We start from the raw sequence: 144,179 nt of genomic DNA on the forward strand, positions 1-144,179 counted from the left end.
GATTTTATTTAATTTCTTAAATACTTTTTTTATATTTCTATAATACCAATAATTGGTTAAAATAAAAATAAATGAGGTAAAAGTATCCAGTGCTCCAAAAATTTTACTCAAAATTTGTAAAAATTTTTCATAGACGTTTCTTATGGGTCCCATATTGTAAAAATTTGTTAAAACATAAATATCAAAAATAAAAATGAACAAAATTATTAAAATAAAAATGGTATAATATTTTTCATTCGGAATTAAGCCAATCAATTGTATTGTTTTATGAAATGGTTTTAAAGTTTTTAATATTTTAATTCTTGAGTTAAACATTATTTTTAATTCGATAGTAAGAAATTATCTGAATTTATTTAAATATTCTACAAAATTTAATTGAACACCTGATAATTAATCATATTATGTCTAACTTTATTTTATGTATCATTGTACACTGATCAACATAAAAAATGCAACAATTATTTTCAATAACTTTTAGTTCAGACCGTACAAATTGATATACAATATTTATAAATAATTCTTCTCCCAATTAAATAGTTTGTGTTAAAATCATGATTTCTGTTGTAACATTGTTTATTTTTTGGGTCTTTATACTACCGTAGTAATTTTTTTTTATAAGATGTGTTATCAGTTTTAAATATCAATTTCTTTTCAATTAAAAAATACACCTTAAAATAAAAAAGTGGTTTAAATCGCATTGGTTACAACATTTTTTCTATATAAAGTTTGGCTGAACAACAAGAATGCGCTAAAAATTCCGAACGATTTATTTATATTGTCACGATTTAAAGCAAACGGAAGAGAAAAAAAAGTGGAAAAAAATAATATTTACTTTCAATTTTACTCATAAAAAATTTTAATCAATTAATAATAAAAATATTTGTTTGTTTAGTTTCCCTTCGACCCCTTGTTAGTATTAAACAAATTGACGCACTTTAATTTAATTAAAAATTAATTGATTGTTAACAGAAATTAGAAAAGTATCAAAATTTCTTAAATACAATTAAAAATTTTGTAAAAATGCTCGAGAATGCTAAAAGAATAAAAATACTAAATACACTTTATCCGTTAAATTATGTTTTACGTGTAATCGGTGCAATTAAACCGTCGGATAAATATTTAACATTTTATATAATTTTTCTATTTGTTAAAACACTTTACGAATTTTACTTTGCATTTGAAACTATAAAGAAAATACCATATTTTCCAACAATTTTCGAAAAATTATTCAATTTAATGATAGTAATAAATAGTATGTTTACATTATTCGTCAATTATTTTAATTATGTTAATTATAATAAAATTTTAAAATTATTTTTAAATTTAAATAAAATTGAACGACAATTTGAAAAAAAATTAAATATCGTAATTAATCATAAAAAATATAAAAAATTATTTTTAATATTTTTAAGTTCACTTATTTTTCGTCTTTTATTTAACATAATTTATTTCTTTTTTACTCGTCAAACTATGTCAGCAATTCGATTCTTCATCAAATACTTTATGAGTGGAATTTGTCAAGTTGCTCATGAAATACAAGTTGTTTTATATATTTGGGCAATTCGAATTTATTTCATAAATTTAAATAATTTTTTAAATAATAAAACATCAAAAGAATTAAAATTATTGATTTATTCTTGTAAATATTATTGTAAATTATGTAAAATTTTTAATCAATTAAATTGCATCTATGGTTTTATTGTATTGGGAGAAATCGTAGCGGATGCGAGTTATATAGGAATGATTTTTTTTCGTGAAAATAAAGGATCCATTAAATTAAAAGATTTACGATTTATTTGGCTATTAGAACCATTTATAACGGTGTCGTTTCTAGTTTCCTCATATCAGAGTAGTCAAAACGAGGTAAAATAATTAATTTCTGTAACCCATTTGTTAATTTGTTATGATAAATAGCATTATTTTTTTTAATTTTCCATTTGAAATAAGTTGGTCGTTTTCAGTGTCACCGCACTAGAATATTACTGGTTAATTATTTGGGAAAAATCCATTTAAATCAATTATCACATGTACGGATTTTATTTTTGCGAATTAAACATTTCACAATTAATGTTAAATTATGTAATTTGTTCATTTTCAATAACACATACTATGTTGAGGTAAGCATTAATTTTTATGTAAAATTATTTTTAATTATATTTATTAATTTTTATACATTTTTATTTTAGTATTTTCTCGCCATAAATACCTTCGTTTTGATTATAATAAATTTTAATCAATTTATCTAATTACAACAAACAAGAAAATTAATTTTTATAATTAAACATCAATAATTTAATCACTTTAAGTGATAAAATGAGGAGTTTATTTCCACCTTTTTCTCTGCTGTGACACTCATTTTTATTAATGTTAATTTATTGAAGAATTTATGGTTTAATAGAAACCAGACTTTGTTTAAAATAATTGAAATTTTTGAAAAAAAAAATGTTTGAGAATCCTAAAAAAATCAAAATTCTGAATACACTTAGCTCCCTTCATTATTTTTTACGTCTAACCGGTACAATAAAACCTTCAAATAAATATTTAATATTTTTTATAGTTTTTTTAATTTTTAAAACAATATATGATATTTATTTTATATTCGAAACTATAATAAATTTTTCAAATTTTCCAACATTTTTTCATAAATTATACAATTTAATGCGAATGACGTATTGTTTTTATTCATCATTTGCCACTTATTTTTATTATGTTAAATATAATAAAATATTAAAAATCTTTTTGAATTTAAATAAATTAGAAATACAATTTGAAAAACAATTAAATATCGAAATTAATCATAAAAAATATAAAAAATTATTTTTATTATTTTTATGTTCATTAATACCTCGTACTTTATTTCATATTGTTTATCTATTTTTTATAAATAAAAATTTTTCTTTTCGTTATTTATTTGATGAACTTACGGCTGGTGTTTGGCAAACAAGCCGTGAAATACAAATTGTGATTTATTTTTGGGCTGTTAATATTTATTTTATACATTTAAATAATTTTTTAATTGATAAAAAATCAAAACAATTTAAATTGTTATTAAATTCTTGTAAATATTATTGTAAGTTATGTAAAATATTTAATAATTTAAGTGATATTTGTGGTTGGAACGTATTAGCTGAGCTTTTAATGGACGCTATTTATATATCAATAATTTTTTTTCGTGAGAATAAAGGTACCATTGAACTCAAAGATTTTCGATTCATTTGGCTTGTTGAGCCACTAATTACAATGTCATTTCTTGTTTATTCCTATCAAAGTATTCAACAAGAGGTAAATTAATTCTAACGCCATTCATTTTACTTGGGTTTTTTTTTGGTTGTTACTGAAATGTTAACGGTTTTTTATGGTTGCGTCGAGTTCAGGATTCTTCTACGATGATTTTAATACAAAAATTTTGATAAAACTATTAGTAACACCGTATTTTAAAGTTAAATGAATGGCTTTCCAATTTACTTAAATTTTGAATAATTAAATGAAAATTTTTCTTTAATTTAGAGTCAGCGTACTAAAGTATTATTAATTCAATCTTTATCAAAAGTACATTTCAATCAATTATCACAGGTATATGAAATAAAATTAATTTTTTTCGATTTTTAAATAATTATTTTTAACTTTTTAGGTACGAATTATATTTTTACAATTAAAACAATGGACAATTAATGTTAAATTATGTAATTTTTTCATTTTTAATAACACATACTATGTTGAAGTAAGTTAATTTTTTATTATTTTATACCATTTTTTTGTATTAATTTTGTAATTTTCTTTTTATTTTAGTATTTTCTTGGAATAAATAATTTTATTTTGATTATAATTAACTTTAATCGTTTCACTTAAATTAACATTAACTATGCAAAAAAAATAAAAATGGAAAAATTTTATTTTCAGTAAATTTTTAGAGATTGGAAACCACTTTAAATTAGAAAGTTGTTCTTTATAAAAATATTTGTTTGAAAATAAATTTTGACATAAAAATAAATTCGAAATTTCCTATTTTGATTGTGTTTTCATTTGATTTTGTGGAGGAAATGTTTCCAAAGAAAATTACTAAATTTGTATGCAAACCAAAACCTACCTCATGAATGGTAAAATTATTTAAAAAGGCAACTCTATAAGTAGAATTGCAAGACCTTTAATCACTTGGTTAAAGTCTTCGCTTAACCATCGACAATTTATTATGTTCAAATGTAAGAGAAAAATTTATAAAAGATATTTTTTGAAGATTCACTTCCACACAATTAAGTAGTTTGTGTTCTCTCAAATCATGATTTCTGTGTAGCTACATTGTTTATTTTTTGGGTCCTTATACTACCGTAGTAACATTTTTTTTTATAAAATGTGTTATCAGTTTTAAATATCAATTTCTTTTCAATTAAAAAATACACCTTAAAATAAAAAAAGTGGTTTAAATCGCATTGGTTACAACATTTTTTTGTATAAAGTTTGGCTGAACAGAAGAATACGCTAAAAATTCCAAATGATTTATTAAAACTGTCACGATTTAAAGCAAACACAAAAAAAAACAATATAACACGTTGGTATTATCGTTTTCTGTAATTTTAATTACATTTTAAGTGATTTTAATTAGGTAAATTTCTCTTTCTCCATATTTAATTTACAAAAAAAGTCGTATCAAGTAAGGGGGATTTAGGTCATATAATTAAGGAAAGCGTAAAAATGGTTTTTGGAAACTTTTTTCTATCTGGATTGTGACACAGACAAGAAAAGAAATCCACCTCTCATCCTAAAATAAGCGATATCAACTTTGCGATATCAGGAGCTGCTATTGTGCAGAAAAGGGTGTCATTAGTACCAGATTTGCAAGCAATCAATACGCCACTGGTTTTGAAACAAATGACTAGCTACTGATTACCATGGATGGGTAAAAAAAGTCCCTGACTGTCCCATACCAGAATAAATTAAACCATCTACCCAACTACTACCGAAACATTTCCTCGTAATGTAATTTCCTTAAAAACATATTTTCTACTAGACTTAGAATCACATATATCGTAAAATTTGTTAGTGAATGCAAGTATTTTGTACGGAAATGAAATAAAGAAGAAACTGCGTTAGCTAAGCGAATTCCCTCAGAGACTGAAAATAAAGCAAAGTGTCTTGATAAAAAATCACAGTAATTTTTTGCTTAAAACTGATCAAAAAATATAAAACTATTTTTTATTTTAAATAATTCAAAATTTTGTCAGAACAAAAGCAATAGCTTCATCTCCTTCGGCAATTCGATGATACAATAAAAAAATTAATAAAAAACCATTACTATAATTGTTTTTTTGTTTTTCTAATCAATAAATTTGAAATCTTAAGTAATTACATTTTCAGTTAATTGGTAATGCAACAGTTTAACACGACAGAAAGAAATTACTAGAATTTGAATGGAAATTAGATAATAAAAAAAAATTATGAATTTTATTTATTAAAAGATTCTACGAAAGAAAACAATGTTTGAATTATCATCAAAAATAAAAATTTTAAACACTTTATATCCGTTGCATTATTGGTTACGACTTAGCGGTGCATTAAAACCGTCTGAAAAATATATAAAATATTATGGAATTTTTTTAATTTTAAAATCAATTTACGATATTTATTTCATTCGGGAAACATTTTTAGGAATACAAAAATTTCCATCATTTTTTGCTAAATTATTTAATATGTTAATGATCGGTGTCACTATATATTCTTCATTAATAGCATATTTTAATTATTTTAATTATAATAATATTTTTAATTTATTTTTTAATTTAAATAAAATTGAAAAACAATTTGAAAAAAATTTAAATATACAAATAAATCATAAAAAATATAAAAAATATTTTAAAATATTTTTATTTACGTTAGTTTTTCGTCAATTATTTCATTTTATTTATGTTTTTTATATTAATAAACAATCATTTCCGTTTCGACATATTTTTCGTCAGTTAAATAGCACTTGGCAAATAAGTCATGAAATACAAATTGTTTTATATGTATGGGCAATAAATATATATTTTATTCGATTAAATACGTTTTTAACAATTATTATAAATAATAAAAAATTGAAATTATTAATTTATTCATATAAATATTATTGTAATTTATGTAAAATATTTGATGAATTAAATATAATTTATGGTTTTAATATATTATGGGAAATCTCAATGGAAGCTGTTTATATTGGTATAATTATTTTTCGTGAAAATCGTGGTTCACTTGATTTGACACATTTTCAAATTTTATGGGCTTTCGAACCATTTATTACGATGTCTTTTATAATATATTCGTATCAATGTGTTCAAAATGAGGTAATATAAAAATAAATTCATAGCGCAGGGAACTGCGTTAGCTAAGCAAATTCCCTCAGAGATAGAAAAAACACATAATGGGCACCTAGAGAAAAAATCACATACTGTGTACTTTTTTGTTTAAAATTGATAAAAAATACAAAAATATTTCTTATTTTGAAAAAATTCCAAATTTTGAACTTTGCGTATCGCCCACCCTTTGTTTATGGGTCAATTTTTCTCATTAACGCACTTGACCTTTCAAATACCTAAACCCTTCTTGATACCAAATTTTAATCAAATCAGAAGAATTTTCAGACAAATAAACGTAAACGTAACAAATTATGAATTTCGAATAGTAAATCCAAAAACTATAATGATAACTTGCAGTTGAAGGCTTCTATCTTTTATCGACTGAGTTTTTTTATTATATTAAAGTATTTTCTAGAGTCAACGTACGAAAAAGTTATTGATAAAATGTTTAATTAAGTTTCAACATAAAGAAGATTTATCAAAGGTAATTAAATTCGCATAAATATCTTACTTTCGATATTTAAAGTGATATTTTTTAATTTTAGATTCCAATAATATTTTTACAATTAAAACATTCAAAGCTTAGTGTAAAATTATGTAATTCTGTAACGTTAAATAACACATACTACTTAGAGGTGAGTGCGATGAATGTATTCAAATAAGAAAAGAAGTGAAACCAAAAGATGTAACAAGCCAAAGAAAAGATTTGTTCACATGACCGAAGTTATTGCAAAGATAGTCTAGTTAGAAGTTAAAAAGAAAAAATAATAATTAAAATTATGTACATAATCAAAATATAATAATTCAAATTATGTACATAATCAAAATACAATAATTAAAATTATGTACATAATCAGAATACATATATTAAATTATATTTAATAAAAAATTGATTTTTTTTTTCAGTATTTTATCGTCATTACAAATTTTCTTATAATTATAATTAATTTTAACCAATTTATGGAAATAACTTATTGAATTATTTATTTATCCGTCATTCCTTGTTGATCATGTATTGACGTCATAGCATTCACGCATTAATAATTCAGTAGACAGAATTAAATAGATAGAAATTTAATAGATTATAATTAATTTATAATTTTTCTGCCATAGAGATGTTCCTGACATAAATGTAACATTACATTAAACAATACCTTTCATTTACATGTAAGTGCTGACTTTACGTTTATGATTACGTCATAAAAATACAATAATTCAAAATTATGTATAATGTACAATAATTAAAATTGTTACGAAATTCCACGGCGCTACATTTCTATCGATTGACGGAAAAATATATAACTTTTGCATTATTTATTTTATAATCAATTTTTCTTTTCAATTAATTAAAAAATTTTCTTTTAGTATTAACTATCCATTACTAATTTTCTAATAATTATTATGAATTTTAATCAATATACATAAAATATTCATTGGTTAGTGGTATATGAAACCTTTTTTAAGCGGAGACCATGTAATTGAAATAAAATTGAAACGTATTACGATTTCAGATCAACTTTTGTAAGGACGCTTAAAAATTCTAATAAAATAAATATACTGAACATGCTAAATTCGTTACATTTTCTGTTATTGCTTATACCTCCTTATCAATTATTTATTTTTTTATTTTTAAGCAACTAATCAGAATATTAATAATTTCAATTAAATAATTAATCGATAATTTATATTATTAAATAATTCAAAAATAATAAATTATATAAAATTAAAATTTCTACTAGTCATTCAGGAGAGAATATTGATTTTCTTTTAATAGAATTAATTGGTTTTTGACATAAATAACGTGTTTTACATAACAAGTTACTCTATTTTAAAATGTTTTTTGATAATAAAATTATAATTTTTAAAACATTATATCCGATACATTTTTCGTTACGTTTAACCGGACAATTAATTGCGAATAAAAAATATAAAAAATTATATTTAATTATTTACATTTTTAAAACAATAATAGATTTATATTGTATTTATCATTTATTTAAATTACAAAAACTTGTCTCATATCTAGATCATGTAATTAATGATATTTACTTTGCATTTGCATCGTTATCGTTATCAGTTGTTTATGTAAATTATTTTATTTATAATAAAATTTTAAAATTATTACTGAAATTAAATCAATTAGAGTTAAAATTATGTACGAAATTAAATTTAAAAATCAATCATAATAAATATCAAAAAATATTTAAAATTTTCGTAATATTATGGTTATTACGGTATTTATTTCATGTTTTTTATAGTTATTATAAAAATGATTTAGAATTTTTTGAATTTGTACGACAAATTAATGTGATTTGGTTAATTGGTAATGATATACAAATTTTATCATATATTTTTATAATAAAAATATATTTTTTACAATTAAATAATTATTTAAACAATAATAATTATATCAAATTAAAATATTTAAAATATTTATGTAAATATTATTGTAAATTATGTAAAAAATTTGATCAATTATTACAATTTTATTCGGTAACATTATTGTTACATATTTTTTTAAACTCAGCGCATGTTGCTATCATGTTTTTTCGAGAAATTACTGCGAAATTTAAAATGAATTTACATACTGTATGGTGTGTTGAGCCATTCGCAATTGTTCTTCTTGTAGTGTACGCTTTTCAAAGTATTCAAACGGGGGTAATGAAAAAAAATTATTTAAAAAAAATTTTACGTATTATTATTTATTAATTTTTTTTTTGCAGAGTAATATTACTAAAAAATTGTTGATTATTAAAGGAAGTAAATTCCATGATCATAAAAAACGATCTCAGGTAATTAAATAATTAAAATATATTAAACTTTCGGCTTACTTTTTTTTAATATTATTGATATTTATTTCAGATGAAAATGTTGTTTCTAGAATTGAAACATTTCAATTTGAATGTTCAAATATGTGAATTATTTACGCTAAATAATACATATATTGTTCATGTAAGTTAAAAATTCGTTAAAAATTAAAAAATAATAATAATAATAATAATTTTTGTGGAAATTTTTAGATTGTCTTAGGAATTCACAATCTTCTTATAATGCTAATGAATTTATATCAATTTGTTAATTAAACTGTTGCAATAAATAGAGAACTTGATAATCGATAATCATAATATTAAAATTAACTTAATTAAACATTAATGTAATTAATCCTTAATCTTGATTAGACAGTTTATACTAAACAGGTCATTTATTATAACGAGCTCAGTACAAAATTTCATGTCATAGAAACTAATCAAATTAATGGTTTTATCTTTTAATCTAAAATTAACTAATTAGTAAAAAAAAAGCAATTTTCCAATCGGATGTGTTATTTTATTTTACTTTAAAAGTTTGACTTGAATTGTCTTAAGACTAAATTTCAAAAAAATTTATTTTAAGAGTTTCTTATAGGCAAAAGTAGTTTATAAACAAAAAAAATAATAATGTTTAAAAATACTAATAAAATACGAATTTTAGATACAGTTTACTCTACAAATTTTTTATTTCGATTAATTGGTTTAATTTTACCAAATAAAAAATATAAACATATTTATTTAATTTTTTACATTTTAAAAACATTAATCGATTTATATTTTATTTGTTTAACTTTAAAAAGTAAAATTCGAATTAATGAATCTTTTATTGAAAAATTCTATCAAGTAGTTACTATGATTTTTTGGTTATTTTCATTAACATTAATTTATATAAATTATATAAATTATAATAAATTAACTAACTTTTTCTTAAATTTAAATCAAATTGAAATAAAAATTTTAAATAAATTACAAATAAAAATTAATCATAAAAAATATAAAAAAGTATTTTTTTTCTATACAATTTTAATAATTTTACGATTTTCTTATCATTTATTTTATTTAATTCATACAAATGCTTTAGAATTTTATCAATATTTACGATTTATTAACACTTTATGGTTTATTAGTAGTGAAATTCAAATTGTTGTTTATATTTGGGCGGAAAATATGTATTTTGTTGACATTAATAAATTTTTAAATAATTTAAATTGCATTAAAATTAATTTATTAAATGATTTGACAAAAAGTTATTGTGAATTATGTAAAATCTATAATGATTTAATAAAATTATTAGGTGGTTCAATTTTGGCTCATGTTATTTTAAAGGAATACGATATTGCCTTTGTGATTTTTCGTGAAAATCATATTCGACTAAATTGGCAACGTTTGGAAAATATTTGGGCATTGGAGCCTTTTATATGTATTGTTTTTATTGTATTCACATTTCAAAGTACCCTCAATCAGGTGAGCAAATAGGACCCTGTAATTTGTATAGTAAATACCAAAAAAGTACTCAAAATGAGGTGAACGAAAAGGAATGAATAAGGGTCATCCCTAAATTAACCTTGGAAGTGATTTGATAGAAAGCACAGCTTTTCAATTAAAAGTGGGACATAAGTTTTAAACTGGATTTCCTCTAAAATCGTCTAGAACGTCGTTTTTAAAATCACGTTCGGAAATGGTGAAACGTTCAAATCTTGCGTAAATTTCGGGAAAGCTTTTATTAAACATTCAAATCAATCTATCAATTTGGATTCATTTTTTTGCTGTCAAGTGTACTAAATGGAATTTTCTATCAATTTCAAAATTAAAATATCCAATTATTATAAAATACTTTTCATGTCATTGATTTCATGTCAAAGAAAAAATTATAAAAAAAATTCCATTAAAATTATTAAAAAACATTTCATCAATTTAAAAGAATTATTTTCTTCAATATCATACCAATGAATTAAGTTCCGGTATTAATTACAACTAATTTTTCAATGAAATCATCGTTAGTAGCTAAAATATGTTTGAAAAGACTAAAGAAATTAAAATTTTAGATACATTATATCCATTACATCAAATTTTAAAATTTACCGGACAATTTAAAACTACAAATAAATATAATTATATTTATTTACAATTTTATTTCCTTAAAACATTATTAGATTTATTTTTTATTTATGAAACTTGTAAAAATTCAAAAAATATTAGTCAAAGCGAATCACATGTTGAAACAACATTTATTGGAAGTTTATTTAATCGTTTAACAATATTATTTTGGTTATTATCGTTATCGATAATTTACGTTAATTATATCATTTATAATAATTTAATAAAAATTTTCTTAAATTTAAATAAAATTGAAGAAAAATTCGTAAAAATTTTACAAATTGAAATTAATCATAAAAAATATAAGAAATTATTTTTAATATTTTTATCATCATTAATTTTTCGTTTTATGTATTGTATTTTTTATTTATTACATCGAAATTATTTACCATTTTTTCAATTATTTCGACAAATTAATGTCGTTTGGGAAATCTCGAATGAAATACAAATTGTTTTATATATTTGGAGTATAAATATATATTTTATACATTTAAATCAATTTTTGAATAAAAATTATTATATTTCAATAAAATTTTTACATTTTTCTTGTAAATATTTTTGTGAATTATGTGCGATTTTTAGTTTATTAATTAAATTAATTAGTTTAATGATTATATTTCATATTTTATTTAATGAAATGCATGTTGCCTTAATTATATTTCGTGAAAATAATGGAGGATTTAGTTTTCGTCGGTTAAATATTGCATGGATATTAGAACCTTTTATTTCGATTATAGTTATTGTATATACATTTCAAAAAATTCAAAATGAGGTTGTATTAAGAAATAATTATTTTTTTTAGCTTTAATTTCTAAATATTTATCTTTTTTTTTCAGAGTAATCGAACAAAATTATTGTTAATAACATCAGTAACGAAACTCAAAGATTATGATCAATTAAAAAAGGTATTTTTTGAGATTTTTTGTTATTGGGTACGTTCCGTAATTAGGCTTTGTTTTGTTGTAGTTTAAAATAATGATCCTAGAATTAGAGCATACATCCCTTAATGTGAATTTATGTAATTTGATTACAATGAATAATACATATTATTTACGGGTAAGTAGTTAACGAGGTTGCTTTTCTCGTAAACTTCTAAACATATATTTGTGCTAAAAATAATTTTTATTTATTCTAGTTATTACTTGGAATTAGTAATTTCCTGGTTATTTTAATCAATTTTAATCAATTTACTTAAATAATTTTGGTCTGCAACGAAATTTTAATTTCAACATTACAAAATTTTACCAAATTACGTCTAAAAAAACGGTCGTTTGCATTCGATATCCCATTAATTGAACTTTTGGACTCCAATAATGATTCTTTTAAGCAAAAACTGATATGCCTCTTTAAAATATGGCTAAGATGGTATCAGAGATAGCGAAAAACTACATTCCAGATGAAAATGGATTTAGGTGTAGCCAAAATGGGAATTTTTACTACTTAGATGTTATAAAATTTTCTAAAAGTATTTTAACATTCATTTTATGCTGGTTAAATATGCATGAGTGTACCGAAGAGGGGGGGTGCAGGTCAGGATAGCTCCTCCTTGGATGTCAATTTACCATTGATTAAGCCAAACTTGCTTTTTTGATAGACTCGACCAAAGAAAATCACTCACAAAGTTTCAAGTATACATATTAATCAAATAGCAAAAAGGGTGCTGTCCCGCGGACTATTAAGTTAGATAAAAAATGCATTTTGTGGTACAAATGAAGAAAGAGGAGTCCATTCTGTACTTATCTCTATACCTATGTTTTATATTTATAAACACGTACCAATTAATTATGATTGTAATTCGATCAGGTTGTAAAGAGATATTTTTTGACATAGTTTTAAATTATATTTTAACTTGCTGATAAAAAAAAACATTTATAAAGAAAAAGTGATAAATCACTGTTGTTACCATAAATACATTCAAGCTGTATAAATATAGGAACAGTCCGGTTACCTGTTTAAAAAATTTAATGACAAGTGTAACTTACTTAAGCATGATTTCAAAATGAATTATTATTATATCGAGTTAATAATATTTTTTTTATTATTATTATCAGTGATATTGATGGTGATATCGATAAATTTTATCATATTGTTACTTAATTTACCGTTAAATTTCACTAATTAGTGTCACTGTCTCTTGAATGCATTCGTATTTGTGGAGATATTCATATCAGAAAACATCAAAGGCCAATGCTATTCGAAATTTATTTTTTGCAGCCAGAAAACAAAAAGAGAAATAATTTTTTAATTTGAAAATTAGTTATCTGTATCAAAACCTTTTCGAATATTTCCTACTAAATAATGGTAGTGACACTCTGTACACCAAATATACATACAAAATAAAAAATTTACAAAACCTACTACAAAGATTTTTGTTTTGTTTTATTTGGTTCAAAAAATTACTGTTAAAAATAAGCCATGATTATTTTTTATACCCTATACGTATGCAATATATCAGAGTATATTAAGTTTAGTCTCAAGTTTGTAACGCTTAGTTAGTCCCTTTGAGATCAAAAAATCTCCTACTAAGTTCATTTTCAGCGATATCGAGATGAAATTTGAGAAGCATGCGTAGGGCTCATCTCGTAAACTGTTAAAAGCCTTTTAAGTCTGTTTGAGCCTTTATTTGTAGATAAATTTGTTTTCAATAAAGGGTCCAAAATAAGTCAAAAGTTAAGTTTCGATTTTCTAAAAAACTATAAAAGATAGAGAGTTGAAAATTGGTAGAAAGCTTCAGATAGTGAGTCTATTTATTCTAATTTCATATTAAATCCATTCGATAATATTAGAAGGATCAAACGGGTCAACTTTCGAGGAGAAATTTTCTTGTTAAAAATTTGTTTCATGACATTTAATTTCCAGAAAATTTTTAGACAAATGTTTAAACTTATTTATAAAAATAATACAAGCTTTGATATTCAACATTGTCTATAAATGGTATTTAAACAATTAACTCAGTCATTTGTTTATTTTCACTTGTTTTTAATTAAGATTTTTTGAAACGATATCAATATTTATTTATGACCCATCGAGAATACACGCAAAAGTGCAGTTTTTTTTAGCATTGTTTAGGAATCCGTTTCAATAAAAAAAGAAAAAACAACTTACCTTGCTACTTGTTCAAATGATGGCGCTCTCTATATTGAAATCCAATGAATTTTGGACCATATGGATCGCCTATGCAGACATCTATATCCTACATTGAGTTCCAAGTTATGCCATACGGAGATTCAAACCATTTACAACTATGCCGGTTTGCATCTGAGATATTGATTAAAAATGTTGGCTCGTATCTAGACTCCGATTTACTGTTGAAAGCTGTTTTGTTGAGTACTTTCAGGTATCCAATTTCGAATCCAAACAGTTTATTACTTCATACCTAGAAAAAATAAAGATATTTAGTTAAAATATACTTGATTTTATTAATAGTACCATAGAAAACAATCAATTTTGGCCCAATATTACCTTAGAAAACTATTTTGATTCAAATCGAGAAAGAAATAAAATTATTTCCAAAAAAATCCTATAAAACATATGATCAAAATAATTTATCGTATAGGCAATATTTCCACTCAAAGAACTTATAAGTTGCATACGTATAGGGTACACTAACAACGTGCTATTTCGAAACATAGATGTCTCTACTGAATAACAGTGGTTAGTGTCGCGGTTGTTAGTTCATAATAAATTCGTTAGGGTTCAGTAGATATTTAATCGAGTTTACTAACCGATTTAAAGCTTGGTTTGTATCTTGGATACCATGTTTGAGAGCCACTAAAACAACTGTAGATGTCAGCATGTAAACTTTTTCTACACAAAGTCTAGACGAGAAATCCAACAGCAAATATCTTCGTTTCGAGTTGCGAAAATAAAACTTCCAGCGAATTATGTTTTATTAATCCAATTATATTATGTTCGTGTCTGTGCTACCACTACTTAAATTAAACATATTAGTAATTTAATTTTGTAAAAAAAAAATAGGTTTGAATTATTTTAGGAAAAATTTTAAAAAAAGAATTTTTTTTTACAATAATTGGTTTTTTTTTATTTTTTATTTATATTAATATAATATTCATATTTTTGAAACAATTTAGTTTAAATTTTTTAGTAAAGACTTTTATTTTTTTATTTTAGTTTGATTTTTTTTTATTTAAGTAATTAATGCCCTAAACAATTTTCTTTCTTTGCTTTTTTCATATTTTTTTTCTACAATACACTTATAATAATTATTTTTTAATAATTAATCATAATTAATAATAATTTCTACTTTTTTTTTAATACATTAAACTGGTTGTTTTTATTTTTTATAAATTTTTTATTACGAAAAACGGTCTTCACCCAAAATTTATTTTTAATACAAAAATTAAGGTGTGAAATTTTTTTTTTTATACATTTACAAATATTTTACAATAATTATTTATAATATTTATAATTTTTTGTGATGAAAATAAGCGAAAAACATTTTTTATTTTAACCAATTAAAAAATACATTTTTTTTTGTTTGTTTTTGCTCTAATACTTTGGCTCAAAATGACTAAAATATCACGAAAGAAAAAAATTAAAAATACTTCAAATAAAATTCGACAAAAAAAGAGCCTTTCAATTTCTTTTTTTAATACCAAATAAAGTTGGTTTTGCTCTCGAAAATTTTGTGAAAAAATATGGGTGATACCCTGTGTTTTACGAAATTTTTGTTTAATAAATCGGCGCGTGAACATATTTGTGCAAATTTCAATAAAAAAGATTTATTTAAAATTTTTTATTGTGCCATTTTAACATTTTTGAAACTGAATTTTGATTTTTGAAACTTTTGCAGGGAAATTATGTTCGAATTCTTCAACAAATTGTGCAAAAGTGCGTTCGCATTTTTGTTAGCTTTGAAACATAATCAATATAATTTGAAAATTGGAAACTAACTTTGTCTTAATTCAGACGGTTGATAATTATTAAAATAATTATACAAATAACACGGAATTTTGGATAAATAACGAACGACGTTTCGATTTTTCTCGAATTTTTCAGGAACCACCACCAATGCCATTGGTTTTCCATCACCATCTATTGACAACAAATGATAATGTTTTTGTGACAGTATCTCTTAGAAACAAAGCAGTCTCGAATTTCCGACGATTTAAATTTTAAATAAATACATATTTGGCTACAACAAATTTTTCTAGAAATTTTCGGCATCGAAAAAACACGATTTTTTTTTTTTTAATTAAAAAAACAAAGTGTGTAAATTAACAATTATTATTTGCACTTAAATTTAATCTTAATTTATTTTTAAAATGTCAAATATTTTTAAATATCACAATGAATATAATTTTTTAATTTTTGAAACACAAATTAATTGTTTTTTCATTTTTGTAAAAACACACAACGATTGTTGTGTAGGAACTGTTTTTTTGTTTCTTGTTTTGAATTTTTCAACAATAATAAAAAATCGGCTAAGTTATTATCTCAATCGGTTGATCGTTATTATTTAATAGTTCTTCTTTCTCTTGTTTCACATTAATTAAGTATGGACTCGACAAAGATGATCGATTACCTAAATCATTGTCTAACACATTCAGTCGTGATGATTCATCATTTTCATCTTTACCGACGTCCAGAGGGTGTAAATGATGTGGGGGAGTTGTATACATATGATTTGCATAGGCATCGCCACTACACTCAACTTTACGCATAAACGAACGGATTTCATCGAAATAATTATCACGATCATTCTCGTTACTACTTCCTGGTGAATCCGCAACTTCACCAACCATACTACCATCATCCGCTTCGTGTTTCTTTAAATGTCGATCTAAATTCGTTTGCTGGCCGAAACATCGTTCGCATAACGGACACTTAAACGGTTTCTCTTTATTATGAATATTTCGAACATGTCGTTGTAAATTCGAGGAAATACTAAAGCTTCGCTCACAATATTTACATTTATACGGTTGTTCTCCCGTGTGTGTGCGTAAATGACGTGTTAAATTTGCGGAGCGTGGAAATACTTTAGCACAATATTTACAAGCGTATCGATCTTTTAGCTTTCCACTATTATTCTGATGCATGACATCTTGAAAAGGTTTTACGGTATTCCCGAAATCAGTGGGTAGTTGTGTGGAACGTAACATATCGAATGTCGGTCGTAATGGATGATTTAGGAAGGGAAATCCTCGGGGTGGACCAAAATGTGGTGCTTGTGTTGGCAATAATCGATCAGGTGTTGTGTTTGAATGTCCTGGGGGAGGCGGGAAGCCTAAAAAATTCGGAGGTCGACACATTACATTGTATAATCTTGGATTGATTGGTTGTGGATACGCCATTGGTTGATTATTGAGCGTAGCTTGTGGCGTTGAATTTTTTTCCATGATCTTTTGTTGGGGTGGTGATAATTCCTCTCGCGGTGATGGTGACATTTCGATATCGTTACTTTTATTCGAATCGTTATCATCACTGACAACTGTTGCTTGTTTTTGAATCTGGGGAGGAGATTCTAATTTTCGTTTTTTTGAACTATAATCTTCAGACACTTCCACAGGACTTTCTGGTTTGGTAAAATCTTGTTTACGCATTGTCAAATCTAAGGGTTGTTCGGATACGGTTGTTTGAGATTTTTCATTCTCATTTTCCGTTGGTTTTTCTTTTGAATTTTCAACAACTTCAACTGTATTCGGAGTACTTCGTAACGATAGATCATGTGGTAATGTTATATCTTCGTCATCTTCATCCGATCGCACACTATTAGCACTTTCGTCGTTAGTCGAAGTTGCAGGTATCGGTGGTGATCTATTCTTTTGTCGAGTTGAAGGCATTTGTTCGCGTGGATTGTTAAACGAAGGTCTCGATGGTGATGGTCGTAATCGTGAGGATGCTTCTTCTGCCATAGGTGGTGAAACTTTAGCAGAATTATTTCGAGGTGGAGTAAATCGATCTGGTATTGAAATCACTGGTGGCGGAATTACAGGTTTATGATTTTGTTGTTCAGGAGTACGATCAGCTGTACTTGGGGGCCTGGTTGTGCGATGATGTTGAGCCATATCATCTTCTCGTGACGATGATCCCTGCTGACTTCCTGCAGGTGATGCTTCACGTGGTAATTGTGGAATTCGATTAAATAAAAATGGATTATTAAATTGACCAGGTGTACCAGGTGGATGTGATCCGGCCGCTGATGGATGAAATAATGGATATGGATTGAAATTTGGTGGGAAAAATGGTAAACTTGTGGGCGGACGATGTTGTAGAAAAAATCGATATGGATTATTTGCACCCATCACAGCTGGTATATTACTCATTGGCATTTCGGCTGGTGGTTCGTATAATGCTGGTGTTCGGCTCGTTGATTCACAAAATCGTCGATGTTTCGATAGTGATGTCGTTGTATTAAATAGTTGACCACATTTATCACATTTGATTCTCATACGACATGCCGCATGCATTCGTTTGTGTCGACATAAATTCGAAAATTGTGTGTACGCCTGGAAAAGAAAAGCAAACGAAATTAGAATTTTATACTTAAGGCCTTTCGAATCGTCTATGTTCTCGTTTTTTTTGTAAAATTCGTTAAAACGAGAACTGGCTGAAATATACTTACTTTGAAGCAGACTTCACATTCAAATGGCTTATACGATGAATGTATGTGCATGTGCTGTTTTAAACCAGATGATGAATTAAACGCTTTACCGCATGTGGGACAGGGATGTGCTCGTGCGCCGAGATGATGTTTTCGTATATGTCGTTGTAAAGTAACAGCGTCTGGAAATGTCTGAAATAAGAATTCGAAAATTAATTGATTTTGAATCGACTTTATCACAACTTTTACTAAACTTAGATTGCTGACACTAAACAGTAAGCTTTCTAAGTAAAGTGAATTTGAAAAAAAAAATTCTTACCTTTGAACAAGTTTCACACGGAAATTTTTTGTTTTTAAATTCTGATTTTAATTTGAAATTTTTGAAATCATGACTGTGTGCAACGGCATAATGTTCGTCTAATCTGTAATCAAAGAAAATTTGTATTAATAAAACTAATAATAATCGATAATTGTTTATGAATCACTCTGTACTGTAATTGTAATTATTATTTATTATTTTCTTATATTCATAAAAAAATGGTTGTTTTTAACGAAAATAACTATAAAAAATAGTTAAAAAATATCATTAACATTGACACTTTTAGTTCGAGACAATTAATGAATAATTTAAAAGATAAGTATCATTGACAGGGTGATTTCAATATGTTCAGAGAGTTAAAGTTATTATATAAAATATTTTAGAACCTATGAGGAAAAAAATGAACAGGGTAACAAGGCATGAAACAAGATGCTCTTCGGTGCCAGAAATAATTCATTCATAGTGAATTTCTAAAGAAAATAATATATCCAAAATTTAATCGTTTTAAAATCAACTTTTTGTGTAATTTTCCAACTTTTTTTTCAGTAAATAAGTTTTAACATATTTTAAAGAAAAAAACTATTTAAACTGAAATGTACTTACTATAATCAATTACCCTGTACAACACATTAAAACTAACTTTTCTCACTTAATAATGACCCTTTCTTGAATCAAATTAGGGGGTGTTTTTGTACTGTATTATGACGTGTGATATTCATAACGTATAGACCATCTATATATCTAGATGGGGGTGTGAAATGAAATTGATGGACGAAAAACAACTTTAACCAAAGAAGGGTAAGAAATCCACTCATACTACTTTAACAGCTATCATTTAATTTTCTAAGGTCAATTCATTTGTTATAGAAACTTTATTTTTATAATTGTAATCGTCTGTCCTCAAAGCCCTTCGTGTAAGGATATAAAAGGGAGAAGATAATAAATTTCTCAAAATATTTTACGATGTGAAATGTATCAGATGGTTTTAATTTTCGTGTATACTTATTTTTGTGTCCGCTTGGTATCAGAAAACTATTTTCTAAAATAAGGCCACCTAGGAAATCCTCATTGACAAAGTCAGTTCGAAGGTTTTGTCACACAAAATCTTTTAAGCTACAAGACATGTTTATTCCACACAAAATTTGATATATCATAAAGTTTTCAGTATATACACGGTGTTTTAACAATTCACTCTATTAGTTATTTTAACAACAATTTTGAATTATAGTATTTATTTTTAAATTTTACTAAATCTGATTTTGAATGAAATCATGGAATAAAATTAATTGCACAATTTATATTTTAAAAATAGAAAAAAATCAAAAAGGTTTTTGACTTTTGTGATCAGATCTGGACAGTTCGATCGATATTCATGCATTTATACAAAAAAGAAATCTAAATTTCAGTTTATAAAAATAGCATGAAAGCTCTATTTTTAAAAATATATAAATTTTATCGCTATCAGAAAAGGTTGGTATATTATTATCGATATTATTTTAATGTTGATGATATTTTTTTCTATTTTGAAGCAAAAAACCACTATTGCAACCAGAAGTATATGATGATGAATATACAGGGTGGGGCATCAGTAGATATACAGTTAAAAGTTTAAAATAACTATTTAAATCAATATTTCATAATATTTACTATAAGACGTACCTATTTTTCGTTAAATCTATAGAAAAAACAGCTGTGGTCTATGGAATTACTAGACCATTAAAAGAGTAGGCTATTTTTTATTTCACAGTTTATAAATACAAACAATTTTGTTGTATATTACTATGGTTTCTTAATATCCATCTATTTATTCAACACCTACTGAAAATTTTGGATTATTAGCAAGACAAAATACTTTTACCAATGATAAAGAAATAAATATCTAATACACCTGTGTATATCCACTTATGCCACACTCTGTAATAAAATAATGGTGTCATCGTGTGAATGTTTATATTTGTAGTAATATTAATAAAAATATAACATTATATTTGAATTAGATATGTATTAAGTGTGTTATATTGTACTGCAAGTGAGTAGATTTATTTTATATACCCTGTGTATACTGAGAGAATTCCACCTGTCACGAGAAAGTCTATTTTATGTATTCTTAAGAAACTGCGAAAATTGCTGATTTTATAATCATTTTATTTGAGAATTGAATTGCCTAGGGGCCTCGACATGGATTAATCCGGCACGTAGGTCGCGTAACAGATATCGAAAAATTTTATTCTTATTTTTCGTCTACATTCATGAAGTTATAACAAAATTCATCATCAAAGTTGAAAATAAAATAAAAATAATTTCAACCCTTAATCAACCCTGCTCTTACATCCCTTATATGGACGGTGACACTTAGTTTTTTTCTTTTCTAATTCATTGCTAATATGTTTACTTTCTATTAAAAAGTTTTTTTTAAATTTGTTTTCATTCATTCCAAATGAAAATTATCAAAAACTTATCGACAAAATATGTCGTTTTTTAAGATTCCTCCATAAGAGCCAATGTATTTTATATCGATTTTTAATGACTTTTTTCTTAAAAATTTGCACGGTTACCTAAGCTGAAATTTTAACCACATATTCTTTGAGTAAAAGACTACCTACAAACAAATTTTGAGCCTTTAAATCAAACATTGTTGTCATGCTCATACATCCTTAAAGCCCAGGAAGGATTTTGAAAAATGTTCGGCGCAGACACATTTTGCCTTGTTTAGAGGTTTGATTTATTGATAGATTATTATAATCGAATTTTGTCACTAATTTTCGACTTGCTATACAAATAATTTTGATCGAATTTTCCATGAAACACAATGTATATTTTATAATATAAATATAATATTTATATTGAAGAGCGCGCGACTGACGAGCGAGCGTGATATACATCTTATATATATATATATTGTATTAGAGCTTTAGCTATAAAGCAAACGATAAGCACATAGATGTGCGGTTAGCCTGGTGCGTTGCGTGTCAAAGGGTCATTGTGGAACAAAAACTTGAAGTGAAGGGACAATAATAATAATCAAATCCATCCAACTTCACTTCACTTCACTACTATAACACATTCAATCGACATACAACGATAATATTAAAACTTGTAATTGATATCATATTAAAATATATATATACGAGTACAAGATGTAACAAGAATAGTGGTCGAAAAGTTTTCTCAGCAATATTATATGGGCTTATGGACTTATGGACCGTTTGATATCAAAGTTGTAGTAATTAATCAATAAAAATTGGAATTTTATACTCCTCTAGATAAGAGAATTAAAACTTCTACTTGTTTAAATTAAGGTAGTACGAGCGCCAACGCAAGTTTAGACTTGTGGTTGAATTATTTGTACCTAACATTCAACTTTGGTGATGAAATTTGTAATAACTTCAGGAATGCAGACGAAAAAAAAAAGAATTAAATTTATCGATATCTGCCTTGGTTTTCGAAATATTGAAAGCTATATAATTAAACAAAATTTTCGATATTTTTAAAATTACTCCAGAAAAATTTGATTCTTATTTTTCGTCTTAAATTGTCAATTTTTACTCAGTTAATAAATTTGAAACATTTCATCATTTTTTCCGACTTGAATCATCATTTTTGCCACCATTTAATCGTTATGAAATACATATTAAAGCTTGGCGAAATAGGCTAGGAATTGGTTGAATTTTGTTGGTTGAGTTATTTAAGGTTGACTTTTTTTGGATGGTTAAAAATACAAGAGTTTCAAAAAAAGTTCAAAAAATTGTGGAAGCGCAGTTAAACTACATAATATATCCCTTTTTACTATGTATTATTCATTTATCTGCACCTCCACCATTTTAACGATTTGTTTGAGTATGACAAAAATTGAATATTCAAAAATTTAAAGTGCACTGAACAGTGTACTAAACAGTGCCACATTTATCATTCGGATTTCTAAGAAACATGAAAATTGTGTAACCAATATTTTTGTATCACTTTGTAGAGACATATTAGAATCTAATATACGTCATAAAACAGTGCAAATCTACCGCAATATAGAATATTATAAATAAAATAAAATGTATTTTATCGAAAATTGATAGAAAATTATCTAATTATAGTTTAGAAAATTTAATTTTGGATTCTTCAAGGACAGTTTTAATTTATGTGTTAATATTTTTATGGAAAATCTTAACATTCAGCTTGAATTTTTTTTTAACTAATCTGAAATGTTTTTCAAAACAATCCATTAGAAGTGAGTACCTAATTGAGAAGTTATTTCTATTTTTATTGGCGGTCATAACGGACTACCCTATATAAATCAATTTTCATACATTAAAAAAAAAACTTATGTTTTTTTTTAAATTATTAAAGTTTGAAATAATCATCGCATATATATACAAATAAATAATAATATCAATTTATTATTTTTAATAAATAGTCAAATCGAATTTCAATTCTATGTATACTCGAGAAAACTATGTAATTATAATTTTTCAAAGTGTTATTAGTTGTAAATTAGTTTTTCTAGTTTCATTGGAAAATATTTATTACTAGAAATTGAATATTTTAAAAGTATCCAATCCATCAAATCAATATTTTTAATTTTTTTTTTTATGTTCATTGATTTCACACTATTTTAATAGCTACGTTTTAAGGCGGTTGGTGTAAATAAAATCACCATTGATTTTAAGTGTATGTAAGATTTAGTTAATTACGCACCAAGAATTACATTTACCAAATTTTGATAGAGTTCTATAAAGTACAAATGATTCAAAAACTTCTTAATTTGAAAAATGCTTTCTATATGAAATGACTGCCATTCAAACGAAAAGAAAGAGTAATTCCTAAAACTAACGAATGATCAAAATTTGAAAAGTCTAGTCCTTGGTAAAAATACGCTATCAACTTTTAAGATATTCTCCGAAATCTTTCTGTCTTAAAACTTTTATTACCCAATTAAAAGATGTTAAAAAATAATTTACTTACTTTTCAAAATGAAAACTATCCCGACAAAGTGGACATTGGGTTGTTACATCCTCCTCGTCGCCAATTTCTCGTTCGTCTTCACCAATTTCCGCTGAAACAAAACAGAAAAAAAAAACTTTCAGTAAAATTTTATGATACCTCCTTTGAAAGCAAAATAATTGGTAAAAAAAATAAATATAGGGCCAAGGATAACACCTTGTGGAACACCCGAATTATTATGAAATAAAAAAATATCAGTTTCTCGACTTTTATTTCGAAAAAAAATATGAAAAATTAGAAAAAAATTAATTGGAAAAAAATCGAAAAGAAAAATTATCAGTAATATTTCATCCATAACTAGTGTTACGATTCCAATTAAAATAAATGATCAATTTTTTGTTTTTTGTCTATGTTTTCGATAAGGATCTGAAAACTTCTGATAATTTATATCCATATTAAATATTTACTAGAAAAGATAATAAAAAGTACCATCGCCTCATTATGCTCGCCGGACAATGATAGCCGAAGCGACGAGCAATAACTACATCAACAATTATTAATGTGTATTATTTATTGTATTATTTATTAAAAATGGTCGGTAATGTGGAAACCCATATTATTTACTCACTTATATATTTTTGTATACATAATAAAAAACCATTTATAAAAACTTAATGTTCATATTTTATTAATTAGTTTGTATAATATACAGGTGATTTTTTTTTTTGTAATTAATAATCAGTAATAAAGGTGAAGGGGTTAAAATAAAAGATACCCTGTTTTCTCAAAACATGGCGTACTAAGAAAGGTGTTGAATAAGTAGATGGATATTACAAAACTATAGTAACTTATAGCAATGTTGTTCAAATGAATCAATAAATTGTCGAATAGCAAGTGAAATTTACAAAATTTAAAAAACCCCCGAGAAATTTTTCTAGTACGGAACCCTAAGGTCCCACTTTAAACGTGTCTAAGAACACTTCCCACTAAATTTCTTTTTTCCTTAGAACCGATTTTGAAGAGCGAAGATTATTTAGTTGTTCCTTGTTCCAGGTACGGAACTCTAAGCTCGCACTTGAAATACAGCCAAGAATACTCCTCATTAAATTAACTTCCAAATGAAATAAACAAAATCCAAATTGATTCATCCATTTAGGCTCTACGATGCCACAGACAGACACACATAGCGATTAAACTTATAACACCTCTTTTTTTGGTTCGGGGGTTAAAAAATAACCTATTCTTTTAGTATTCTAGTCATTTCATAGATCAATTTTGACTGTTCAGCGCCATTTGTGACTTTCCCAAAATAACGACCAAAGTTTTCATTCCAAAAAGGCAAGCAACTCATAGAATGGGGTTGGCTATGTGCTTTTGTTTTCAAGTAAAATAGAAATTAAATTATTTTTTTCTAAAACATGCTATAGATAAGTTTTTTTTTCTATCTAGTTATAAATGCATTTTTTTGTTCTTTTTTAAAAATGAAAGATATGTAAATTGATAAGAATTATAAACAAGCAAATATGCGTGATAATATATTAATATTTAGATGTCTATTTCTATTTCGATAATGATCGAATCCCGACGCGTCCATCGATTTGATGCTTCTTTTTTTTATAATAATGTGTCATTATTGTGACAGTCATTTGTATGTCACATGTGACTATAGTATAGTTAAAACGTGTGCGTGTTTTAACAATTATAAATATATTTTATTTTTTTTACATTATTTATTAAAAATTCATTATTATTAGTTATTTCAACATTTTAAAAAATATAAATTGTAATAGTCATTTATTTTTGAGTCATTATATGACGCGTGGATTATTGTATGAACAATGGCGTCATAAAAGCACCAAAAGTTTGTCTTAAAAAAGTTCCAAAAATGCAAACAAATGATTTCCACTCTAAGTAAAACTCAGTATTAGAAAAAATCTTTGATTTTCTATAAAAGTACATTCAAAAAGCAATAAAATAAAAATAAAAAATTTTGGCTCCAAAATTGTATCCAATATTAAGGAATTAAGGATGTATGAGCACGGTAGTGGGAGCACAAATTTAAAAAATAGATATTTTCAATTTTGATGATAAATTATATTATAACTTGACAATATAAGACGAAAAATAAGAATAAAATTTTTCAATATCTGGCGTTATTTTCGAAATATCGAAGATTGAAAATTTTGTTTAATTATTCAGCTTTCGATATTTCGAAACCCAAGGCACATATCGAAAAATTTTAATTCTTATTTTTCGTCTACATTCATGAAGTTATAACAAAATTCATCATCAAAGTTGAAAATAAGATAAAAATAATTTCATCCCTTAATCTACCCTGCTCTTACATCCCTTATATGGACGGTGACACTTAGTTTTTTTCTTTTCTAATTCATTGCTAATATGTTTACTTTCTATTAAAAAGTTTTTTTTTAATTTGTTTTCATTCATTCCAAATGAAAATTATCAAAAACTTCCAAAATATGTCGTTTTTTGAGATTCCTCCATAAGAGCCAATGTATTTTATATCGATTTTTAATGACTTTTTTCTTAAAAATTTGCACGGATACCTAAGCTGAAATTTTAACCACATATTCTTTGAGTAAAAGACTACCTACAAACAAATTTTGAGCCTTTAAATCAAACATTGTTGTAATGCTCATACATCCTTAATTATTAATAATAATATTTTTTAATAACTTTAAAAAATAAATAAAAATAGGAAAAATTATATAATAATTCAGCAAATCTAGTTAAATTATCTTTTAAATAATAATTTAAAAATAAATATTTAAATAACTCACCACGAAAAATTAGAAAAAAACACTTTTTAATCCCAATAAAAATCCACAAAAAAATACAATTGATGATGATAACTTTAATAGAAGATTACACTATGAAGTCACTTTTTAGTTAGAAGAAGTCTTTCTACATCGAATAGCTACACGTTTCTAAGCATATCTGATGGATGAATCAAGTGCTTCAGAATATTGTCTTTTTTTTCCTGTTTAAATTCAATTTTAATAAACAGGTGGAACATTATGGAAATACTAAATATATTCATCATAATTCCAAAAAAAATAAAGACAAATGTATCGCGTTTCATGACTTTTAACATATGTTATCTTTGTTTTATAAATATCATCCCCTTGAACTATCATACATTCAATATATAAATTTATTAATAATGTTTGTATATTTTGTATATAATACTGAAATTTGATTGGTTAGTAATAAGGGTACTTTTTTTAACTACTTTTCTATGTTAAAAGTAATATCATTTCATATTTGTTTAATATAAATATTATTTATAAAAATTATATATTGTATTTATTTATTTTTTAATTTATTGCTTTTTACACACTCTGATTGATTATGGGAGGGTGGTTTTTTTATACTTTTATATGGATGCGGTCAATCAATTTTTATGAGGTATGAAATATAATTATTGGAAAATTGAAAAGTTTTAAAAATTATTAAAAATGGATTCAAAAGTTTTAGATATTCAGTGGTGAGAATTCGATTTCATTCGATTTTTGGGGTGAAATCGAAGAAAGATAGATGGAAGAATACAAAATTTTTCCGATTTTTTCTGTGAAGTTAGTATTACCAGAGATATTTTCAATTTTAAGTATATACGAGTGATACCAAGGCAATTTTAAATAAAAAGCTTAGGGATACATGCACGATAGGTTTTCATACAGATTTCTCCAAAACTAGAAGGTGTAAATGGGTAATTTTTCCGAAAGTCAAATCCTAGAAAAATATAAACTATAGCTTTCTAAGGGTTGTTTCACTGGACCTTATTTTTAAAAAGCATCATGAAAGCTTATGGCTGTTTAAATATTGACTGTCATTAATGAAAAAATATAATAATTGTTTCAGTAATGATTATGTATTCATAAATGTACAGTTAAAGACAGGAAAATATTTACCATTGAAATATTTCAGTTAAGGTTGAACGGCCATCTAGTAATTTAAATATGAAACAAGTTAGATTTTATGGGAATCAATACTAGAAAAGTTTCAATTAAAAAACCCTTCATATGGAGGTGAAATTAAAAAAATTAGGCTCAAAAATTTGACTTCAAAATGTATTTTAGTAAAATTTTTATGAAAAAAGAACACAAAATGAGTGAAAAAGCCCAATAATTCGACCAATCTAATTTATTGTATATCAAAATTTTCAATCAAGCTTTAAAAATGCTTTAGAAAGTTTAATTTATTTTGAAAACCATTTCCTGACTTTGTTTGTACTTTTAATATCAGTAACCATCAGTTCTACATCGCATAGTTAAAACATTAAATACATTTGTAATAAATGATGAGTCTCACGAGACTATAATAGAGTTTCATGAAGAATATTTTTATATAAATAAATTCCCAAGACGAAAAAAAAAACTTGTACCATTTTTTAATCTGTTTAAATATTAAATATTAAGTCATTATTTATTTAATCCAGAAAAATTTATTTAAAAATTTTCAACGACTTTTCGTAGTTTTATGGGAATTAAATTCGAAAAAGTGACTACTTTGAAAATACATAATAATTAGATGAGAAATAAATATTTTCTCCCACGGTTTCTGCATCATAAACACCCCTTCCTTTAGAAATTTAGCGCCAAAAACATAACTCTACAGGTGATATATTAATTTCTCTAACTCAACTCAATTTATTTACAAAAAAACGACATTTGGATTAAAATAATAATTATTTTTAAGAATATTTTTATTTCATAATTATGTGAACTATCCGTCTTCAAAAACTGTTACAAAAATAAAATTTAATATTACAAAAAATGAGTAAAAATTGAGACAAAATATTGTAAAAATAATAATAAAACCATACATCTCTCTTTATTTATTAAAATACGCTTTTTTACGTTAAAAAATATCCCATATGGTACAATAATATTTGATGGAATGTTGTACCGGTTGAAAAAAAAATCATTGATGCATTGCATTTTATAAAACAATAATAATAAACCACCTGTATAGGTGAAATTCATGAAGCGAAAATAAATAAATATTTATTATTATTTAATTTAATTATTTTTTAAATACTTAATTTAGTGGTTATTAATTTAATTATTGATTTGTTTAATAAAAATCAACGGGAGATTCTTTTTTTTTTGAATTGGGTTTGAAGGGTGATAACTTAATATTTTTTGGTATTAATTTAATAGATTTCTGTATTAACGACTTAAGGATGTATGAGCATGGTAGTGGGGGCACAAATTTAAAAATAGATATTTTCAATTTTGATGATAAATTTATATTATTACTTGACGATATAAGACGAAAAGTAAGCATAAAATTTTTCGATATCTGGCTTAATTTTCAAAATATCGAAAATTGAAAATTTTATTTAATTATTTAGCTTTCGATATTTCGAAAACCAAGACACATATCGAAAAATTTTATTCTTATTTTTCGTCTACATTCATGAAGTTATAACAAAATTCATCATCAAAGTTGAAAATAAGATAAAAATAATTTCAACCCTTAATCTACCCTGCTCTTACATCCCTTATATGGACGGTGACACTTAGTTTTTTTCTTTTCTAATTCATTGCTAATATGTTTACTTTCTATTAAAAAGTTTTTTTTTAAATTTGTTTTCATTCATTCCAAATGAAAATTATCAAAAACTTCCAAAATATGTCGTTTTTTGAGATTCCTCCATAAGAGCCAATGTATTTTATATCGATTTTTAATGACTTTTTTCTTAAAAATTTGCACGGTTACCTAAGCTGAAATTTTAACCACATATTCTTTGAGTAAAAGACTACCTACAAACAAATTTTGAGCCTTTAAATCAAACATTGTTGTCATGCTCATACATCCTTAATAAAACAAATGAGTTATAAAACAAATTAAATTTTAGAAAATTCATTAAAAATCTTTTTATAAATATTCAGTATAGCATGACAACTTTATCCCAGAAACATCGTCTAAAAATCAATAGTTTTTCGAGTTGTATCAAATTCTACCGAATTTTTCTAAAAAATATGATTTAATATTTTATATTAAACCATTAAATAAACACCATTTTTCATTTTTGGGCTGAATTTATTAAATTTACCGATAACATACTTTTTGTTACGCGTGCCACAAAAACTAATTTGATTTTTTTTTCCCAATAATAATCGTTTTTTTTGGGTAAGAACCCTTTTTTTATCGCTTTTCAAATCAAATATAAAAAACCAGCTGTATCATATAAAATGTTAATCTTGATTTTTTTTTATGATCCTGTTACTATCAAAGCTAAAAAATCCAACCCCTTTGACATTAATATCACTCGAGACAATGAAAACATCCCTTATTTTATTGAGCATGTAATAAAAGTGGGTGGGTTTATCAACGTCACCAAATCGCAAGCTGAATTTGACAAGAATAAAGAAGTTTTGTTGTAACCATGTAAAGAGATGTAAAATATCTGTTGTAAAAGTAAAATATCTGTTGTATGAATATGTAACAGGAGATCAGAATGAAAATAACCCATTCTTAAGATTCTTAAGATATTTTTGACATACCTAGAGTGGAGAGAATCTATAAGCTGAGACTATGATAAAATATCTTAGTGGCATCCAACATTTCTAGGGCTATTTTTCAAAAATATCTATAACGTTAGTATTTATTGACAGATTTATGTAGTTTTTTTTACACTTCTAATTAGAAATGTCATATTTTTTATTAGCAGAGCTCTTCCAAAAGACTTTTAAGGTAGTTCCAGCACCAAAGCATATTTAGATTTAGGGTTGAAATTATTTGTGATGAATTTTGTTGTAAATAAGAATAAAATCTTTCGATATCTGCCTTGATTTTCGAAATATCGAAAGCTAAATAATTAAACAAAGTTATTAATTTTCAATATTTTGCAAATTACTCCAGATATTTGAAAATTTATTCTTACATTTCGTTTTATATTGTCAAGTTATAGCATAGTTCACCCGTTTTCCCCTTTTTCACTACCGAATGGCGGAAGCACGAAAATGGAGCACCTCTAAAGGGAAAAATTCTAGAGTGAATTCATTAACTTTGAATATAGATATATTCGCTAATAAAAAATATTTAGCGATACCATTTTTGGGACTCTCTCTTCTTTATCTGATTCCATCTTAAACACTTTTTATCCCTAAAAAGGAGAAAAAAAACAGAAATAGAGAATAGATGCGCATATCTATTAAAAGATATTTTACTAGGAGAACATCTTTTTTAAATCCATATTGCATACCATAAAAAACCATTCATACAGTTCAATCCATACAACCATATTCCATCGCGTATCGTACTCTATCGAGTATATGTGTTATATGTATCTACTTATCACTGTTAAACCTATAATATTACGAACGGAATTAAATCTGGAAGTCCGATGGATTAAAATATAACAAAAACTTGATTATATGTAATTTTTATAAATAAAGATCACGCTATACAAAACCATTTATACCTCTTTGTTTTATATCAATTTTTAATTGGTAATATATTTTAAATTAAAATAAATTAAAATTATAATAATAGAAAATTTTTGCTTTTTATCTTAAAATGGCAATAAAATTGCATAGAATCACAGATGTTCTGGATGCTGTGGTCCTTTTTAAACCCTTTTAAATCTATTTTATATAATATAGTATTAGGGAAACATGTAGATAATTGATATAAATAGGTATTCATTTATTTTATATATTGTATGGTTATTTTAGATATATATATGGTAAAAATGGAGGTATGGTTAAAGTGAAAGTTAACCGTTTTAGCTCTACAAATACTGTGACCATCAAAATAACGGTGCTCATTAAATCTTAAAAAAAATTGGAATTTACATTTTTAATTAGCAGATTTAGGGCCTAGATATACATTTTAGCACCGGATTTTATTCAGAATGTACGAGTGCCAGGGCAGTTTTGGATAAAAGGCTTATTTTATTTTATATGAAGTTGTACTAAGTCTAAATGAATTTTGAAAATTTGAGGGGGGCTCGTCCGATTATTTAAATAAATAAATGACTTTAAACGTAGGCATTTTTAACTTTGGTCTTTTAAAACGGTAGAGGGATGATATGTTTTCATAGATTTCCCCAAAAATAGTCGCAGATTTTTGGCTTGCCTCACTGCAGATTATATAGAGACAGATTTCTGGCTAGATCTAACAATCTAGCAAAAACGGGAAAATTATTTCGATGCTCTTTTTCCCATAGCTCCTACATTCAGATTAGGGTAAATGTGTTTAAAGAGACAAACCAGTTTTTACACACACAAAAAAATCAAATTAATTTTTAATATAGACATCAAATAATCGTAATCGAACCCTTTAAAATCCTTTTTAAAAAATTTTTAATGTTGTCACATTAACTTAACAACAAAAATCATTTTTTAAACCCTTTTTTTATTACAACAAATATTATTAATAACAATATTTCTTCTATTATTATACGCACAGGCGTGAATCAGACAAATAATGAAAACGATATCACCAGAGCATTCAACGGATAATAAATAAGTTAGGGGTGGTACACAGTAGGATGAGGGGATGGGGTTGAAAATTATGATGATGACTTACTTGATCTCATAACAATAAAAAAGAAAAAACTATTTTTTCAACTTCATGATAGAAAGTTGGCGTACTCACGGAGAAAAAGCGAAATCGAAAACTTTAAAATCGACAACTGTTAGATTTTTTGGTTTTATTTGAAACAAATCCCTCACTTGAGTGTCGGGCAAATATTTTGGCAACGATGACAAGTAAAAAATAGTTAAGTAGAAAAAATTACACATTTACAATCCAAGAGGTCTGGGTTCGAATCCCGATATGAGTGTATATTTTTACAACTTTTTTAAATAGATTTTGGTATGGTTTTAGATTAACTTCGTATTAGAATGATGAAAAAAACGCAATTTTAAATTTCTAGATCAATAAAAAATTTACCAGCCTCATATCATATGCATTTTTTTTAACCTATTTTTTTTCAGGTAGTTATTGATCTGTGTCCCAAAAGATCATACTTATCCCCTCAGTGTGTTTTTTATTGCTACGGTTCCTTTTGTTATTTCTATAACACAAAACATTTATGGATATATTAATATCATTCGGAAGCTTATTATATTCTCTGCCAACACAACACAAAAAAACATTTTCTACTGCTTTTTGTTTGTTTATTTGATAAAACCCCCTAACATAACCTCAAAATATGGATTCTATATTCTATATAATATATAATATTTCTATTATAGAAAAAAATTGCTCAATTATTGTGATTCGATACAGTAGCGTTTTTTTTATATTTTTATTTATTTTGTCATCGCATTGTGTTTTTTTTTGACACGCGTAATATTTTTCGGATCACACGCGGATTAATTGGAATAAAATTTTCCGGTTAATTATACGAAAGTGATGACTTTAAAATTTCACCCTTTTTGTAGTTTTCTTAAGAGAAGTTGCTGATTCACAAAATTTTGAGAATTTGGAGAAACATTTTTGTTCTCGTGAGCATAGATAACCAGAATTTTTATTCCCCGATTTTCTTATAAAATTCTCATTTCCTCACATTATCATTGAAGGAGAAATAAGGACTATAATGAAGAAGAAAAGGAGCTTTGTTAAAATATCCGAAAGCACAAGTCGAATACATTTTTTCGATAAAATTCGCCAATCATAACTATTTAGCGTGGTAGAAAACTTTCTCAGAAATAGGAGAGAAGCATACTAGAAACAGTTATCACTAGGAGAACATACGAAAATTCACATTCAAAGAAATGAAAGATGCACTTTCTAGAATGTTTTTTGCTTGTTCGACCTATTCGAAAAAATTTATCAAGACCTTGTAGACAAAACTATTGGAGATTTTTCTTAATTGAATTATTATTTTAATTTTTAAATAGCCGTTGAATTTCTAAGCAGGTTGTTATACATTTCCCAGTAACATCTGTTTGATTTTAAAAACAAAAAAAAAAAACGCATAATTTCTAAGTTAAATAAGGACAATTATATAATTCTATCCCATTTTAACTAGAATAATTATTTTATAATAAAAAACCATATGGTACAAATAAAAATTATATAATTCTATCATTTAATGTAATCTAAGAGATTGTTTCGCTTTTTGAAGCGATGCTATATATCCTTTCCACTGCTCCCACTGTTTCGATGTATACTAACGACGACGCGTTTATTGTAACCGATGTACGAACTATTTTGAACTATATATATTCAAAAGTTCACATAATGTTAAAAAGTCAAACATATTCATACAACTGATATTTATCGCTTGCTATATTATCGTTGAATGGGGTGAATTTTAAAGTCAATATATATGATTTTGATATTATTAACGATTATTAAATTGCAGATTCGTTATGAAATAAAAAAATTAAATTAAACACGCATATCACATACAGAAAAATAAATCCCGGAAACAGATGATCGAATAAATTTGTGTTGTTGTTGTTTAAACGCGTGCTTTATTTGTAAATCCTTATTTTTCTACAAAAATAACGTTTCTAATTGACAATGGGTGAAATAATTGACGTTGTCAAGTTTCAACGTAAAGAAATTTAATTCTTTATTCAGATTAGTTCTGCCTTAAGGACTATTACTGATTTCATTAAAAGAAGAACCACCTTTATTCAAATGAAATGAGATTCGAATTAGAAATTTTTCTTTTAAACATTTCGGCGTCACGTTTGTGACATCATCAGTTAAATTTCTATATTATTTTCAATTCGCTCCCATTTTTCTTACTTCTTCTTCAAAAAGAGCTGAAAATTATACCAGTTTTGACCAGAATTAAAAGAAATTTGGCAAGAAATTAGAAATCATATTTTTCGGGAAAGAATAAAGTAAATCAGATTGATCTATTTTCCAAAGGGGAAACACTATTAAAAGAATTAAATGATAAAATTCATAAAAACATTGAGATTGTATAAGAATGAATTTTCGTTGACTTTTATATCAAGAAATTTTATTAAAAAATAATTAAAATCTACTTAATATTGATATTTCGAATGCAATCATCGTCAGTAGCTAAATTAATTCATATAATGCATTACAAACATTCTTCAAAGTATGAAATAAAACTTCTAAACATATTTATTTAAAACATATTTCAAAATTACTATAAAATGAACAAATTTATCTACTGAAGATGATTCCGTAGCAATCGAAATATCGATATTGAGGGAAACGTTAGTCTGTTTTAAGCTTTTGTAATTATAATTTTTACATAAAATTTCTTAATATTTTATTTCGAATATCGTGATATTTATTTCAATAACTATTAAGATTATAATTTCTTCTTTAAAAAGTATAATTAACATCCCTTCTAAGATAATAATTTCTGACAACCCTTATTATTAAAAAAAAATTAAGTTTATGCAATATTAGCCATGTTAATACAGCAAAGACAACATCTGATACATCCATAAAGCGAAGAACTGTGAAAATATTAATTAAAAGACGACATTAAAAAAGTTTTAAAGATGGACTATTAAAAAATTCTTTAATAAAAAATTTTTTTGCACCCTTGTTTGAGTGTATGATCTCTTCCCCTCAATTTTAGGGAGTTGTATGTTTATGTCGTGAAAATTAAATATTAGATAATTATTTTATGGACAGATTTTCTTGTTTTTCGTAAAAGTGTAAGAACAGGCAAAGAAAATGACTCTTTTTTTTGAAAAATATATAAATTATCTATTATATTGTATTAATTGGTACAAATTAAAGCTTTTTTTTTGGAAATATAGCCCTTAGACTGCCCCAACAAGGATTAGGATTAGCAAAAGGTTTATATTGAGAGGTAAAACAAAAACAAATGCAAAAAGTTTTGTCAAATTCAAACAAAAAAATGATGGAGGCGCAGATAAATGAATAATACATAGTAAGAAGGGATATATTACGTAAGTTAACTGCGCTTCCACCATTTTTTGAACATTTTTTGAAAACTCTTGTATTTTAAAGACTGTACGAGCGCCAGGGTAACTTTGGATGAAAGGCTTGATTTTTTTTAAATAAAGTTGGACTAAGTGTAAATTAAATCTGAAAATTTTAGTGGGTAGTTACCCGATTATTTAAATAAATAAATGACTTCAAACGTATTCAAATTTGACATTAGTTTTATGGTAAAACGGTAGTTGGATGATATAGGCTGACCATATACAAACTATTTTCTCCCATATTAAAGATGGTATGAATCTCAACATGGATACTTTCAATAAACCAAAATGAATATCTTAATAATAAAAGAATGTTGCATCCACATAAACTTCATCGCATTATTTTCGTAACAGACGTTGTAAATAAACTACCCTTTAAAACATAGCAAGGCAGCAATAGCTCTCTCAAAAACGAATCTCCTTCATTACCAAAAAGGGGACGTAGAAACAGCAATGCTTTCTCTAAAGTTTATGATCGTCACATATTCTCATAAATATAATTTTAATTAAAACACATTAATAGCAAAGCAAGCAAGTAAGCAAGTAAGTATAAATTGATAATTATTACAATCTTGAATTCACACTTAGAACTTAGAGCTATATGGTTATGGAGATATTATAAATGAGAGAAGAGAAATGTTTGAAATGTATTTATTTTATGAATGTAATTCACACTGAATACAGAATGAAGTGTTTTAAGTTTGTGTGTTATGTGCTTGGGTTTTAATAGAGAGATGTACCCAAGCACAAGCTTTCGGATTCTCTTCGATCATCTTAATAATTTTCATCTTTACGTTCATAAAGTATGTCAACATCTGTGTACTTAGTTATAATGTACTACTTTAGAAACATAAATATATTGTACATAAGTTTTATGTATTTACTGGGTGATTTGTACAACATGGTACAATTCATATATTTACCATATTGATGAATTGATTAGAAATGGGAAGAATAAAAGTTGGTTCTTTTTTCAAATTATACAATTTTATTATTATTAAAGAAATCTCTAAATCTTATCTATCAAATATTTTCGAAATGTCTAAAGCCCGGAAATATTGTCCATGAAAATAGTCCCACAAATCATTGAAACAACTTATTCAAAACCAAAAAATGTTCGATAAAGTTGGTTGTATTGAAATGTCTATACTTTTTGAGAAATTTGCGACTAGAAATATCGATATTTCATCCATAAAAGAACGATTTTGACTTATTTTTCGTGAATATCTCGAAATCCCAAATTTTGTAGAAGAACAGCCACAAATAGATTAAAATTTAAAATGGATTTTTTATCGTTTTCCACGAAGGATTTTGAAAGTTAGTCAATCGTCTCAAAAACCTTTTTATAAGGAATTTTAAGAGAAAATAAGGGCTCATATTGGGTTTCGTTGAATTCGAAATAGTATGGTATCTTGGTCCTCAATTTCTCATCCAAAAGAAATGAGAAAAACATGGATCTAAGAAAAAAACCTAAAATTTTTGCATATTCACATTTTAACGAAGAAGTAACGTTTTAAATAGTTATAAAATAAAAATCAATGTGAAAAAGCGCGAGGTGTTCTATTCATTCTTCCAATTAATCTACTTAACCTATAATTTTTAACATTAAAATTATTTGTACTTTTTGTCCACATATGAATGAAGCATATGCTATTATCATCAGCTTCAAATACTTTTCCGAAAGTGGGTGAAAAACGATTTTGATTGGTAAGTATTTTGCAGTTTAAAAGTATTTTTTTTGAGTATAATTTTTAATTGCTTTACGTATATCTCAATCCTATAAAAAGGGCTTTGAATGCTAAACAGTTTTTTATCAATCATCCTGTATTTATTTATCATAATATCGTTAGTCAGTCAATTTAAGTCGTACAACATATTTATATACATATACAAGTTGTACAACAAACACGTCTTTCTTATGTTTGTTTTAACTCAACATGTACAGACTTTGAATTCATAGTGTTTTGTTGTATTTATTTATATATATATATTTATTAATTATGATTTCATATAAACTATTGTTTAAATCTGTTACCAACACAATAATATAAAGAATATATATATATTTTATATAATAATTATATTATATTTTATATTTTATATTATATTATTAACTTTCATATTTATTATTATAGACACAAAAACAACAAACATCTTATTTTAAAATCAAACAATTATAGATGGTTAAGACAAGCGCTAACTATACGCTAAAGGGTTCTGTAAGGTTCACAAAATAGAATAGCTGAAAGTTGATCAGGGTAAATCTTCGCAGGAAACTGATACACGCAAATATCGCCAGGAGAAATTCATAGCTAAGCCTGGAAAAATTGGTCTAGACCATAGAGCCAGAAAACTTTTTTGGGCCATAGTAGAGCCCAACAAGTTTTCCTTCTAGCAAAATTTTCAGAGCCATATACTTCAATGATTATTTTCAATATGTAACTCAATTAAAAACATTTTGGTACCCCTTAGAAAGAAGTCCTTCACACTAAGAATTTTCGACGAGCAAAAAAATTCTTTTTCTTGACGTTTACAACATTATCTTTAAGTACCCTCCAACGAAATTTGTCTCTTTCCCTTGACGAACTTAAAAATAATGTCATTTACAAAATATAGCACGTCGAAAACTAGACTTTGATCCTTTTTTTTTTAAATAGAATATCCCAAACGACTTTTTTTCTCTACGGAACCATAGAAATATGATTTATATAATTTCATATGATTCTATAATTATGATACTCAATTGTATTTTGTGTAATTCTTTGCGTTTCTATGTTTTTACTTCGCGTTTTGTTTCGCAATTCATTTGTATTGTATGTTTTATTTATAAGATATACGTTTATTTATTTTTAGAATTCAACAATTATGTCATATACGGCTGTCTAACAACTGACTCACTCTGTAGGGGACATTAATTTTATTACTATAATATTATTAGAATAAATTAACTTTTTTATTATCGACTGAATCGACTCTGTCTAAAAAAATGTGTTCATTTCGATTAGACAAGTGATTGCCAAGTCACTTAATTCTAAGTTTTACTTCTTTTGTTGAATTAACTCACAAAGGTCTAAAAGATACAAAATAACTTTTTAAAATGTACTTTCAGAGATTTATAATGTATAAAAAAAGTTAATAATCCGATTCGATGTCAAATCAGTTAACATATAATAACAAGGAAATAAAAAAGCCTAACATATAAATAAAATCAACGCAATTTTAACCTATGACATGACACAAAAAGTCAGTTAAAATATAGGTTATAGCATAGATAGCGATGTAAAGGGGGTTAATTTATTTTATATTCGCGTCATCTACAAACGGAAGTTAAATCTCTTTCCGGTCAATTGTACCTACCTACACATATTTATATTATTGAAGTGGAGTGCAACCCGTGCGTACCTACCGATCGCGTACCGCAAGGCATCAAGTATTATAAATAATAAATGCATAATAACACGCACTTCAAACTTTGACATGGCTAGGGCTAACAACGCCGTCAATCAAAATGTTTCAAATCATTTCATAAATAAATTGATTTTAATTATCTTTTCTTTTTTTTTTTTTCAAATTCAATAGAAATAATTTTTTTGTGGTTTGATGCATTTTTACGGTCACAAAGTCGAGTAATTTTATTGGAAATAATTTGAAACCACTTCCAGAGCAGACACAGGTTTGTGTATCGAATAAACAAACGATTTCCGTCTTATCAACGGTGAAGAATTTCAGCGGAGTTGAAATCGTATGAAAAATACTAATGGTTTAAATCAATTTTAGTCTTTAGCGAGAAGAAGAACCCCCCCCCCTACCTGTTTCCACGCTTTTACCTTGAAAATGGTTGAAAATTATTTTAGATTTTACCTAGAATGAGGAAAAATTTTCGAAAATTCAACAAGTTTTCTACATATCGAAGAATTGGTTATAGAGTTTTCGAAATAACTACGAATTTGTAAGATTTTTCATGTTTACTAAATGAATTTTATAGCAATGGCGATTGTAAGTGACAAAAAAAGTTAAAATAGTATTTTTTGTTGGTTGAGTTTTAGACAACACTGACATACTTTTCGATCAATAAATTTTTTATGAGCACCTTTTTTTCGAAATCTTGTATATTATTTCCCTAGCCTTTTCTTTGCTGTACATACGATATCTTCCCTATTCCCTTATCAAATTTCATGATTTACGGTCTAAAAATGTACCTCATAGCATAGTTTTAGCATTTAACCTTTTTTTTTTGTTATGCAACTTGTATATCATATCTGTAGTAAAATTGCCTATAAATAAAAATAAAGTAAATTACAATTTAAGTTATATTATTTTTTCTAGCCTATTTTTAGCCACAGGTATTTTTAGCCACTTTAAAATTTCGTACGGGTCGAGGTAGTATATACAAATTATCGTTCTATCGAATCAAAAAAGTATTGCTAGACATGTAAGCATCCTTCAAATACTATAATATTGCAAGAAAGGACATTGACATCTTGTTATGATGCTTGATTACAAGCAAAATTCAATGATTCATCGTAAAAAATATGCGTTGCATATATATTTTTTTGCAATAATTTGCTTACATTAACAAAAAAAAAATGTTTGAAATAATGTCACTTCTCTAACATACAAAAAAACAATATATTTTTTTCTTGAAGACTAAACAATAACAATTTTCATGTTATAAAGTTAATAATCCGACCACCGATTAATATGATAATAATAAAATGAGAACAATTTATAAATCGTAAATTAAATAAGAATGGAAATATTTATCTAAAAACAATTTAAAATGAATTATTAAAAATCATGGTGACCAAACGGCCGACCCTAAATCAGACGTTCGTTGAGTACGTGCTCCAAGTCACACTTGTAATAATAATAATATGGCATAGAGGACGTCAAAATAATTTCTTTATGCGCACCTGGACTATGTACATATAATGACTTTTTGTTTTTGTTTTAATTAACTAGGGAAGCGCGTTTATTAAAGCCCTGTATATATGAAGTATTTAGTTCCAAGTTTGTAACGCTTAGAAAATAACTTGAAGAATAAACAAATAAACATTCTTCAGCGAAAATTTAGAAACAAGATAATTCCCATGCATTATTATTTAGACAAGGGTATGAAAAGCTTACTGCTAAGTGAAAGCTTCAAGGGGTAAATTTTTAAATATCCAATTAAAAAATTTTCTATACTGGTTGAAAATATATCTGGAAAAAAACCAAATTTGTAGAGTTTGAAACGAGTATCTTCGATCAAGGTTTCCCCTGGCATGATTTCAACTCAAAAATTATTTCTTTGAAAAGGCATACATTAATATTTTAATTTCGAGTCATAAAAGCATATTTTTCTTTTAAAATATTAAAATTAAAAATTGTAATTTTTAAACTGTATATCTCGTGACCTAAAACGTGGACAAGCCCTGCTGTGATGTCATATCGGTATGAGCCATAGACCATCAGTTAGTTTAGTGTAGACAGCTGGGTATAATATATCCATAGATAATCAGTATTTGTATTTATTATAAACAGATGTTTATGAATATATCTGTCAAACTTATTAGTGTTATTTCATATAATGATACCGATATTATGTTATCAAATTGGATACCCGCGTTTTTGACAGTTTAAAAAAGGTTTAAAATTTAATTTAAGTTTCTGGCAAGAAAGCGTGTATATTTTTCCGAAATAAATTTTTGGTGGCTTTTTATTAGCAAAATCAATATTTTGAAGTACTTTTTCAAAAAAAGTAGAATACCCTATTTATCAAGGATTAATTTCCACAGCATCCCTATTTTACAATACGTCTGAGAGGGTTTTAGCAGACAGATCTTATCAAAAAAGTTTATTTCATCTGAAATTAATACCAAAATTATCATCACAGAAGGGTGGAGGCTTATGACAGATTTTAAATCGATTTAATAAAATTAAAATACAATTAAAAAAGATTCAAAAAAATTGATAAATTAACCGCATTCAATAATTTATAACAATTTAAATATATTATTTTTTTTTTAATTGGGGTGCATTCTATTTAAGATTTTAATAAAAAGGGGTACGTTCATTTATGCCAAGTAGTCTATCACAAACAATAAAATTAAAATGCTTCATTTATTAAAAACAGAAATAAATAAAAAAACTATTTTTATTATTACGCTATTGATTGACAATATTTAAAAATCTTTTCAAAAAAAAAATTATTATTGTTATTAATAATTATTATTTTTACAATAAAAATTATTGCTTTTGTTATGCATATTTATCGTTTTACTTTTTTAAAGTAGTTTTTATTTAAACAAATAAAAATGGTAAATTATTATTTATAACAAATGAAAAATAAATATGGTAATAAACATTGGTACTTACCAGTTTCTCTATCAGATTGATCAGCAATTATTAAATCAGCTAATTGTAGTGTTACACGTGGTCCCATAATTAATTCTTCACCTGGTGCAATATCATCGATTGCACGATACCATAACTGAAAAATAGAATTTGAATAATTTAGTTTTTGGGATAGTATCTTAGAATTATGTTAGAAAATCTTTCAATTCTATTCTTATTTTTAAATTATGCATGCGACAAACGTCTATAGGTACTATATATTTTTTATGGATCTAAAAATCGCTTTTCGCTTCGGATTTTGGCTGATTTCTCGGAAACTACGCATTCAGTCATGAAATAAACCCGATTTTTGTAATTTTTGGGTCAAATTAACCTTTTAAACAGAGTTTTATCGGAATCGGCGTCAACAAATTTTTCTCAATTTTTTCGATTTTTTCAAAGGGGTACCCCTTAAAAAAATTCCAAAAAATCGAGAAATTTTCGATGTCTCCGATTTCGATAAAATTCATTATATAAGGTTATTTTGACCCCAAAAATTCAAAAATCGGGTTTATTGAACGATTGGATGCGTTATTTTGGAGATATGATCGAAAATTGGACACGAAGAGCGTTTTTCTCAGAAACTATGAATCCAATCAATGTATAAACCCGATTTTTGTAATTTTTGGGTCAAAATTACCTTTGAAACAGAGTTTTATCGAAATCGGAGACAAAAAATTTTTCTCGATTTTTTCGATTTTTTCAAAGGGGTACCCCTTAAAAAAATTCCAAAAAATCGGGAAATTTTCGATCTCTCCGATTTCGATAAAATTTATTATATAAGGTTATTTTGACCCAAAAATTACAAAAATCGGGTATATTGAAGGATTGGATGCGTGGTTTTGGAGATATGATCGAAAATTGGACACGAAGAGCGTTTTTCTCAGAAACTATGAATCCAATCAATGTATAAACCCGATTTTTGTAATTTTTGGGTCAAAATTACCTTTGAAACAGAGTTTTATGGAAATCGGAGGCAACAAATTTTTCTCGATTTTTTCAAAGGGGTACCTCTTAAAGAAATTCAAGAAAATCGAGAAATTTTCGATGTCTCCGATTTCTATAAAATACATTATATAAGATAATCAAAAAAACGGCTTCAATTTAACATTAAAAGAATATTCTCTGAGATATATAACCCAAAATCCTCTACCAAAGGCGAATTCTCAGGTCAATTTCAGGATAGTTCTTAGAAAGTATCGAGTACTCAAGAAAACCCAAATACCGAGATAACATTTTTTGGGAGTTCTTAAAAATTTTTTACTGTAGGTAACGATTAAATCACAAAAAAAGGAATGCACATAAAATTGATTAATTTCATCAAAAAAACAGCTTTCGAGGTGAATCCCATGAAATTCTATGAAGAAAAGTAGAAAAGTAAAATTTATTTATACAAAAATTCTATAGTCTTATTACCACCAAATTTCAGTATAAATTTCTAAGAAATATCATGGAATAGTATGATAAATTATAGATACTTAAATATCCAGAACTAACTGGGAATTTCGGTGGTTGATTTTTCAGCCACGCTGTTATATTCTTCAATAAATTAAAAAGAAACATAATTTTTTGTTTCGATTTTCAGTCCAATAGTTATAAAAAACTAAAAAATATTCTTTCATTCAAATTCATAAATAATTTTTATAAGAAAGTTAAAGTTTTTGAAGTGGGATGCGTCATAGCAGGCGTGTCTTCTTAAAGCCAACACAATAAAATATTATATTAAATATAAAATATAATATTTATCCATATAACGCCCATTTCTCAATGTCATCACATCGTACACCGTGTGCGAGCCAGCAAGCGAGCGAGCGAGCGCAACATACCGCGAGTTATCATATTTATATACATATGTAATACATATTTATTTTTATGTTTTACAAAGTTAATAAAAATCGTGTTTTGTAATTTAAGACGCTTTAAAATTTATTGTATTTACGCATAAAAATTATCATTCTGTAATGTTTTCGAGAGAAAAACAATTCTACTCTTCAATTTTCTACTACAAATAAATCCTACTTAAATAAAAACTACTTTTTAACCGACTTCAAACAAAAAAGGAGCAGGGTATCAATTCGACTGTATTATTTTTTTATGTTTGTTACCCCAGAACTTTCGACTGGGTGAACTGATTTTGATAATTCTTATCTATTTGAAAGTTAGTGCTTCCCGTGTGGTCCCATTTCATTTTGGCCGATTTCTTATAACAGTATTCATGAGAAAATCATGAAAAGTGTTAAATTTGCATTAAGTATGCACGACAAGAGGACGAATAACTCAATATTACGCCAACCGATTTCGATGATTCTTTTTTTAGTGATAAATTAGTTAGAGCACTTCAGGTTCACTAAAAATCACAAAATAAAAAAAACTTTTAACAAAAAGAAAACCGACTTCAAAAGAAAAACTTTTCCAAAACAAATTAAAATGCACTAAAAAGTAAAAAATAACGATAATATAATGTAGTTAAAATCATTTGTTATTTTTGGAGTCGGTGTCAGCCAAGGAAACAACTCTGACAGAACAGTTTGCTACATTAGCTTGGCTGACATCGACTCCGAAAATAACAATAATTTTAACTACATTACATTATCGTTATTTCTTACTTTTTAGTGCATATTAATTTATTTTGGAAAAATTTATCTTTTAAAGTCGGTTTTCTTTTTGTTAAAAGTTTTTTTTATTATTTAGACAGATTCAAGTCCTTGTATTAAGTATTTTACTACTTTTTTTTCAACTCAATAAAAAAAAACTAACTGTTTTTTGTGATAATAAATGTTATTTATGTGACTAATTCATGTTTACTTAAATAAAGTAATCATTTTTATATTTTTGTGTTTATCACAAAAATTAAATAATATACACCTTAAATTGTTATGAACAAAAATTCATTCTTATCACAAATGTTTTTCGAATACAAAAATGTTGTTTTATTTTTATGGATTTAGAATTCAATTTTCCGTATTTTTATATTTTTTATGTAGGCTAAAAAATATCTATCTTTTTAGGTTACGCAATTTTTTTTATTTATAAAACCATATAAATATTTTATGTAGACCATATTTTAACCCACAAACTTTATGATTATTCGCTTAAACGTTGGTTTTATTTAAAGGCAATTTTTCTCTAATAATTAAAAGTTTATTTAAGAATCCAAGCGGCTCAAAAACATGATTTTCCTCGAAAAATTTTAAAAAGATGTTCCAAAAATCATTAAATTAAAAGTTCTTATTATTATCTCAATAGAAAATGAGAAAATGAGACATTCAGATTTTCAGATTTCAGATTAATAAAAAAAAAAATTAAATAATACTTACAACGCCACCTTGTAAGGTATGTTCAATATTAATTTTGGTTAATGGATTATAAACAATTCGGATAAATTTGATCCAATTTGTATTATCCAATGCACCATCTAACCAGCCACTGCTTCCACCTTCGCCAGCATTAATCTGAAATGCAAGAAAAAAAATTTAGAATTATTAAAAGTTTTCCAGTTGCGTAGAAAATTTTTCACGCGTACACGTTCACCCGTTTACCCACTTGCGTCGAATATTTCGCGGGTTAAATATTTTTTAACTTTATAAATCATAACCTCTACATATTATAATTTTTTTTTTAAATTTACTAATGAAATGAGTATGACTTATATTAAACTAATGAAAGTACACGAACAGGACCGCATATTTCCGAATTAAACATTTTTTTTTGTTTACACTTTTACTCTCATGATGAAATAAATTCTCAGAATTTTTGAAAGACTTGAAAAAAAAATAGATAAAACTATATGAAGTTAGGAAACGTTTTAACCACAAATACCATTTTCAAAATAAAAGTTATTTATGTATTAAAACGATCGTGAGCAAAATGCTCTTAATGCGAGTACTGACGGGTTATCATTCGATTAAAACTGTATTTTTATCACACCTTGATTTATAAAAAAAAAATATGTATATATAAGAACATTTGAAAATGCTTCGCTTTTTAAAAAAAGGATGAAAATTTGTTTTCCCTTAGATTTTCAACCCTTAAAAATTATGATACTAATAGTATTTTAATACACCCTTCTTGCATGCTATAGCAATGTTAGTGATGACATCGAAGGGATGAAATAATCTATCTACACACTATATTTTTATTTATATACACTTTAACGTGTTAACATTATGATCTCCTAATACATATTCCCGTTTATTTTCTGGATACATTTATCGTTTTTATAGGGAGACACCAACGATATATATATATAATATGTTTAAATGTGTTTTAAATGTTATGCTTCTGACTTTGGTTTTGTAGTAAGTATAATTTTGAATGTAATTTTCATGTTTTTAAATAATAGTTAGGGGAGTGAAAATCACTTGCATGCTAGCTAAAAAGGGAGGAATTCCTGTGGGAAGTTATCAATGATAATAGTTACAAACAATAATGTTTAACAAGATTGTTATACATAACGGATTTGTGTGTGTGTGTATTTGGGAAGAAGGTTTTTCTTTTAAAAGATTTATCATTTTCCTTAAAGGTTTTTCCTTTTTTTTTAATTAAATTATTTTCATTTGTCACTTGTGTCTTAATTGATGTGTTATCCTTTATTGTGGCAGTTTTAAAAAAGTTTAAAATTGATTTGAGGTTTTTTTCCAGCTTTTTTTCAATTTACCCCATGTTTTTCTGATTTGATTAATCGCAGTTTTTTACTTTCTTTGCACTAAATACGGGGAAAATTGTAATAGGGAAAAACTTCGGTAACGGAAATGTACCTTTTTGACTACATCTGAATTTATTTTAACTACAGTCAAAATCGCTTAAAATGACATTAAATGGGCTAAAAATTTTGGTCATTATAACCGATAGTCATTATAAACGATATGTTTTTATATTAAAGTGGAAGTATGATCTACATTTTCACATTTGATCATTCTTGGAGACTGATTCCAATGAAAATTTGACGCTATAACCGATATATTAGTGAATTTATGTATATAAATTTGTTGGTCGTTATAGGTGTTAAAGGTTTAGTCGATATATCCGATAGTCGAACAGTCGTGTAAGGATTTTGATTTTTCCATTTTGTCGTCATTATAGCTGGTTTTGACTGTAGTTTACAGGCGTACAAAGAAGTCATGCTTGAAAGAAAAATTAAAGAATTCTGGATTCTATATTTAGAGCCCATATTTGACGTCAGTCACGAAAAAAAAGCGGGAATAATAAAAATAGTCGTTTACTATATAAAAAAAAAATCGGTGAATTAGCAACGACTTACTCGTTTTTTCGTTATACTTCGGAGAAAATTAAACGTTTGACTGCGTCGTTATTAACGTTTAAACGCGTATTTTTCGCTAACGAAATTTTCATTAACGTTTTAAACATCAGGATATCAGAAGTGATTATTAAAAACGATATATAGAAAGGTGGGAGACGTTACGTCGAATTATTTTTAGAATAAAACATTATAAGTGTTTTGAGAAGCTATTTATAATTAATTATAACGTTCTGAATTACGTCACACAAAACGATTATGTTTACGTACAGACTGTCTTTGTAAAATAATCATTTAACGTTTAATAAATTTTATATAGTGTGTCTACGAAAGGATTTTTTTTATTTCGATTTCTGGGTCGAAACTTTATCTTCTACGAAAATTATGGTAGCTGAAGACTTCTTATTGAGTGGACTAAATTTTTAGATTCAGAGTCAAATAAGAAGAAGCTTTAATAAAAAAATGCATTCATTTTTTGAATTTTGGGTTGCAGAAAAATTGATTTTTGCATTTTTTCGTAAACATCACTGTTTACCCCTGAGGACGCAAATTTTATATTAGTTATTATATGGGAATATCAGTCATGTGTGTGTGACATGTATGTATGTATGTATGTCTTTCTATCTAAGAGTGGCTATCTTTACATGACGTGAAAAATCAAGCGCTTCCGAAAGCAACACTGTCTATGTTATTTTTAAATTCAATTTTCGTCTAAAACAGCTTCTGTTTTCACAAACAGCAGGAATATTTCGCACATAAAATTAATCACCCGTTACATTTTAAAAATAGTAGCAATTTAGTTCGCAAGTGTAAATAGAAAAGGACAGAGTGTTATTGATGAGTAATAAAACTATCCTTTATTAACTACACTTTTTGTAAACGGTGGCAAAAAGAACATACTCTATTAAACATTGTATACCACCACATCTCAAATAAATATAAATGTCTCTGTATATATAAATACATTTATCATGCGTTACGCACACGCACGTGTCATGCGTTTTTCAATGCACTTGTTACGTTAATGCATTTATCACGTCGTACAGTGACTGAACAATGAATATGAGAATTCAATTCAAAATGAAAAACATCAAACAATAATTCAAAGAGTAGATTTTTATTCCTACTTTCTTTTTTTTCTAGTTTAACGCCCTTAAATCATTTAGAAATGCTTTTTTTAAATATATTTTACTTCTAAAACCAATTTAAATCATTTTTTTAAAGCTTTGAATAATTATATAATTTTCTTTGTTTTTGTGAATAAGGTTTAATTTTTCTTTTGATGTTTTTAAAATACGATTACATTTCTGTAGAATTACATAAAACGGTTTTTATTTAGACCGTAAGATAATGACAGATTTTACTGTCTCAGTGTTAACCAATGGAAAAGTCTTAAATGACGTCAAGCAGTCAATAGGACAGTCATAATCAGGTTTAAATCTAAAGGGAATCCTAAAAGATTAGAAGAAAAAATAATTTAAGTCTTTATCTGCCGTATTGTGAAAAATTTTCCAAAAATGTTTCCAATTTGTTGACAGTCGTACGAGAATGTAAGACCTTACTTACTTTTCTTGAATTCTACCCACAATCTTTTTGGAGGAAATTACCGAACTTGAGAACATTTTATATCTTTCAAAAAAACGAAGAAACTGCTTCTAGTCAAAACTGACTAGATCTGAACTAGTCATAACTGACTGAACTGATCCCGATTTTTCAAAAACTCTTTAGAGATAGAAGCATGAAAATGGAAAACGTTTGTAGCACATTTAAAAATTTGTAATACATTTTGTAACGCGTTCTATAAGTGACATCTAGTATGATATATAAAAACATATTTTACAGGGGGAAGTAAAAAAACCTTCTCTACCGGATATTACAATTTATTTTATTAAAATAACGAACGTAAAAATATACCTTTGTGAGCTCTGGTGAATTTATTACATCGAATAATTTACGATATACATGGAAAAAAATATGTAATGTTGTTAAATTTCTACATTTACAGATAGATGGAATTAGTAGTTTATTATAGTATGGTTATTCTCTAAGCTTTTATAATGTTAAAACTTAAACTTCATTTTTTCGAAAGGTTAAAGTTTGAGTTTGCCATACTCAAACAAATCGTTAAAATGGTGGAGGTGCAGATAAATGAATAATACATAGTAAGAAGGGATATATTATGTAAGTTAACTGCGCTTCCACCATTTTTTGAACTTTTTTTAGAAACTCTTGTATTTTTAACCATCCAAAAAAAAGTCAACTTTAAGTCAAACTCAACCAACAAAATTCAACCAATTCCTGGCCTATTTCGCCAAGCTTTAATATGTATTTCATAACGATTAAATGGTGGCAAAAAATGATAATTCAAGTCGGAAAAAATGATGAAATGTTTGAAATTTATTAACTGAGTAAAAATCAAATTTTAAGAAATCTTGAAAAATAATTCTAAATGATTATAGGTTTACAAAGAATAAGAAAACGTTTTGGTTAGAATAAGGGGACATTTTTTAAGATTTGCTTAGACATGTACAAAATTTCGAAAAATTCATTAAATCAGTTTTTAATCCTCAACCCAAAAAAGAAGTGTAATAAGTTTGACCGCTATGTGTGCCTGTCTGAGGCATCGTATTGCCTAAACGTTCTTAATAACTTTCAAATGCCAGTTTAAGGTTCCATATCCGAAAATTTTTATCCTAGTTTTTATAAATTTTGTAAATTTCACTTTTCGCTGTAATATTTATTGATTGATTTCTATGATCCAATCAAAAAACAGTAGAATTGTAAGCTTGCAAGTGGCAAGAGGATTAAAATGAAGCCATGATTTTGTAAATCCGCGTGGTACTTTTCTGTATTTTAGAATGTTCATCTAAAGTAAGAAAGGTGATACTTTGAAGTCCAAAAAAAATTATAGAATAAGGTCTACTATTGTAAGATAAGATTCAGGTGACATTTTGACATAATTTACAGAGTTCAATTGATATGTCCCTTCTTTTTATTCCACAATTCCAATAATTATTCAATTACAAGTTCAAAAACAAAAAGTGCATTATTTTTTTTTTCGCTGTATTAGCAGATAAAGAGGTACTGTTTAATAAAACATAAATTCGATAATGCATCATCGTATACTACATTAAACATTGTTTTAAACATTTCAGCTACAAACAACACACACATGTTTTCTATATCAAATAAAATTAATTCCAGTTAAATAATTATCATTTATATTATCAAAATTTATATAAAATAAATGTTATTACATTATATATATAATATATAATACATGTTTATATTATATATTACAAAATTATTATAATAATATATGTAATAATATGTATAACATTGTAAAAACTATTGTAACATATGTGTGAATCAGATAATTATTATTACACATGAATGCAAAAATATAATCACTATACAAAAATATATATAATATATTATATAATATGGAGTATTATAGTTCACTACTGACTGATGACGTGTGGTGGTGTAATTGGTCAGTATAATACTATTTATTTAAATTATTTTACACAAATATTACAATATAAATTAAATTTTGGTTTAAATTTGGAAAATTTTAGTTGTATACACATGTGGTGACTAAACGAAACATCCCTAATTTCATTCAATTTCTATACCGAAGCTATCTATCTAGTTGGTTATATAAAATACATGAAGTAAGAAGAGTTTTTAGAACAATATTTGCTGATTGGGAGGTCAAATCAAAAAATTGTGCAACAATTTAAAACGACCCCAAAATCCGACGATGTGTTATCTAGGAAACTGAAACTTTTTAATCGATTCAGCGCTTCCCGTGAATAATGAGAATAATTTTAAAACAATTTGCAATCTGTTAATTTATATTTTTCATTCAAAAAAAATGAGTTGTGAGTTTTTAAAAGAAGTTCAAATGCATTCAATTTCATCACTTTAAAAAAATTAGAAGAATTAGTGTCGCTTTTTATGATTTTCTTTATAGGAAAATATTTATTATGCTTTTAACTAATTAATATTTGTTTTCTAAATTTTTCTTAAGAAAATTTGCCTTCTAAACGCTCAACACAAATTTTAACAGCCTAAATCTATAAATTTAACATCGTAGACGATCCCGAGGAACTTTCTGTATTAAAAATTTTAGAGTGTACTCTAAAATTGCAATGTATTATCCGATCTACATTAATTTGAATTGGAAGACTTTTAAAATATAAAAAAAATGCCCCGGGTGAGGATCGAACTCACGACCTTAAGATTATGAGACTTACGCGCTACCTACTGCGCTACCGAGGCTGGTGTTCACAAGTTCTATAATTATTAACACCATTATCATAGTAATTTAATTCCTTAGTATTTAGGAAGTCAAGTTTTCTGCCAAGGAATGGGCAGAAAATTTAAGAAACTTAAAGATAGATATCTCTACTAAGTTTTTCTCCTACGATATTTCTCTTAGTCGAAAAATTCTCTTCAGGATAAATGCAAAAGTAATTTTGTATTGAGAAAATTGTTTTGATAATATCTATTAAAAAAAAAGTGTTTAAAACTAAAATTAAAACATTTTTTATCAATATATTAAATAAATAAAAATAAAAATAAATATAATATCATGATGATATAATAAAAGAAAATTTTTAAAAGCATTTTCACGTTTTTCCGCTATGATGATTTTAAAAATCATTCAAGTCTTCAATTATATATATATAATACAATATACATATACAAATATTGTGTATATAAACTCATAGTATGATATAGATGCCTTTTTTAAAATATATTTTTCAAACATATATACAACATACAATAAAAATACAGGATGGATGGTAAAAAGATGCGAAAAATTGTACTTGACGTGACGAAAAGTTAAAATATAAAAGAAATTGATTCGATTAAATGAAAAATGTTTATAGGTCAATTTTCTAGGCAACTTGGTATCCTTCAAAGGAAAAATAGTTTAATTGTATATCATTTATTGTGGATTTATCAATGAAAATAGAGTGAACTTGATTTTAACTTTTATCAATGCCCATTAGGTATATTTTTCCAATACAGTCTGTATCAGAAACTTTGCTTCTATATTTTTATTCTCAAATTGCACCACACAAGCAAATAATATAACTCATCGACAATTTATGATAATACGAAATGGTTAAATGTTTGAGACTGATTGATCTAATTGATTTAAAACTTTTTTTTAAACCCCTACGAATATTCTGACTTGGTTTTTGGTTTTTTTCAGGTTATTTGGACGTAAAATTTACAAAAAATTTAGTTCATGTTCAACTTGAAAACAAATATTTTCTAAGAAATTAACTGGAATCGACCTAAAAAATCGATCTTTGTATGAGATTTTGTGTGATATCTCTGAAACTAAGCATCCAACCAACAAATAAATCCGATTTTGATATTTTTTGGGTCAAAATTACCTTATATACAGAGTTTTATCGAAATCGGAAACAAAAATTTTTTCTCGATTTTTTCGATTTTTTCTAAGGGGTACCCCTTCAGAAAAATCCAAAAAATCGAAAAATGTTCGATGTCTCCGATTTCGATAAAATTCATTATATAAGGTAATTTTGACCCAAAAAATTCAAAAATCGGGTTTATTGAACGATTGGATACGTGGTTTTTGAGATATGATCCAAAATTGGACATGAATAGCGATTTTCTCAGAAACTATGGATCCAATCGATGTAGAAACCCGATTTTTGTAATTTTTGGATCAAAATTACCATATTTACAAAGTTTTATCGAAATCGGAAACCTAAAATTTTTCTCGATTTTTTCGATTTTTTTGAAGGGGTACCCCTTAATAAAATTCCAAAAAATCGAAAAATTTTCATTGTCTCCGATTTCGATAAAATTCATTATATAAGGTAATTTTGACCCAAAAAATTCAAAAATCGAGTTTATTGAACGATTGGATGCGTGGTTTTTGAGATATGATCCAAAATTGGACATGAATAGCGATTTTCTCAGAAACTATGGATTCAATCGTTGTAGAAACCCGATTTTTGTAATTTTTGGGTCAAAATTACTATATTTACAAAGTTTTATCAAAATCAGAAACAATAATTTTTTCCCAATTTTTTAAATTTTTTCTAACCCCTTAAAAAAATTGCGAAAAATCGAAAAATTTTTTTTACTCCCGATTTCGATAAAATATATTACCTAACATATATATGAGCCAAAAAAATCCAATAAACGGGTTCATTTTAACATAAGAGGAATATTTTCTGAGATATATTGCCTAAAATTCTCTACCATGGGCGATTTCTCAGATCGATTTCAGGCAAATACTTAGAAAGTATTAAGTACTCGAGCAAACTCAAATAGTTTTTCCTACGCTGAAATAATCCTTATCCTAAAAATTGATTAACTTAGAGTTACTGAATTGAAAATAAATTTTCATCAAGTGAAATAAATCACTGTAATTTGTATAAATACGATAAAAAAAAGTAAACCGAGACGAGTCAGTTAGTCTGCTACTACGCTTGTCGGTAATACAGGAATCTACGTATACAATATTTATATATATATATATATATTTTTTATTATTAATATTGCATATATAAGAATCGGCATTTCTTTATATATATAATACATAAAAATCGTTAAGTTACATTCGTTCACTATATTACATCTCATCGTTAACGACGTGATACGTTGAGATGAATTTACGGTAGACTGAACGCATCCGTTCAGAAAGATGTAGAAAAATTACATCATTCTAAAGTTAGTCGTTATTCTCTTTCGATAGAGATGCTTGCATGCTTTTTTTTTGTAAATAAACTTCGGTCTTTTTTTAAATTTCTTTTTCATATAAAAATTATAACTTTTTATTTTATGAATGGAGCTTTTAAAAAGCTGAACTTATTTTTTTTAATAAAAAATGTTTTTCATTAAAAAAAAATTGCAATTTATTTTTTGAAGAAAACTTATCATATTTCGTCGGGAATTTTTAACTATAATAAAGTTGTATTAATGAAAAATTTATTTTTTACTTTTTGGTAAATAAAAATTGATATTTATCGGATTCAAGGAAATATTTACTTGCAGTAATTGTATTTTTAGCAGTCAAATACTTATTTCCTTGAAATACGGTTGATTCAAGAAATATTTTCTTGTTATGAGAAAATCAACAACGAAGCAAACGTGCTTACTTCAATTCCGCAAATTCTTTACTGTATAGTGAAGATTTATTTGGTTAATTTTATCAGAAAGGTAAAGTCAATTAAAAAAGCAACCGCGTAAAATATTGGATTTGCGTCTCAAAAGCGAAAAACCTCTCTGTATCCTGTACATAGATGTTACTGTACACTAAATAGAGATAAAAATGAATGTAAGAGAGATGAAGTAAACAAACTGCAACACAAAAACAGTGAATCAGTGAATAAAATCCACGTAACTTATGTAAAATCACGTAGGTTTGTGAATTTGTAGTAAGAGAATCTAAAGACAATAATATCTCTCTTACTTTACGTTCAATCAACTTTTTATGTGACAATAATTCAAAAAAAAATTTTTTAAAAAAACAATAGGACATAATTTTTCTACATTTCTTTGAAAGAAAAAAATTCAATTCATTTAGGACAAAAATTTTATGCAAAAACAAAAACATATACATGTAATCTTTTGTTCTAGTTTACTTGGAAAATTTTTCATTATCACATACAACCGTAAAAAATTAAGATTTAATAAATATGACATGACTGTAAAAAACAATTGGTTGAATAAAGTGCTATTTTTTTATTTCACAAAAAAAAGTCACACAAAGGCCTGATTCGTATTAAAACTAGGTTTAATTATATAGATTCGATGGATAAACATGAATAATTTATCGATAATCCGCGGAAACAACAGAAATTTTCTCTAATTCCAGGGAAAACTGATGTATGGCTAGTGCCATAGTTCCATTTCTTTCTACATTTGCCCTATCCTACTTTTATGGCATGTTCTGTACAATATATGTATTGTTCAAAAATGAATAAAGATTGAATTGAACGGGTTTTAGATCTCTTCGAGGTAGTAATGAGAAAATTGAGTACTTTATCCTAAATTAATTTTATAATTTAGAGACTATTACTAAAAAATTTTCTTCGGAAGAACAACTGAAAAGACAAAAACCACTTTCGTATATCAGTCAAGTCGTCAACATAGAATTATTACCCGAAAATATTTAACATTGATAATAAAATGATAAAGCATGTTAACACACACATACGCTCCCACTAAAGCTCACTCAGGCAAGCAAAAAATATTATAAAATTACACATCGCATCAAGCATCTAAAGCCCCTTTCTTTTTTTGTTGTTGTTACATTGAAATGAAAGTTTTGTGATATTAAAATGTCAAATACATAACGTTACCCTCTCAAAATAATATGACAAATAGTCAAAAAAGAGGAGAGATTCAGCATAGAGAGATCAGAAAACACATCGGCGTTATCGAATCATATCTGATGTGAAGTATTTCTAACCTAACAATTTAGTTGTTATACACCGATGTATATATATATTATTATACAAACTATCTTCACTTCATTAAACAAAAAACAACATCATATCAAAAGCACAAACCTGCAGCTTTATTAAAAACCCTTATACGCCCTTACATATTTTCATCCTACAGGATATCATATATACAGGATGAATACAATGAAGATGGTTATTTTCACGCTAACCAGTATTGGAAATTCCCTGTGGATCCATTGAATTTTTCTCTAGAAAAGCTCTTCTCCGGCTTCAAAATTTTTCTGAGTTAGATTAGTTTTTCGTGAAAAAAAGAAGAACAGGATTGTAATTTCGGGGTTAGCTAAGACTAGTTAGTCGACCCGTGAGGAATTCAACAGTCCGGTACCCGTGGTTATAAAAAGCATAGTGGAATAATATATAAGGGAGTTACCTAATTTATTTTTTATTTATAGGCAATTTTATTACAGATATGGTATACAAGTTGCATATATGAACAAAATTAAATCTTATACGATAACCTTTATTAAGACATGCGATAACCTTTTCTTTATAATACAACTACGATAACAGGCTTCAACTTATGTTCAGCAGTCGTTGAATAAGTAGAGAGATATTAAGAAACCATAGTAATTTACAGCAATACCGTTCAATAAAACAATTAGCTTTTTATTTAAATTTGCCTTGCTGCTTGAACATACTTAGTGATCTAGTTATTTAAGCCTGCTTATGACTGCTATAATGAATGATTTTTCCAATAATGTGGACAGGAACTTAATAATCACCTATATCTATAGACATACAAAATATTATTATAGATGACCTATGGTTTTGATGCATACGTTCAGAAAATCATCTTTGAACACTGCTTATAATGGTTAATAATGATCAAGTTGTAAAGAGATGTTACCAATGCACTTGAATTATGAAAGATGATTTAACACATGCGTTCACGCTTCCATACGTTTCACTCTTCGCCGTATGTTCACAATTTTTTCACGCGGAAATATTAAATGATTGATTAGTTCTTGTGAAACTGGCTACTGTGAACAATTATTACAACTTGTTTAATAGTTTGTTTTTGCTTTTTTTTATTCCTTTTATGTTTTACAATATAAGGGGAAACCGATTTATAAACGATTTAATATTTTTTTGAAGTACGTGTGATTTTATTAATAAATTTAATTATTTTAATTCGTTTTTTTAATGAGCTTTCTTTATAGAATTATTCGAAGTCGAAAATTTTAGTGTTATAGTCCGAAAACAGTGATCAAACGTATTGAAAACAATGGGTTTTCTTAGTTCGTGAAAATTTGTAAGGTTTTTGCAACAAGTTAAGTTTTTATTACCTACTCAAAGATAAATCATCAAGATTCCCAATTATAATATTAATCATGTTAACAACGGCCTCGGTAGCGCAGTAGGTAGCGCGTAAGTCTCATAATCTTAAGGTCGTGAGTTCGATCCTCACCCGGGGCATTATTTTATTTTTAGTTTTTGACTAAAAACTTGTTTAAATCTGCACGAATTTACATATTGCAAACAAAGGTGGCTTTACGAATTTCACTTTTCTGTTATCAGTTTTGAGTGATTGTAGGCAGCAGTATGGAAAGTGTGGGTGGAAGAAAAATGTTCCGATTACTGAATTTTTCCAATTATCGAGACTCTACTGTATATAGAGCCTACCTTAGCGACAAACAATAATCCAGCGCACGATCAAGATTTGTCAGGTTTGTTTCTTTGCTAATTAGCAGATATATTTTTGTTATACTCTCTATAGCATTATTACACGGGTAAAGTCCTATCACAATACCATAACAATACTGAAAAATTTAACAACAAAAAGCCTATATCATTAATAAAACATTTTTAAAGGTATTTTCAAAAATGTAACCATGACAGACAATCTGACTACTTTTAGATACACACAAATGGATTTTACAAAAAATACATAAAAATGTATAAAAATCTTTCACTTTCGGGTAACACCTTTAAAGAAAGCTATCCCGCTGTGTTTGGTGTTATTGTCCATACAATATGTGTCATATGACATCTTTTTTGGTTGACAAATGCATAAATTCACTGATCTGTGTTAAAGATGTGTAGACATGACTTCATACACAGATTTTTTTGGTATCTTTTAGTAGTTTCAATAAAGATTCTTAAAAATGTAAGATTTTAGAATCTTTCTTTTGTAAACAAGTGTTAAAAGTTTTTTAATTTGCGTAACATACGATAAAATCTGTCGTAAAGATTATCTTTTTTTATTATCATTGAAGCGAAGAAATTTTTTTGAGGTGCTGTTGTGTAATAATCTTTAAATTTTTATGGTACAGATGAACACCTTCCTATCTCATTCAGTTACAATTAAATTGTATAAATCTTTTAGCACTTTCTTTGCAATTATTTGCAAGTTGATAATTTTTGTATAAGCCCTTAAATAATGCGAGGACGGCCAGAGAATGGCAGATGTGGGTATCATACACCACCCGAAAAGCCTTTTCTGCCAAGTTTTAGTGGGTTGCAAGATAAAATATTATCATAATTCATTGGAGCAAATTTAGTCTTTTTTCGCCACTACACCACTATTGGCTTCTACTTTCTTTTTCTACTTTCTACACTTTCACCTTTTTTATCCCACACGAGAGTCCTCTGACAAAAAATGTGCTGCTCCTTTTTACCTGTCGACCCAACACCATAGCGTTGCGTGTAGGCCAAAGCCCCGCCCTCATGTTTTCATTAAAAATTAGATCCTTATTTCAATTCTTTTGCCTATTGCTTCTCGAGATATTTCAACCGTCAGGATACCAGAACAGGATTTAGTATTTCAAAATGAAAGTTTCATTAAATTTCATTTAAACATATTTCTTGAAAAAGTTTTGTCAATGAACTAAATATTATTCAATAATAAAGGCATTATGGTTCCTTTTCAGGTAAGCAAAAAATTTGGTTAATTACTCAAGCAAAAAAGATCTCATATCAGTTCATTTAAGCGTAAAAAACATCTAATGTGTAAATAACGTCTACCTTACCTAAAAAGGTAAAAAGGATGTATGGGGGATTGGCAAAAAGTACAATAGAAATAAGGTGTGAAGGATTTTTATACGCATCGAAAAATTTGGGTGTTTTTTTTTTGATTCATTAGATTCGATAATTTGTGGAGTTACGTCAGTAATTTGCACGTGTGTTGCATTAATGTATTCTTAATTGGCCTATCTAGAACACCTGTGATGAAAATTTAAAAGGCACAAGCCTGGATTAAAAAAGTTCGAAGATTGTGAATATATTCAGAAAAATATCTTGTAAATAAATAAAATAACCGCTACATTTATAATGTATGAAGGTACGAAAGGAACACAGTTCCTACCGGAGACCCACGACACCTTTCAAACATTAAAAAAAATAATAAAAAATGAATGTAAAATATAGTTTTGAAAGAAATTTTTGGGAAATCCGCCTTTTTCCTTTAAAAATTCTTCTTTTTGTGACGAGCATAGGACAAATAGTCACATTGATAAAGAAATAGATTTTATAGGGTTGTCCAAAAGCTCTTTCCAACTGTAATAATAACACCATTGATAATCTGTAATGTTTACAAGCGCACATATGTTACTTATTACATATATAATTGTTCAAGGATTAAATAAGGAGTATAAAAAGGACATTGTCCATTTATTGAGTTGCAGCACACATATGGTTTGTTTGGTTATAAGATTTTTACTGAATTTTACGTAAAAATCTGTGTAATATTATTATATGAATTATTACTTATAATAACAATAAAAATTTATCTACAAAACTACAGCAGCTAAAAGAATATTGATTAAGGTCAAATCCATATTTATTATTGTGTCCCTATGTGTACAAATCATCTTTCAATAAAGGTTTAATAGTTTGATTTATTAAAATTGAGTAATTTGACCCCTTACGAAATTAATAATTGGATACGCATATGTATAGAATTATCGTGTTATTGGAATAAAATTTAAATTTGTCCAATATTAGTTGATGAAAATTGTAAAATTACCATAAATTTATGGGCAATCATGTAATAATCTAGAAGTTTTCCCCACAAAGTTGAAAATTGGGTTTGTTTTTAGGGTACGATGTATACATTTCAAGATGAGGCGTTTATAATTCTTTGAATTTGTGCGTTTTTCAGATGACATTATCAAAATCGTTTTAATTGATACCGAATTAGTCATAGCAAAAGTTTTTATGAAAATTGAATGATATAAGTTTAAAAAAAATTAAAAGTTAATCTTGAATAATTAAAAATTTGACCATTTTTTGCTGTATTTTTACAATTTTTTAAGATCTTAGCTTAATTTTCAAATAAACCTGGCTCAATTCATTTCGAAAAGTGTAATTAATGGTAATTTCCAAAAATTGGTCCCAAAAAATGATAGCTCTCTAAGTATCCTTTTCATTTCATCTGATGTCAGTGACCATCACTTTGATATTTATTTAAGAAGGAGTGTTATAAGTTTAAAGTGTTTATCTGTGCGTCCGTGTGTTTCTCAGTGACATCATAGCCCCTAAACGGTCGAACCGACTTGATTGAGAACATTTCATAGCTAAGTTTTCAAAAATTTGTTTACAAGAGTTAAATCACCTTTGTCGGGGATTTGTCATTTTCCCGAGAGATAAAGTAGAAACAATTTTGTGACGAATTTTTACGAATTTTTACAGAGAAAAAATAATTGTTTCTGAAGAAATCTTCGTTTCTTAAACAAACCGCATTTAATACCCACAAAAGTTTTTGTTGTTGATAATATCCAATCTCTTAACATCTCCATGACAGAAATTCTTAAGAACCAAAAACATCAATCAGTCAAAAAAACAAATTCCATCGTTTTTACCCAAAACGTTACAAAAACATTGCAAACAAAATATCAGTGAATAACACACAAAAAACTTTTAAGTCAAAAGATACCGATCATGTGTGTAGATACATAAAAATATCTCCTTGGTGTATTCTTCTCTGGGCACACACAAAAGAGATAATTTTTTGAAAAAAAAAAAAGAAAAATAAAGTCTATTTTTATGACACGAAATTGAATATTTTTAACACTCTCTTAGTCTTCATCATAGAATTATGAAGGTATTTATTTATTTCAAAAATATGTGTTTTGTGAAATTTTTGGCTCTATTTACACTTTAAACCATTTATCTTAGTTCCATATCTCTTTTGCTATGACCATTGAAATGTAATGCCGCAAGATTAGTGTGATTTTATTTTATTTTTTGTGAAATAAATACCAAAAATATTGTACAGATCTATTTCAAAATAGTTTATTTTCAAATCCAAAGAAAAATTAAAATATTGATTACTATTTTCAAATGAAATTTTGATTTTTGAATGACGTACATTTCATTCAAGATGGAATGGTCAATCACGAAAAAATTGTTCGGTTAAGAACACTGAAGGACGGACTTTTAAATTTTGGTTGGTTTAGGCTTTAGAAATACATTTTCCGCTGTCAGCCACTTGACTAAAACGTACGAATAAAGCCGCAAAAGGGCAATTTTTCATTTATTTAATTTTGTCTGCATATTAGTTTGTGTATTTGTTCATTAATCAATTTAAAATGGTTCAACTGTCGCGTGAATAGTCAACTAGGCAATTTGTATGACGTAAATGTAAGAAAATGCTCTAAAAATATCGAAAAAGCGTCAAAAACCAAAGTTTTTTTATGCTTTCTTTTTGGAAAGCGCTTTAAAGTAATGTTTTTTATTGCATAAATAGAATCTGTGGTAAATTTTCGACATGATGAAAACTGAAGCTCATTCATCGATTAGTTTTTGTACAATTAACATTATTGGGGACTTTAAACTATGATTTACCGCAAAAAAATGAACTTTCACTAGCTTCAACAGCCGTACCACTTTAAGAATTTGTCTACATAATTTTCTGTATATTTTCGGTTCTTTTTCTAAGTATTGTCGATTTTTCGGTATAAATTTTGCAAAATTTTACGAAAACGATCAACACATGAGTATAGTTTATGGTCAGATGTGAATATAAAGATAAAATGTCAGAATTTCATCGATATACATTTCTAAAAATAAAGTTATCAACACAGATCAATGAATATGTCCTCCTGTCATTTCGATATAGATACAAAAGGACACATAATATACAGATGATATTAGAGATGTTTGAAAGATGAAAAAAAGATTTATTTTGTGTATATATATTGAATAACTTTTCATACCTTGACAATACTTCAACACAATACACCCGTAATAATAGTTGTTTGTAACTGCTATCAATACATATTCAATATATTTATTATATAATAAAACATTTTTTTTGCTATAATATTTTGAAAAATTATCGATAATTCGAATTCAAACATATTTAGAAATATGAAGTACACAGTGTGTTAATCAAAAGTGTGTTCTCTACGCAAAGAAAATAATTCAAAATTTATTATAGTCTTGTGGTCAAAATGGAAAAACGTGATGAATATATTTTGAAAACTTATACATTTTCGCTTGAAGAGAAAATAGGAGTTTTGTTCGGGATGAGAGTATAATTTGAATTATTGTCACAAACTTCGAGGCTACAATCTTTGAGGCTACAAGCGTTGAATTAAAAAGTTGATTATGTAAGAAAACATTGCAATTTTCAGAGTTTTGAAAGCTTCTCCGATTTAAAGTATTAAGTGAAACCCACAAAAAATATAAGGCCTAGAAAATGGTCTAGAGAAGTTAGAAAAGTGTGAAGTTTTTTTCCATTGAAGCGGTTCCCTAACACATTTCTCACGATTTTAGAGAACTTCACGAGAGAGAAATAAGAACACGAAACATTCAAATCTAATCAAATTTTATGTATACACACGGTATATCTAAAAGTTATTATAACCGATAATGAATACAGATATGGCTTATTTATACAAAAGTTCAATAAATATCTATCCCCGATAATCTTCTATTATTAGGATATATCAATTGAATACAGATATATATATAAATATAAAATATCTCTTTTTGTTATATATGGGGTTTATCAATTTTGTGTCACAATTGGCTTCTACTAGCTGCTACTTTTTTTTGGTTTATATAAAGTATTAAAATATATAACACGAAGCCAATAGAGGGTGAATTTTAATGTCTTTATTAATTTTTATTTTCGAAAAATTCAATTTTTTTTATTTTATTTTATTTTATTAGCAATTTACTTCGATTATAATTTTAATGAGAAAATCTGCTTGAATTTTATTCCCTGCGCTTCCATTAAATAAGTGTTTCATAGCGTTATTTCGAAATTCATTCATCACATTTATTTATTTAAATAATCGGGTAGAAGCCCCCCTAAAATTTTCAAAATTGATTTAGACTAAGTCCAACTTTATATGAAAAAATGCAAGCTTTATATTTAAAATTGCCTTGGTGCTCCTACATCCTTAAAAATCAGTGAAATATATAAATCAAAACTTTGTTTAAAAAAAAAAACATTTAAATCATTTTAGGAAAAATTAAAATTAATAATCAAATAATTTTACAAATTTAACTAATAATTTATATCATTGTAAAAAAAAATTAAAAATAACTACTCTAATTTCTCTCTCTGAAAACTCTCCCAAACATAAAAAAAAACACGGCTACTATTCATTACAGCTGCAGCGTAAAAAAAAACATGATAATAAAAATGTCACAGCCAGCAGTTGACATGTTCGTCTGTCTGTCTGACTGTCAGTATAAAAAAGCGTCATTTTTTTTTTGTTACTCGATTCGTAAAAACTTGTTCTTTTTACCCTGGTGTATTCATTTAAGTGTAGAGAGAAAAAGTATCGTAAAATTGAAGATGAATATAAATTATTCTTTTTTTAACTACACTTAAGGATGTACGAGCGCCAGGGAAATTTTGAATAAAAGGCTTGATTTTTATAGGGTAGAGGGACTGAAACAAAAAAACCGTTGTGCCCGATTAATCAAGCATGTATGAGCTCGGTAGTTGGGACACAAATAAAAAAATATATTTTTTTTCAGTTGTTTTAATATAAGACGAAAAGTAAGAATAAAATTTTTCGATGTCTGTAGTAATTTTCAAAATATCGAAAATTGAAAAGTTTGTTAAATTATTAAGCTTTCGATATTCTGAAAAATAAGGCAGATTTCGAAAAGTTTTATTCTTATTTTTCGTCTACATTCATGAAGTTATAACAAAATTCATCATCAAAGTTGAAAATAAGGAACAAATAATTTCAACCATAAATCTAAACTTGGCTTGGCGCTCGTACTACCTTAAGTGTAGTACACCGTGACAAAAAAAAGAACAAATTTATGGTAAAAATGGTTAATGGACGAACAAGGGTTTTGCTTCAATAATATAATGAGGGACATACATACACAGAGCGCGCAGAGAAGGCAACAGTAGCAAGTGAATATATATTTAGTGAATGAAATTCATCAAGCCGACCGCTGAATTATGATATGAAATCATCCAGCCTGAGCGAATCTGTGGATAATTGCTATACATTTATCATTTAAGCAAACCCTATTATATACGATATCATATTATATTATATATATATATATATATATATATATAATATTCTCGATTCGATGTGTATTCTAGTTTTAACAATTCGAAAGTTACCAACATTTATACTATAGAAAATTGGTAATGCTTTTTTTGTTTGTTTCTGAGTACGATTTTTTATGTCTAATGCCTGACCCACATGCAATATCTTCAAACAGATTTGATTAGATCCCATTAATTTAAATGCTAAATCAATGTATTTGACTACTCCAAGTATACCCAACTCCTGGGTATACTTTTTCGGCCCATTTTGTGCAATACATGATAATATTGCAGTTTTGGTCCTTCGGAAGGTAAAATAACCCAGGAAGGGGCGAAGTAAATCGAAATTCTGGCTACGAAATCGTAATCAGCGACCCCAAAAATGCCTCGGATATATCTTTTGGCCAATTTTTCGAATTACTCCTAAGAGGGAGTAGTATATCGAAATTTCGACTTCGGAATCGTGATCAACGTCTCCGAAAACCTCCGAGTAAACCTTTCTGACTCATTTTGTTGAATATTTTAAAAGTTTTTAAACTTTCAAAAATCACCTCAGTCATGGATTCAAATAATTGGCTTATTTAGCCAATAGCATTAGCCAAACTTTCTGGTCGCACCCAGTTAGATGAAGATTTTGATTTATGCACCTTCCTGAACATTTAAAAGAAAAAATTGACCCCACAGGTCAAGGTACAAAAAAAATTCCTTTTGAAATATTAAAAAGACACGACAAAATTATAATTAAATTATAATTTTTAAATGTATATAATTTTTAATCAATAAATTCTCAGTCAAAACTCAAAATCAAACACTCAAAATGTTGATATTGGTATTTAGAACAAACATTTGCAGATCTCTGCTGTAGTAGGTTTATATTTTATAAAAACGAACAACATATAGTATTATTATAGAATAAATATTTGTAACAGTTCAAATCAAATGTATACCTTTCTATAACTATATAAAACATTCCATGGAACCAATACCTACAACCAATATCAAACCAATACTGATTGAACTGTGTGTTCAATACACCTAATAATATAAAATAAACAATGCAAAATAAATTTTATATTGGATGAAATTATCGACAATATAATGTACATAAAATTGTATATTGATATAGATTGTCCCTCCCCAAACAGATATTTTCAAATATTATTAATCGTAAACGTTCAGTTATCGGATCATTTCTACATCGCTTTCTACTGATCACTCGAAAACGATATTGTTTGTTTGTATATACACATCTAGTATGATCAATTTTTAACATCCTAAAAACACGGCGTATATTACGAATTTCTTAGTTCGATTATTTAAACCTCTATTAGACCATTTTGAAGTGAAAAATAGTCTACAAACTCGATCGATCGTAATGGGGATCAAAAAATATAAGTCAATAAAACATCCTAGACCTAAGAAAAGTGTATCCTTTGCAATTGGGGTGACACTCTGTATAAATATTTATCTACATGTATATATAATAACGCTTGTATCGATAAATTTAGCTTTTTAAAATAAAATCGATATCGTAGACAAATTAAATTATTGATAAAATAAGTTTTAAACTATTTATAAATTTTATTATTTTTATAGTTTAAAATTTTTCAACAGTTTTTACTTTTATTTATCAAAATTTGTGTCATATTCTCGATAAAAATATAATTCGATTATATTTTGTAGAAAACGTCGATTTTCATTTCTCTAAAGCCGTTGTTTGTATGTGTCATGGATGTCCCTAGCGGCTTTTCTTCTTTGGATACTGATTGGAACGGCATGGTTCATAGAAATTTTGAATTTGAGATAGCATCAAATTCTGCTCGGTAAATTTGAAAGCGGTTTCCAAGATACATTTTAAAACTATATCTATCAAGGGAATAGAGAAGGTTTTTTTTTATGAAGAGTCTTTTTTTGTACAATTATTGATTCTTTTCAATTTTAGTTAAAAATAAATCAATCAATAGAAAGATGTTTTAACACAAATGTTTTTACACAAAGTAAGTAATAATTTTTATGACCAAAAATGATAATGTCCTTTTTGGTCATTAATTTCAAGTGATGGCTCTTTTACTGGCTACTGAATTTCAAAACATTTCAAAAGATATAAATAATGATTTTACAAGTCAGTAGGGAATTTTGAAAACATAAAAATTATTACCTGTTCCTTTTTGTGTTTGTATTTTTGTAAACATTGTATATTTAAACGAAATTTTTAAAAGATAATTAATTAGAAATCTTTTGAAAAATTATGTCCATTTATCTTTAACTATATTGGTCACATCAGACGTGTTATTGTACATAATACTTAGACATCGTATGTATATCTATATTTATGTGTTTATCTTTTTAACAACATGAGCATGAATCACTTTCTGTATAGCAAAATTCTTCATAAATTAAGGTTTTTCGATACCGAAAAAATAAAAATGATTCTCTCTGCGGCTTAGGAGAAATCCCCTACGCTACATATTGTCATCGGTAAAATAAATACACACAATTTTTTTAATTTTTTCATTAATATCACAAAAACTCAATTCAATGAAGTATAACCCACTAAAAACGTGTATAAAAACCACCCCATTCACAAAAAAAAGGAACAAAATTGGTAAAATAAACATTTCAATAAAAAAAAAAGCCAATTGTTTAGATTCAATCCACTGTAAAATTAGATTTATTCGAGAGAAATTATGGAAATATTTTTTTATATACAAAAATTACATATTTTAACCCAAAAATAGGACAATTATTGTCAATTTCATCAATTGATACCCCCTTATCGATTATTCTTTTGTAAACCCCTTAAATAAATCCTTCCCAGGTGTAAATTTGATTGACAACTGATGTAGATTTTTGTGTAGAAAAATTTCTTTTTTTTTTTTTGCAAAAAGGGTTTTAAAAACGATTTTTTTTTTCTTTAGTTTTGGCAACAAAGATGCTACTGTTTATGTGTGTACTTTAAGGCTCTTAAGTGAAACAGGATACATGGTTATGTAAGCTAGAATAATTGTTAATAATCCTTATAAGGGTTTTACAACAGGCCTAATTTTTACCTTATTTTCAAAAAAAAATAGGTAAATAGGAAATTAAAATTGGCCAATATATTTTTTTTTTGTCATAAATACTCAAAATACAGTTAAAATTTTTATTTAAAACGATCCAATTTCAGTTTTGTTATTTAAATTATCTTGGAGTGCAAAAAATAACGGTTAGAGAAATGGTTTTTTTATACCCTTTTTTGTAGGAAATGGTGTGAAACCACATTTAATGTCTGTGAACCATAATTTTTGTGTAAATATCAAAAGAATTGATCAATTTTTGAGTTCATTTTTGATAATGAATACCGCCAGAACTTGGCAAAATGAAGTAGGAGTTACATTTTGCGATATCCATTTTAGTTTTCAAGATATTTAAAAGTAATTAGATCTGATTTTCTCCAAATTTTAATCGTTTAGACTGAGCTTAATTGAAAAATTAAAGGAAGGATTATATTCTGAAGATATTTTAATATCTGTTTTGCCTAAAGCATTTGGAGATCTTCGATTTTTTGGGGACACATTGTAAAATTGAATTTAGCAGGAGTATTGTTTTTTTTTTTTAAAGTAGAATTATCTAATGGCAATACTACTTTGACAACAAATTTTAAAAACTGGAATTGATACCCAAGCAAAAATTAATAATTTCGACAAAAATTGAAAGCAAAAAAAAAAATTTATTAATATTTAATGAAGTTCATATTGTTATATTTATGACAGTTATAGAAATTGAAATGACCCTACAAACTTAAAGAACAGAAGAAGGAAGGCTTCTTGTTTACACCTAGTTTTTTTTGTTTGATTTGTGAGTCCATCACAAGGTCAACCAACCAGAACTGACCCAACGAAGACAGTTTTTATATGAAAAACATAATATGTTTTTCGCCCTCTTCGTGTTAATAAAATTGACATGTTATGTCTCACGATAATATTTCTCTTCTATTCATTAAAAATACGGACATTTCAACCAGTTTTGAATAATTTTTTTTTTTGTTATCTGTCTTATATACAAATATCTATTTCAAATTCCGTACACATAAACGTTTTTGAATGTATTTTTCTTTTTGTAAATAAAACTGAATAATTTTAAATGTTTTTTGATTTGTCAGTCAATTCCCCCAATTATCTCCCACTTAAAAAGGTTTTTTTTATGTCCATTTCAACTGAAGATATGAAAAATGAAAAAAACAAGAAATATAACAGCTAACATATAATTGATAATGTTTTAATACCCTGTGTATATTGAAACCGGTAGTTTACAAATAAATAGTTTCAAATTGTTTTCATTTTTTTCGTTCCATTAGAATAAAGTATAAGGCTTGCTTCCCGCGAAAGGATTAAAATAAGGTACTGATTTGATAAAGAAAAATGATAATATTGTGATTTTTAGAAGTATTTTAAAAATGTTCTGGCTGATTCCTTAAGTGATTGACCCTACATTTGATCTAAATTGCGTTATATTTTGCGTCCATACTAAAGTATTTGTAAACTTTTCCATCCAAAGTAGTTGAAAGCTTTAGAGATTGCAATCTTCGTCTCTTAAAGACTTAAAACTATTTTTAAAATTTTGATCTAAATAGTAAAATAATTTCAAAAATCTCTGAATTTTTTTATAAAACTCTGTATTCACCTGATCATAAAATCATGAAAAAAAAATTGTAATAAGCTTCGAAGCCTTTTTTTCTTTCTGCGTAAATAGATCAGATCATCGCATTTACACAAAAGCCTTCACATGAAGAGCCTTAATAAAAAAACCCTTTTTTTTTGAGTGACGTAATAATCACAATGTGATCAGTGACTCTTCAAATAAAATTATAAATTTAAAAAATAAATAATAAAAAATATTTATAGAAAATTTATTCAAGTGAATAAATATATCTATATCTAAATTAGTTTTGTTCAATGCATCACCACAATAGAGGCATGCAAGGAGAAAAAAAGGAATCAATGTAGTCCTTTTTTTATGTGCTTGTTTATTTTAAAAGGATTTATATTCTAATCGAACACATATTTTTTAATCCTTTATAAGGACCACTTAAATGAATATTATCTTAAGAGTGCAATGATATATGTATGTATGTTTATTTATGCAATAAATCCGAATAAATCTTTGATTTCTAACTCGTATTTAGTCGGTTGATTTCGGAATTGCTCGAAAAAAAACATATTTTAAATATCTAAATGCGATTAAATTTTTTTTATTTATTTTGAAATTAAACAAAAAGAAAACTCAAAACTACGATACCTACGGGAATTTTTGGACATTATTGCCTGAAAATCATCACTCAAGATATGGTTTTTACTTGTGGCACCAAATGGTTTTTATTTCGCCTTTTCAGATATAGAAAAATTCGTGTTATTTTAACTTAGGATAGATTAGGAAAAATTTGCCTAGATTTTCCCGTTCCCAATAAAAATTCTAGTATTTTCGTATGAACAAAGATTTCAAAGAGCAAAAGGATCGATTTCAAAACTTAAAAAATTACACAAATCAATGTAAAGACTTAAACCTCCAATTGTGAATTTGAATAAAGGGGCTTAAATGCCGTTTAAAAAATCGTAAAAATAGGGCTTGACTCTTGTGAGTTATTATAAATAATTCTAATTATTTTCTCATAGATTATTAGAATATTCAAATTTATTTATTGAAAAATAATTTAATTAAAATCGATTCAACCAATGTATCGATACATATATAGAAATGTCTAATTTAAATAATTTTGAATAAGGTCATATCTTCTCAAACAAAATGGTATCATGTCTTCGTATGACATCTGTCAATCATATCTCTTCTCTCACCAAAATCAGTTCTCTCAAATTTATTCATAATCAAATTCATTGTATTCAAATGTTGGACAAAGAGTCATTGGTTAAACTCACAAGAAAAAAGTCTTCCTTTTTTTATTTAAATTAATCAAAAAAAATAAATTAACATAATCTTTTTTTTGGACTTTCAACGCAAAAAAGTTGGTTTTTTTTTGTTTGTCTAAGATATCGAAATATGATATTTAAATAGAAAATCATAGAAGTGTGACCACAATTATCTGATACAAAAACTTTGTCAAAAATTCTCTATTTGTTCCTACCTGCAAATTTGGGTAAAAAAAAATGTTGTAAACCACAAATTGGTAAAAAAATTTGTCAAAAATTCGTTATACTTGCACAAAAAAAAAACCTGGTGAAACCGTTAAAATAAATGTTTTCACACACATTTAACGGTTTAGCTGGCAAATTCAAAGTGTCAACAAAATTTACATAAAATTATTTGAAGAACAGGCTTTTATTGTACTAATAAAAAGTAGAAAATAATTTTTCCTATGAATCATGAGAAACGCCTCCAGTAACTCATATGCAAAATTATTTTTTGCTATTAAGTTCAATAAAAGCTTTAGTTCAAAATGAGATCATGTTTCCCTCAAATATGTAATGTCTCAGTTCAATCGGAAACCGGAAGAGAGCGGCCAAATTTAACGGGATAGATGAAACTAATTAAGAGCTTATAAAATACTTTAGAACCATGTGTAGAAAAATTTTTGCCACTAACCTGCCAAGCATAGCCCACACTAACAGTTGGTATCGATGCCCATTTCCCTTTAAATGGTCCCAGTCGTTGTCCGGCACGAATTTCTTGCTGTGCGAATACTCCAATCACACCCAAACCAGGACATTCCCGTATGCTAATTTCATTGGGAATAACACCAGGCATAGATTCCATTTCTCGTACCATTGTCATCACATTTTCCACACTAATTTCTTCATTCTCATTTTTTTTCTCAGCCAATCGTTTTTTTAACAATTCAATCATAAAAAGTGGACTAGGTTTACCAGTTTCATCAAACTGATGCTGAGCGAATCGTGCCGCACCCGCTTTAGCAATCATTTCTTCAGTGACAAAAACGGCTGCCGTTGTGGCTGTACTTGGAAATGGTACCATCATACCTTGTGGACTAGGTTTATTTTGCTGACTGGACTGTTCACGTTGAAACTGCTCCCGAAGTTTCAGTGATTCAGGGCTAAGTAATTTTTCATGGTCAGCTAAACGTAAGCGTATATTTAAATTTGCCTCAATTTTTTGAGAATTCTGTTGATGATGTTGATTTGCTTGCATTAATTCATGGTAATAATGCAATTGCGCTTGGGACGCTGACATCGTTGAAGATGTGACTCGCCTACTTGGTGATGATGTCACTGGTGAATTTTCATTATCTTGAAAATAATTATTGAATGACGCCACATCCGGTGGTGTCACTCGTCTAGGTGATGATGTAACCGGTATCACCATATTTTCATTCTCCTGTTTAATCTTTTTAAGTTTATTTTCCCCACCGGCTGCGCCACTTACATTCGTATTATTAAAATCAAAATACAATTGTTGTGATTGGCTAGTACTATTATGATTACTAATAGGCATGTGATGATTCGTATGATTATTATTAAAAGTTGGTGAAGCTGACGTCACAGGTGTAGTCGTTTCATATTTACGTTTTAATTGTATATCATTTGTTTGCTGTTGATGATATTCATCGTTTAAATTATTTAAATCTAATATTGATTGTGATTGGCTATGATTTTTATGATTATTATTATTATTGTTGTTGTTATTGTTGAGACTTGGTGACATATCTATCAGATCCAAAGAAATATCTTTATCATCTTCGATGCTGTCTGGTTGTGATGTCGTCGTGGTCGATTGTTTTAGTGGTAATTCGGTATCCAATTCATCGCCACTACTACCTGAAAAGAATAAAACAAAATTCAATTAATATTTAGAGTTTTAAACAGAATATTTTGGGAATGGTTTAGCCATAGGGTCACAATGATTGTGTCACTCATATTCAAACATAAATTGGATGTTTTAACGATTTTGAGAGATATTGTTACGTTCATTGACCGCGTCCGAGTATTTTTTTAAGACGTGCCTTTGTCACAAAACAAAAAAGTATAAAAAAGTAACATTATTGTGCGAGGCTATAATGTTTTATAAACATAAAAAATTATGTATGAAAACATAAAAATTATATGATATGGTTTTTTTTTATATCTTAAGGTAGTTCATTCAAAAAGATCACCGATTATGTGGCAAATATTTCATAATAAAAGCGATACAATGAATTTCGAAACTAAAATTATGTTTCTTTTATCAAATTTTTTAAAAGATCCACTTGATATTTAATTTTGAAATAATATACGATAATTTTAGCTGATCTTTTAGCTAACGTTACAAAACGATTTTGAACAAAAATGTAAGATTTTCTCGCATGAAATACCATACAAAAATTTTTATTTATTTTTTTAATAAACACTGACTTTCTGTACAAAATATATCACAATATCGCTCCATACTCATTCAGAAAATCTTTGAGTTGCCAATTCATGAAAGTAGTAAATTCATTTTCTCATGTCTCCAAGTGTTTCATTTATTTTTATCTTCAATTCAATATACTTTGTACGTGGCAAGCACAAAAGATGTATTAGATGTATAATTATTTCACTTTGATTCATTCAATTAAATAAAGAGCAAATGATTTTTGTTTTTGAATTATTCTTTAAATATCATGTGATTCATTCAACTTAACTACAACCTAACTAAAATTTTTCATGTGTCAATCTTTACGGGAATTTTAAACTTGTCCTAACAATGATAAAATTTCCTAATCCCTCGAAATAACACGCTAAAAAAAATTTTCGTAGAAGAAAAAGTATTTTCTAAGCTACACAGTAATTTTTACAGATGTATTTATCAATGAAATCATTTTCTGATTAGCACTGCCTCTTTGATTAATGAACCACATTGTACAAGTCATAAAAATAAAAGGTAATGTATGTCTGATTACTAAAAACATGTATGTATGCAGTTTTTGTACACCTGTTTCAAAAAACTTCTTGTTCTGTACCATAGCAGAATAAAAATCATTATTCATCATTTATTTAAAAGACCTTTTTTTTAATTTATGCCAAGAAATAATTCTCAAAATCATGTACATGTTTTTATAAATGACCTATATTATTTTTTTATGAGTTTATGTAAAAATGATTCAAATAAAAGTTGTCTTAAAAAAAATGTTGTTTTTAAATTACTCAGATATTTTTAATTTTCTTCTATCTAGGTTTGAGAAATGTATCAAAACCCACTTTCTTATTTTGCCCGTTAACGAACTCGTAAGCCGTGCTTTACATACATTCTAATCTCTTTTCAGACAGAAAAACACATATAAGATAATAAAACTTCAGCTCCGAGTTCTCGTGTGAACAAACAATTAAACATATTAAGGAAAAATTTCATATACACGTCAAATATTAAATATACGCAGGGTATATAAACAATTCTATCTCGTTTGTTTTGTACTAAATAAATGTATAATGAATTTTTAGTTCCATCTCAATGGAATTGGTAAGTATAAATATTATAAAAATTATTTTTATCAAATAAAAACATTTTTGTATAATCTCTCTCTTAAAGAGTAATAAATAATTATTATAAATATTTAATAAAATATTAAAACGATAAAACATTTTTAATTGTATTTAACCCGATTTGTTTTTCATTTAATGTATGAATGCGACTGGTTTACCTGGTATTTAATGGTACAAGCTTTGTGTAAAAATATTTATAAAATAAATTCATTCATTAACTTATAAAATATTTTTAAACATTTCTGATAATGCATTGTTTTCATATCGAAGCCAAGTCAAAACGTTTATGATTTCTTTATATTTTGAATTTCAAATTTTTAATAGAATTTGTAGTTTTGAATGATCACAGAGTTCTATAATACTTCAAACTCATGCAATCAAACTGAGGCTTAGAATCGAGAGAAAGCAAAAAATCAAAGGAAATGGCAAATTGGATGTTGAATTTTTTGTTGAGAAATGACGTCAAGCTGTCAATATAAACGCTATAAGATGGCTGGAAGCCTGAAAAAAGCAACTACTTTAAGAATAACTTGACTATCAAAAGAGTGAGCTTTTTTATTGGACAAGTTTATTCAAGCATTTGAGAAGTTATGTTACAAACTACTATGATTTCTTAATCTACATCGATTTATTTATCGCCTGCTAAAACACAGTATTTTAAACCAACGGATCTTGCAAGGTAAACTGATTTTCCAATTGTTAGCCATGCTTTTGTAATTACCACTAGATCCAGCCACTTAAATGCTTACGTAAAGCTTACGAAAACATTTTGAAAATCTATTTTCTCTTAAAATACACTATCCCGGTTGTTTATTAAAGCTAGTAAATATTTTCTCAGTCTATGGTAAAATAAATAAAATATTAACCCAAAGTAATTATTTTAAAAACTAGGTAACACAGATATATTTTTAATGTATATTATAAAAACACATATACATTCAGATTCACACAAACACATATGAAATAATAAATAATTATAATCATTAAAAACATGCATATAGTCATACATTTTTAAGAGATATTTTAATATCGTATTGTATTTCTAATTAAAATATACATAATATCCATAAAAATGATTTTATGAACATATATTAATAATATATTCTCTAATAAAGTTTTGTAATGTGTACAAAATACAATACAAAATTTTTGTAATTAAAAATAATAATTTCAGAAAAAAATATTTTTTTTAAGATCATTATTTGTGAGTAATTATAATAAATCAGACAGAATGTTGCTGCCTTCATCCGCAGAAACCAAATTCAATTTTATAATGCTACAAATTCTGGTTTTTTTTGAAGGTTTTATTTACTGATGATTTACTGATGAATTTCGATTATGTCTTTGCCTCAAAGTAATCGAATTGCTTTGCAAATTTCCGGATATTTTTTTTGGGAATGCACACATTATTTAACGCAGTTAACGCAACCGCTTTCAGATGCCAAATGTATTTCTAAGAAAAGAAATATTCAAGATCCACCCATCATAAAATAAACTTTTCGTGGCTTTTTAACTCTATTTTATATACCAGTAAGTGATTTAAATGTAACCAAATTCACGTAATCAGAAATATATTGATTTGTCTTTCATAAGTGATATACATCACAATTAGCTTATTTTTCTTGTGATAACAATCATTTTCTAATTATCATTGGTTTTATTACAAACACAAATACATAAACATGTAAATATTCTCGCAAATGACACGTACTGAAAAACTTAATTAGCATATTTGTTTATTACAAAGCTAAGAAGGTTGATTTTTTTTTTTAAATCAAATATCTGCGCGTTTTCTCTGATAATGAAAACTGATTATATTTCTTTTAATTGTATCATATAATGATTTCATTTCGAAATTTAAAGAAAAATTTTTTTATTAGTCATATAAATTTTACGGATATGTTCTAATTGAACATATATCTAATTCATATAGGTATATTTTCCGGATGAGGTTATTATGGGACACTCCATATTCTAATCATCGAGGGGAGAAGTATTGGTTAAGGTTAGACGATTTTTAAGACAATTTGTACATTTTTTTTGAATGACCTTACACGCATTCTTATCTAAACAAATATTTAGAAAAAAAAATTTTTTTTTGCAATATTTACAACGATAAAAACACACAAAAGGTAACATTTTTCATTCATTATCTATTTAGGAACAGGTTTTCTATGTTGCAACCAGAGAATATAAGAAGGTGGTCGGTTGAGCACCCAAGCAAATAGATAAATATTTATTATATTGCATAAGATCACGTCGCAAAACCATAAAAAAAATATGTACTCGCTATTATCTATAATAATCCACACAAGTCTAAAACCGACTTACAAAAACCGAATGTTTTTATGAACTATTAACTTAATACAAAATGTAAACATCTTTTATAACAAAAGTATTTATTGCAATTTTTGTACCGAGTATTCAAAAAGATTGTTCCCTAACTACAAATATTGTATCTTGAATCATTATTCAGTTTCTTTAATAATATTATTTAGGAGACAATACCCACATGAAGAGAAACTTAATTTACACAAAAGAGCAAACGAAAAAAAGCTTGCCTACATGCTCTTGTTTTCAAGTAAAATAGAAAATAATATTTATAGCGTTATAGTTCAAAACTTCCGAAAATGGGCCTGAGCTCTTACTTGGACGACACTTGGATAAATGGATTGAAAAATACATATTTACAAAAACTTTTAGGAAGTAATTTTTAAAAAATTATTTGATAACAAATTGAAATCATAACAAAAATTTTATTTTCCCATAATAATAAATAAAATGTTTCTAATTAAAACAAAATTATCTCTGCACATTTATCATTTTTGGGATACCGTGGTTTTGATGTATGATTTCAAAGTCAGAAAACTGAGAGGCGGAATACAAAAAAAATTATATTTATTTACAAATGCTGCACGCTTGTAAAATGAGATAAAAACACTATAAAATATATATAAAAGTTTGTTTGTGTTACACGGCGCGAAAGGGATGCGGTTTTTTGACAAGATTTTTAGACGGAAATCCGGCCTTACTTACCGTTCAACGTTTTTTTATTATGTGTATTATCAATGTGAAAATTTTTTCTGTTATTTAAATAATTCAGTTTAGATAAATTTTAATTTTTAATTGTTTTATCAATTTTTTTATTATTATTTTTATTTATTTTTGTATGAAATTTAATCAAATAGGTGAATGTAAATATAGTATTTCGTCTATCAAGTAGCCTTGCTCTAAATTATTTCAAAGTAAATCAAAAATTGATTTATTTCCTTTAAGAAACTTGAAATAAGTTCGAAATCTGAACAAAAAAAGTGTAATAAATCATCTTCCCTAAAAAATTAACAATTTTATCAATACATTACAAGATCATTTGGTATCCATTATGACAAATTTACTGTCGAAATATGTATTATAAAAAAATTGCTTCTTGAAATTAGGGTAAATAAAAACTTCTTTTATAAGAAGATATCATTTCAGTCATATTTGTTAACATTCAATGAAAAGATATTTCGACTGCCAAGTAGATATCTTCAGCAATAAACTTAAATTTATCCAAACTTAATGGAAGTGGCATATGGTCAATTGAAATGCGAAATATTTATTGCTTGAGTGCACAAAATTAACATATAATTAAACAAAAAAACCCAATTTATCACAAAATATAAGATTAGAAAAAAGTTTCGAAATAAATTCGAAGTAATTTTGAAATAATTTTGTACAATTTTGGAGCAGTTTTTCATTTATGTTTCAACTCCAAATATCAATTAACATTTTTAATTGTTTAGTATTTCAGTTATCAAGGAATCATATTCAGTCTATAATCAGCTTGTCATTTAATTTAACCCAGTAATTAAGATAATCAATCTGTCAAACCACGCTATATCGAAGAATTTTCAATTTTTGTGAGATAATTATGAAAAGATAGAATTGGTATTTCAATGGGTAAGGTGTCATATTCAGTTTTATTGTTCTCTTATTATTCTATTTCAAATAAACTCATACATCAATTGACAATACATGAAAACACACGAATTAGAATCACAATTTTCTCCGAAATTTTTTTGGAGGGAATAAGGGAAAAATAATATCAAAACAGTAAAAAAAATCTACAAACCTGACGACATTTTAAACAAATAATCAACTAGCATTTAGAAAACTATTAAGTACACCAAATTTTGCATCCACAGATCATGTCAAAAAATAAAAAACAAATCACCGAAAATTTTTTCACAACAATATCAACAAAAATTTTATCATCCAACACTTAAAACATCAAAACGGTAAATAAACAAACAATTAATTCTTTCATCACTTTTTAACCAAAAACAAAAACCAGATTGAGTGTTTATCTCAAAAAAATATTGCCCGGAACTAATTTGTGATAAGTAAATTACTATAACAATTTATATATAAACTATTTAAAAGTGCAATTAATTCTCTCACACACTTCAAAAAACAAGTCTCTCAGTCTCACATTATCTCAATTTGGCTTCCAAATTTGCACTAAACATATTTTACAGAAGAATTAATACAAATAAGGATTCACCATCCGACTGTGTTTGACTGTCTCTATACGCCAAACAAGGGATGAAATATAGTATTGTATAGTTTAGTATAATGTTAAAGGGGCGTTACCAACACAAGGGTGGGGCACTGATATAAGGGCGGTTCTATCCACAACATCCCTAAGGATCTTCCCCTTCTCGATATATATATACATATGATATTTTATTATCCTTTTGGTATTTCGTCTTCTTTTTCCTCTGTATATGCTACCACTTCCCTCGATCGACTCGACGGTTGTACAGTAAGTCAGTCAGTCAGGATGTTTATCCTCTGGTGGTTGATAACTGACTGTGTGGAGACGCTTGTCGTGTATATATATGTATATGTCAGTATCATATTTTATCAATATTGAAGTTTTTCTTGTCTAATTGGGAGAAAAAAATTCGAGTTGTGTATTAACTACACCTCCTGTTCGGGAGCCTTGTTTGAGATTGACCTACTTTTTTTTAATGAGATCAATTAAAAGAAAGCTAATAAATGAGAAATGAGAGAATATAAATGAAAATCTTTTTGATTCGGGGTGAAAATTTTGCCTCGATATGTTTTTCGAGGAAATTTATCTACTCATAAAAGTATATTTATCACATTTCAGACACCGAGAAAACTTTTAGATTTCTTAATTCAAATCAAAAAACAGTTTCTTTCGTGAATTTTTGTGTTTTAGAGAATTTTGTATTAATTTTTAATATTTCGACATTTTTGGATAATGTATCTGATATCATTTGTTATCTTGTAACATTTTCCTTAGGCTGACCGAAAAAAAAGTAGTTGCCGAATGTCGATTAGGCCATATTACGCATAAAAATGTAAAACTAGCCTTGATACGATCACAAAATTTAAAAGTGAAGAAATTGATTATAAAACGAAGAAGTTATAAGCATTCAAAGATTGTTGCCCATCTCTTTTTAGTAAAACAAAGTTTTATATGCATTTTATATATATCTCTATGGAGATATCGGACAATGACGTTAGTAAATCAAATTACGTTACTAATTCTAAAAATTTTCTTAAACTTCAGCCCGTGCAGTGAGATATCTTCACTCGAAGTGACAAAAAAAATTTAGCCAACATGCCTCATAAAGAAGTTTTGTGTTGGTGATCAGATATAGTCAAGTTCTTTCTTCAAAATTATAAAATTCTCATGTTTTCACGCGCAATGGATCTTTACGCCCTCCAAAAAGCATATTTGGAAGATATTATGTTCTTTGGAGGGCTTACCGATTCATTGCGAATGAAAAAATCAGAAACTTGGCTTTATCTGACTTAGCTATATCAATCTATTGATCAGTTATTTTTAAGTTTTATAGATTAAGAAGATGAAGAATAAGTAACCGATGATTTCAATATGAACAGAAGAGAATCTCATAAAATGATTCCAGAATTCATATCACGCCTTAAATTCGATCATATTTTTATACAACTCCAACTTGCATATTTTATTTATATGTAAATATCATATATAAATAATATACATTATATAATATTGTACCTACATATTTAGTAAGCAATATGTCTTCATTTAGCTTACACATTACAATGAATAACATACATAAATATATATATAAAGGTATAATAAGTTTAGTATATACTACATAGCTATAAATATAAATAAATACAATCATTTTATATTTGTGAATATATTACTAACAAAATATTATTTATAAAATAAATGTCAACTTAAATATGTGTGATTGTGTATGTAACAACATACCTACTACCAACCACAATATTACAACTACTGTGGATTCTGTGGACCTGTATGTAGATAGATATACAGTATAATAATCATATAGTACAGGGGGGCACATAAAAGTAAGTATAAATAATATAATGTCTTTAAGGATGTATGAGCATGGTAGTGGGGGCACAAATTTAAAAATAGATATTTTCAATTTTGATTATAAATTTATATTACATATTACTTGACGATATAAGACGAAAAGTAAGAATAAAATTTTTCGATATCTGGCTTAATTTTCAAAATATCGAAAAATGAAAATTTTGTTTAATTATTTAGCTTTCGATATTTCGAAAACCAAGACACATATCGAAAAATTTTATTCTTATTTTTCGTCTACATTCATGAAGTTATAACAAAATTCATCATCAAAGTTGAAAATAAGATAAAAATAATTTCAACTCTTAATCTACCCTGCTCTTACATCCCTTATATGGACGGTGACACTTAGTTTTTTTTTCTTTTCTAATTCATTGCTAATATGTTTACTTTCTATTAAAAAGTTTTTTTAAATTGTTTTTCATTCATTCCAAATGAAAATTATCAAAAACTTCCAAAATATGTCGTTTTTTGAGATTCCTCCATAAGAGCCAATGTTATTTATATCGATTTTTAATGACTTTTTTCTTAAAAATTTGCACGGTTACCTAAGCTGAAATTTTAACCACATATTCTTTGAGTAAAAGTCTACCTACAAACAAATTTTGAGCCTTTAAATCAAACATTGTTGTCATGCTCATACATCCTTAATTTGTATGAAAAATTAAAAACTGATTCTATATTTTATGGTGGATGAACAAATAAGTCTGCTAATGTAGAATTAACAAGAAGAAATATATTTCTTGCGGTTTTTCCTTACGCTTCAACCATAAAGTGTATAAATATAGTTGGTATAATTTTTCTAAAAGATTTTATATGTATGACAAATTATTATTTTTTTAATGGTGGGAGCGCAAAGAAGTCATATAATGTAAAATTAACAATGTTAAAAGTATATCCTTATATTATTCCTTGCGTTTCCACCATAAAATCATTAAATGTATAAAAACCTATTTATAATTTCATTTCTTGTGCATATGTACAGTAGCGTGTCCTTAAGGGGATTATATAAAAGCCAGGAGTGTTCTCTGATTACAAGGATTGTATGGAAAAATTCATTCTAAATAAAATAAAACGCTGCAAAAACAGCATTGGAATTTATATAAGCGACACTAAAAAAAAAATTGTATCGTTCTTTATGAAGAAAAATCATTTTCTTAGGTAATTTTGACCTATAAATTACGGAAATCAGGTTCATTTAAATGTACGATTGATATATTCACAGATATGAGATTCTCAATTTTCGCGGATTAAAAATATGAGACCTATAAGAGAGATACATCATGAAAACAACAAATCAGATGATTTTTTTACAACGACCACTGTATTTGCTATACCCCAATTGATGATTTATAACATAGGATTTGCGGGGACGTCCTGTAATTTTATATATAAATTTATTACGGCTGTGAACACAGAGATATGAATATCCACGCTTATATATCTACCTATATACCAAACACGATGTGGTTGATTTTGGTTTGGCCGTATTGCATGTGTTTTTCCTCGAAGCTTTCGTACCTACTACAATATCTCAACATTTTGGTGTAGTGAGACTTTTTTTTTTATTTAAAAAATGATAAAAACACGAAGCGAGGGTAGTTTATGTTAGTGTAATGGCAAAAATACATAAATATGTTTTCGGGAGCTTGTACGAGCTTTGGTAGATATTACTTATTACTTCATTTAATAAAATTTATGAAATATACAATAAAAGCTATGCTTAAAGCTTAGATTTTCGTATGCTTTTATCATTATGTATTCAAGTCAGATAGAATATTATTTAAGCACTTTTAATTCAGCTTGAAATATTAAAAATTCATTTTGAAAATACATGAATTGATTTTTTGTACTGAAAAAATTAGTTATTAGGAATAATTGCAACTATGATGGCCAATTTTTAATGATATATTTTCAAAAATCGTCGAAATTTGAGGACAAAATGGAATTTCAAAAAACGAAATACGTTATTTATAACGGATCACTGTACACGTATACTATTCTGTTGGTATAAATCACATTCAATTTTTCAAAAATAGAATCTTAAGGCTGATCGGACAATATACGACCATTTTATAGTTTACTGGAGTTTTTTTTTTAAACGCGAATTAAAAATTTAAATTTCGATAGCATCTAAAGCACTGGTAGTCAGATTTATGTTTCAAATAAAAATTATTTAATCTTTAGTATTCGAAGATGTCAACCGAATTTGGCGCCACCCTATCTTTATTAAATGAATAAATTATGATAAATATATATTCATAAATGTGTATGATACATTTTCGTTTTGCTGGTACAAAATCTTTTGTCATTCGTTTATATATATACAAAATATATATTTATATTCATATATGAAAGCTATAAAAGCTTTATTAAAGCTATACATTCATACCATCATCGCTTCATAAAATTTGTTACCATAACCAAAAATATACACAAAATATTATTAGTATATGTTTAAATAGCTATAAATCAAAATTATTAAGAAAGTGGTTAAAAAAACATCGGTGATATCGCTAATGTAGATAATATCATTTCGAACTCATTTTAAGAAAAGCTTTGACTTTTTTTAATCGATATAAAATTATTTTCTTACTTGACATGGCTTTCTTATAAACTTTAAGTTGTTAGTTATTTGGTTTTTTTCCATTAATGCCCCGGAAATGAGCTTTTCCCAGAGCTTTCAGCATTCATTAGACCCAAAAAGTTGTGGATTGTTTTCTTCAAACAACTATTCATAAATAGTACAGTTAAAATTATTGGCTGACCTATTAAAATAGGTCTAGCCTCTTATTTCTTTGACTAGTTTCTTATGAATTATATTATTCAGTGACTGAATAAATTCTCAAGTCATATTTAAAATTAAAATCGAATTTCGATTTCATGTTTTTGAAAAAAAATATAAATGCCTGTTTTTGTTCGTGGGATAATTTTTTGCAAGGATGATTAAGACATATCAATATAATTGAATTAGAATTAATTGTAAGGTTTGTTTCCTTTTTTCAACCCTTAAAAACCCTCAATAATAAATTGTCAGTTACTTAAGCCAATTTACATGCTTTTGTCAAAAAATTATTTTCGCATCATCATTTTTGGGTTAAAAAACACCTTTTTTTTGTATAAATATTTTATTTCGTCTTCACGCCTTTTATTAAAAGAAATCAAAAACAATTTTGAATACATTGTTCAAGCAAGAAAAAAAAAAACCTTAAAATTTACCTGTAAACCCAAAAAAAAACTTTAATCCTTTGAAAATCAATAATTTTTTTATCTATTTATCAACCCTTCAAGTACTCTTTTACCCTTTTCTAACACAATTAGAATTTAACCACCGTGAAACCAAAATTTACCTAAAATATCAAAAAAATATTGAACCCTTCTCCACAGAATAAAGATAATGAATTTTTATACGTTATGGATTTTTTATAGACGTTTTTTTGGGGAATAAAATTAATTTTTTTTAACGATAGTGACTTCAAACAATTATACTGGTGATGTCTTGCCGGGATTGACTTACACAGCTTGAAGTTTTTTTTTTCTTCATTTGTCCTACAGGAAGAAAGGTGTATTGTATGTGATCAGTAGTTCTATTGTAAAGGGCATAGAAACACACTAAGGTGCCTTAAATTATTATTCCTTTTTGATAATGAGGACAGAATAAAGGCTGTTTGTTGAAGTCTTATTTAATGAAGACATGAATTCAAGATTTTTTTTTCACACGACTGTGCCTTTGTTTACAGAGAGATATTTTTTGTGCAAATATCTGATTAGCAGGGATTCTTATTTTTTGTATTATCATTAAAATTTTTAGTCGTTAGAAATTATTTTTTAGTAAAATCTTTTTTTCGTTATAAAAATATTACCGCTTTTGGCTAAATTAATTCTAAATTAAAACTTTTAGGCCAAATTAACTTTTTTTCAGTTATGCAAGACACAAAAGCGTTATTTTATAACGCTGATATCTTAAAAACGGTAAGGTGGGGTAAAAAAAATCAGTTTTTCGATTGGCCAAACACGGCCAATTTTTTAAATAAAAATTTCCTAAATGATAATTACTGATAGAATTTTCACGAAACGCCCGGTATTATAGAAAGAAATAATTTAAAATGAAATGTTCAATTCAAGAAAATAATCAAAATTACAATTATTATACTTTTTTTCAAATATCAATTTTTTTCCCGTCTATACAGAGCCCATCTTTTGTTAAATTGTTCAGCCAAATGTAAAAAAAAAAAACCTTTATGAACTGTCAATTTGACAGAAATGATTCGATTTTCCATATACACAAATAAAGAAAAGAGAACTAGCTGGGTTCTTCACGATCATTCTTATTCGATGTACAATACGAAGGGTCAACTACAGAGCTTCAAGAAGGCTATTTAAAAAAAATATATGTATTTTCTTTTTTTTGTTAAGGGTAGTTTGGAAAATTGTATTGTAATATCATTTGGAAAGAAAACTACCCTCATCTTTTCTTAATATAAAAGAATAAGAATGAAAAACTTTAAGAAGAAATTTTAAAAGAGAGAAATGTATTTTTTTTTTATTATTCGTTTTCAAATCGATTGAAATAAAATGAAAATGCTAACCATTTGTGTGAATGTACACATGGATGATCGAAAAATTGAACCCGTACAAAAAAACTTAGACGAAAAGTAAGAATAAAATTTTTTCATATCTGGAGTAATTTTCAAAATATTGAAAACTGAAAATTTTATTTAGTTATGAAAACTATGATTTTTGAATCAGAAAATATTCGACATCAACCAGTAATTTTTTTACTGTGTATGAAAGAAAATGCTTTTGTAACTAGAATGGCTCAATTATTTCTAATCATGAGTGTACACATTACGCAAAACAGACAGACAGACAGACACATTTATGTATAAATAGGTACATAGATGAACGGACATTTGAAAATCATTTTCCTCAAATGATGGTTGAAAATAAAATTATATATATTACCTTTATTCAAAAATACTCTTATGATATTCGAACGAACGATTCTAAGATCAAGTAGAAAGAAAATTCAGTTTTTCCAGAAAAAGATTTTCTCTGTTATTGATGTTTTTTTTTTTTTTTTTGTATGTGCTTTGTTTGTTATTTTCATTTCATCTTTTAAAATTGGATAAGATTTTTTCCTTTGTGTCTTGTTCAAATTGAAACGGACGAAATGGTTTTTTTATTTTGTTGTATTGAAAATTATGAATTCAGAAAACTTTGAAGGGTATATTTTTCGATATGTCAGATCACTTTTTAAGATTTACACCAGAATCAAAGTAGGATGATTTAGTTGGTGCATTTTGTAATCTCTAGAAATGTAAGATTTGAAGCAAAAAGTAAATAAATGTATTTGAAAATATTTCCAGAAGGATTTCATTTTTAAAATATACCGTTTTATCAATAACTTGATCGAAATTTACGTATATTAATCGCATCGAAATTCGATGAAACCATAAATTTAAAATATATACAGTTAAAGGCCGTTTTCATATATAAATCATAGCAAAGATTTTGATCTGATATTTTCAAAGCAAGAAACCGTTTCACATATAATTTAAAAATTTATCTAGAGCAATCTTTGAATCCCTTTAATAAATTTAAAACGCTTCAATAAACAATTTATGCAAAGATATATATTATTTAAAGATATTTACATACACAGATATTCATAACTATCGCAAATTATTTTTATTTTATTCATAAGCTATCGTGCAAGTATTGCACTTGGCTGCTATAAATTAAAAATTTAAAAAGGATATTTTTAATATATTATATAAAAAAAAAAAGTTCAATTTTAACACTTCCTTAAATCATCTTCAATTATATTACTATCAACCCTTGTCTAATCTATTGTTATGCATTAATATCCGTGTAAAAAAGATGTTCTTTAAAAGTGACAACAAAAGATTACATGGATATTAGTTGGGGGTATTGTGTAGCATCTAAAGATTAGTATGGTTTTAAAACTAATAAATTATCTTTATTTTATTTTTAAATAAATATTTTTTTAATTTAATATTTGGGTTTTGATACAACATCAAAAAAAAAACCCTTTGAGTTACAATCAATTTTTCTGTCGATTTTTTATAAAATTTCTTCCAGAAAAAGTTTGCTTTAAGCACCAAGAAAACAGAAAACTAATTCAATTTAAAACTAGTCTCTCTCAACTAAAGAATTTGAAACTAGTTTAGTATGAAGTATAATCGTATAATTGGCTTTTTCAATCAAATTATTCCAAGAGCGTATTCAAGAGGTTGACGGATTTCAAAGGACAGTGAATAAAAAAAAGTAGTTTAAAAGCTATTTAATTTTACTTTCTCATATTGCCATATACGCCAGATGTCGTTATTTTATTTACCTCTTTATTAAACCGCCCACTTTCTTCTATAATCGTCGCGAATTCAAAAGACGATGATTACTTTTTTTTTTATAATCTTCTTTTAAAATCAAAATTGTAACAAGATACAAACAGTACAACCTCTTTTAGTAAACAAAAAATAATTTGGCACACTTCTTTACTTCAATTACATGTTCAATTTTTTTTATGCTGTCGTAAAGTTAACGTCTTGGAAGAAAAAACTAGAAAGCATCTGTGAGAAATGTAGACTATGGAATTATAGTGAACGATTACGGAATTCAATTCATTTCAGTCTATATTATCTCAGAAGCAAAATATCAATATTATCTCAGAAGCAATATGATCTTGGATCCATATCTTGTAAACCGTTAAAGATAAAACAAAAGTTTAAGCGTTAAAAATGTTCCTTATAAAAAAATAACCTACTTTTGTTTGAAACATTTTTTTCGTAAACATTACTGTTTATCTGTGAGAGCGCAAATGAGGCGCAAATTATATAGTATGTATTATATGAGAATATCGATAATATGTGTGTGGCTATCTAAGAGTGGCTACCTTTCTTTACTTATATGATGAAAAAAACAAACAATCTTGTAATCAACATTCTCTATACATGGTATTTCAACAACTAACACAGTCAATTGCTGGATTTACCTGAGAGTTTTTCCTAACACTCAGACGATAACTGAATTATTAAATTATAGATAGTTTTTAAGCTTAGCGCACAATTAACTTAAAAGAGTTTTAAGAGCTTTCGTAAAGGAAAAGTTCCTGAATAGGCCCTTGATAACAGCTTCTCAAAATAAACATACCTCGTGAGTGACAGTGCAAAATCATTATGGACGAGAATGTAGAAAACTAAGATCTCTTACGAAACCTTAAATATTTATATCACAGACAATAATTGTCGATAGTCGAAATAGAAATACGTTAATATATAAAATCTACACATTATTAGGTGTAATAAAAATCGTAAAAAAAATAAAATATAAACGTATGAAAAAGATTCCGATAATATTTTCATCCCTAACAACATTTACATTTGATTACAATTTAAAATGTAATTCAGGACGCATACATGAGGACCTAAGAGGACCGCCTAGTTAGATCGAATGAACAATAGATTGTAAGATATTGTTTAGAGATGGATAGCTTAGCTTATATATAGCTTTATTAAATACATATAAGTATATTTAAAACACTACTGCCTTGCTTACTGACATATTAAAATACAAAAAGGTGTACGGAAGTTCTTTGAAACTGAACAATAAAACTGCTAGAACTACACCAACAGGAAAAAAAAGGAACGGAAATGACCGTAAATACATTATATATAGAGAATTGGAAGAACAGACAAGGCATCTTTATATAGAGTAAAGTATATCGCGCGCGCCACTCTGATATTGCTTTTGCTATATACCAATCTTCGTTTCGCTATTTATTATCTTTTAATTCTTTTACGTATATCAAATAGGTACTTTGATAGAAGACTGTAGCGAAAAACCGTCACAAAATTAATGAAGTTTACTCGAGCATCTGCGAAAATTTCGGATTTAAAAATGGTAGTTCTTTTTAAAACAATTTGTTCATACGCGAGACGTCCTACATCCCGCGCTTAAGTTCAATAAGTGGAGAAATATTCGAAATTCAACTCTCGCAAACGTTGCATGCGTGATATTCCAACTGGACAAACCTATCAGTTAAACTGCCCAAACTCCAGCAAACTATTTCACTATAGTTTGCTATTAAAGCTGGCTAAAATAAAACTTGTGGTTCAATTTGTTCCAAGATCTACCCATAACAAGTCTTCCCTAATAGCATACTGACGTGAGTTACGTAGTCATTTACTACCAAAATTTTGTTGTCCATTTCGAAATAGGTATTTGAAAGTGTCAAAAGGATTGAAATAACGTCATGATTCGTAAACGAAATATCTAAATTTTTATCGTTTTATAGAAATTCCTGCACATTGAAAGTGAAAGGGCCCACAAAAGATAAAGAGTACGAACGATTAAATAAGTTCGTGGACTCTTTAGAGATTCTGAAGGCAAAAGCTAATCTTATCTGTCTATGTACATGAACTTCATCTGATTTACAAAACCATTAATCGTATCTCAACTGTTCTCACTTGATTTCTTCACAATATGTTAAATATTTGATTCGTATTATTGTTTTCTTTGTGATTTGATTTTTTTGTATTGTGATATGCAGCCAGTTCTTGATTTTTTAAAGCACTGCACTTAAAACAGAGATGGTTCCAAAAACTACTTGTAATAATTTTTCTACCTATCTTTGTTTAATAAGTACCTATTGGAATTACATTTAAATGTAATAACATGTATTACTCAGTAGGAAATATTTTAATAATAATAATTTATTGTAAATGATAATGAGGATCTTTTGATTTTGACGGAGTTATTGTGTAAGATGTGAAGCGACTGCCATTAGATTAGAAGCTACACGCATCTGTTTTTATTCTTTAGAGTTTTTTTTTGTATTCATTTGTTTATTTAACGGTTATTTATTGGAGTCAATTATATTTATACAGTTCATTAAATTGGCGGATAAAAATTTGTTGCCATAATAGATACTTACAGACATTAGGTTTCATACAAAATTTAAGATTTCTGGATTATAGATTTTAGCCTTCCCAACTAAAGACACCTTCGTGGCATACAAAGAAGAATACTTGTTCGAAGATTTGGCACATCTGTGAAGCTATTTGGTGATTTTATGGAGAAACGGGACAACTACTTTTGGGAAATAAAGAGCTCTTGGGCAATAGAAGATACAGAGGTTGAGACAGTTATTTTTTTATCAAACCCGAAAAGTAAAGGCAAAGTCCATACTGATCTCTAAGATGGATCCATTATCCAAGACTTGGTAAATGAAAGTGCTAGCAGATTTAGTCTCTAGTTTAGATTGTAGTCTTTTAAAGCGAGTTCCTAAGCGACAAAATAGATTTGGTTGTACAAAAAGCGTGGAATAGCGTGCAACAAAAAAGGAAAAATACGATTTTTAAAATTCATGAATTCTTTGAAACTAAAATCACATCTGAAGATGAATCATATAATCAAAAACTGATAATCATTCTTCAATCGACACAAGGGAGGTAGGTGTTAAAATAGGGATGTTTTATACACAGATTTTATACAAAAAAGGGATGTCATAACCAGCTGTTTTAATAGATAAATTTTCAATAAATATATGTAATATTTTACAACTTTTGTATGAAAACAAGCAAAAAAAAGAGACACAGTGTTTTGTAAATTTGTTTAAATTGAAAAACTTTTTTTTATATAACACGCATAGAGATATTATGTGTTATTATTACAGGATAAATGAAGGATAACACACAGGATAATACAAACACAAATCAGTTATTAAATAGTAAGGAATATAAATTCATATAGATGATATTTAATCACAGCAGGATACTACATATTTTATCCTGAATCCTGTTTTGTGAGAGTGTGTGTGTGTGTAGATAAGTGCTTTTTAACACTTTGCTTTTTCCAATTATAAATGTGTCTGTTGCAATTATTATTAAATATTTTTACAAGGGTCTCATAGAATATTGTGTCATCATAGATTATCCAGTAGCGTAACGAAGATTTTTGGGACTAAGAAAAATTTCAGACTTTAAAAAATTGTAGGTAAAATATCATTGCTGATGATTCATTGGAAATTTAAAAAAAAATAATGCCCCGGGTGAGGATCGAACTCACGACCTTAAGATTATGAGACTTACGCGCTACCTACTGCGCTACCGAGGCTTGTTGATAATAAATCAAAAAATATTAACATTTAAAGTTTTGAAATTCTTATCTCAAATTCTTAAAATAATACTTCTGGGAGCGCGAATTGAACGCGCGATTAGCAAGAAAAACACGGCAGTCCTATGAAATCCAAGAAAATTTCCAAAACCGTTCCCAATCGAGAAAATTGCAAATAGATATACATTAACTTATAAGCTTTACGTCATGTCAATATATTTAGAATATTTAAACCATTTTCTCTGTTAGTTATCCTAGTTGCTTGTTATTTATTAATCTTGGGTCTCGGTAATTGCATATAAATAAATAATTTATAGCATTTATTATAATCAAAATATTATAATCTTAGAAATATTTCGATTAATCGATTGATGGTTCAATCGATCATTCTCGAATTGAATAAAAATGACAGATTTGCAGGCGTACGTTATGTCAATGCCTTTGACATAATAAATATTGTATTTATTTAAAGTATTATTAATATTATTTATCTATGAATTTAGAATAAAAATATTTTTATTTTGATATAAAAATTATTATTATTATGATAGATATTCCACAATTTTTCCCTAAATTATTTTTCTATAATCCAAATATTTCTTTTATCAGTGTCAAAAAGGGTTAAATTAAATATTAATAGTTTGTTTATCGAAACTGAATTGTTATTTTTATTTTTCCCACTGTTATTATTCAAATTAAGGATGTATGAGCAGGGTTGAAAGGGCACAAATTTGAGTTTCAACTTTGATGGTGAATTATGGTTATAACTTGACGATATAAGACGAAAATTAAGAATACAATTTTTTCGATATCTGGAGTAATTTTCAGAATATCGAAAATTGAATAATTTTCTAAATTATTCAGCTTTCGATGTCTCGAAAACCAAGGAAAATATCGAAAAACTTTATAATTATTTTTCGTCTACATTCATGAAGTTATAGTAAAATTCATCATCAAAGTTTAAAGTAAGATAAAAATAATTTCAACCCCAAATCTACTCTGCACGTACATCGCTAATATATATTCAGACACTTGACTCTTTTCTTTCCTATGTCATCGCTAATTTTTTTATTTGAAAAGATTCATTTAAGGCCATTTTCAAAAATCAGATTATGAAACATAGTCGAAAAAAGTCGAGCTTTGCAGCTAGTTAATTATATTTTATATAGAAATAAAACAATTAATAATAAATTAGGTAAACTTTTTAAACAGCACAAAACACAAATTATAATCATAACATATTTTCGAACATTATTTCTATATGTATGTAGAGAATCTAATAATGTCTGGAAGCAACAAGCCATCAGGGAGTTAGAAAAAGGGAAACTCATCCCTACAAAACAAAATAATATTTCATACATTTTTGATTATGTTATAATATAATATTTACTATAACATAGATACATAAAGAGATATTGTAGAGATATTTTGTGTGGGGTTAAAAAGAAAAAGCATCTGTTTTTGATGTACAAATATTTGTTCTTAAATATTATAAATGTTATGATAAAGATAAAAGCTCAATAATCTATACCCCCTCTTTTAATGAATTAAAAGTTTTAGGTTAAATGTTACGAAAAGTATCTGGATAAAAAGATATTTCCTTAATTTGATTTTACGAATTTGCTGTGAAATTTTAATGGTCAAGAATCGAAAATCATATTTTTAAACCCCGAACCAAAAATCAGTGTTATAATATTGACCTCTATGTGTATTTATCTGTCTGTCTGCCCGTGACATCGTAGTATAAAAATATTTGGAAATAAGTATAGTTGAGCCCTTTTTACTTTACAATGAGGAAACTTAGATTTACAAAGACGTAAGATCCCAAAGGAACTAACAAAAGTTTTACAACATTTTTTATATTCATGACTTCACGATTATTCTATTTTTTGTTATCACAATAAATATATCTTCAAAAACGATTGAACACGAAATAGAATTTATTTTATTGAACTATTTATTATATTTTTTCTATAAGAATGAAAACTTTAAAATACTCTTTTCACATTTCGACATTGGACAGTGGTAATAAATTTCAAAATGTATCTCATTTATATTTATCGATATCGATATTATCTCTGATACTATAAATCTTTATTGGGGATATTCGTTTTTTTTAAAGTTGATAAAACGTTTAAAATAATTGAATTTACTGGTGTTTGCTTGAAAAGGGTGATTTGAATTTGAAATTGATTTTATTGTAAAATAGATAATTGAAAAAGTGTAAAATATATATTTATTTCTTTGAAATGGTCATAATCTTTTTTTATCTGATAATTGGACGAGAAAATTGAGTCAATCGATTTATTGTTTCACCAAGCTTATGAATAGAATACAAAAGATAGTTTGATTTAGTGGCTCACCACAATATTTGATTTACAGGCTCAAAGCCGGTAAGCTTTTACTCAAAGAATGTGTGGCAAAAGTTTTGCCAGATATCGAATACTTGTGTTTCTTTTCATCTTATATCGTCAAGTTAAAACATAATTCACTATCAATATTGAAAAAAAATATTTTTCAATTTTTATCCTTAATAATTCCAGAAAAATAAACTTTTCATGAATTTTTTTCATTTCGATAAAATCATTGTTTGAATTTTTAAAGATAGAAATAATTTTTTCCTTGAAAAATAATTTCACGAAGACATACATACAACAAATATATAGTATGAAGGTTTCCCACAGGATTTCGATTACGAAACGAAGACAATATGTCTCCTGATAAATCAAAAAACTTTTAGATTAAAAAAAAAAAAAAGTTGGTAAATATGTAATTCTTTTTAACTCATAATTGATTTTATGGAGATAATTCTCTCATAAATAATAAAAAATATCTATTTTTAAAACCAAGGAAAAACTTTCTTTCAAAGAAAGTTCTTCTTCGGTTTATTTTTTTCACGAGGGGTTTTGTTTGTAAAGACGGTTGCTTATATTAAATTATAATTTTATAACTTTCTTTTGATAAAATTTTTTTTAAATAAAACTTTGTATTTTTAAATTTATAATTTGATACTTGAATGACACAATATTGAATTATTAATTTGTAAGGGTAATCTTTGTGATGTAATTTGCAATTTGTTTTCTTTGGAAATTTTAATTAATTTACAATCTTTTTAATTGTAAATCACAATTATAATTATATTTTGTGTTTTTTTTATTCTCAAAAATTAAATTATCTTAAAAATTTTGATGAAATATTATAATATTTTCAAATGATTATCTTTACAAAAAAGTACTTCAAAATGTTGATTTTGCTAATAAAAAGGTACCAAAAATTTGTTTCAGAAAAATACACACGCTTTCTTGCCAAAAACTTATATTAAATTTTAAACCTTTTTTAAACTGTCAAAAACGCGGGCATCAAATTTGATGACGTAATATCGGTATCATTACACGAAATAACACAAATAAGTTTGACAGATATATTCATCGACATCTGATTATAATAAATATAAATACTTATTATCTATGGATATATTATACCCAGCTGTCTACACTGAACTAGCTGATGGTCTAGGGCTCATACCGATATGACATCACATCAGGGCTTACTCGCGTTTTAGGTCACGTGATATACAGTTTAAAATAAATCAAACCTTTTATCCAAAATTGCCCTGGAGGTCATACTTCCTTCAATTGTACAAAAATAGTTTGTTAATAGTTTAAAAAATCAAATAATTATCATAATAATAGAAAATAATTTTGAAAAATAAACGAAAAACTTTTTTTTTTTTTAAATAGTGAAAACTTTTTACATGAAATTTATTTAAAAATAATTAAAAATTTTCATCATCAATTTTATTTTTCAAACATATATAAAATACACTAACTATAAAATTTTTGTTGTTTTTAAAAAAAAAAATTATAAACAAAATTTGTTAAATAAAAATACAATAGATGTTTTATAGTTGACTCTCGAACTATAAATTAAATATGTGGTTTTTAACAATCTATAGATGTACAAAGTTTATATAGATGCATAAATAATTTAACTAAGGATGAACGAGAACAGCAATTCTGAAAATTTTAAGGAAGAAGGGCGTTTGTCCACTTATTTTAAAAAAAAATAAAGGACTTCAAAAGTAGGCATATTTAACATTAGTCTAGAGAAGTTAGTTTTTAAAAAGTTTTTAATTTTTAAGCACAGTTCTTAATTTTGGTATGATTTTAAAGCTTAAAACTTGAGGAATATTAATAAAAGTTTTTTATGTAAATGGTAAAACATTTTTGAAAGCACTATTTGGCTAAAAAACCATTTATTACGACTTCTTCATGAACCACCATGTAACAAGGGCTGTTTTTAATAATTTATTTATCGTGAAACCGTACAGAAAATTGACTTGGAATTTCTACAGAAGGCGTATTAAATACTCATTAATCGATACACAAAATTTCAGTTTTTTGGTAACACTTTCGTTTTGGTATCGAAACATCTTAAGATAGTTGAACAATATCAAATCTACCAAAAAGAGCAATTAATCTACGATGGATCCATAAACTTTTCTCTCTCTTCACTTTTTTCTGTGTGATAAATATTGATACAACTTTTGTTCGATACACAATAACATGATACCAGTTAACATATAACACAAATATTTAAACTTGTGTTGTGTGGTGCGTCAATTGTATTTTGAATATTATGGGAAAATGATATTTACAAGAGTATATAAATATATGTATACATATATAGAGATGTTGTTTACATTAATTGTAAACATTTGTGTAAATGTAAACTTATAAAACAGTGTTGTATCAAACACAAAATAACACAAACGAACACACACATGAGGATAGGATCAAGCGTGGTAATTGTCTGTCAATTCAAAATGGTTGAAAATTTGTGAGTTCTTTTTTAAGGATGTATGAGCATGACAACAATGTTTGATTTAAAGGCTCAAAATTTGTTTGTAGGTAGTCTTTTACTCAAAGAATATGTGGTTAAAATTTCAGCTTAGGTATCCGTGCAAATTTTTAAGAAAAAAGTCATTAAAAATCGATATAAAATACATTGGCTCTTATGGAGGAATCTCAAAAAACGACATATTTTGGAAGTTTTTGATAATTTTCATTTGGAATGAATGAAAACAAATTTAAAAAAAACTTTTTAATAGAAAGTAAACATATTAGCAATGAATTAGAAAAGAAAAAAACTAAGTGTCACCGTCCATATAAGGGATGTAAGAGCAGGGTAGATTAAGGGTTGAAATTATTTTTATCTTATTTTCAACTTTGATGATGAATTTTGTTATAACTTCATGAATGTAGACGAAAAATAGGAATAAAATTTTTCGATATGTGTCTTGGTTTTCGAAATATCGAAAGCTAAATAATTAAACAAAATTTTCAATTTTCGATATTTTGAAAATTAAGCCAAATATCGAACAATTTTATTCTTACTTTTCGTCTTATATCGTCAAGTAATAATATAAATTTATCATCAAAATTGAAAATATCTATTTTTAAATTTGTGCCCCCACTACCATGCTCATACATCCTTAACTATATTATCGAGGAAAAAAAACCGGAAAAAACAGTCCGACCTCTCAATCGAATCAGTGTCAATAGATTTTTATGGAAGCTGGTGGAAAAGATTTGCCTGAGTGTATACTCAACAAACTCATATTCATGCGAACTAGAGTTTTATTTGATTTACGACCATAAAATGAGACAGAAGTTCTCTATTTCCGGACAACACATTCTTTGAACTTTTTACGTATAGTCTCACCGTTTTCGAGATATAAAAATTTGAAAAAATTTCGAATTTTCTCCAAAAACTCGTAAAACTCGTTATTATTGGCGAAAATAAAGATTTTTTTTATGTTTCCGGTCAAAAATTTAAATTTGAAAGCCAGTTGATATTATATTATGGGCGGTATTTTTTAAATTTTAGCAATTTTCACCCAGCCTCACCTTTTTCGATATATAAGGTGTGTCGCATTTCAAATGAAGACACTCTCATATTTTCGTTATTTATTGGAATATAAATTCCATCAAAAAGTAACGAAACTATGAGGATGTCTTCATCTTAAATGAAGAAACAATGTATAGAAGGATTTTAGAAAAATTACGAAAGTTTTTGCCGAAAATTCATTATTGACGTAAATAATCCAATTGCCATAAGGTTTGTGTGTGGTCATTTCCTGGCATTTTATAATGACATTTCAAATACTTCGCCCGGCTCTTGACCCAACATGAAAATTTTAATTTTGTATAATAATAATAATAAAGCTTTCCAAACATATATACATTGTTTCTAGTAGGTACGTCGAGTTGAGGATTGCTACATGTTTGATGACGGACAATGACGAATATATATCATGGAATGTATCATAAAAGGGGATGAATTGTTGTATATTTGGTTGGTTTTATATGTAGGTATAGTTGGTACTACATACTAGGTATGTAACCAGAAACCAAACATTGAAAATACACGGGAAAACGTATATACGGTTTTCATTGCGGTTGTATATAATAAACATGTATATATAGTCAGTTATAACTAAACTACCAACATTTTATAAGAGTTAATAAATGTAATGAAAGTTGTGTAATTATCGAAGGTGGAATATAAAAATATTGTCATGTTATTCCGATAAGTACAAAGCGAGTATACATTTTTTGGAACGATTTAGTTAGAAGCCTTTTTGTGATTGAATGGCCAGTTTCTAAAGTTACTTCTCGACCCAATTTTTGCTAATTTTTTTGTCAAAATTAGCCGAGAAAAGGTTTTTTATTCAAATAAAAACAAATTTTTTCCAATTTCTGGCAATTTTCTTAAGGGGTTTTTTAACCACTTGAAAAAATTGAGTAAATCATGCCAAATTTTTTTGTTTCGAAATTTAATGAAATTTGATATGTATGATAATTTTTACCCAAAAAATACAAATATCGACTATATTTTGTGCTAGGATGAGTAATTTTGGAACTATTGCCTAAAATCCTGTACGAAAAGCATTTGTTACGTATTGATTCTGAATTTATCGCCGAAAATTTGGAGATATCTCGAAAAATATCAATCTAATCGACAAATGAGATACATTATTATGTTTTTTAGACGCTATTTATTTTTAAGAACACAATTTTGGGCTATTTTTCATTCAATGGCCAGTTTTGAAGGTGAAATGCATGAGAATTACTACGAAAATTTGCTGGCATCCTAAAAAATACCCAGATAATCGTCAGACGGGTTGTTCAGGGTCCTAGTTACCCTATAAACACAAAAAATTGTGTTGATTTTGACATTGAATGATACCTTGCCACTATGACTTGGAGAAATTGTTCCAAGGAATCATCTCTAGTATACGTTTTTGGCTACTATTCAAAGAGAGCCGATTTTCTTATATTTTTGGATATAATCCAAAGACAACGAGAAGAATGATTGAAAAGAAAATTTTTGAGTTTTTGTATCGACAATCACCCCTTCATTATTTTCCAAACTGTTGTTAATAAAATACAAAGATACATTCTATAGAGTAAATTTAAAGAGAGCGCCTCTACACAAATCCATAGAATAATAAATAGAGAGAAGAGGCGCTTGTTTCATGTAACTCTTGTTTGTTTGAAACTCTGAACGTTGCGTTGCTGCCAATGCTTGCCTCTCTCTGATGAATGACTACACTGAATTTGTATGTATATAGTTTGTTTTAAAATACCTTTCGGCTGTTTATAGAAGAGACAGTTGGTAACTCTGCTCTGCTCTGCTCTGTTACCACATAATAACAATCATTTCAAACAATATGCAATTCTATGGAATATAGAATACTCTGGTGGTGCTGTTCTTGTGTATCTTACATGAATTATTAATGATCATAGCAAATTACTGCCAAATTACAAAACCATTTCTATATAATATGTTTTGTTATATAAACCACCACATCCCTCCACCCCTTACCCTTGTTTCGTATACATTTAAGGGTTGTAAGAACTTCTCTCTGGAACGTCTGTCTGCCTGTTTGTCTGGTTATGTGTCCACAATTCAACAATAGAATGCCAAAAACTAAATCAAATATTTCTGAACTATATGAGAGTTTTAAACATTAGCTTAGAACTTCTTCTATTGAAAAAGGCATAAAGATCTTTTCTGGAATACCGTCACAAAATTTGAAATTGAAATTAAAATTGATAAAAAAACGTAGAAGTTATAAGCATTCAAAGATTGTTGCCCATCTTCTTTCACCAAAACATAATTTTATACGTATTCTTATACGCTCATATTTTGCGTACTTCTAAGGATTTTCGTACTTTCTAGGATTATTCTCCTGATAATAGGAAAAATTAGGCTCAAGAGAGATATAAGATTGAGAGTCCGTTTAACGGAAGCCTCTTTCAATGCGAAAAAATGAAACACCTTAAGTTCTTTTTTGATTTGATCCATTCATTATTTACGCAACTTTTACAAAACTAAGCCACCGTAGAACCATAGTCTCCGTTGCCTAAGAAAAGGATATTGTGATACAATTATTATTACGCCCTAATTGTTAATTAAAAATTCCATCAAATCAAAATGTTCCAGACAATACAGAATGACAAAGATAGACAGACAAGGTAATTGATGTAATCAAACAATTTCCCTTTCTGTTTCTCATTGTAATATCTGTTTAAAGATCTATAATATTCTATTCAATACATTGTTGCGTTCGAACCATTGTTACCATTTAAATACGTTTGTATGTACACAAAAACGATTCGTATATTATTAAATTATAGTGTACATACTACGTTTATATTCGAGCCCAGATAATAACGAGTTACAATTTTCAAAATTAACGAAGGTTATATGATTTATTACTGGAATGACTTCTTTGTCCATTTTTGAAAATTCAACAAAATAGATTCTCAGAGAGTTAAAATGATATACCCATTAGAATCAGAAAGTCGAAAATTTTCGATACCTCTATGTATAAGGATGCAGAAAATCCATACTAGATGTTACTAAATCCAGAATTTCTAAATTTAACAACGTTCGTTTTCGACAAATCTTTTTTTATTGGATAAGGTAAAGTTTAAAGTTGGTACCATATGAATTTGAAAAGAATTTTGCTTCTAAGGGTAGAAAAATAGAGAATGATTAAAATGTTCACTCGTTGGTTCACCGATTTCTTTCCAATTGTGGTCCGGTTTTGAAAATTTTTATTTGAAAGGATATATTTTCCAAGTCCCATAATCGTTGCATCAAAATCGGTTCAGTAATTTTTAAGATATGGACTAAAACATGTAACTGACTTTTGTTTATTACGCACGAAGGTAGACCCTAAACTCTCAAAAATATACACAATCAACATTTTTTTTGTAAAACCGGCGAAAAAATCACAAAAAAGTAAAAAATAATTTTAAATTAGATACCAATCAATGTTATTTTCTAGTGATCAATTGATGACTTGAAGTCGACGCAAATATATCGATTTTTGTTGAGGATATATGTAGCATCGACTGCAAAACGTTTTTTCTCACAAGAAACTCAATGATTGGAGTACGGTACTTTTTTGTGCAATTTTTGTCGGTTCTATTTTTTGCAAAAAATTTCTAAATTATATATTTCAAAGCATATAACAAAAAAAAACGTTTATTTTGAGGAATACAAACTGAGAACTTTAATTTGAAATGAAAAGGTTCAATTGTGGGCAAGGCAACACAACAAGGACGGTTTCGAAGAAGACAAGAGAATTGAAAATGTTACATGTGAAAATAGCGACACAATAGCGCGCAAACATTACCACTCAAGGTCTTCACATCAATTTCACTTTTCAACGACAACGGTACACACGCGGGGATGATGTAAGAGAGGTGGGTATAACCATCAACCTTTTGCTACTTCTTCTTCTGCTTGTGATAAAAGCTTCTCTCTACCTTCTCTCCACCACAAGGTTTTCATCACCACCTTTTAAATAGTAAGTATAATACTGGAGTAAATCTAAGCAAAAAAAGGCTGTTATATGGATTAAAAGTTCGAGCAGCGAAACTTTGGGGGTTTTCTTTTCACATCAAAATAAGTATTTTTTTAAATTTTTTACTTTCGCGGAGTGGTGCAACATGTTTAAAAAACAAAATGGCGTCAAAAATGGAATTTTTTTCAGAAATTTTATCATTTTTATTTTATATTCGCAAAAGGGGAAATCGGTGGATATCCAAATTTGGTAGGTTTGTAGTCAATGTTAAGAACTACTCCTCATATTTTTTTGGGGTGGTTTCGTCCCTTCCCCTCCCAGTTATATATATATGTATACATACATATGGTAAAACAGTTCATTTGACTGTAACTTGAAAAATATTTGATTGATTTTAATGAAACTAATATCAATAGTAGGTTTCATTACTTACAACTTTCGGTTAAAATTTTAGCGAAATCCGTTACATAGTTTGGCCAAAATTTCCAATTTAGTAAATTGTTTAAAATGGCTGCCATTTTATGCCATTTTGTCCTACGAGGTTAAATTTTTTTTTAAATTGTAGCATTTTTTATTATCTTTCGATTTTATGACACCTTAAAACCGTAAAATGACTCCTTGATCCATATTCTTGCGAAAAACGGAAAATTTAACAGTTTCTGGAAATAATTGTTTGAGGGGTGTATGGACTGGCCTTGGGGGGTGTTTTTTGCTTTGGCTTCAGAAAACTATTTTTAAAAGAGGTCTATATGGTTTAAAGCAAAATTTTTAAGTTTTAATCCCCGCGCTGTTAGGGGGAAGGGTTGTATGGAATAAATGTATCTTAAAAGATTTTAAAAAGAGGCCAAAATAGTTTAAAATGCTAAAGTAACCCAAAACTTTAGATGTTTTTATTAATATAACCCTTTTTACAATATCTACCCCTCCCCGTCCCGCTTTCATATTTTTGCAAATTCAAAATTTTTATGACGTATAAAGGGGTTTTTGGGGTCGCTGATCTCGAATTTTTGGCCCAAATAAGTACACCCCCTAAAAATATTACTATTTTTTCTTGATAATCAAGTGCAAAATTCGAGATCAGCGACCCCAAAAACCCCTTTATACGTCATAAAAATTTTGAATTTGCAAAAATATGAAAGCGGGACGGGGAGGGGTAGATATTGTAAAAAGGGTTATATTAATAAAAACATCTAAAGTTTTGGGTTACTTTAGCATTTTAAACTATTTTGGCCTCTTTTTAAAATCTTTTAAGATACATTTATTCCATACACCCCTTCCCCCTAACAGCGCGGGGGTTAAAACTTAAAAATTTTGCTTTAAACCATGTAGACCTCTTTTAAAAATAGTTTTCTGAAGCCAAAGCAAAAAACACCCCCCCAAAGCCAGTCCATACACCCCCCAAACAATTATTTCCAGAAAGTGTTAAATTTTCCGTTTTTCGCAAGAATATGGATCAAGGAGTCATTTTACGGGTAAGCCACTTATTATAAAATCGAAAGATAATAAAAAATGCTACAATTTAAAAAAAAATTTAACCTCGTAGGACAAAATGGCATAAAATGGCAGCCATTTTAAACAATTTACTAAATTGGAAATTTTGGCCAAACTATGTAACGGATTTCGCTAAAATTTTAACCGAAAGTTGTAAGTAATGAAACCTACTATTGATATTAGTTTCATTAAAATCAATCAAATATTTTTCAAGTTACAGTCAAATGAACTGTTTTACCATATGTATGTATACATATATATATAACTGGGAGGGGAAGGGACGAAACCACCCCAAAAAAATATGAGGAGTAGTTCTTAACATTGACTACAAACCTACCAAATTTGGATATCCACCGATTTCCCCTTTTGCGAATATAAAATAAAAATGATAAAATTTCTGAAAAAAATTCCATTTTTGACGCCATTTTGTTTTTTAAACATGTTGCACCACTCCGCGAAAGTAAAAAATTTCAAAAAATACTTATTTTGATGTGAAAAGAAAACCCCCAAAGTTTCGCTGCTCGAACTTTTAATCCATGCACAAGGCGTAATTTCACTCTACTATAAGTAAGTAATAGTGATTCACTGTGAATTTTGTGGTAAAATACATTTCCTGTTCCTTTGTCATAACGCTTTGTATTAAAATACTTCTCTCTCTTCCAGTATACAGCAGAATCAGTTCCAAGTATTGTGTGTAGTCGAGGTATTGTTGTTTAAAATCGTTCATCGTCAGTGTGTTTACCCTCTGACATCATAATTATTATGTAAAATACTAGAAATTACATAACCTATAAATGTTCTGTGTCTTTAAGTACGAATTTATATGTATTGGGTTCTGTATAAGGGATGATTAATATAGGTCGATTAATAAGTTTCTATCTTATAACACCAATATATGGTAATCTTCATTTGAATCTGAAGATCGGAAGAATCTAAGATCTGTTACTTTTAAGACTCAGTGGTCGCTTGGTTTTCATTCCGATTATCTAATACCTGCTTTGATTGATTTGATAAGGGGTTACGACAATTTCATTCATGACTTCTTTCCACTTCCTGCTTTGCCAGCTTGAACACTTTCTTAGTCGAGAGGTATCAAGACTAGTGCTTCTTCGAAAAAAACAAAAAATCCCCGACAAAAAATCTGATTTAATTCTTCTGATGAACTGATTTTGATTCTTGTTTCCACTTCCTGCTTTGCCAGCTTGAACACTTTCTTAGTCGAGAGGTATCAAGACTAGTGCTTCTTCGAAAAAAACAAGAAATCCCCGACAAAAAATCTGGTTTGATTCTTCTGATGAACCGATTGGTCTGAGAAAATCTGCTAAGCTGTTTGAATAACATCATCTCTTTTCTAGCTGTTATCGAGTACGGATCCCTAGGCTCACACTTGAAACATAGCTAAGAACAAATGCTACAGATAGACACGTAGATACACGGACATGTTAAACTTATAACACCCCTATTTCTTAGCCGGGGATCAAAAAAAAAGGTTATCCATCTGAGTTTTATACTGAAATCGTTCAAAACTGTTCGCCACCTTGGGATGTCAATAATCTACGAGCAAATCTAGTCGAGGCTATAGGTCATTGCCCCTGGGAGTAAAAATATACATTTTTGTTAAGGAAAGATTGCGAAACTTCTTGGGAACTGCTGAACGTAGTTATTTTTTAGAGGGCTTTAGAAAGAAAGTCTAAGGACAGTTACAACAGCTAAAGGAACGCATGGAAATATTATGAACTATTCCAAAAAATAACAGGAAATTGTCAGCACAAAGTTTTAGCATTTTCCATTTTTTTAACTCCTACACTTATATATAATTACTAAAAAATCATCCTGTATACAATCATTATAGAATAAAATATTTTTGTATTCAAACTTTGCAATAAAATTTTTGACTATTTAGTTGCTATAGAAATTTTGGGGGTTTGTTTTAAAATAGATTTTTTTGATAATCAAAACAATTTAAGTTGTTTTATATTATTTATATTCTTTTTTGTCCCTCTAAAAGTTAAAGGTATAGTTAGTCAGTCAGTCAATGAAATAAACTTGAATGAGAATACTTTTAGAGTTTTAAAAAGTCATGAGAATATATTTTTGTTAAATTGATTTTCAAAATAATTATATAGAAAGAAATTAAACAAATGATTAAGGATAATTTCATTTAAAAGACTTTGAAAAGGACTTGTAAACTTTGAAAGGAATTTATACTGATTTATTCAGAATGAATTGTCAATTAAACAGAAATATGTAATCGCAAATTTCGAGAAGTATTCCCACATAAAATCTCTTAAAAAGATCACAGCGTAACTGCGTAGCAAATTGTCTTGCCTTATTCGGCGCTTAGTTTTGGTATTTAAGTAATTCTCACTGTTTTTGTCTCAAAATAAAGTGGTACCTTTCAACTTGATGAACCTCAATTGACATTTCCCAGATTCCACGATGTTTTGACTTAAAAAGTTTGAGGAAAATGGAGTTTTCCCCTTGTATTGTCGAAAAATTCCTCCAACATCAAACGATTAATCTCAGCGCGGCTCTAGAATTCATGTCATTCTTTTTGTGGTGGTTTGCGTTAATTTATGAAGCTATTCAATTTTCTAAGCTAGTTTTGGCATGGCTGCGAGCCTGTGGTAGTTGCTCAAGGCCAAATTTCTACAACTGCGACAGTCTAAAAGAAATAACTACGTATGCCGAACACATTTTGAGAGAATAGGACTTACGATCATCAAAAATTTGTACTGAACTAAACTTTACTGTGAAAAACTTTTTTTTTTTGTGTGTGCAAATAATAGTTGTTTAAAAACCACTGGTTTAAACTTAAAATAATAAACTAATTAAATAATTAAATTTGTTTTATTTGACATTTGGAAATTACCTTTCGAAAGATAATAAAAATAACACATATAGAATTTAAAATATTCGAGCAATCAACACTGTTTAACACTTCGCATACATTCTGGTTAACATAATTATTTATAAGGAAATTCCGGATAGTAGCTATAAAACTATAGTTCCGGATAGACCACATTGATAATCCTTTTCCTATATTCTATTCTAAATGTAATCAACATGCGATCAACACGCAACCCATCTCCACAACGCAAAAATGTATTTCGTAAAGTTAATCTATGTGTGTATCTGATAGAATTAAACCATTTATCGTCTTTAATATTTTTCTTCTTTTTAATATAATTTTCTAAGTTAATAACATTTTTAATCAGAGTTTAGTTTGGGTTTTGGGTAAGAAGATTTTCTTTACTACACGTGGTGATTTAATTTTATCATAAAATATCTTTTTATATCACGAACATTTTACAGGATTTATCAGAAACTACGGTCTGCATTCATCACTTCATTGAATGGAATTAAAGATATCACGTCAGATGCGCCACTTACTAAAAAATGACCTCATCAAAAGTTGTAGAATTTGATTACGAACATCTTGTTCTGATATCAGATTTGATCTAGTTCTTCGGGACCCTTCAATAGTTAACTAAGATCTTAAACGGTAAAAGATAGACAAGACACTTTAGGTTAGAAAGTTGAACCGCGCATAAAAAAAACTGTAGCATTTTTCATCTATAAATCATTTTATCGAAAATCGTTTGATTTCGGAGGAAATACAACACACAACTCTGTCACATCCTGTACAATTTTCAATATCACAAATATATTAAGAGATAAATTGTATTATTGTAACAGATATTTTAAGTAGATTTCTAAGTAGTCGAAGTCGATATCTTATAGAAAACATGTAACATAACATTCATATATCTATAAAATTCATTTATTTTCAATTGATCTGTCACAATTCTATTGCCAGGAGCGGATTTAAAACTTTTTGTAAATGAGGTGAATTGATTTTGGGATGGAAATGGGTTTAATTTATCATTAACAAGTCATTCCCCCCTCCAAAAAGAGAGGCTACATACATTTCACGGAATTGTCTGTCTGTGTATGGGATCATGCCTCTAAAATTTAATGACCCTAGCATGTTTAATAAGCGATATCAACCGTGGAAACACATATCAGAATATAAATATATAGTTTTTCATGCGCTTTAAGCTTCCGCTGGAAATTATTTACAATAGCAGCGATACAATCTGATAAGTATACTGGAACTCTCAAATCCGTGACTTTCTGCGATCGTACAAGGAAAGGAATTTTTTGTCGATATCACTATGTCAGCATCGATGAGTTATGGTGGACGAGCCAAAGCAGTAAGAGTGTTAGGCCCACACAAAACTGTTGATGGGTAGAAACGCCATAAATTGCTTACCGTGTACAAGTCGCATTATAAACTCAAATGGTAAATAATTGTTTTTTTCATTTGTAGAAAAATTCTGTTCTAACTTTGAGGGGGTTTAAAACAGTAGCCTCTTTATAGATGCGGTACTGTAAAGCTCTCTACACGTAGTTAGTGACAATGCGTACATGGTTATAAAGATAAAACAGACAGCAATGCCAGCCAGAGCTGGAGGTTTGAATGATTATACTTTGACTGATTCAAAGAGTAATGACTCGATTCCATTAACTTCACATCACATCTTAAATTCAACCATTTGAAACCATTTTATATCAAATATAACATATTACTATTTCTATCTTTATTTATCTAAACAATGTTATCTTTGTTTAATCAATATCTCTATGCTAGTCAATTATTATTATCACTACACGATTATACAATTTCTACAGATACGTAAAAACGAGTCGAGTATTTTTTAGGATTCGAATTTTTATACATTTTGGAATCAAAAAATGTGGGTTGGGAAAAGCTGGTCTAGCAAAGAGGTCCGAAACCATATTAAATCAATGCTGTGAATCAAAACACATAGGAAAGGCTTTGATATAACGGAAACTCTTAATACTTTTGAAAATAATTGAAAATTAGTTTGGATCCAAAAATATCATACGTCCAAAACAATTAAAATCAATTCGCTACGCATATATATCCTACGAAGATATTAAAAATCTATTCTGTTTTTCGAAAAACAATTTAATATGTTTCCGGTCGTTTAAAATCGATATTTAAATAAAAATAGTTTTAAATTTTATTACAACAAATACATCATATTTTGCAATTATTTATATTTTAGAGTAATGAAGATTAGAAGTAATTACAATTCGTATGTTTGTTTTAATTATAATTTAATTTTTTAGTGCCCATAATATCTCACCATAATAATTAATAGCCTTCTCTATTCTTTAAAGTAATAAAATTTACTACTTTAACGAAAAAAAAATAGCTACTGACATGAAAATAAATTGGTAAACACGCGCAAATGTTTTGTGTTGTCACTAAAATAAATTATTTTCAGTAATAATATTCATAATTGTAATAGTATAAATGTGAATTATAAAAATCTACAATGAGGCTTAAAATTTTATGAATTATATAACATAAAATTGATCTAGATTAACCCACTGCAATATTTTAGTTTTTTTTTGTAGTTAGATATAGTGAAATTTCTTTTTATTGTGGTGAGTTTTTTCGGGTCTTTTTTTTTCGGGAATGTCAGTTTGGATTATAAGATATGGTGACAGTCATGATGACAGTCATGATATGACATCGAATTGTGATTCTATCGAATTGTTATTCTGAATAATAAAGCAGAAAATTTTTAATAAACTTTCACTGGCTTAATATTTCATTGCACTGGATAAATCAAAGATATTCGGGTTTGTATTCTTATGGATTTTCTATGAGCAAAACTACTTTTTTCTATTTCAAGAATAAAGCACCACTTTAATGTTATTTTTCCTACATTTTCAACTACACAAAAATGATTACTAAAGCTAACATTCCTTTTTCATTGTTACACAATACCTTGATAAATTGAACAATCTTGTAGCTACTGGATAAATACATAAATCTATAATTATCGAATTGTAAGATATTGACTCTTTCTGCAATTTAATTTTAAATTCCTAAAATCATTATTTGAAGCCATTTAAAAAAAAAAAACGAACCAGACAAGATTATGTTAAATTTAATTATTCTTAAACGAGAAATCTTTTAATTTATACAGCACCTGCGTGGCGACAATTATTGTATAATTTTTAACTTGGTAACAACGAAAATCGAATGTTCGAAACCAAATTCGACATTTAATGTATTTGACATAAAATTGTCTGTGATGTGGTTTCATATGATTTCTATTATGAACACAAATAATTATTCAAATTCAAACTCTAACACGTATTCAAATTTGATGGACGGACGGGAGCATATGTTTTCATTTGTGTCTTTTCACAAATAATTCCTCTCTTTGTGTATTTGAATGCTGGCTGCATTGGTATTAAAACAAACATATGCTCAGCATGATCACAACATATGAATATATAAACGTAGTCAATTCGATATTATTAATAATAATTAATAATTAGACACATTTCAATATGTTTAATAATAATAATATGACAAACAATGACGTCACTGTTCGATATTCTTGGAAATAGATGTTTTAAAATGAATTGTATTATATTGACGAGATAGATATACACAATCAGTAGCTTCATATGCGTGGATTTGTGGATAGAGAATAGGGGATAATCCTGATTTCGAATTGGCCATATTACCCATAAAAATGTAAAACTTGATATCCTGATATTTGAAAGTGAATTTAAAATTGATTAAAAAAGGTTTGCACAAAGGTTTGTATGCAATCTTTATGGCGATACCCACGTATGACGCCACAAGTTGGTATCATTTTTGACACAGAAATATTGAAAATCTTATATCTTTCAAAATTTGATTTGCACACTTCAAGATATAACGTGGACAACCCTTCGGATTTCGAATTTGATCCCAACACGGATGATATTTTGAAATCGATAACTCGTATCGATGTTTCTTTAGCGGCATGGTTTTCGCGGGGTTAAAATTAGCTTAAAACAATGTTTTTGTTAAAATTGGAGTCGAAAATATTTTTTGAATTTCTCAGATTTTTTCTATGGGAAAAAATTCGAAAAAAAAGAATTTTTTTTCTTTAAATTTCCAGTTTGAATGAAAATCAGTTTCCCAGGAAACTTATCACAAATTTTATTAGTTCTGGATGAATTATTGCTAATAAAAATGATGATGAATATAGTTACAATAGATTTTCTGTTCATAATAAGTCACAAACTGTTACTAATTTCATATCAGTGCTCTATTATATTATGTCTATGACAATACCTCTATTAACTCTCAACTCTATGTGTGTGTGGTTTGTTGTGTTACTATGACGTATTATTTTCCTGTCTAAAAATTTGTTTGATCAATATGAGTTATTTGACATTTACCGATTATATGGATTAATTATATATACAGAATGAGCCATTTTAATCTATACACCTAGATATATCGTTTCATGGGGGACATCATGTTCTGGCATTAGAGTGGACTTAGTTCTTCGGCTTTCTTCAATAGACAATTTAGATCCTAAACTGTATAAAAAAAAAGAATCCCGAAGAACTAGATCCAATCTGATATCAGAACATGATGTCTCCTTTTCAATATGTTCGGTAAACGACTTTTTATAGACCGTTTTTAAGGGAAGTAGTTTCAATAGCTAAATTCGACCAATTCTAAGTGGGCCATTACAATTATTTCCATCCCACAAATTAGGATGTAGAAATTGTCGTTACAGTAGTTAGCATTCTCAAGGTTCGCAGTAATATGTAATTACTATGAAAAACCAATTTCAAGATTGTTTTTTTTTTTAATATTATTTTATAGCCTGGATGTCCTGTTACTCACTGTATGTTTTGTATTTGGAGGTAAAAAATGTTTGAAATAATTTATGATTAAACTCGTCTCACTTCCCACGCTTTTTCAAAGTGCATTGAACGTTAGAGTTTATAATTATTTGATGCACCGAATTAACTGGTGATAATATTAATTTTTTTTTTTCACTTAAAAACATTTGTCACAGTACTTAGTGATGAAACCGACTTTATAAGGATCTTTAAATAAACGAAAAATAATCGAAGCTAACGATTATTAGAATATCGACGTTATTATGATTTCCGTTCGTTATCTCTGTTCGATTTTTCCAACCACATGGAATTATCTCTATTTCCGAACACTTGTTAAAAAATCACGGAAGGCCACGGAAGTTTCCCGTGGTCAAATGTTACTTAAGTATTATATAATTAAAGAAATCTTATCGATCTAATTTCTATACCTATTTAATGATTTAAATGGGAGGTCTTACATATTACGCTTAAAAATTTATTAAAAAAGCACGTATTTTTGTGACTTTATAAACTATTAGGATATTTTTCTTTAAATGGCGCACATAAAAAAATATTTGATATTTTATTGCAGAAATTTATTCATTTCTTATTAATTAATAAGTTTTCAAAGAAAAATTTATGTGCAATTTCTTTCAGAATCGGTTATTGATGTTCTAAAAACAAATATGTAATTTTCCGTGGCATACCCATAAGTGAAACATTTACTCAAGGCTGATTTTAATAATGATATAAGCACAAGCAACGTCTTGAAACCTGAAGACGGTTGCATTCGCTACGTTTTGTAGCACACATTCCCGAAAAAGCTGAGAAAATTGCTGATTTTAAACTCAATTTTATTCAAATCATTTTAAAAGACCTTTTAGCAATATAAAGGATAAATGCCAGATTTTTTTGACCAAAAACGAGATGTAGATTTGTTACGATTCCTCGAAAATATTGCTAACTCAAATGAGTACCACAAATAGGCGATTTTTATGGTAGATTATTTAACAAATAGAGCGACAAATTAGTGTTATTTTTTTCTTAAAATAATGAATAGCTTGAGTTTAAAATATTTTTGAGAGAAATAAAATTTAGCTCGCTTATAATTTTGTGTTGTAATTATCGATGTATTTATCGCATGATTAGCTAAATAAATTTACTGATAAGCCTTATATTGTATTACATATTAGTTTTAATTAAAAATTGTAGTGGCATCTATAACGAAAAATTGGAAATCAATTAATTTTTGTTGTTAAATAGTTTAATAGCTTAATCTTAAAAACGGCTTCTTGATATTTCTGGCCCCGCCCAATTTTTGAATATGATTTTTATAATTTTCAAATATTACTTTTTTTTCATAATTATCATTTCAAAATTAAAATTCATATAGACTTTTAAGGCAGTTATCATTTCAGTTCTTAAATTGGCAAACTTGAGAAAGGAGAAACTTCTAGAAAGTTATCCCATTTCCGAACAAAATTATTTCCTAATTAAAAAATTCAAGATGAAAAAATAAATTTAAGAAACTTGCCCCATTGTAATACGAAAGCAGAAATTTCGAACTTCAAGCCAAGTATAGAAGACAAATTCGAATCAAATTATAAAAAATTGGTGAACCTATTCGTAATTTGATACAAAATTTGATGAGAGTTATACTTGTAAATGGGTTTAAAGTTGTGACATCGTAATTGTTTCGCTAAAAAACATGAAAAAACGTAATTTTTTAGACATTTCTTTTAAAACAGATCTAGGAATTTTTCACTTGATTAAGGAAAATTTAAGAATCGTGTATTTAACCATGTGTTCGAAAGTGACTTTAAATGCTTGTAAGAAGTGCAAGCCAAACCACGTGGTTTTACTCAAAGACCTTGAAAACCTTGGGAAACCTAATTGATTCTAGTATACAGAGAGAATTTATTTAATAAATTACGTAAATGTTATATCTTTTAGTATTTCTGGGTGAGATATTTTCGACCTCAAGTACCCTGTTTTTTGTATAAAATTTTTAATAAATTGGGAAAAATTGCAAATTTAAAACTTACCTACTTTTTTGGAATTAAAATCACACATAAAACTAGATTAAATAAGCGCCAAGTCTGCACTTAACTGTTCAATCTATCACTGATATAACAATTTATTTATTACAAAAAAATGGCGTTTACAAAATAGATAAACATTCTAATTTTCTGAGAATTTTACAAAATAAATATACACAAAAACTTTAATATTTTTCGAAATTATCTTAAAAAAAACGTTTTGTAAAGAGAGGGGAATCACTGTATCAATACTAAATGGAAAAGTTTTGGATGTATTACTGATTTAAATTCTAAAAAAAATTTATTTAAAGAATTTGTTTGCGTAAAAATTTTTGATCGCGTATTGTCTTGTCTAGTCCGGATGAAAATCAATTAAAGTGTAATCTTAGCGGATATGAAGTAATTTTGTTTTTTTTTTTGTGATAAATTTTTTGAATTTAATGAAAAAATGTGACTTTGACAAAGTATAAGTAGTTTTAAATTATCTGTTCATCTACAAGTTTGATAAAATTAAAAAATGTCTGAGAAATTTCCTGAATGAAATTACATCAGTTTTGTTCAGAAGGACATGCAAGCACACAACGAAAAGACTTAAACTTGGTCTAACTATTTTATCAAATTTGTTGGGTATTAATATTTCCCAATTTTTGTTTTAGAAATTGATAACATATGCTCTTTCTAAAGCTTTCTGTTAAAAATAATGATTTGGATAGTTAAAATGATAAATCCAATCAAGCAGTTGGATATTTTGGAAGTCAACTATCTTGGAAAATGACAGGGAACTATTTGGATAATACGATCATCTACTGACATACGGGAATTTTCGAATCTAGTAGAAAAGATATGAAACTAAAATTAAAAGTATTTTTTATTTAAGGTCTATAAAGTTATTAATTAATTTGTCTTGGCAAAAATTTGTAGGAAGTTTTTAAGAATTAAAAAAGCAATTTTAGTCAACTGGTACATTTATCTCACGGAAAAAGTATCAACTTTGGTACCAAATATCTCTTTTAATAGACGGACAAGAAGTTTTATGTTTAGCAATTCTCAAGGCGACGGTTATTCTAAACATCTACTCAAAATTTTGATTCATTCTGTAAAACAGTGACTTGACAGAGCTTCCATACTTCGTTTAATGCCATTCATTAAGTCAATTATACTTTGAACAAGTTTGACTACCCGGTATATGACTACCCAGTACCTACTAAAGATTAAAAAGATGTTCGATTCCAAAAGTCACTATTCAATAATTACCAGATTTTCGTCCTCGTCAGTGGTTGCGTATTTTATGTAGTTAAAATATAATTTGGAGTTAATTTCGAAGAGAATAATATAATCTTCATAATATTAAATAACAAAAAAATTTTTGTAAAAATTAAAAAAATTAGCCCACCTTGAATATGAGAAGATGTGTAAAATTATACCATTTTTGTTTGTTTGTTTGATATGACACAAAAGCGAGTAATCACACCAGCGCACACACGTATAATTAAGATCATTATCGAGCTGAAAAAATGTGAAATTAACTTCCTACACATCCTCTCAAATTAATAATCATAACAAAAAATAAATTAAATCGCCTCCATTGCGATACAAAACAAATCTATACGACAAAAATAACGACTAAAATAAAGCTAAAGAATTCGAGTTTGTTTATTTGATATTTGTTGAAACGTGATAATCGTGCGGAAATTGTAATAATTTAGTCCAGGGTGCCATAAATTTGCCTACAAAAGTAAATTTTAATGGTTAAAACACAAAAACTACTCTCCTAAAGAAAATCGGACCCACCTAAAGAAAACCAAATCATCACCGAACAAAATTCCAGTTTGAGAAAATCTTGGGAAACAAACATATTATTTAATTGAATCGTATTTTCATTAGGAATGAATTATTCGGATGGTAAGCATTACTTTTACCACGCGGATATAAAATAAAAGACTTTATTCATTTTTAATAATTAATTTAAAAATAAAAATAACATACAATAATTTGAAAGTTCATTAAATTTAATTATTATTAATAATAATAATGATAATTTCATTTTATTTTTTACCTTAATAAAAAATAATAATTTTTTTTTTTGTGAAAAAAAAAATGTAATAATCATATTTTTGTTATGAATATGAAAAAATTTTTTTCTCCAACATTTTCTCTTGACTTCCATTTATAACGAAATGGAAAACTTCGGAATCTTTACAATTCGGAGTAAATCAAAGTGAATTATCGTTGATACGATCAAATTCAATTTTATTTATTTTGAATCTATGGCCGTTTTCGCGCCTTCGGCTAATGGAAATCTTAGAAAAAAAGGGTCAGATTCCGACAAATTTTTATACAGACCGATCGACACTTTTTTATGGTTTATTATCTTGAAATATTAATAGTATTCTCAATCAGACTGTGGTCTTGGGTCAGCCACACCAGGCCATGTTCAATTAAAAATAATTTTTTTGTTTTAATTTAAAGTACCTACATAAATTATAGGAAAAGGATCGTATTTCCTACCGAGTTGTCCAAGACAACCCCAGACAGAAGGTTTTCCACGAGAGAAAAATGGGTGAAACCACCTAATATTTACTTTTACGCGAACTAAGATTTGCAGAAGTTTAGTACATAGTAAAAATTTGGCAGTTTGACTTTCAAGAAAAGGCTGTTTTAAATTGGCCTCTTTGGTCCATATAAACGGAAGTAAAACATGATGTTTTTAAATTCTTCGTCATCATCAATAATAATAAAAAACATCATGGCATCTCTTTTGCACTCAATTTTAATCTCTCATATAAAATAATCATCATTTTCGCATTTAAAATATTAAATAAAAATAATTTTTTAATATTTATATAATAATTTTTTTTTTTTTTAAACAACCATTAAGAATGAAACCATGTGTATAACAAGTGGCCTACATTTAACGAACACATCAACTCTCTCTCTACGTACATTAATGCTATTCTACGCTATATATATATATATATATATATATATATATATAAATGTATGCTACGCTTCCAGATTGGATGACGACTCGACTCGACTCTGTTAAACATATTTAGAAGAGAGTTTTAGTGGTGGCTGTAGAGAGTTGAAGCTTTTTTAATAATAATAATAATATCTTTCATATTTTTAGCATCGTTTAGCATCGTTTAATATGCAAGGTTTATTTTTTAGTTAAATTTATGGACTATTTTTACGAAGACTTTAATTACATTTTATACCATGATCTTGTAATAGACCCAAAATTAGTTTTGCTCTAGCACATCCAAGTTATAGCCAATTTTGATAAACCAAGTATGGAATTATATTAATTTTGGGTCATATTTTTCAAATTTGTGGTCAAATTTACCCTATCATTGACTAGTTTTAAGAAAGTGGTACCCTGGATCCGAAATTTAGCAGAAGGGTGATCGGTAGCGAAAAACAAACAACACAGACGAAAAGTTGGACCCAAAATTAGTGGGTTTCAAAAAAAATCCCAAGAAGATCGGATAAAATTTGCCTGTGTTATCAAAAAAATCGAATTTTTGAACTTAATGACGTCATCAAAATTCAAAAAATTTAATTTTTCTCTATCACATCCAAATTTTATCCAATTTTGATAAACCAAGTATGGAATTCTACTAAATTTGGGTCAAACTTTTCAAATTTGTGGTCAAATTTACCGTATCATTAACTAGTTTTAAGTAAATGGTACCCTGGATCCGAAATTTATCGGATGGGTGGTCGGTAGCGAAAAACTAAGAGCACAGATGAAAAAGTGGACCCAAAATTAGTGGGTTTCAAAAAAAATTTCATTCAGATCGGATAAAATTTGGATGTGATATCAAAAAAATTGATTTTTTGAACGTAATGACGTCATCAAAATTCAAAAAATTTAATTTTGCTCTATCACATCCAAATTTTATCCAATTTTGATAAACCAAGTATGGAATTCTACTAAATTTGGGTCATACTTTTCAAATTTGTGGTCAAATTTACCCTATCATTGACTAGTTTTAAGAAAGTGGTACCCTGGATCCGAAATTTAGCAGAAGGGTGATCGGTAGCGAAAAACAAACAACACAGACGAAAAGTTGGACCCAAAATTAGTGGGTTTCAAAAAAAATCCCAAGAAGATCGGATAAAATTTGCCTGTGTTATCAAAAAAATCGAATTTTTGAACTTAATGACGTCATCAAAATTCAAAAAATTTAATTTTTCTCTATCACATCCAAATTTTATCCAATTTTGATAAACCAAGTATGGAATTCTACTAAATTTGGGTCAAACTTTTCAAATTTGTGGTCAAATTTACCGTATCATTAACTAGTTTTAAGTAAATGGTACCCTGGATCCGAAATTTATCGGATGGGTGGTCGGTAGCGAAAAACTAAGAGCACAGATGAAAAAGTGGACCCAAAATTAGTGGGTTTCAAAAAAAATTTCATTCAGATCGGATAAAATTTGGATGTGATATCAAAAAAATTGATTTTTTGAACGTAATGACGTCATCAAAATTCAAAAAATTTAATTTTGCTCTATCACATCCAAATTTTATCCAATTTTGATAAACCAAGTATGGAATTCTACTAAATTTGGGTCAAACTTTTCAAATTTGTGGTCAAATTTACCGTATCATTAACTAGTTTTAAGTAAATGGTACCCTGGATCCGAAATTTATCGGATGGGTGGTCGGTAGCGAAAAACTAAGAGCACAGATGAAAAAGTGGACCCAAAATTAGTGGGTTTCAAAAAAAATTTCATTCAGATCGGATAAAATTTGGATGTGATATCAAAAAAATTGATTTTTTGAACGTAATGACGTCATCAAAATTCAAAAAATTTAATTTTGCTCTATCACATCCAAATTTTATCCAATTTTGATAAACCAAGTATGGAATTCTACTAAATTTGGGTCATACTTTTCAAATTTGTGGTCAAATTTACCCTATCATTGACTAGTTTTAAGAAAGTGGTACCCTGGATCCGAAATTTAGCAGAAGGGTGATCGGTAGCGAAAAACAAACAACACAGACGAAAAGTTGGACCCAAAATTAGTGGGTTTCAAAAAAAATCCCAAGAAGATCGGATAAAATTTGCCTGTGTTATCAAAAAAATCGAATTTTTGAACTTAATGACGTCATCAAAATTCAAAAAATTTAATTTTTCTCTATCACATCCAAATTTTATCCAATTTTGATAAACCAAGTATGGAATTCTACTAAATTTGGGTCAAACTTTTCAAATTTGTGGTCAAATTTACCGTATCATTAACTAGTTTTAAGTAAATGGTACCCTGGATCCGAAATTTATCGGATGGGTGGTCGGTAGCGAAAAACTAAGAGCACAGATGAAAAAGTGGACCCAAAATTAGTGGGTTTCAAAAAAAATTTCATTCAGATCGGATAAAATTTGGATGTGATATCAAAAAAATTGAATTTTTGAACTTGATGACGTCATCAAAATTCAAAAAATTTAATTTTGCTCTATCACATCCAAATTTTATCCAATTTTGATAAACCAAGTATGGAATTCTACTAAATTTGGGTCATACTTTTCAAATTTGTGGTCAAATTTACCCTATCATTAACTAGTTTTAAGAAAGTGGTACCCTGGATCCGAAATTTAGCGGAAGGGTGGTCGGTAGCGAAAAACTAAGAACACAGATGAAAAGGTGGATCCAAAATTAGTGGGTTTCAAAAAAAATTACATTTAGATCGGATAAAATTTGGATGTGATATCAAAAAAATTGAATTTTTGAACTTAATGACGTCACCAAAATTCACAAAATTTAATTTTGCTCTATCACATCCAAATTATATCCAATTTTGATAAACCAAGTATGAAATTGTACTTATATCGCATGACAATGATTGCCTCAATAATTTAAACAAAATTTCTATCTTGGTATTAGAAAAATCATACCACAAAAAAAAAAAGAAAAAATTATAATGAACGAGACTCCACTCGTCATCATATTCCATTGGAATAAAAAAAAAAAAAAAAAAACTTGAGCAACAACGAATACCAACGTTTAAATATCCTACTCTACCATTAAACGATTCGAATATTTTTCGAGAAGACTTGTTGTAAAGGGGTGTGTATATACTATGTATACCATACATAGTACAGGGAGTTATTTAAATATTCAAGTATAAAAAATCAGCCGTTATATCTTAAATATGACGTTATCGTGCTCATTTGAGTACGCAGGGCTATCGAAAAAATTTGTAGAGACAAAGTTTGGTAGACTCGCCAAAAGGAAGCCACTCACGGATTAGTACCAGTTTTGACTAGAATAAGAAAGAATTTCCTAGATTTTCACGTATCTAAATTGTCGAATTCATTAGAAAGCTACATAATTAAAAAAAATTTGCAATTTTTCGATATTTTGAAAATTACTCCAGATATCGAAAAATTTTATTCCTGTTTCTATTTTGGCAGAAATCTATGAAAAAATATTATGCATCAATCTACCTTCGCCTACTTCGAAGCCTAGTTTACATTAAAGCCTTATCCATCAAAGCCTACTTTCGAAGTCCTTTATTAATTTAAATCATCGAGCAACCTGTTATCCAAAACTTTCTCTGATGCTCGTATATTTTTAAAGCCTGAACCATTGAAGGATTGAAGGAATTGTATGTACAATTTGTTGTCTTTTTAACCCTTCAATGTTTCACCAAAGCTCTGTACAACATATACATACGTTTTTTACTCAATTAAAAAAAAAAAAAACGAACTCACTAAACTACATCAATTATTAACAATTTACTGATAATAATAAATAATAATTGAAATATATATTTTACAACCCTCTTCACTTGTAGTAAATCTCACCCCCTCAACAAAAAAATATGAATATTTATAACTGAAGTATCTCAATATTTAAATTGATGAAGGGGGTTAATGTATGGAGCCGTTCGTAATTCAGCTTGCTAGTTCATAGATACATTTTACAAAAACTATTATTTTCACACAGAACAAAAACAAAATGAACAATCAAAAAAACCATTTTTGAAAAACAACTAAACGTTTTTGCAGTTGTGGTACTTAGGAACGCACTCATGAAAAAATAGATTTTTTATTGTTTTGTGATGTTAAAGAGAACAAAAATTATCGAATTATTTTTTGTAAAAGACAATTCATTCAATGAATTAATATATTATGTATTGATTGTCTATAGTCAGAATAAATTATGGGCTCTTGTTTACGCTTGAGATAATTTTTGAAACAATTCATCGAAGTTCGTTTATATATTGATAGCGGTTTTTTTTTTTTCATCGTAGTGTGTGGTTTAGGTTTTGAATATTGGGTAGGAAACACTTGAAAGTTGAAAAAATTTTAGACACTTCGCTTGGTTAAGATAATTCATGGACTTTTTTGAAAGCTTCTGGACACGTTTTTCAAAGTTTTTTATTTGAATAATTACTTTTCAAAGCAAAAATAATACTTAAAATGCGCTCTCACAGACGCAATTGACCCACGTTGCTCATTTACGTTTTTGAGTAAACGTGATGACAGACGGACAGACAGACGACAGACAGACAGACTGACAGACAGACAACCGGAAATGGACTAATTAGGTAATTTTATGAACACATATACCAAAATTTTGGTCATAGTATCAATATTTTTAAGCGTTACAAACTTGGGACTAAAATTAATATACTATGTATATTTCATATATACAGAGTGTAAAAATAAATATAATATAAAAGATTATTAATTTCATTAAAAAAAAAAATTATTTTAATATTATTCGATTTTTTTGTTTGAAAAACGTATGTAGCTGTTTCATTTTACTTAAATACAAAAAAAATAAATAAATAAATAATAAAATATATAATTATTATTATTATTCAATATTAAAAAATATAATATTATTAATTTAATATCAATAATATTTATTTACAATTATTGAAAATAAATCTTTACAAAAACTTTATATTCTGTATTGTAATTTTTCAAAAGAGAATAATTTCTTGTAATATAATATTTTTTACACAAAAAGATTGTGTGGATTGGAATCCAATATGTTGGAATTCTCATTTAAACACCTCCATTGTTTTTTGAAAATTTTAAAACAAATCTAAAAATTTTTAAAACAATTGATTTGCTAATAAATTGTAGGTATTTATTATTTTATTATACCAATATAACAAGGTATACTAAGTTTAGTCCCAAGTTTGTAACGCTTAAAACTATTGATGATGAATATGAACAAAATTTGGGTATAGGTGTTCATAAAATTACCGAACTATTTCCGGTTGTCTGTCTGTCGTCTGTCGTCTATCCGTGCTGAGGACGTAAAAAGTCATATTGAGTTCGTAAATGAGCACCATTGGCTAATTGGGTCTTGGGTCCGTAGGACCCATCTTGTAAACTGTTAGAGATAGAACAAAAGTTTCGATTTAAAAAATGTTTCTTATAAAAAAATAAACAACTTTTGTTTAAAACATTTTTTTCGTAAACATCACTGTTTATCCGTGACAGCGCTTATTATGCGCAAATTGTATTATTATATGGGTATATCAGTTATATATGTGTGACATGTATGCATGTGTAATGTGACAGAGTAATCAGCCCTGTTTATACATGATATTTCAACAATTAACTAAGTCAATTGTTTGTTTTCACTTGTTTTTAAAATACACAATGGCCTTTCCTGTATAATTAATTTATCGATTAATTAATTAATTATCTATCACCAATATCCTATATTTATTATATTATGATTGTGATTAGATTCCATTGAAAAGATGTTTTAATAAAAATGTTTGTTTACTTTATACAATAAACTGTTCGTGTGTTCGTTTAGTTTGGTTTGATTCGCCAGGAAGTTTATAAAATGTGTCATTGATTAATATAATAACCACAAATTATTAATATTTATACCTTATAATTACAAAGTGGTTTGTAGTAATTATCCCCCCTTTTACTTTTCGACCACATAATTATCTTCTTTCATTCATCAATTTCTTCTAGAAGACTAGGTATTCAATTTTAATTTTGAGCCATATTGAACAGAAAGATGCACAAAACGTGTCTCCACTAAACGGCGAATATAAAGAAATTTTTTCATGCGAAACTACGGTGCCTTTAAACAAAGCTATGATAACATGTTTAAACTAAGTTTAAACTAGGCTCAAACTAGGTTTCAACAGTCGTGGATATTTAGAAACCATAGTAATTTACAGCAATTGTATTCAAATGTTTGAATGAATTGTCTAATAAAACGTAGCCTACTCTTTTAATGATCTAATCATTCTCTTTTACAATTACATGCCTACAGGGGTAGTATCTTAAAGTAGATTTGGTGAGAGTTATCCAAGTTTCACTATAGTGTGATCAACGGTAAATTATGGTGTGGTCAAAATTAATCATTAGAAGCCGTTGAAGATGCAAGAAAATGCGCCGTGTAATATTCGTGAAATTTGAAACAAAAATTTATCAAAATAATAGCTAAAATCTCAGATTACAGCTCTCTAAAACTCCAATAAAATCAAAGCCTAATATACTTATAATAAAGATATCGATGCAACCGCACTTAATATAGGATATCGATAACCAATGTAGGTGTGATTTTAATTCAAATATCTCATCACAATAGGTTTTATTATGATATTTTTGTACGAAGATGATTTTGCTAAAAATTTAATATATTTTACAAGTTAAAACAAAGTCTTTTGTATTGCTGATCGATTCGAGCTCAACACAACAGTTTTTCAAACATTGGTTTTTTTTTTTAATAAGTGTATTGTTTATTTCAACAAGTATCTATATAAATGACAATATATGGGGGTCACCGCCTCGAGCTGCACTTAAATAGTTTCCAAGGAAACCATTCACGAGAAGCCCCAAAAAAGTTTCATAATATTTTCGATATATATCGCTAAGTGATGAATATATACGAACTTGATTAACATCCTGTATATAAATACAAATGTATATTTATACAGATGCCAAGTCATCTTGATAAGCGTTCATTCATAACAATAACACTAATATTAATAATAATTTTTAAACATATCATATATTTGTATTGTTATCTTTTGTAATTGTAACATATAATTATATTATTTATTGCATAAACATAATATATATATATATATAACTAGCGGCCCCGACGGACGTTGTCCCGAAAAAAAAAATAACTCCAATTCATGAATACCTATACTACGTTTAACCTGTCCGCTAAACCCATCCCGCTAAACCCCAATTTAACTCCTATTTATTGGAGTGGCCTGACCTTCGACCTTTGGCCTGACCTTTGATAGTAGAGCTCGCTGCGCTCGCATATGGCTCTAATAAATGCCTATTGACAATACCTGAATACTATTAAAAATACATAGTACACATAGTATACATAATGTGATATGATTTATATGCGCTCCCACCATTTAATGAAATTCATTTTTTTGGTACGGAGCCCTCAAAAACAGTTGTACTGGACCAAATTGTAAATCTAAACCATTCTCGAATCTCCACGAACACACACAAAAAATTTCATCAAAATCGGTCCAGCCGTCTAGGAGGAGTTCAATTACATACACACGCACACAAGAAATATATATATTAAGATATGTTTGTGTTAATGAAATATGTATAAGATAGTTTATTTATTAATCTATTTCTATTTTATATTTGTCGTTCAATAAATTTATTAATAGATATCAATTAAACACTTAATAGATTATAGAGTTATACGAACAAATGAATCCAAAACGCATTAGATCATCATGTATAGAACAGTTCTGGTCAAATGCACCAAGTACACCTTCTGAAATAACATCTATACATAACAAGCACTTATAATTGACGCGAAAATACAGTTAAAAAATCGGGAAAATCAAATACAACTTCTGTTTTGGAGTAATTTTGATCCAAAAAAATTCAAAAATCTAGTTCAATTGATTATTGTTTCAGAATTTTTGATGGTTTCTCCCGTATACTTTATTTTGGAGTAATTATCGGTTTTTACTCAAGAACTTTTTAATTCAATCGAAAACTAAAACGGAAACGAATCGATTTTTTGAAATTTTTTGCTTTTTTTAACTTTTAATCTTTCATGTATTTAAACATACAAAAATAATATCGGAATTGAAATACGCCACCAGTTAAGGGTTAAATATAATTTCCTATTTATAACAATACATATATACGTATATATTGATCACATCTAATTATTATTGATATAATGTTTATTTATTAAAATTATATATATCATTATTTATTTATTAATATTAATTATGAATTTATTAAAAGGATATTTATCAATTAAAAGATATTTTGATTCATAAAATAACTAATATTTTAATTTTATCAATTTATTATTCATTTTATTTATATTACAGTTATTAATTATCGGTATTTATTATCAAAGTTTCTTGTTTATAGATAAACTACTATTCTTGTTTGATATTATTATCGTTTATTGTCTAGAAAAATCGCAAACAAAATCTTTCCTAGTCAGAAAATTTTTGCACAAACGATTTTCTGTAACATACTTAAGCAAAGAAATGACAAATCAATGAAATTGATAGTAATTGAAAATTTAATTATTTAAAAGAAGGATCTTTTACAAGTAGAAATCTGTAAAAGTAGAAATATTTAAACGTACAAATCTTTGAGAGCGAAATTATTTTTGAGTAAATGAGAGCTTAAGTATAATTATTTTATGACGATAACATAACAGCGTCTCAAATTTACAGCAGCTCCGAGATATCAACAAATCCTTAGAAATTCGTTTCCTTTAATTTTGTAATTAAAATTTTTTTTTCATTTATCAATCAAGTTCAAAACCTTTTAATTAAATTAATTATCAGTAGGTAAATTAAGTACACTTAAAGAAATGTTAAGTTACTTAAGGCTACTACACTTAAAAAAAATGATGATAAAATGATAAAATTATCCTCAATAAAAATATAATCCTAATATTTACTTAAAAAATAAATAAATAATCAATCGAAATTTTTATCAAACTGAAGATTAATTTTTTAACTCTCTAATCATTTGTGTTGATTACGTTAATAAAGTGGGCTCGATTAATGAAATTATGCTAGAAGCAAGGGAAAACATCTCATCCAATTCTCCTGTTATGAATTTTAGATTCGGTGTCAGATAGTTCCTCCAATGATTATGTTTCTTGAAGTAGTGATTTCTGACGAGAAAAAAGCCTACGCGAAGTTATAAACATTTCGGGCGCATTTTCAGAAAAATTTCGATAATCGAGACTCGATTAAAAGCAGAATAGTTTCGATTACTGATCTTTCGTTTTATTTTTGATTTTTTTGGGGCAACAAATTCTTTTGGGTAACAGTTTTTCTATATCCAAGAGAATCAAAGAGAATTTTACAGTTTTTGACTGCTAAAATAAGTTTTAATATGTCATCCAAATATAATTTCCATTATTCATAAACATAAAGTTATAGTTTTATCTTAGACATATATTATTAAATATTATTATTTTATCAAAATAAATAACAATAATTTTAATGAATGAAATTGTTTATTATTTTTTTTTCACAACCAAAATATAATAATTCTTTATCTTTTTTATAAGAACTCAAAACATTTTTTTTTTGTTAGTCAAAGAGAACAATCTATTGTATTTTATCATACGCTATTAATAAACAAGCCCCAAAAAAAAATTCATTGTCATACTGATATCAATTATTAAAAATTTAAAACAAAAACAATTTGAACTAGGAAGTATGGGTGCTGGTGAACAAATTACACGAGTTTTTATAACGCACATCTTAATTTAATAAAAACATATCATCCATCTACAGTATTCTTATAAAACCAATGTTAAATATGCCTACTTTTGAAGTCAGTTATTTAAGTAAACGGATAACATCCCCTAAAATTCTCAAAATTAATTAATTTAGACTCAGTCCAACTTCATGAAAAATAAATAAATCCTTTTATAAAAAATTGCCCTAGTGCTTGTCCATCCTTAATGATTCAGTAATAAAGCATAAAGTTTGAAATTAAAAGAAAAAACTCACGTTTTTAAGATTTCAAATTTGTTTTAATACGGCGATAAATGTCAATCCAGACACAACAATTCCCGTTTCATCTAATTTATTTTGTTTCAAAGAATCAACCTCCTTAATTCATTCATAAAAAAAAGATATACTTTGCACTCACCTTCATAAGATAAAAAAATAAATTTTAAACAAAAATTATTAATAAAAAAAAATGCACTTTCACTCTCAAATCACTTAAATTAATTTTAAAATTTCCTATGATGACACAATTATCCTGTTTTTTTTTTAATGACTAATAATTTCCTGAGTTCAATCAATAAATTAAATGATACAATATCCGATCAGAACGTATTCAATTTCACTTAAATCGCGTTGCGTTGTTCGTACGATGATTCAATCAATAATAATTATTGAATAATTATATAAAATATATAATAATTAATTATAGAATGAATGATATGTATTTATTATAGTTAGTTTTGTTTAAATCATATATTAATATTTGTTATATTTATATTATTTATTAATAATAATATTAATAATAAAATAATCAGTTTAAAGTTTGGTTTTAATATGTTATAATAAAAATAATTTTATATGTTAGGCTACTTTATATATCATATATTATTTATTTGTAAAGCATTAATCAAGGATGAACAAATATTCGACAAAAAACATACTCTTTAAAAATATTTTATCATTCTCAAATGAAAATTTAGTATCTTATGCAACTATGGAAAAGTTTTGTAAGAAATGTACGCGTTTTTAATTTGAAAATTGTAAAATTTAATTAAATCGAAAATATCGTAACAAAATCAGGCCTGATCGAGAGTACTCTTTCAAGAAAATCTGCTAATCTGTTATAAAACCATCACATCTGTTCTAGTTGTTATCGCGTACGAAAAAAATTATCTTACAAATAAAACCTAAATCGTTTCATCTATTTAGGCGCTGCGATGCCACACAGACACACAAATACATACATAAGTTAAACCTTTAACACCCTCCTGTTAGAAAAAAAAATGCCCCGGGTGAGGATCGAACTCACGACCTTAAGATTATGAGACTTACGCGCTACCTACTGCGCTACCGAGGCTTGTTGCTCTACAAGAAAAAAATTGCAATTGTATACATCTCAGTTTATAAATAAAAAAGCTGCACCCGAAAAGTCAGGAATTAGGAAAAATTGCGTTTAAAGAATCATTTTCCGCTCATCTAGATACAAAAATTTCCGAGGGAACATTTTGAAAATCATTTCTATATTAACAATAAATCGGAAAGTTTTCGAATTTAAGTCTTTCCTAGCCAAAAAGTGATTCAAAAATCAATTTTTTTTCGGTGGGTTTGTTTTGTAACAAGTTTTTGTTAATATTTAGTCATTTCTTATAGCCTGAATGGTTGCTCGAAGGTTTAATGAATGGTTTTTCGCCCAAGAAAAATGGATTTAGAACAATTTGGCTTAAAATATTCACAAAAATAAATAATAAATATTTGGAGTTTTGTTTGTTAATTTGTACATCCTTGATATAAATTTGAAGTATTTCCCACGTTCAAAAAAAAAAAAAACCGCCCATACTCGCATCTTAACTCAAGTCGCTGTTTGTATTTAATCACTTACACCACCACGATACATATTTCTAACATGTAATAATATTTATTATCAGTAAACTTATAACTTATAAAACTATACTTAAATTTTGGATCGTTGAAAACAAAAGACAAAATACTGATAATGTTATAATTGTGTTATTATTATTATGATTATTATTAAAACAGATACTAAAACGAGGACAATCTTTAAGAGACAATATCTTTCAAAATGTATTGTTCTTTATTTATTAAATGATGACTAATAAAAAGTAAAATTTATAAAATTAAAAAAATTTCCGACAAATTTTTTACGGAAACCTTAACTCGCACTCGAAACATACCTGAGAACACTGTCCATTAAATTACGTTTTCCCCTAGAACCGATTTTGACAATCAACGTGTATTTGTTAGTTTTTCCGCGTACGGAACCCTAAACTTGCGCTTGAAACATAGCTAAGAAAACTCTTCATTAAACTACCTTTCAAACGAAATGAAATCGGTCCATTCCTTTAAGAGCTACGATGCCACAGACAGACGAACAGACACACACACACATAGCGGTCAACCCCTTATCAAGTTATAAAACCCCTTTTTTGGGGTTCGAGGATTTTAAAATGATATTCCTCAATAATTTCTAAAAATTTTTAGTCTTAAATAATGAATTCTTGGTTGACACAAGCAAAAAAGTAAAATATTTCGAACAGATTCAGACACAAAAATGACCCACTACAGATCTGAGTATAATCCAAGCATCTGGATAACCTTTTCTTATAAATTTACATTCAAGTGTTTTAAACAAATCACTATTTCATCTAATTTGGATCATTTTAGACACAAAAGGACACCTCTTTGCTTTTTTTTTGAAACGGAACCATTTTTAAAATTTACTAAAAATTCCTAAAATGGAATTTTCACATTTATTCTCATCAAGTATTGCACTTAATTTTATCAGATACAGTGCAATTGTCCTCATTACTTATGATTAATTGTCTAAAATAACTCAAATAGGATCGGATTTTGCATTAAAAAAATGTGATTTTTCAACAATTTTCCCGAATACCAATCGATTTTATCTGGTTGGTTTCGAATATTGAATGTAAAAATAAAGAAATAAATAAATTCAACTTTGCTTCTGATAAGGCATTACTGATATTAAAAGAGAAATATCTCGCTAATAAAAGTGAACTACGTTGATTTGTTTTAAGATCGCATTTCAAAGGAAAGTACCCTGATAAATAATTCTCCCTGTGACCTCAATATCAAGCGCAAAATATAATTTATAAAAAAACATCGATCAGCGAAACTTTAGATTTAATTGATGAACTTGGCCCTGTTTGAAGTAATCGAAAGATTTGTTTTATCTTAAAACGTGTGTCTATTTATTTATTTAAAAAAATTAAAACGATTACAAAAAAAATTTCAAGTCATGCAGAAATTTTTATAAAATTATATTTGGATCAGCACATTTATACCAAAGGTTGAATCAATAAAATTTCTAAAATAATTTGTACACCGATAAGTTAAAAATCGTTACAAATAAACAGGTGGAACGAAGAATCCAAAGGTCAAGCAGGATAAACGTTCTACAAATGATGATTTGCTACAATTTAATTTTTTGTTTTTACAGATTTTGAAGTTACGATATACAAAATTTTTTCATCATTTATCCCTCAAATAAAGTTTGACCGATCAAATTTCTTGTAGTTTTTTTTATAGAGTTATCTATGCGAAGACGATTAACGAAAATTGATTAAAAAACTTAATACATTTTCCTTTTTTGAACAAAATAAACGAAATAATACAGTCTCATACATTATTTCCTGTTAGAAAACTCAAAAACAATTTTTATTTGACCATATTAACGACTAATATTATGGCCAATTTGAAGCAAAAATCGATATATTTTCGATAACAGTCTTTCAAGTCGATTCTCTGTTCGGTTTACAAGAAATTTATTACTAAATGTCGGTTTTTTAGTCGATAAGTGCTTTTAAAAATATTTTACCATTTACATAAAATACTTTTATCAATATTTTTCAAGCTTTAGCTTTAAAATCATACCAAAATTAAGAACTGTGCTTAAAAATGATAAACTTTCTTTAGTAAATATATTGACTTTGATAGTTAATTTCTCCTAAATCGTACAGAAAATCGATATGAATTTTTCACAAAAGACGTATAAAAGGACGATTAATAGATAAATAAAATTTTAAATCTGTGGTATCATTTTCAATTTTCGGGTTTGAAATACCTTAAAGAGTTGAAATGAAAATGATAACAAAAATTAGAAATTTTATTTATCTTTTCATACGTCTTTTGAGCAAAATTCATATCGATTGTCTGTATACGGTTTATGAGAAATGTGTCCTTTTTTGGTAAAAAACTGACTTTGATAGTTAATTTCTTCTAAACCGTTCAGAAAATCGATATAAATTTTCCACAAAAGACGTATAATTGGATGATTAATTGATAAATAAAATTTCAAATTTTTTTAATCATTTTAATTTTTGTGATATCGATATACCTTAATTTCTCTGTAATTACCTACAAAAATACCCTAAATTTTGGAGTACACTGTCTAATATATTCTACTGTGATCATGATTCTAATAATTGAAGACTGTTTTTTATTTTTTTTTATTTCTGAAGAGTCGAAAAAAAAGACATTAAACAAGCTAATAAACGTTTTCTGTCTATTTTATCTAATACCCACTTGACAAAACGCTAGTTTTTTTTTTTTTTTAATGAAAAAAAGGGATGAAAATAAGTGGCTTTTATTTTTTGAAATATCTTATCGAAAAAGGTTAACGAACGTTTAATATTATTTCCCATTCGAAATTATAGAAATCGTAACGTTTTTATCTTCACAAAAATTATTAAATAATTAATTCAAGAATATTTCAGATTAAAATAAAAATATTCTCATCGCATGTAAAAACTGTCTTCACATCAAGAAAAAAATAAATAAAATTATTTAAATTAAAATCAATAAATCGATAAATAAATATGAATTTTAATTACTAATAAATTATTTAAACGAATTATATTTAAATCAAAAATATTGTGGTTTGAATAGCATCATAACACCTCCATATACATACTAAATATAATATAAAAAATGAACCGCAGTTTTTGCCAAAAGAATACATTAATTTTATCTTTCTAAGCTCATGTAAATGCTTTTCATCCACAAAAACGTTTATAAATGACAAAAAGAAAGCACTCACCCTTTACAAGTAACCATCAATCGCTTGATTGGAAACACCACAATTGCAAAGGAACGCTTTTTCTGGGAAGTACTGATGTTTAACCGGAAGATATGGTCAAATTTTCGAGGGAACTGCGCCAAAATTTCTCAATTCTTCCATACCCTTTCGAATATTATAGCATATATTTCTTTTAAAATCGAATCCTATTTTTGTAACCTTTATTCATTGAGCCAACATGGTAAAACTGACAAAATCTTCGAAAAATGGATATCGAACCATTCAATAACTTTACCACTCGAAAACCTTGGATATTTGCCTTCATTCTTGTCAAATTTGGTATACTTTCCAACTAACTCCGAGGCAGAAGTTTTAGCGTCAGAAAATATCAATTTCTCATGTTTAAACCATTTACACGGAGGTTAAAAATCGATAATTTTTTTAACAAAATAATTTGTGTGAGATATATTGAATGAAAATATCATAAACTACCCTTGCATGCATTGATATTATACGATAACACTGATACCGTTTGTTTAAAGGCAATGATGCATAAACCCCATAATGTTATAATAGCTGGCTGAGGGGTTGTAATATGATGTGTGATCCTCATATTTAGGGGTGTTTTTAAAAATATTATTTAAAAAATAAAAAGTAGGCTTATTTAATAAATATATGTTTATATTGTATAATTATTATCATAATTTTTATTTATTTAAAATAATTTATTGGTATTTTAATTTATTTAGTTTTAGTTTTAACGAATTTTTAAAAATTTCGATGATTTTTCTTATCATTTTCATCGACAAATCCTTTTCAACAGCAAATTAAAGTTTACGAATATCTTCAAAAAAACATTTCTAGCCATGGATATGAAAAACGTATTCTTTATAAATTATATGTGGTATTTATACAATTAGTTCTTTTAAATAATATCGATATTTAATAATTTATTTTAATATAATATAAGTAAATTGTTTTGTATGTAAACGTTTGAATAGAAGTGACTATATCTGTGAGGTATAAAAATTTTATTTTTTTGATAAAAATAAGACTTACATAATAAAATTTGTTTTTACTAGTTCAACTATTTTGATGTAAAAATTACTTATTTGTAACAAAAATACCATTTTTTAATGAAATAAAATTTGAAGGTCAATTAACAAAATAATATTTTATTTTATTAGTAAAAATAATAACTAACTGAATTAAATATTTAAATACCCTTCGTATGTTTGACTTATTTATTATTAAAAAAAATGCATTTTTTTTAAATATTGAATTACGAAGTAAAATTTTTCCTAATTTTTCGTAATTAATAAATAATAAGTCTTTAACTCGAAAATGGATCGATATTATCCAAAATAAATCGAAAAAAATTGAAAAAGGGTTTTCGTTTTCAATTATAACAAAATCATGTCTTGTAAAAATAGATCAGATTAATGTTTTTCAGGATAATACCACCGAAAAAGCTTAAATTCGAAATTCTTCGAGTTGAGTACGTCGTATCTTCAAATATACATACTATAAGTAAAAATGAGTACGATTTGCGTAACTTTTAGGTCAACGTTACCTAAGAAAATGATTTTCATTCAAATCGGGACTACAAATTATTTTATTTTTTTCGTATTTTTCCAAAGGAGTGTCTCCAATTTTGACAAAAACATTGTTTTAAGCTAATTTTAATCCAGTGAAAACGATGCCATTGGATAAAAATGAATCTGATTTATGGTTTTCGAGATATCACCACTAACAAATCTTAAAATCGAAATCCTTGGAGTTACCTAAGTCATATCTTCAAATATACTAATTAACCATCAAAATGAATGCAATTTTCGTAATTTGCGTGTAGAAATTACTTTGAAAATTCACTTTCATTCAAATTGAGAGTAAAATTTTTGTATTTTTCCAAAGGGATTAAATAATTCGTAAATAATTGGGAAACGATTTGAGTTGTTAATTTTACCGAAAACGTAGTTTTTATCAGACTATAACTCAGCCAAAATGAAGCTACTGGGTAAAAGTTGATCAGATTTATGTTTTTCCAGATTTCATCTCCAGCAAGTTCCAATTCGAAAAAATTCTGTCATATTTTGAAACAAAGTTCGTTAAAATAAACCTGACTTTCGTAAATTTGGGTCAAAATAGAAAAAGTTTTAAAACACAACTAGATATTTAAATTAAATTGACCAAAATTAAGACATATTATTTTTTCATCCAAAAAAACACATCTTGTTTGAAGGGATATTTAAAATTAATCGATTTCTCCAAAACAAAGTTAAATTGACTACAAACATGGGTAATAAATATTTCTCTGGTTAATTATCTTTTTATTTCATGTAAAACAAATTGTGTGTCCTATACATTTAATTTTCTAAATAATTTATGGCACTTTTTTTTAATTTTATTTAAATATGCATAAAATTTTTTCGGTAAAAATATAAAACGATATTTAATACCACCAACGTGGTCTGATACCGATTTTTGTGGAACCACCCATCAACAGATGTCATCTTGTTTTAGAGCATTGATGCAGATGTCTGTCAATAATTATTATATGACTTTTTAATGTAACCATAAAATGGGTCTTTTATTTTTGGGATTAAAAATAAAATTATTATTACATTACACAGTTTAATTAAGATTTGGAAGCTTCTCCGTATTAAGTTTATGAACAGGGATAATCCCAGGAAACTGAATTTTTGAGAGATGTGGGTAATCAATCGAAGTTTTCGTTATCTCGTGATCTCTTGAAGTTTTCGTCATTTCTTTGGTCCAAATCAGCTTGAAATGGAATTTTCGTCATAATTGATTTGTTCTAACTTTGGGCTTAATACAGTCATTAGATTAAGCCCAAAATGTCTTTAGAAATTTCGAATAGAGATCAGATAGAGAATCGATACATACTGAAACGGAAAATTACGGGAGTTTGTAACAGGTGATTAAAGGAAATAGAATTATATGCCAAATCCTATAAAATTCCATATAGAAACCGTGAATTCCAAAACTATTTTTTTTTCTGCCCAATTTTCCAGACAATTATCTTATTGGAAATTCGTTTTGGGCTCGAACAGAGGATAATTTACCTTAAAAGTACCGATAATTTTGGATTTTGGACTTCAAATTTTGATTTAAAATCTCAAGAACCCAAATATTGCATATGTGCTAAATCTTCACTTATTCTATAACCGAAGAATTATAATTTATTGCGTTAAGTATATAAAAACTATAGAAAACACTAATTTCAAGTAAAAAAAGGTCTTTATTTTTGGGATCTTTTCAAAAATTAATAATCAAAAAATACAATTTGGGTTTGGAAGCAAAATTTTGAACCCATATAAGGTAATCTATGTCAAAAACCAGAATACCAAAACCAACTGATTTTAATTTATTGCGTTATATTGTAAGACACTAATTTCAAATGTTTTTCGATACTTGTAAAGCAGGATATTTACTAACAACTTTATGTTATAATTGAGATAGTTTAGCGTGAAGAACGGGAACACGGGAAGACAAGCCTTGTTATTTAGGGGTTTACAACTATACATAAACATACATATACAGTTATTTAATGATCTTGACACGTGACCTTCTAATATTTAATGTATTATATAGTTTTCTTTATACATATGTATCTACACACATCTAAAAACAACCCCTTACAAAGTAACCCCCTAAATTGTAGAGAGAGCAAAGCATTTCTTCATTTTAACACTAACATTGTGTGTGTGGATAATTTTCTTTACAGTTCTAGAAAGGGAAATTATTAAATTGTTTTTAAATCCGGTTTAAAAATGTGTATCGATTTCCCAGTTAAATTAGGTTTTCCACAAAATCGTGTTAGTGTGTGGTTTTATTTCTAGTGTTTTTTGTAATTTTTTAATATTGGCAATTATTGAATCGTAATCGAATTTAATGTTTTTTTTCTAATGCGGAAATTAATCAATTATTTTTATTCAATTTAAAATTTTTTGATAGATTTCGAATGTTTTTCTGTTTATAAATGATTGTCAGATTTCCAATTTCCAATAATAGTATTATATCCTTTTTTTACAGGTTGTTTTTCAAAAAAACTATGATTCTTGGCATATGAGTTTGTCAGAAATATAATTCAATCGCTCCATTTCCACCCCTGCTCCAAAATATTTGGGAAAACCTATCATTTTAAACATAAACTTGTTAATGTCATTAAACAGATGAATTTTTAATAATAGTTATATCTATTGTAAAGAGATTATCGAAATAATTAAAAACTGCAACACAGATGTTTACAAATGTACGCATCAATGGTGACACTAAACAGACAACCGGAAATAAGGCGTGTGGGTGGAACGTATGCCCATCATTATTATCATTTATAATAATTCTTCAAAATTTATTATTTTTGTTTTGAAATGACATAAAAACTTTTTTCAAAATAAACACTTTATATCTATGAGTGATTCCAAAATCGTTAAGCACTTTTAGTTCAAGGATGCAATAGTCCCTTTTCGAAACACATCGAATGAATAGAATACATAGAATGTTAATCGTTTAGTACTGAGATAAAGTAACAGAAATTGAATTGAATAATTTCGAAGATAAAAAAAGTTGTTATTTGAAAATATATTAATCAATCATTTAATCAAGTCTGAATAAAGATTACACATTATATGGTTCTATAGAATGTCATATATACAATATTTATTTATAGATTTATGATTTTTTTATGATTACAAATATTTTTCAACATCTCAAATTACATTTTACACAACATATCTAAAAATCTAAAAAAGAAATCATTAAAAAAAAACATATTTAGAGAAATATTTTAATTATCGATCACATAAGTTCAATAAAAATCGTATTTTATTGATTTTTTTTAAAAGCCTTCACTCGGTCAAATATTTTTTTATGTTTTAATTTTATTCTTTTTATTAGTTTTGTATCAGTTAAGAAGCGAAAGAGGGTTAAACATTAGAATAAAAAAAACTTAAAAATTCTTAATAGTGTCAAGGATTAGTCATATTTTTTAATTAAAAATTTGGGTTTGAAGACATATTGTGTCTGTTTTTTTTCTGATCGGCACATAAATAGTTCATAAAAATTTAATGTGCTTTACCGTTCTTTTCATTCTTTTCAGCTGTGATATCAGTTTTTCGTTAGTTATCACTTATGTGCTTAATTCCGGGACAAGATCTCTACATTGTTGAAATCTAATAAAGCTAGGTTAATTTTGACCATAAATTTGAAAAGTATGACCCAAATTTAGTAGAATTACATACTTGGTTCGTCAAAATTAGATAAAATTTCGATGTAATAGAGCAAAATTATATATTGTGAATTTTGATGACGTCATCAAGTTCAAAAATTCGATTTTTTTAATAACACAGGCAATTTTGATCCAATCTTATTGGAATTTTTTTTGAAACCCACTAATTTTGGGTCATTCGGAAATATTAGAATGAAGAAAATGCACGATTTTTCCAATATTATTTTCTCCTATTCCAACTTTTGACTACAAAAATCGTGTGACCTTTACGACAATCTGCAACATTTTAACTGCTTTCCAGACAACATAGCTGAACGCGTTAATGAATTAAGTTTATCATCTTTTGCCATACTTTCAAACATGAACTTTACATTCACAATACTTTCCATGGTGATTCGATGTCTCTTTACTTAAAGAGTTTTTCCTAATTCACCATTGATTGCGAAACACGTGTTTTATTAAGTATTTCTTTACGTCAACTAGAGTCAGACTTCTTGCCTACCTAGAAAACATTTCCCTAAAATAAATGGATAATTATATGAATAGATTTTTCTAGATGATTTCAAGTTACGTGATATGTAGAGATAGCACCTTATGTACAAGAACAACGAGTCAGAAATAAGTAGATATAGAAATATTATTTATTAGACGTTCGTCAGTGTATATCCGTTAAAATAGACAACCTCATTTCCGGAGACACATCGAAGACCTTCCTCAATTTTCTCTGCTTCTTCTATATAAGAGATACTATCATGCGATATATAGATAATAACACATATAGATACAATAATAATAGATACCTCTTTTCTAGAAACAACTGTCTTTTCTATGTATGTTCCGGAAATGAATATCACTGCACGAAACCATTTATTTACGTAGAAAATCTACAATAGTTTGTACATGTTGTTGATAGCTTTTTCTTTAACCCGAAAAATACATTACTTTTTTACTTTATTCTTTATCATGCCTACGAATTTTTGGTGTTCTCTTCTAAAAAAAATAGGAAACAATTCAATGGTTCCGAAAAAACTGGAATAAATTACATCTATTGAAATCTGAAAACTTTAAGACCAGCCGTTTGTAGGTGTTTCAAATCCTAGAAAAAGAGAATATTGTTTTTTTACTATCATTTTTCTAAATTCATTCCCAGAACGGGTGAAATAAGATATGAAAGTTTGTATGGAATTCCGTCATTTTTATAATCAACTACTCAACAGATTTTATAAATTTGTTCACCAGAATACAGAATTATTAGCCAGTATGGGCTGTATTTTATTTTCAAAAAAATTGGCGCACCAAAAAATTAAAACCTATACCCATAGACCCATTTATTATTCATAAAAATACTATCTCAAATGTATTCTAATAAAAATATTTTATAATAATATAACAATAAATAATATCGAATATTGTGTTTTGTTGCAAGACGTTTTTGTTTGCTCAAAGTTGTTTGTTCAGAAATTGTTTGTTCAATTCAGTCTGTTGCATAAAACAATAATTAGTAAATCAGTTGTAAGTATTCTTAATTAAAATTGTATATGATTTGTTGTATGAGTATTGTCATATACAGGGAGGCACACACATGAAAACTGACAATAAATGCAACTTTTGTCTGTCAAAAATTCTAATCGTGATTCCAAACTACGTCTATATTTGGAAAAAAACTGTTTGATTTCTTCTGCTATATACAAATTCCAAACGATGTCGAATGGAAAAGGTTAAGACTATTGGGAAAATCACAAATGGCGTCACCGAGTAAATACGGCAGTCATAGGCAGGCTTAAAACTTAAAAAACCAGAAATAACATTAAGATAGTGAGCTATCTTTCCTTAGACAGTTCATTTATATACTTGAATAGTTTTGTTGTAAATTACTATAGTTTCTTAATGCAAAACGTCCTGTTCTTAAGATACTTTACTTTGTTTGTTAAATTTATTAGCGCTCATAAATCCTTAACTATTAGGTTTTGAACAAGAGTATTAAAGACACTTTCGTCTTGAAAATTGTCCAAAGAATACATTCTTTAGCTATGTCCATCGAGTCAAGGGAAATCCTGTATGTAGATGAAATAAAACTTCAGATAATAAGGGCGTTATTATTACAGATTTCTATATTATTACCAACTCTCAATTAAACAGAATAAGCGCTGTGGCGTCACTATATAGTATATAGATTCTCGTGTATTTATTACATAAATTCGATCGAAATAATTCCTTGTGTTGTCGTAATAATAAATAATATATTAAATAAACAACCCAACAAACACAATCACATACACACATACACAAGTAAAAGTTATAATAATATCCTGTAGGATATGATGAAGGAATATAATTATTGTTATCAACAATTGTTTGCGTTTCTATATCATACAAATTCTAAGGATTCCAATTTTAAATCGCTTATATAAAAGTTTGTGTGTTTTGTACTGAGTGTAAAATATTGAATGCTATTACGTAGTTTTTAGTTAGAAAGAATGTGAACGGGTCAGTTGGATTCGGTGTACAAACGATCGTAAATCAATTTTGATGAATTAAAATTGTCATCAGAAGAATAATATCGAAAAAAATAATGGCTCTAGGAATAGATAGTCGAAAGGAACTTTGAAGAGCAACGATGGATCTTCACTTAGACAGACAAAGTCCTGGCTTAGGCACACAGCCAGCCTAAAGGCGTCAATGGACGTATTATTCTATAAATTTAATTGAATAAGGCGATGGATAATAAAGATTTACGAAAGGCTAAAAGGTTTCAGCGTACATTTACGATGACTAAAAAACGTCCATAGACTACTATAAAAGTGGACCTGACTCAAGTTCTGAGCCTATTGAGGACAAATGTCTTTTCAAATGAGAGTTTAAATCCTTGTACAAGGTAAAGAAAGTAATAATAAGTTTTTCATAACTATCAATTTTGAGAGGTTCAAATTGTGTTTCAAACAATTGTTAAGTAGTTAAAAGTGAATGAGAATTATTGAAGTAGTCTGAACATACTTTTCTGGAAGGATTCTTTTTTCATGTCAACTATTCCAATACTGTTTAATATTGTACATTCAGTATTAAAACATACAATCTGTATTGGGTAAATAAGGGCTATTTAACCACACATATTATATAATAAGGTAGTATGAGGCTATTTCATTAATACTTGTTGTGCAAAGTCAGTTATTTAAGCTTTGCTCCTGCTTTCATGCCTGTTGATATAACGAGATCTCACACATAATAAAATAATAAATAATGATGAATGGAATACCTTAAAATTTATTGTAATAATTATTTTAAATAAAAATAAATTATTAATTTGTGTTACGCTTTGATCTTTACTTTTTTCAATTTAAAAAAAAAAAGCTTTTGTTGTTTCTTTTCAATAGATAATTTGTTTTCGTAAACATTTTCCTCGTGTGTTTTTCAAAATTTAATTAATTTTCCTTTTTTTTTTTTAATTTTATCTATTCAAGTTTATTCAGGTATTCGTTAAAAGCGTATTTATTTCATTATTAGATGAGAAGAGATATAACAACTAATATAATTAATTGATTAAACACCCTAAATAAGTCTAAAGTCTATTTTTCTACGGGAGAAGGATTTAACATTATATATAGAAAAACAGTACTTGTTGCGAGAAAATATGTTCTTAAGAAGGTAGCTAGTGGTTCTTTTCTTGATTCAAGGAAATATTTACTTGTTATTCTTTGATTACATTTCGATAAACATTTTCGTTAGTGTACTCAATCACGTGTTAATTGATTTCCGTCAGGTTTGGTGTTCTATTCTAACTTTTCATATGATAAGGTATCAAAGTGTTTTGAATAATTGGTTGTGTAATTTAGAAGACAATAGGCACCAGTGAAGCCCCATATTTAACATATACGTAATTAATTTACCACTGACAAACTCATCCTTTCTAGTGAGAAACGTTTGATCTTTCGACAAACAAAAGTTTGCTGTATTCAAAAAAAGATAATTAAAATATTGAATTCGATTTGTTTGACGATAAATATAGCGGGATTATTGAAGGAATGCAATCATGATTGCCAGTTATCCATGAATTTTAAGATATGGAAATGCAAATTGTTCTACCACCTCCATAGAACTGATTTCCTTATGTTTGTATGAAAGTAATAGCATTTATTTTAAAAAAGTAATAAAATAAAAATATCATAAAATTTTTCAGACTTATCACACTTAAAGTAAAAAAATAAAAAATTCAATTGTTTTCTGATAAAAATAAAACTTTTTTGGTCATCACCAAGTGGAGATATTTATGGATATGATTGATATACACTAATAATTAGGATGAATCGATGATAATTATGCCACGTTTAGCATGAAACAATAAGGATATGATGATATAATAAAAGTGTTTTTTTTTTTTTACCACGGAGGAATACCAGAAACCGTATTAAGTTGATACGGTTTACGATAAAAATAAACGTTCACGCAAGAGGTGGACCCAAAAATAATAATATGCTTATATTTTTAACTTTTTTTACTATTGATAACAATTTTTTTTTGAAAAATTATGAAAATTGTGCCAAAAATAATACAAAATGTAATTTCATGTTTTTAAATAAATGTGATGGCATAAAAAATGGGTCAATCAATGAAATTTTTACTCTATTGTGTACCGCCGTTGATCGTCAATAATCGGACGCAATAGGCAAGTCTCCCCTAAACATTTTATCTGAAGAATTTAAAAAAAAATGATTCATAAATATGAGAATTAATTTTATAATAAGTTAAGATTAATCACAAATAATTTTTTATAATATCTATAAATAAAATTTCTGCCATAAATTCAAGATATAATAAATAATAAAAATAAGTAAACCTAAAACCATATTTCCTAGCAGACGGAATAAAACTTTAAAAAAACAGGTGATGTCGATGAATATTAAATATTCCCAAACAATAAATAATAATTCGCATGCTAAATTAAAAAATAATAAAAAAATTATATTTTTTTTAGAAATATTCACTTTACAATAACAATTATTTTTATTATAGAAACTTCATATAAACATAACAAATATACGACCGAATCGAGCCGTATTTAGTAAAGACGTATATAATAGGTATAGTCATATCAGATGATACAAAATATTACAAGATGACTCAGAAAAGAGATTCATTAAAAAAAGAGTGTGGTCGTGGGACCCTCGTTATAAACGAATTTCCGTACGAAGCCTGTACAAAAATAAATGTAAACGTTAAATAAATACTTATATACAGATTATTAGCTTACTTTTCTAAATCTGTCTTATGCCAAGGTATAATCTGCTTTTGATTGCCCACTTAAATTAGTTATAATAATTTATTAAATAATTAATAGTTGTTCGTTAAACAGCTAACTGAATAGTAATGAATTTGTCTCGTAGATGAACATATAGTGGTTTCCATGGATATGGCACACTAACACAGCATATCTCACATGCTTACGTGACGTTTTTTACTCACCATGGCAAACCGTTAAGGAACTTCGTGCCAAAAGAAAAAAACGTTATTTTCCAACTGGAAAATTGGTATTTTATTACATTAATTAGTTCGGCATCCATCAGAGCTCACACAATCCCCGATATTACGCTATGGTCTCTAAGGTTTATCGTGATCATCCCATCAGATATGGCAATTTATTTTATCTTTTGCGTATCATGACAGTAATGGCAAATACAGAGTTTTTGCTTTACTATACAGAAGACTTCAAGAATAAAACCTGCTAAACTGGAGACATCTTCCTCTCAGACGATTCTGGTCAAAAAGATGTCTGGAAAGAAGCTAAAAATAGTTGCCCTGAAACATTTTGTACACAGTTGGCGAATTATATCATAAAAAGCGCGCTTCATTCGTTAACAAACATTTTTTTTACAAAATATAAATTCAATGACCTTAAAAAACAAGGCACATTCCATTCATAAAGATGATTCAAACAAAACAAAAAAGACCATCATATTATGGCTGTTATAAACAATATCTCTCACGTGACACATCCATGACAATAATAATTATCATCGGTATTGTCTGCCAGATGGCTCTCAAACTCAACGCATAAATACGTGAAGAGTGTCACACCATTAAAAATTAAATATGTGTGTATGGATTTTTTATTTTTGTATTTTTTAAAAGAATAATATTTATTTATTTATTTATATTCATCTTATTGTTGTTAATTCATTCATTTATTTATTATTTATTCGGACAAAAGGATTGGTTTGTTTATAGCCATGCGGCGATGCTGCGAGATGTGAGATGCGAAATGTAAGCAAACTGTGGTGAATATAATTCACTGAATGCGGAAACCAAGCAAGTCAAATGTGTTCTCTAAAAGGTTTCTTTACGAGTTACTCCATATTCCACATGTACCATTTGAAAAAGAAAACTTCATGTTTTAAATCGAGCGTAATCAAAATGCTCATAACGCGAGTGCTGACGTCTTAAGGCAGGCGTTTTCGTGTTGATTACGATAAATTCTTATCAGAAAATAAATAATAATGGCTTGCTTGCATACGTGTATGCTATCTTTACTTTATTCGCAAGTAATTGAAAGTATCATTAAGCGTAGATAATACAATTTTTTTTTTCAAAAGAAATTTATTCTTTTACTTTATATTTAAACATCCATTTTATAGACCAGCACAAAGCTTAAAAAACGAAAGGTCCACTCAAAACCTATAAATTATTGCCTTTTTGAAAAAATGGTGAGAATACCGTTAAAACTGGATAAAACTGAAGTCAAAAGCACTAAGTAGGCTTTTCCGTAAATTGATGATTTTCCATCGCAACTTGAAGTTAAAAGAAGGATATTTAATTTGCAAAAATTTTGAGAGCTGAATAAATTCACTTAGATAAATCATCTACATGACAAATTGCGAAAATTTCCCCATATTATTTTTCCAAAATTGATTGATTAAATGTGAAATATATAATAATAATGGGGTTTAACCTCCGTTTCTCTGACATATACGCCTATAACAGAGGCCACCCACATCATTAATTGTTAATCTTTATTTAATTAATTATAAACATATTTACAATTACATTTTGATGTGGGTGGAGTCGGTTACTTCGTTCTTATCCAAGCGACGACACTGTGATCGATTCTGCATTCCCATTAATTATAAATTGTTCACACTGCCGCTGCCTGGATTCGAACCCGCAACCTAAGTCTAAATGGACAAACAGACAAAGACAAACGCCTTAGGCTCTAAATGTTAAATAGTCATATTGGGAACGATTAAGATAGTTCTAATGTGGATTTCAAACTTAAAGATCTGTGAATGTCAAAATTTTCGTAGAAATTGGAGACTTTATTGAATTTTTTTATGAACAAATACTAAAAAAAAAATAGTTTCCAAATTTTCATCAAAAAATAAATAACTAAAATAAATAACTACTATGAAGTTGATAGCACTTTATGATGGCCCGCTGTTTTCACAACATGATAACCACTTAAACCCCGGCCCTAGTGTGTATATTTGACTAACTTCACACTTCATATATGAAAATATTTATTTATCATGTAATGTTTACAACAACAAGAGGGATAAAACAGATAAAAATATCTTTTGTTTAGATATTTATAGTCTGAGAGTCTTTTTATATCTCCTGTTAAATAAGTAAGAGATATTTGATGGTTATTAGGTCAATAAAAATATTCAATATAATGATTCGATTATCATTAAATTTGGCCTGTAATGGATACTTAATTTTTGTTGTTTTTACATTATTTCTATCAAAACGTATTCCTTTTTCATCTTGACAAAAGTATCTAAAAATTTCGATTCAAAAAATGCGCGTTTTTTTTATGAAAACGTACACAAGGAAAGTTAAACGTACCCATCCCAACCCAACCTAACCAAACTGCATCTATTTGTATATTTTAAATTAAACGTACAATAGGCCTAATCGTAATAGTACCCTCATAATAGGCCTATATGACGTATTTATCTATAAATCGCCTGCTGCGTCCCGTGATATTTATGATAATAGTTTGTTTTATTTCGTTGATGATGGCTCAATTGAATTTATGAATATATCTAATAATTATTTCAACATCGAGGGTGACCAAAGAGCATGAATTTCTTGCAAAATCTAGTGATTTTGTCCATAGCTGTTTCCATTTTAATTGTGGATTTCTCGTCTTTGTTACAGGTATGGTTGAAATTGGATTGGCGAAATTGTATGGTTAATATTGTATTTGGCTAAAAGAAGAACGCTTGGATAATATATTCAATCCTTTTTTTTTGGCTTTTCCTCACTTTTAAACTTCTAAAATGTGGAAAATTTTTACATTTTCCTGATAAACTAAACTCGTCCAAATTGTTCAAATTTATTTCAAACTATTAAATCAACCCACGAGATAGATAAAACTGTTGAAAGGGGTTGTACAAGGGAGGTTTTTTTTATTGTTCTATAACAAAAAAGATAATAAGGAGTTAATTGAGCTAAAATAGAATAACAAATTTTATTATATAATCAACAAGACGAATTGAGAAGCTATATCTAAAAAACCTAATAATAGTAATTCAAACTTCTAACAAGCAAACTAAACCGGGGGTGGTTTGCCTATTATCACTTCCTTTACAATTATATTTCGAGTAAATTATATATAAAACAACGATATCTACTTTACCGACAACAACAGACTATGGAATCATTTATTATCATCATATTGTATTAAAAATAACATAGTTTATCCGATGACCAATGTTTTCACCAAAGCTGTATCTCAAAAGCTGTAAACTTGGAAGATGGTAAGTGTACAGAAAAGAAAATGACTAACGATATTTTCCAGTGAAAGTTACCAAAAATACCGTAATCATGGAAAAAAATCTGTATGGGTATCAAAAAAGTCTGTATATTCAAGTGTTTGATATCAGATATTTCACAGGATCAGAGTTTCGAGTTTTTGCCTGAGTTCATGGCTTTGGGTGAAATATGGGCCTCATACATCAATTCTCAAATGAAAGAACAGTTAAAAACAGAAAGAAATGTGGTAATCACCTCCAAAGAAGGCTAAGAGAAGTCCTCTACTAATGACGTCGTAATGTCAGTATTTTAATAGACTTGAGGTAGAATTTTCATTGATTCTGGTGAAAAAATCTGACTTTTAAACGAAGAAAAACCTATCAGACAGGTTTTTGTTGAATCATTTTCGTATTGATTTCTCACTCTTGATTTTCTCTTTCCAAGCTTGAATATAGACTCGGTGGTAAAAGTTTTTCCCTCAACGAAGAACTGAAGTTCTTTATTATTCGCTATTTTAAATTACTTAACAGTTCTCAAAAGAACTGAGAAAAAAACATCGATATTCTCAAATTTTCTTTGTTCGAGTACTTTTGAGAAAACACCTGAATTTGTACGTTGGGGTAATGATAACTTCCCTAAAGCAAAATGGTTATGGTTCATTTTCCATGTTTATAGTTCATTTTCCAACTGGTTTTCT

The 144,179-nt window shown here is 27.3% G+C and overlaps 1 protein-coding gene and 4 non-coding genes across 5 annotated transcripts; 1 reads left to right on the forward strand and 4 right to left on the reverse strand.

The window, feature by feature from the left end:
- Window positions 1–16,628: 16,628 nt before the first annotated feature.
- LOC123300625 (histone-lysine N-methyltransferase MECOM-like) lies at window positions 16,629–78,223 on the reverse strand. The gene is made up of 8 exons (XM_044883222.1): window positions 78,163–78,223; window positions 71,179–72,368; window positions 45,671–45,805; window positions 42,336–42,450; window positions 24,070–24,160; window positions 19,117–19,219; window positions 18,819–18,989; window positions 16,629–18,702 (listed from the first exon to the last, which is right to left on the reverse strand). The coding sequence occupies exons 1-8, from the start codon at window positions 78,194–78,196 to the stop codon at window positions 16,678–16,680; spliced, it is 3,864 nt and encodes a 1,287-aa protein (XP_044739157.1). The 5' UTR covers window positions 78,197–78,223; the 3' UTR covers window positions 16,629–16,677.
- Window positions 51,822–51,894, reverse strand: Trnam-cau. The gene has a single exon. It is a non-coding gene; the product is annotated as a tRNA-Met (tRNA).
- Trnam-cau lies at window positions 57,476–57,548 on the forward strand. Its single transcript has one exon. It is a non-coding gene; the product is annotated as a tRNA-Met (tRNA).
- Window positions 78,224–90,515: 12,292 nt separating the features above from the next.
- Window positions 90,516–90,588, reverse strand: Trnam-cau. Its single transcript has one exon. It is a non-coding gene; the product is annotated as a tRNA-Met (tRNA).
- Window positions 90,589–125,714: 35,126 nt separating this feature from the next.
- Trnam-cau lies at window positions 125,715–125,787 on the reverse strand. The gene has a single exon. It is a non-coding gene; the product is annotated as a tRNA-Met (tRNA).
- Window positions 125,788–144,179: the final 18,392 nt, after the last annotated feature.

This window comes from Chrysoperla carnea, chromosome 5 (genome assembly GCF_905475395.1).
Source record: "Chrysoperla carnea chromosome 5, inChrCarn1.1, whole genome shotgun sequence".
NCBI lineage: Eukaryota > Metazoa > Arthropoda > Insecta > Neuroptera > Chrysopidae > Chrysoperla > Chrysoperla carnea.

Excerpts from the sequence above, each read along its gene's own strand:
- LOC123300625 (XM_044883222.1), bottom strand. The coding sequence starts at position 78,196 with ATGCTAGTTGATTATTTGTTTAAAATGTCGTCAG. Across the intron at positions 72,369-78,162 it reads TTTGTTTAAAATGTCGTCAG|GTAGTAGTGGCGATGAATTG; the intron begins GTTTGTAGATTT and ends TATTCTTTTCAG. Across the intron at positions 18,703-18,818 it reads AATGTGAAGTCTGCTTCAAA|GCGTACACACAATTTTCGAA; the intron begins GTAAGTATATTT and ends TTTCTTTTCCAG.